This window comes from Sprattus sprattus (assembly GCF_963457725.1).
Source record: "Sprattus sprattus genome assembly, chromosome: 10".
In the NCBI taxonomy this organism is placed as follows: domain Eukaryota; kingdom Metazoa; phylum Chordata; class Actinopteri; order Clupeiformes; family Clupeidae; genus Sprattus; species Sprattus sprattus.
The window spans coordinates 30995831-31117726 of record NC_137908.1 but is presented as its reverse complement, the minus strand read 5'-3'; the positions used below and the strand labels follow the sequence as shown (position 1 = coordinate 31117726).

Sequence of the window (121896 nt, the reverse complement as noted above, 5' to 3'; positions counted from 1 at the left end):
GATAGTACCCACAACTCCGCACAGGGCAAGAGATGAAGAGAGACAGAGACACAATGGCAAAAGTGACTGGTGGTGGTGCCAATAAATCTTCCTCTTCAAGATAACTCAACCCCAGCTTGCTGTGTCAGTTCCCTTGACGCACCTTCTTTTCCAATGGTGGACAAAGAAAATGTATCTCATATTTGGAAAAATAAATAAAAATGAAAACACCAGATTGAAGATACTCTACAATGGGGATTGTTAAAGACAAAAAAGTGCAATCAATACGATTAGTTAATACAATATCTGTATAATAATACTCCCTTAGTATTAGCTTAGCCAGCGAGTGTTTTTTTTTCTCCTTTCTTTTTCGTAAAGCCAGATCAAAGGGGCAGGGGTAGAAGCTAGTCCTCGATGCAGATGACGTCGTTGGGCTTCCCTGACTTCAGGTCAGGAGTGTTGACGTCTCTTAGAGGGTCAATGGGTTTCTTCTCCAGGTGTCCAGATGGAGGCGGTCCACTGGAGGACACTGCAGAGGACAGAGGAACAGGTCACACCGTGGTCCTTCCAACACTCTACGTTTGAACCACAGATGTGAACTGATGTGAAGTGAAGGCCAGTAAAATCCACAGATGTGAACTGATAGTGAAGGCCAGGAAAATCCTTCTCTTGAATATCTACCCTACTGCAGAATCTATTTAAAATTCAATCAAAAAAATCTCCACTCCTCAGGTGCTCATGAGAGTATATTCTGTAGGGCTGCAGGCCGTGACTGTCTGCAGACCTCTGCAGTTCTTTAATGCTTAGTCATACCAGTAATCATAGACTAACTACTTGCGGCATATTTGAGAAGTTTAAAGCGTACGGCAGATAAAGGAACTCAAAGGTTCACAGTGCAGTAATACCAAATGTATCTCCCCTAATGGATGGGAGTGTCTCACCACTGACGTAGGGTCCTAGAGGCATCTGGCTGTAGTTGATCAGGGCTCCCCCGGGACCTCGGAACCCCCCGCCGAAACTCCCACTGTACATCTGAGAGCACCCATAGGTGCCCGGAGGGTATGGCTGCAGATCACACAGAGAGAGAGAGAGAGAGAGAGAGAGAGAGAGAGAGAGAGAGAGAGAAAGGGAGATAGAGAAAGAGAGAGAGAGAGACTTACAGGTTAACCCAGATGCATGATGGTATCAGCAGTGCATGGTGCCAGAGGTGTTCACATTGGTGATTCTGTATGACCGCCATCAATCAAGAATAACTGTTCCCTAATGTCTTCCTTTAAATGACACAATCTTTGCGATTGAGTGCAAAAAGAGTGCAAAAGGACCACACACTATCATGGTAAATGTGATGGCTTCTAACACTGTAAGGTGAGGTTCTGTGTCGGTGCAGGGGGAGGTTGCCCGTCCTGTGGGCTGGCTGGCGGACCTGCTGTGGTGGCGGCTCGTTGCCGCGGCTGGTGAGGCGGCTCAGAATGCTCCTCTCAGACATCTGCAGGCGAGCCGAGACCGGCGGGATCCGCGACAGCATGGAGGGCAGGCGCGTCACATCCGCCTTCATGTCGCTCAGCAGCTCCTCCAACTGGTTCAGCACTGCAACAACATCATAACGAAAGTTATTAAAACCTGATAAACTGTCACTGTAATTAGTAACAATTAGCCAAACTGAAAGGTCGGTCCACAAGACTAACATAACCATGTCATGTCATGAAAATGTACAGATGTAAGCTTTCATGACAGATTACTTGATAACTTCTATGATAGATAACAGACAATAACCAGTAGCAGTAGCATGACCCTTAACCAAAATTGCATATTACATAATGAGCAATGGCCTCTGTCATGGCATTGTATGACTTGGATAGGTGAAACTAAGATGTTATAATTTATTTGATTTCCTGAACTACAGCGCAGACATGAGTCTTATGTAGGCATTAGTTTCCATGACAGTTCTGCGGACGGCCCACACACCTTTGTGAAGCACGGCATTAGCAGGCTTGTTCCCGGCCAGGGACTCCTTGGACAGGTGCTGGTGGGACTCGGCCAGGCACTCCATCTCGGTGAAGCGCGTGTTGAGGGCCATGGCCGGGTGGGTGGAGTCCTGGGTCATGTTTAGGTAGGCTGCCCGCCTCAGCTGCTCCTCGATCACCAGCGCCTGCTCCAGCAACTGACACACAACCACACCCCATCAACCAGGCAGCCCAGAGAGGGCTCACATACAGACACACAACCACACCCCATCAACCAGGCAGCCCAGAGAGGGCTCACATACAGACACACAACCACACCACATCAACCAGGCAGCCCAGAGAGGGCTCACATACAGACACACAACCACACCCCATCAACCAGGCAGCCCAGAGAGGGCTCATATACAGACACACAACCACACCCCATCAACCAGGCAGCCCAGAGAGGGCTCACATACAGACACACAACCACACCACATCAACCAGGCAGCCCAGAGAGGGCTCACATACAGACACACAACCACACCCCATCAACCAGGCAGCCCAGAGAGGGCTCACATACAGACACACAACCACACCCCATCAACCAGGCAGCCCAGAGAGGGCTCACATACAGACACACAACCACACCACATCAACCAGGCAGCCCAGAGAGGGCTCACATACAGACACACAACCACACCACATCAACCAGGCAGCCCAGAGAGGGCTCACATACAGACACACAACCACACCCCATCAACCAGGCAGCCCAGAGAGGGCTCATATACAGACACACAACCACACCCCATCAACCAGGCAGCCCAGAGAGGGCTCACATACAGACACACAACCACACCACATCAACCAGGCAGCCCAGAGAGGGCTCACATACAGACACACAACCACACCACATCAACCAGGCAGCCCAGAGAGGGCTCACATACAGACACACAACCACACCCCATCAACCAGGCAGCCCAGAGAGGGCTCACATACAGGGCTTCATAAATATCCCACCAGTGTCTGATAATGACTACTTGTGGCACTTGCTTTAAGACTGAGTACCTGAATTAAACTGTGATTTAGCTTAATTCATGTACTCTGAGTATTTTGCCTTCGTCACATCCTTTTCATTTTACAGAGCATTACTATGAAGTCCATTAATGCTGTAGACATTGAGATGTGCTGTATGTGGTAGGAAATGGAGTCCACCTTAAAGCGTCTGGCGAGGAACTTGTTCTTCATCTCCAGGTAGTTGCCCTTGTGTATTTCGGTCTTGAAGGGCTCGTTGAGGATGGCATAGCGAGGGTCATTCTGAATGTCCTGCCAGCGGGCATAGCCGTGTCTGTGGCAGACCAGTTTGTCAAGGGTGAAAAACACAACCAGACACGTAGCCAAATATTGAGAAAGGTCTCTTCACACTCTTTCCTGGGACAAAGATGTTGCGTTTTTCTTGTTTTTCTGTTAATGTTCATTTGAACAGGCACGCCGCTGAAGGAAAAAAAAAGAAGAAAGGCTGTGAAAGGATACGTGACGATGCCAGCCAGCAACCAGTAGTCGTGCCTGCGGTGCCATATCTCGTACGTCTTGCCCGATGACATGGCTGCTCGCTCCTCATTTTGCCACAGGGTATGCAGCTCTGTGGGGAACGAACAAACAAACAAACAAACAGACAAACAGAAGCCGCCTGTGAGACACGCTCAGAGCCATGCTTGAATATGAGTCAACACTCCCGGCATTAGATGAGACTCCAGCTCTCCTGGGAACGCGCTGTCTGAGTGAACGCTAACGGCGGTTTGATCCTCAGTTTACCGGCGTGGTTTCCCCACCTGATCTGCCCTCACCTGTGAAGCCTCCGTCGGCGATGTTGAACATGAACTTGGTCTTGCAGGCATTTTTCACGTCCTTCAGGCTCTCGTCCGTTTCATCCCTGGAGTCCCTCTCTCCGTTCAGCTGGCTCTCGGGGGCGTCCTCTGCTTTGGGCTCGTCCGATGAGGCTGAGGATAGTCACACAAACACAAGATGATGCTGGAGATTGTTTACAGTCTGTTACAAAAGTTGTTACCTTTCTCCTAGGGAAATCACTTGAGTCCAAGTCCAAGTAGTGAAAAAGACACAATCCTGAACAGAACAGAGCGTATCCATTCACACACAATTTTAAACTGTAGTTTAAGAGCTAGTGAATGATCATCCATTCAAAATCATTTTTCATGTGTGTGAATGTGGGTATATATTTTCCCTTTAAACACAAACCTGCTTTCTGCTCTTTGTCCTCTTTGGAAGAGGGAGTTTCACCCTCAGGCTTCTCCTGGGGATTTTCTGCTTCTCTGCATGTCTCTGCTAAATACAGATGAGCACATATTGACAAAACTATAGAGGAAGAAATATAGCATGTCTCTGCTAAATACAGATGAGCACATAACGGCAAAACTATAGAGGAAGAAATATAGCATGTGTCTGCTAAATACAGATGAGCACATAATGGCAAAACTATAGAGGAAGAAATATAGCATGTGTCTGCTAAATACAGATGAGCACATAACGGCAAAACTATAGAGGAAGAAAGATAGCATGTCTCTGCTAAATACAGATGAGCACATAATGGCAAAACTATAGAGGAAGAAAGATATAATTTTCTGAGGCCATCCACTGCATTCAACCTGAACATATTCACAACACTTTGCCTGGATGTTACTAAGTAACTGGAACAAGTGCAGGTTTTAGCAATGCCTATTACTATATTTAATTTCTATGATCACACTCTACCTTTAGCAGCCGCTGTCTGGTTGGTGGATGACTCTGTCTGTTTACCCGAGGGCTGCGTGGGATTGGCCGCTGGCTCTGACTGTGCGGCCGCTGTCTCCGTGTTCTCGCTCTCCCCCGCAGGTTTGTCTTCAGAGATTCCTTTGGACTCCTCGCCCTCGGGCTGCTTCTCTGGAGCAGGAGAGGGCTCGGATCCAGCGGGCCCCTGCGGACCGGACATATCCGAGGGGGAGTAGATGAATTTAGTGATGAAGGAGGGATGGATAAATAAAGGAGAGCTAACATAGGAGTGCCTTCCAGCGCTGCCTACCTCAGGTTCTGCGGGTTTGGCCCCGTCAGTGTTCTCCGTGCCCTCCTTCTCCTCAGCAGGTCCCGAGGCCGACTCTGCCTTCTCTGTAAGACCCAGGAAGCACAGAGGAGGTCAGAGTCACAATTATAGTGAGGGAACAGACGTACCACAGACAAAACCTTTGGGCAGTTTGGGGTCCATACAGAAACTGAGGTGTTGTGACTATCAACGATAAACACACTCTATTGATATCACACAGTCCTAAGAGCACACATCCATGAAAGTGCACTGTGAGAAGGTGAAATGTTCTTCCCCTTCTCACTGTCTAATGAGGAGTTTGGCCCTGGTGTGGGGTGGACTCCCCCGCCACAATGGTTCGATCCGGCTCCCCCACCATAGTGGCTGGACCCATGAGGCCAAATGGCTTCAATTGACTTCAGCTGGCCCCTATTTAAAGGGCGCCTCATGTTCATGGAAAGGACACTTTTCTGGAGATGGGCATGAGAGAACTTTGCAGAGAGCTTTTGAACAGAAAGCATTGACAAGGCATTTGTGAGAAACCCATACCTGTTGTGAGTGGAAGGGAACCTGTGTCTAGCTGTGTGGACACCTTGTGCCTTGTTTTGTTTGCTCTGCTGATCTGTGTTAAGTACTAATGGTGCTTAGTAAGAATTAGACTATAGTTAACCTATGCGTAGTGAGTTGTGCCTCATTTAAGTCTGTGTAGTGAATTTTACCTAGTATTGGTCTGCATAGTGAATTGTGCCTAGTTTAAGTCTACATAGTGAATTGTGCCTTGTTAAGTCTGCGTGGTTAATTGTGCAATAGTCTATTTCTGCTAAGTGAAATTTGCCTAGCTTGATTCTGCAAATTAACATTCTGCCTAGATAAATGTAGCACTGTGAGTGCGTTTTGTATGTGATTTATGTTTGTTTATTTTGTGTGCAATGGTTTGGGGTTGATGTAGAGAATTCCCCCAGTAAATAAAACAGAAATATATTTTTATATGAAAGCCAGCCTCTCCTGCACCCTTCTTCCTAACTACACCACCCAGTCCAGTCGCGACCTCCCAAAACAACGTGGGGTGACCGCCCGGTCCCTCACATGCACAACGAGAGCCAGTTTCCAACCCTCAGGCTGGTGTCAGGGGGATGTCTGGCTGCCGGTGGCGTCTGGTGATGTAGCAACGGTGAGGTGAGATTAAGTGAGATTTTAGATGCTGATTGGATTTGGATTGTGATTCTTTTCGTGACTCTTGTGCTAGGCGTAGGATTGTAGTCCTTTTTTTTTAGATTTGTAGGACTCTGCTGTCAGGAAGAGGGTTCATCTCCAAACATGAGCCATGCAGGAGTGTTCAGGAGTGTTCAGGAGTGTAGGTTCTCAAAATACTCACAGCAGCTAGCTAGCTGACTTAGGCAGTATGCTGTGGTGTGTTTGGGTTGCATGAGAGCCTGAGGCAGAGATTGTGAACAGTAAACGTGGGACGGGACGGGCTCACCTGAGGGAACAGGTGTGCTGGGCTGGGTGGGGTAGGGGCTGGCCAGGACGGGGGTGTTGGGGTCGGAGGAGATGGCCTCCGTCAGCTTCTTCAGCTCCAGCCCTGCAGGGATCAGGTCGGGGGAGCTCAGCTTCCCGTTGACGTGCTCAAATTCCTGCACCTACAACACACACACACACACGCAAGCACGCACACACAAACACACACAAAGACACACACAGGAGGAGATTACTCACCAGGAGAAGGGATTTAGAAGGCTTGAATGCTTAAATCGTGACAATTTAAAAATTTCAGAAATGTGAGAAGGGCCAATTAAGAAAGTCTGCTTAAAATGATAAGCTGAGAAATCAGGTGGGCTCTGCTAAAAGCCAAAGAAAAATATCAGAAAAAGAAATGTAATTTATTATAAAAAGCAGTTTGAACACACTTCAAAAAGTTATTTTTCTAAACATCAAAGATAAAGCAGTGAAACGAACTTCTTTTCCTTTTTTAAAACATTGAAGAAAGACAATTTAGACAGCTGTCATTGAACATGAACAACGAACCACACTACAAAGGACCGTTACATCCTACTATCTGTCTTTATACCGTTTAACCAAAACCACTTAAAAAACAACCATCATAGGACTGTTTTGCTTGTGCACACTGTTGGCACTGTTGTGCAGCCAATCTACTGTCTGTATGTGCAAAGCTGTGTGTGTGGAGCTGTGTGTGGGAAACTGTGTGTGTGAAACTGTTTGTGTGGAGCTGTGTGTGTGAAACTGTGTGTGTGGAGCTGTGTGAAGCTGTTTGTGTAAAAGGGTTCGTGTGGAGCTGTGTGTGTGAAGCTGTGTGAAGCTGTTTGTGTAAAAGGGTTTGTGTGAAACTGTGTGTGTGGAGCTGTGTGTGAAACGGTGTGTGTGGAGCTGTGTGTGTGAAACTGAGTGTGTGGAGCTGTGTGTGTGTGGAGCTGTGTGTGTGAAACTGAGTGTGTGGAGCTGTGTGTGTGTGGAGCTGTGTGTGTGAAACTGTGTGTGTGTGGAGCTGTGTGAAGCTGTTTGTTTAAAAGGGTTCGTGTGAAGCTGTGTGTGTGGAGCTGTGTGTGTGAAACTGTGTGTGTGAAACTGTGTGTGTGGAGCTGTGTGTGTGGAGCTGTGTGTGTGGAGCTGAGTGTGTGGAGCTGTGTGTGTGTGGAGCTGTGTGTGTGAGCTGTGTGTGTGGAGCTGTTTGTGTGAAACTGTGTGTGTGGAGCTGTGTGTGTGAAACTGAGTGTGTGGAGCTGTGTGTGTGTGGAGCTGTGTGAAGCTGTTTGTGTAAAAGTGTTCGTGTGGAGCTGTGTGTGTGGAGCTGTGTGTGGGAAACTGTGTGTGTGAAACTGTGTGTGTGGAGCTGTGTGTGTGAAACTGTGTGTGTGAAACTGTGTGTGTGGAGCTGTGTGTGTGAAGCTGTGTGTGTGAAATGGTGTGTGATCCCCCTGGAGGCCAAACTCCACAGAGAACACTTCTTTAGAACACTTCAATCGGTCTACTAAGCCAAGTTGTGTGTTGGTACTGATTGAGAGACACTTTCAGAAGTACGTGAAGAAGATTAAGCTGTGAGAGCTGTGAAAATGTGTGGCGCAGTGAAGTTCAAGCAGGAAGCAACAGTAATGGAGGACGTGGTCCGGTACCTTCTTGCGGACCAGAGACATGACGCCGATGCGGGTGAGGACGTGCTGGCGGGATAGTCCCTCTCGCGGGACGCCGTCAGCAAAGGTCTCTGCTCCGTCTGCACCAGGCTCACACAGATGCCTCATGAAGAGGGACACATAGGCCCTGACACGCACACACACACGCACACACACACACACACACAAGCAAGAGCAAACATTGACACACACATCCACACAGAAAAGTTTAACTAAATTATGCATTTCAAGTCATAGTCAGAATGTGCTCACATAAACACACATTATCATTTTCAATGTTCACAATCAAACAAATCACAAGATATCACAAGATATTGGCTGGTGAAACGCTAGAGTTTTGCTTTGAACAATATTCACCAGGTAGCTCCACTCAACAGATGAATCGTAATGCCCCAGGAGGCCAGCTTGCCATAAAAATGTCCCATAAAGTGATTTGCCCCTACCCTTCTCCAGGGGGCGCTAGCACCAATGGAAACGCACAGATAGGGATTCTATTTCATAACAGCCATGTGTGGCCACAACCACACACAAGTCTCATGTGGATGTGTAAAGTCTAAGAATATATCACAGACCAAATATTAGTGGGGGGAAAAAAAAATGATGAAAAAACCTTCACCAACACTAAATGCAAAAGCAGTCATCGAACAGACATTTGTAAAAATCAAGGAAAGCCATCAGTGATATAGGGGCTTTTTTCACCGGGCATTAAAATATGTTTCACGTCCAGATTGTACCTAGATATGCTATGATTTTAACCAGATTACATTTACACCTGCCATTAATTTGTCCTCAGTGTCCACATTGAGATCCGACTGCTGTGTCCAGCTTACGTCACATCCTTCTCTCATTTGAACGGGTCCACAAAAACAACAGACAACTAAAAAAAAAGATAGAAGAGGAATAGCAGGAAATGGTAGCATCTGTTAAGCTGCGTTATTGTCTTTGCTTTGCTTTTCAAAACCTCACTGGTTTGGAACAGTCGCGCAGGATCGTGTACTTCCGGCCACGTAGTTGTTGTGAGGGTTGAAAACGCCATTGCATTTACACGTGTGTTCAGTGTGATCACACAATGGGTCCCTGACTACCTCCAGAGGTCCATCCTCAGTGTTTCTTGAGTGTATGTACACCTGTGCTTTCATGTGGTCAAAAACTATCCCGTTGCGATCCGATCACCCAAAACCCATTTTAATGGCAGGTGTTAACAGCCCAATGGTGAAGCGTGAGAGTGGTATTACCTGAACTCTTTCTCACTCTTGCCCCGGAGGTCCCGCACCAGCCAGTGGGAGTTGAAGGCGTCCTGAGGGGGCATTCCCCAGCGCATGATGGCATTGAGGAAAGCCTTACGCTGGCGCGCATTAAAGCCCAGTACCTGACACACACACACACACACACACACACACACACACACACACACACACACACACACACACAAACAAGAGTAAGTTAATAACTCAAACTCAAAACTGAGTTCAGTCACTGTTATACACCTGGGTCATAGTTGGGGATACACAATCAATTTACTGTATTTGTTACTGTCTTGTTAATAACAGTTATAAATAAATGACACAGCCTTACCTCAATGTTTCCACTGACACGAGCCAACAGTGGTGGTAGAGGCTTGTCCCGTTCACTCTTCATCTGTCTTCGTGACTGTCTGCGACCTCCTGGAGACAGAGAACCCCATAGATACTTCACGTTAAGACTGGTTTCACCTGCACCATTACAGCCCAATAGAAAGTATGAAACTAAAGAGAGGGAATTTACAGACATTATAAGTCCTCCTCAGAATTAAGCGCTGACTGTCTGGACTTGCTATTTTAGCTAAACTATGGATTTGGTTAACTAAACTCTAAGTGAGAAACACAGTAGTATTTCTATGGTCTGAACTTGGCTCTTTCCACCTCCGCACCAAATCACTTAGACCTGTTCTATAGACCTGGACAGAGAGCTCACCTTCAGGCCTCTCCTCGAAGTCTTCGTCCTCGTCCTCGGACCCCAGGGAATACTCGGACTGATTGTCTGAAAGATCATCTTGCCACTCTGAGTTGCAGAGCACACAGACAGAACAGGCACAGCTACATTCACTTCTGTCGGGGGAGGCCCAACGACTGAAGCCTTGGCTACTGGAGCTCTGCCCACTACTACAAAACACACCACACACCCAAGCCAGCCAGCCAGCAGCCAGCCAGCCAGCCAGCCAGCCAGCCAGCGAGCACTCAACCTCCGCAGGCCCTGTGCCAGGCACGTGTGCTGCTTACACACACGGGAGAGTTTGTTGTTATCCGGGACAAAGCCCTGGCCAGCAGACGGGCACATCCCTGCCCCAGGCCTGGTGTCTTTGAACCTCTCAAATCCTCTGGTAGGTGCTTCAACACATGGGTACTGTACACGCAAGCCTGCGGAAATGTAAGAGCTACAAACGCCTAAGTGCCCAGCATAGATAAAAACACAAATGGAGAGAGAGAGGGAGGAAGAGGGAGAGGAAGAGAGAGACTGAGAACAAAAATATGTGAAAACTAAAATTGCAGGGGAGAATGGAGAGGGAAAATGAAAAACAAAGAATAGAGAGAGAAAGGAAAAAGAGGGAGAGGGAGAAGGCAATCACAAGAAGATAAAGAGAAAACCAAACGAGAATGAGGGAGAGCAATGCAAGACACTGAAGCAAAAAAAAAAAAAGGGACAGGGAGCCAGGCAGTGAGTGAGGGTTGTACCTTGGTCCTCCTGGGAGGTGTCATTGTAGTTGACCTGCTTGCGGACGCGCTTGCCTTTGCCCAGGTTGCGGGCCAGGTCCTCCTGCTGTTGCTCGTAGTGATGCCTCAGGAGCTTCTCCCAGTAGTCTGGGTCCACGTTCTCCTCCTGCTTAATGATCTCACGCTGGGGCTCCTCCTGATCGTGTGCACACACACAAATACACACACACATTATACAGACACACACACACACACACACACACACATCATAGACACACACACATATGCAGGATTGGTGCACATAGCAAAAACAAAAACCAAATTCAAATGAGCTATTTCCTGAGCATTAGGTGAGGTCAACCGAAGGTCAACCAAAAGGCTTTTATTTTAACACCTGAAAAAGACTGTCATCCACACATTTCATGAAAACGTTAAAGGAATGGAATAAGATGTCTGAGTCTATGTTCCACATTCCATTAATCTGTACCATTCTAGCTCATTTGTGAAGCGCTGACATATCACTGGTTCCTGGGTGTGAAACACCGCACAGACATCCCCGTGTCTAAACAACTGTCTGCAGTTTTACACTTGTACCCATTCACAGGTATGAGAGGCTCAGGTAAACTGAAGTCTGACCTCTCCGTCCTCCTCTCGCACCACGTACTGGGCCACCTTGAAGGAGCTCAGGTACTCGTTCATGTTCTGGATCTCCGTGTCCTCGTTGGTGCACTGACTGCGGTCCAGGAGCTTGGAGATGGCCGCGTCATCGTAGTGGATCACGCTGCCCTCCTCCCCATCCTTGTTGTCCCCTTTGGGGACAAAGACAGAACGAGAGAGGCCTAACAGGGGTTAATCTGGGCTGATCAGGACATGGACAGATGTGTCTCCCCTTCTGGGCCCCCTGTTGTTGTCAAACGGAGTTGCATCAAGGACAGTGGAGTAATTGACCTCTACACAAGGCTTCATTATCCATGAGGTGTGTTACGCATGGAGGTAAGGCTTAGACTACACAGTGCCAGAGGCCTTCAGACTTCTCTAAACATGGTGTCCCAGGACAAGAGGGGAGGAGAATGGATGCTGCTAACCTGGGAGCTAAATAAATGAACCTCCATTATAAAAAATCCATTCCGAGACTACAATATCACTTCCACCAGTACAACCCCCCTGCATAACACTTCAATGCATATAAATGAACAAATAAATGGCTTCATAAACAGGTTTGAATCCGACTGAGCGTTTGGACTGACTGACTGAGGCGGCTGTTAGCTGAGTGTTGCGTGTCCACTGAGACCCCCTCTTACTGGGGCTCCTGGGGGAAAGGACCTCTGCAAATTGGCACTTCACAGAGGGCTGTGCACTGGGACTGCCTTTCCCCACAAGACCAAACAAATGAGATGGAGACAGAGGATTGTGTCTGAGCTGAAAATACAGGATATGTTGTTTTCAATGGGAAGCATCCATCATATAGGGGTGCAGACAGAACTATTTGCAAGTGCAGACAACCAGAGATTGTGTAGAATTAACCAAGCCATCCAATAGATAACTCTACTTCTGTACATAATTCCACAGCATTTCAACAACTCTTGAAGCCCAGAGGAAAACACAATGATTGATAAAAGCTTTTAGTGCAGAGCTTTTAAAGGCACACCATATTGTTCCAAAGGATAACCACAAAGCAACATAACCTTTGTGTCAGAGATGAACCCTTCACAGACCGCTACACCACACATCTTGGAGAGGAAATGAGTATGTTTCTCAAGGCCAAAGGCACAAAGCCTCTCAGAGATCTTTAACGATACTCAAGTCTACATTCGGCCTCCAAGCCTTTCACAAACCTGCTCCAGCCCAGCTCACATCACTGGCATATCTACGGGAAATTTCACATACCCATGGCCTCGATGTCGTCTTTGAAGAGCTCCTCGGTGCCAAACTTGAGGATGTCGTCCAGCTCCTGCTTGGACATGGAGCCGGTCTTGGAGCCCAGGCCGGGCCGCACCACGAGGTGGGTCAGCATCATCTTGCGCTTGGCCACCTGCGTGATGCGCTCCTCCACCGAGGCCCGCGTCACGAAGCGGTAGATCATCACCTTGCGGTTCTGCCCGATGCGGTGCGCTCTGCTGAAGGCCTGAGAGAAGAACACGTGCACACACCGGACAGACTTAGAGTTAAGGAGGAGATATTACGTAACACACTCAGACCAAAGTGTGAGGACCAAATACTCAGTGAAAGAAAACACTGCACTTAGTCATATTGTTTCATATTATTACAATTATTCCATTTTGTGTGCCTGTGTGTTTTTGACGAACAGAGAAGGAACAGACAGAGAGAGAGACAGAGTAAGAGGACGTGGGCACACAACTTCTGTACCTGGATGTCATTGTGGGGGTTCCAGTCAGAGTCATAGATGACGACCGTGTCTGCTGAGGCCAGGTTGATGCCCAGCCCACCGGCGCGTGTCGACAACAGGAAACAGAACTGCTGTGCTCCAGGAGCTGGGAAAATAAACCGTTCATTTCATTAAATTAATTTAACCGTTCAAAAATTAATCTTTCAATATTTTAATCTTTTACACACTTCACATTGTATAGGGTTGGAGCTGTGGGCAGAATTCTAGAAATACAATCCCCTCCTTCACCTACAAACATCAACTTTACCTAAGAGCTGATGGAGAAGATGCTGACATTCATGGACATTTGGGTATATGGCCTACACTTTGCACTTAATGGAGATGCTGAAACGGCCTTAATGTGTTTGCAAACCAGCCAGGGCCTGGGCCAGGGCCATGAGTTTATCTGTCCAGAGTTCCACTACACTTCAAAACTGGTCCATGACTTTTCAAGGATCCTTGATTAAATTGACATGACTTTTCACAACCTACACAAAAGTGTGTACTGTAGTCCACAGGTTTGGCGTCATTATTGAATAAAGATTAAACATCAACATTTTGCATTTCTTTTCTGATAGATTAGTTAGGCTATCTGACTATTTAAGTAGGAAAATGCATCACACTTCATACATTTGAACAACGAGACATTATCATTGGAAGACTACAATAACATAATTAATTGAATTATTCCTACATACGACAAATGATTTTTCATGACGTTTAAAACATTCTATGAATTTCATGGTTTTGTCATTGCTTGGGAAATGGGATTTTAAAATTCCATGACTTTTCCAAGATTTTCATGACCATGGAAACCATGTCTGTCAAGTTGTAAGGTTTGTCAAAGTGTTTCCCTCTAGTGGACGAAATTAGTAGTGAAGGGAGCAGAGGGCTCTCACCATTGAAGCGGTCTATGGCTTCCTGCCTCAGGCCACCAGTGATGCCTCCGTCTATCCGCTCGTACTTGTAGCCCTCATTCTCCAGGAAGTCCTCCAGCAGGTCCAGCATCTTCGTCATCTGAAATGAAGACCAGGGAATTTTAAATGGGCCACGTGTCTTGACGTATTCAGGATGAAAGCAGGTTTAAAAATAGCTTTGTTAAATAGGGTATGCTACAGACCACCTCCCTAAATTCCCTGCTCTAGCACACATCAGACAGCTGTACTTCCTCTGATTAGCTGAATCTGCTGTGTTCAGCCTCAGTGCGTTTTTGAATGACAGCTACAGTGCTGAAGAAATAAAATGAATAATGGTAAATAAAGATCAGTGCTGTGGATCATCGACCTGTTCCAAGTGAATAATGAATGAATGTGTACATTTGTATTAAGCATTGTGTTCAGAATTTAACTTCACATTATATATATATATATATATATATATATATATATATATATATATATATATATATATATATATATATTATGGCATGCCGTTCAGGAAATTAACATTTGAATATATATATACAAAACTCTGAATATATATACAAAATTCTGAATATATATACAAAACTCTGAATATATATACAAAAGTCTGAATATATATACAAAACTCTGAATTTATACACAAAAGTCTGGATATATATATACAAAAGTCTGAATATATATACAAAACTCTGAATATATATACAAAAGTCTGAATATATATACAAAACTCTGAATATATATACAAAACGAAGTCTGAATATATATATACAAAACAAAGTCTGTATATATATACAAAACGAAGTCTGAATATATATACAAAACTCTGAACTCTGAAACAGTATTTCATGAAGCAGAAAACAAGGAATTAAGAAGGTTTTGATGAGACCCCAGTCAAGTCAATGGAAGACTTGCCTCTAAAAATATCCTTCGTGAAGTCAAACGGTGTAACATAAACGTGTTATTATTGCATTTCTAGTGAGAAATCAATCAAATTGAACAATATAACAGAAAAACAGTATTTCATGAAGCAGAAAATACGTAATTACAAACATTTTGGTACCATTGATTTAATAGGAAGCGCTCAATCCAATATGGCGGACAAAGACGGATTGAGTGCTTCAGAGTTCAGAGTTTTGTATATATATTCAGACTTCGTTTTGTATATATATTCAGACTTCGTTTTGTATATACAGTATATTCAGACTTTTGTATATATATTCAGAGTTTTGTATATATATTCAGAGTTTTGTATATATATTCAGACTTTTGTATATATATTCAGAGTTTTGTATATATATTCAGACTTTTGTATATATATTCAGACTTTTGTATATATATATATTCAAATGTTAATTTCCTGAACGGCATGCCATAATATATATATCCGTCTTTGTCTGCCATATTGGATTGAGCGCTTCCTATTAAATCAATGGCACCAAAATGTTTGTAATTACGTATTTTCTGCTTCATGAAATACTGTTTTTCTGTTATACTGGGCTCTTGAAACAGTATTTCATGAAGCAGAAAATACGTAATTACAAACATTTTGGTACCATCGATTTAATAGGAAGCGCTCAATCCAATATGGCGGACAAAGACGGATTGAGCGCTTCAGAGTTCAGACTTTTGTATATATATTCAGACTTTTGTATATATATTCAGAGTTTTGTATATATATTCAGACTTTTGTATATATATTCAGACTTTGTATATATATTCAGACTTTTGTATATACATATTCAAATGTTAATTTCCTGAAAGGCATGCCATAATATATATATATATATATATATATATATACACTGTATATATACTGTATATATATTACACATACATATATATACAAATACATTTATACAGTATATCAGGCCAGGCTACTGTAACTGTCCATGTTAATTATTGACACTGCACACACTTCCTAAGCATTGAAGCAAAGTGGCCATGAAGCCCTACACACAACAGAATCATCCTTGATGTTCGAAGGTTTAACAAGAGTAAGGGTGTTTTTTCGGAGACAACTCGGAGAGAAAACTGTCTGTGTGCTGTGTGGTGAAGCAGACCTGAGAGAAGATGAGGACTCGGTGGCCTTCGTCCTTGAGCTTCCTCAGCATCTTCTGCAGCAGAGTGAGCTTGCCTGAGGACTTCACCAGCTGGTTCCCGTCATAGGAACCATTCGGGAGAACTGGGGCCTCCTGAGAAGACAGACACATCAATCAATCAAATCAAAGTCGATTCCATACCCCAAACTTGTTTATTTCTTTCTACATTTATTGGATTCCTTCTTTCAATTTCGTATATAACTGCATATGCGAGAACAGATCTGGTTATCTTGCTGTGATGACATGATAACATATTGATGTGTACATCTGAGAAAATTGCTTCATTTACACAAAGGTTCTTTGCATAGCGGGCCAGCGACATGAAGATGTCTAGAAAAATTTCCCACAAGATACGAGAGGAACAACAGCCTATTAATTCTCTCTGTCCTCCCAAACAATGAGGATCTATCTGCAGCCTCACAAATGAAAAATCATTACTATGAGTAATATGCATGCTTTAATCACTAATCACACATCAAACCTTCTTCTTTCCCCAATTTATGCACAAATCCTATACACACACATACACACTATTTACATTGTCTATGCACACACACATATATACACACACACACACACACACACACACACACACACACACACACACACACACTCCTCACCACAGCGGCCACGGGGAACAGGTAAGGGTGGTTGCAGCACTTCTTGAGGTCCATCATGATGTTAAGCAGGGACACCTGGTTGCCCCCACCCTTGGAGTTCAGAGCCTCAAAGTTCCGTGTGAGGATGAACTTGTAGTACTTCCTGTTGAGGTCAGAGGTTAAAGCCGAGTCAGGAGTGAAAGGAAGTCATGGAAGTCTCACAGCAGGCTTTTAGAGGCAACATGCCAAACTCATCCCTGATTCATTCCTCTGGACTAGGTTCAAAGTGACTGATTTTAAAGCATAGGGATAGATGAGCAGATTTAGAGTTCCAGCTAATTTGAAATAGAACAGGGGGGGCACTGTGACGCAAGCAGTAGCCCCGACCACATTTGGGCTTGACGCCCATGGAGGACACAGGTTCGAATCCAGCCCGATGTCATTGCTCCTGTCCACACCCCACCTCTTCTCCCTCTCATTTCCTGTAACACTCTTCACTGCACTGTCGATTAAAGGCATAAAAGCCCAAAAAATAAATCTTTAAAAAAATAAATAGAACAAACTGTAGTCTATCAGAGGCCATTCAAATCGCCAACAAGCTAACAGCTGCCATGTTGAGACTGACTTCTGCATAGGGCTGAGCTCCACGCGAACGATGAGTTCCGTCTTGGCCGGCATGTTCTTGAAGACGTCGACCTTCAGCCTGCGCAGCATGTGGGGGCCCAGCAGGTCGTGCAGCTTCTTGATCTGGTCCTCCTTGGAGATGTCTGCAAACTCCTCCAGGAAGCCATCCAGGTTACTTCCAAGAGAAATTAGAAATGACTGTCATGGCACTTCAGAAGGTAGGGGTAATATTGTGTTACGCTCATAAGCACTTTTATTCCAACTAAACCATGTTTATTTTTTTCCCCACAGACACCCGCAAAAATATCCACACATTATATGGAGCACATTATATAACACACATTATATGGAGCTCCTTCTGTGGAGAGCTCTTGAACCCACGCCTAAGGCATAAGTACAGCACTGCTGGAGACACTCCAGCCTCGGAGATACTGGGCTGTCATGCGTGACAAAGCCATTCCCACAGTTTAGCAGAGCCAAGAGGTGGAGGATCCAGAAATCAGTGGAGCACAGGAGGACATTCCCCAAAATAAAGTAGAGTGGAACGGAGCGGTTTTGGGGGGGGGGTGGGGGTGCTCATGTCTCTTACTTGAAGCGTTCTGGAGTAAGGAAGTTGAGCAGATGAAAGAGCTCTTCTAGATTGTTCTGCAGGGGCGTTCCAGTCAGGAGCAGCTTGTAGTCAATTTTATAGCCATTCAGAATTCTGAAAAACTGCCAGAGATAGCCATTGAGGAGATTCAGCGAAACACAAAGGAATTAGACATACAGTGCCCCTTGAAAGTATGTGAACACCCTTGAGCAGTTTTCTGTTGTTTTACCATGATTTTTCATTTTTTTCATCACCAATTTTCCATAGATGAAATGTCAGGTTTATGTTTATGATTTGCATGTACTTGTTTAAAGGGAATTGTTTGATTAGCCAAAAAACTACATGAAACATGGAATTAGTGTATTTTCAAAAGTAAGTGAACCCCCAGTTGCATTGGTAAAGTCAAGCAGGTAACAGATTTGGTGAAACATATTTGGGTGCTTAAATAGTCAATTAAGCAAACCAATCAACTGAGACTTAGGAAAAGGGTTGGGCAACACAGATTAAAAGAGAGAGGAAACCAACCAAACTACTGTAGTGCCAAGGTGTACCCACACAGATCAACAATGCCGAGAGGAAACGAGGTATCCGAGAACATCAGGAAGACGGTAATGACAGCCCATCAGTCTTGGGAAAGCTATAAGACCATCTCCAAAAGATTCCAGCTCCAATCATCCGTCCAAAACAAATAATTTAGAAACGGAGGGCATTCAACATGACCGCATCTCTGCCTAGAAGTGGACAGACAAACCCTTTTCCTAAGGATGTCTCAGTTGATTGGTTTGCTTAATTGACTAATTAAGCACCAAAATATGTTTCACCGAATCTGTTACCTGCTTGACTTTACCAATGCAGCTGGGGGTTCACTTACTTTTGAAAATACTCTAATTCCATGTTTCATGTAGTATTTTGGCTACTCAAACAATTCCCTCTAAACAAGTACATGCAAATGATAAACATAAACCTGACATTTCATCTATGGAAAATTGGTGATTTAAAAAATGAAAAATCATGGTAAAACAATAGAAAACTCTTAAGTGCTCAAGGGGTTCACATACTTTCAAGTGGCACTGTATATAAATATACACACACAACATATTTTTGCTGTTGTATGATTTGTTAATTCAAGACCGAATTTACAAGAGTCCATATTATAGTGACATAAATCACTATAAACCAGATATTTTCGGGGAGTATATCTCTCCATTTGAAAATCTTTATAAATATCAACATACACTGCAGCCACACCCATCTTACCTTTGATTGGTTATTTTTAAGCCTGTGTGCTTCATCTACCACCAGGCAGGCCCAGGTAATCGAGCCCAGAATGGCCTGATCAATGGTAATCAGCTCATATGAGGTCAGCAAGACGTGGAATTTGATGGGCGTATCTTTCTGTTCGTAAAATAACATTCACAAAAAAAAAAACATCCGTCACAAAACCACTTAAGAGTAAGAGTTTCCAGACGTCCTGTCCCTAAAATAGGTTATAAATAGCAGGGGATAATGACATGTGCAATCCCCTGATATGGCAGTGCCATTTCCCACCTTCATTCGGAACACCTTGCGGCCAGATTTGACAGCGCTGTCCTCGAAGGTGAACTCGTTCTCACGGATGACCGCGCGGCTGTCTTTGTCGCCGGTGTAGGTCAGCACGTAGAACTCTGGCGCCCACATCTCAAACTCCCTCTCCCAATTAATGATGGTGGACAGGGGAGCGCTGACCAAATATGGCCCTTTGGAATGACCCTGAGAGGAGGAAAGACTTCCAGGTAACTAGACAGAGCTTTTTTTTTTACAATGTCATTGAGTGCGTTAAGGATTATGAGACACAAAAGGACAGGAATTGGGACACCAAAATTCTTCAGCCCCCCTAAGTACTTTCATTATAATACCCCCTTTTTCCCATTGGAACAAATTCTCTGCCGCAAAGGACCAAACCAGTTTCATATTTCAGGTGTCTCAAAAGCTTTATCCAGTCACCTTCAACATCACACGAATCAATCTACAAGGCTGCATCCTGTACCCACCTCCTTGTAAAGCGAGTAGAGGAAGGCAATGGTCTGCACAGTCTTGCCCAGGCCCATCTCGTCGGCCAGGATAGTGTCGGTGCCCTGTGCCCAGGAGAACCGCAGCCAGTTCAGGCCCTCCAGTTGGTACGGGTGCAGGGTGCCACCGGTGGCGTTGATGTACCAGGGCTGCAGGTCGAATTTAATGGTGGGCTGGAGAGAAGAGAGGATCAGTAGGACATGTCCAGTTTTTATGAATGGCACCTTTAAACACCTGGCAGCAAATGATCTGACCAAGGCCACGGTTATGGGATCTATGGAGCTATGGCTGTACTGTCAATAACTTCATTTAGATTTGGAGATACATAAAAGACTTAAGAGATAAATGAATGATCATTCTAGAGTTCTAAGAGAATTCACAGCCTTAGGGGAACCCTGAGAAAAAGGACAGTGAAGAGCGGCTCACTCACATCTACCACTGGTTTCTCAGGAGGAGCTTCCCTCTTCTTCTCCTCCTTAGAGGAGCTCTTATCCTTTCTCACCACCAGAGGGCGATGGTCCTCACCCAGCATCTGCTCCCTGCAATAACAGGGAAAATCATTACGAATCATCAGCATTGCAGTTCCATCCGTGTGCATGTGCGTGTGTGTGTGTGTGTGTGTGTGTGTGTGTGTGTGTGTGTGTGTGTGAGTGAGTGAGTGAGTGTGAGTGAGTGTGAGTGTGTGTGTGTGTATATATACAGTGCCACTTAAAAGTATGTGAACTCCTTGAGCACTTAAGAGTTTTCTGTTGTTTTACCATGATTTTTAATTTTTTTCATCACCAATTTTCCATAAATGAAATGTCAGGTTTATGTTTATCGATTGCATGTACTTGTAAAGAGGGAATTGTTTGATTAGCCAAAAAACGACATGAAACATGGAATTAGTGTATTCGCAAAAGGAAGTGAACCCCCAGCTGCATTGGTAAAGTACAGCAGGTAACAGATTCGCTGAAACTTTTTGGGTGCTTAATTAGTTAATTAAGCAAACCAATCAACTGAGACATCCTAAGGAAAAGGGTAGGGCAACTTAAAACTAAAAGAGAGAGGAAACCAACCAAACTACTGTAGTTCCAAGGTGTACCCACCCAGATCAACACTGCCGAGAGGAAACGAGATATCCGAGAACATCAGGAAGACGGTACTGACATCCCATCAGTCTTGGGAAAGCTATAAGACCCTCTCCAAAAGATTCCAGCTCCATCCATCCATCCAAGACAAATAATTTAGAAACGGAGGGCATTCAACATCTCTGCCTAGAAGTGGGCGCCCATCAAGACCATCACCAAGAAGCACCAGAAGAAGAATAAATCAGGTTAAAGTCAACCCACACATCACCTCTAAAGTGTTTTGGACCTCTCTGGCAGCATCTGGGGTAAATGTACATTGGTCTACTATCAGACAAAAATTGTTGGTTTTGATGGAGGCCAAATAATTCTATCTCAGACTCATCTGTCCAAAGAAGGGACTTCCAGAAGGCCTTTGGTTTATCCAAGTGCTCTCTGGCAAAGTTGAAACGGGCAGTTTTGTTCTTTCTTGAGAGCAGAGGCTTCCTTCTAGCAACCCGATCATGAGTGTCATGTCTATTCAATTTTCGTCTGATTGTACGTAGATGCATGTACATTTAGCCGAGATGCTGCCAGAGAGGTCCGCAACTCTTTAGAGGTGATGTGTGGGTTGGCTTTTCCCTGATTTATTCTTCTGGTGCTTCTTGGTGATAAGTCTTGATGGGCGTCCACTTTTGGCAGAGTCGCGGTCATGTTGAATGCCCTCCATTTGTAAATTATTTCTCTGACAGCGGATGGATGGAGCTAGAATCTTTTGGAGAGGGTCTTATAGCTTTCCTCAGACTGAGGGGGTGTCAGTACCTTCTTCCTGATGCCCTCTGATATCTCGTTTCCTCTCAGCATTGTTGATCTGTGTGGGTACACCTCGGCACTACAGTAGTTTGGTTGGTTTCCTCTCTCTTTAATCTGTGTTGCCCAACCCTTTCCCTAAGGATGTCCCAGTTGATTGGTTAGCTTAACTGATTAATTAAGCACCCAAATAAGTTTCACCTAATCTGTTACCTGCTTGACTTTACCAATGGAGCTGGGAGTTCACTTACTTTTGCAAATACACTGATTCCATGTTTCATGCAGTTTTTTGGCAATTCAAACAATTCCCTCTAAACAAGTACATGCAAATGATAAGCATAAACCTGAAATTTCCTCTATGGAAAATTTGTGATGAAAAAAATTAAAAATCATGGTAAAACAACAGAAAACTCTTAAGTGCTCAAGGGGTTCACATACTTTCAAGTGGCACTGTATATAAATATATATACACACACTGTATATGTGTGTGTATATGTGTGTGTGTGTGTGTGTGTGTGTGTGTGTGTGTGTGTGTGTGTGTGTGTGTGTGTGTGTGTGTGTGTGTGTGCGTGTGTGCGTGTGTGCGTGTGTGCGTGTGTGCGTGTGTGAGTGTGTGCGTGTGTGAGTGTGTGAGTGTGAGAGTGTGAGAGAGAGAGAGAGAGAGAGGGTGACTGTGTGAAAGGGAAGGAGAGGGAGAAAGAAAAAGAGAGAGGGCAGTATTTTTGCAAGTCAGTATCAGTTTATCAGTGTATGTAGCCAGCTGGGCTGCTTCTGAGAGTGAACCAGAGTGTGTGAGTGTGTGCGTGTGTGTGTGTGTTCTCCTAACCTGTGATTCCAATAAGACAGCTTCATGTTGTCATAGTCTGGAACGTCAAAGTCATCCATCTCCCAGGTGCACTGGTCATACGACAGGTCTCTCCACTTAATGAGGTAATGCAAATCCCCGTCCTTGTCAAAACTACAGGGACACATACCACACATACAATAACTCATCTCACCTTTAGACAAACTTTCAGTAAGGACACAAACATATCCTGATAACGAGTGCTTTCCAATCCCTTTTTTATAATAACATATTTAATCTGGAGAGAGAGAGAGGGCGAGAGAGAGAGAGAGACAGAGAGAGAGAGAGAGAGAGATAGACATATAGCACTCGGGCACCTAGTCATAAGACTGCCACAACTGTCATAAACATGCTTTGTCTGACAGCGTATCCAGTCATCATGACAGCTGGTTTGCTTTAAAGATATCATATTACTAATATCATAATTGGCATGACAGTGTGTAGAACCTAATAAGGTAATCATTTCCATGTAATAACTCTCAATGATGTAATAAATGTCTTAAAGGATAATGTCATGATATTTTTTACCAATAATGTATTAAATTGTTACACAATTGAAAATGACTGGATTACTGGGTTAACCTTGTTTTATGTAGAATCTAATAGCGTTATTACTTTACTTCCCAACAATGTTATAACTTCCAAAAATGTAATAAAACCCCCAAATTTTAACAAAACCCCAAAAATGTAATAAAACCCAACAATGTAACATGGCAGCGGGTGCAGGTAAAGCGCTCCCAAATAGGCAGGGTGGAGTATGTGGTGGCAGGCACCTGTGGTTGACGATGCGGTGGATGATCATCCACTCAGGCTTGATGCCATAGCGGTAGAAGCGTTCCTCCATGGCGGCGTACTGCGGGTCTTTGCTCTTCCTCTTCTCGATGTTTAGCTCCTCCTCCCCGGAGCCGTAGTCATACGGTGGCGGCTCGTCCATGTCGTTCTTCCGCTGGTAGTTACGGTACATGACCGTGTGGTAGAGCTCCAGCTGGGGCAGAAAGGAGGAGACGGGGGCGGTTACAGGTTTGGAGACACATGTACCAAACTGATAAAGACCTCCTAACTAGTAAAGTAGAGCTTACATGGAGCTCAATAAGACTGAGTATAGCTTACATAAGACTGTGTAGAACTTACATAGTGATCATAACGACTGAGTAGAGTTTACATAGAGCTGATAAAGACTTAGAAGAGCTTACACGGAGCTGACACTTCTGTTTAGATGTTGACAATGTTGACAATGTTGACTTTGGTCGTGGCAGTAATACTTAATAAGCACTCAGTATCAATTAAATTAAATCAATTCAAACAGTTAATTAGTTTGATCAAAATGCATGTCTGTATTCCATAATTTTTTCACAATATTGCCACAGCCCAACTGAACAGTAACTAGTGCTGTCAACTGACTGTATGTTATACATGTATTCCATTTACAATACTAGTTACAAAAGGCAGTAGGTTCCCTAGGCACACGTCACACCACTACACCTCTGGTGTGTTTGTCTCCTCTTAGGGTGAGAAGGTTGACTGAGACAGACCTAAGGAGGAGAGTGCTGATTCCTGCTCTCCCTCCCTCTCCCTCTCCCTCTCCCTCTCTCTACTCTCTGTCTCTCTCTCTCTCTCACCTGCAGCTCGCTGACCCAGGAACAGTGCCAGTAGGAGAGGCTAGCCCACTTCACAAACAGCATCCGCTCAGGGCGCCCCTTCAGGGGGGGTTTGGCCAGGGGGTCAGGGGGCTCGCCGTCCGCACCAGGAGGCAGCTCCGCAGGCAGGGGAGGGTCCCCCCACATCCAGTGTAGGATCTTCTGCACCTTACCTTTGAGAGGGGGGCACTGGGGGAATACGAGCAGAGGAAAAGGTAATAGAGTGAAATGCGAAGAGTATAATCCTGAAATACTTATACAGTATCTACCTGTTCCAATGCAACCATGACATGTATAATCCTGAAATACTTATACACTATCTACCTGTTCCAATGCAACCATGACATGTATAATCCTGAAATACTTCTACACTATCTACCTGTTCCAATGCAACCATGACATGTATAATCCTGAAATACTTCTACACTATCTACCTGTTCCAATGCAACCATGACATAGCAGCTGAAAATTCTTTCATGGTGGTATCACTGCCACAGATAGATATATTAGATAAAAAGATAGATTCCCTGTGCAAAATTGACTAAATGGACAATGGACAAAAAGAAACTTCTGTTTTTGGTGAAGCATGCTCTCCTTTCACTACCCAGATTAATGAAGATTCATAGAGGAGGTTTGACTGGAACTGAAAGTGATTAAAACTGAACTGAATCCCCCAGCTGTGTCATTAAGACTTCTTTAGCCAGCACTTGATGAGTATCTCCCCAAAAGATACATAAATGACTCGGTAGATAAAGAGAAGAGGGGATATAATCTGGCCTGGCAAAGAATTACACTGGGACTGACTGGACATAGATTTGAGAAATCTGAGCATAAATGAGTGAGGTCCACTAGCCTTCAGTGGACTCAAACTGGTCTGGGGGATCCTGTCTGCCCTTACCATGCAGCGGGGACAAAGCCACTCCCCATTGGGGATCTCGGGCAGGGGCGGGTTGAGGCAGTGGATGTGGTACGAGGAGGGGCAGGTGTCGCAGCACAGCAGCTCACCGCCGTCCTTGCACACCCGGCAGAACTCCATGTGGTCGTCCTCTTCCTCGCCCACCGGCTCCTCTTCCTCCTCCTCTTCGTCCTTGGGCTCCCACTGTATGCCTTCCTTCTCCTGATGAGAGAGAGAAGAAGATAGAGTGAATGGGGTGGGGTGGGGTGGGATGGGGGGTGTCTGGTACTATGATTCCTACAATAACAGGACACTTTTCTCTGCATGTGTGTAGTGACGTGAAATGAAGTGGTCTGTGGATTTACTTGAGGGTTGAAGAGACAAGCCAGCAGTGGAGGTCTGGGGAGGGGAGGTTGTAAGGTAGAAGTTAAGTGGACAGTTGTCTGCCAACACGCCCAGATTTGACTACTACATTGACAACTGTGTGTGTGTGTGTGTGTGTGTGCGCATGTTCTTGTGTGTGCGTGTGCGTGTGCGCGTGCGCTTGCGTGTCTGTGTGTGTGCATGCATGGAGAGGCCAGCAGCATGTATGTAGCAGAGGACAGGGCATCCCCGGTCTTACACAGTGGGGGCAGCTCCACTTTCCCTCGGGGGCCTTCTCCAGCTCCGGCTCCAGGCACACCAGGTGGTAGGCGCGGGGGCAGGTGTCACACAGGATGATCTCGCCACCCTGCTGGCACACCTCACAGTAGTCCTGGTGGTCCGTCTCATAGCCATCACCATCCTCTCCTTTAGGGGGGGAAAAAGGTTGGAAAACTACACCTCACGTAAACAGAGAAGATTAGCATATCTATGCTAATTCATTAGCCCTTGGTCATTCTGTCTTACTGTGTGAGTAAGTGTTAGAGAGCAGCTCTGCTTTTAGGACTGTTTCAGTATGTTTGCACTTATCTGATCACATTTCAGAAGGGGCGCCCACAGCTTGGTAGAATTCTGAAGCCTTTCTGTAATTCCCCCGAGATCTATTTTTAAGAACTTCTTGGACCATTAGAAATTGAATTACATGACGGGAGAAACGCCTCACAAGATTGTAAAGCTGAGCGATACACTGAGGAACACTGGCACCTTGAAAAGTCTCGGCCTGTTTGTTTTGATCACTTTACTTAAGGCCACCTATTAAATGAATGTCTTGTCCACTTCTAACAGAGGACGGACGAGAGAGAGAGTGCAGCCCGTGGCTGTGCTGTATTGGGCTGGTGCTAATATACAGAAACGAGGTAGAAACAGAGGCCCCTTACTTTTCCTCTTCTTGCGACCACGGCGAGCCGCCGCTGCTGCCGTCGTCGGGGTCGGCGTTGCAGTCTTCTTCTTGGGTGCCCCCGAGGTGTCCGAGAGGACGGATGCGCTGTGGATGCTGACATCATCAAAGTCTGACTCATCCAGGAAGTCCTCCTCGCTCTGAGTGGAGAGAAGACGGTTGAGCCTGCTGTGGCTAAAGACCTCAGACACCTGCCACTAGCAGTGAAGTGCAAACCCTAAACTACATTTACATTTAGTCATTTAGCAGTTAAGTACTAATCTAACTAATAAATGAATCAATGTTTTAACAAATTACGCATCTGTGACCTATAAGTGCACCCTGGACATGTACTGTACTGTATGTCTGATATGTCAAAGCAGTTGGTTATAATCAAATCTACTGGCTTAAGTAAAAAAACATTCTTACCGATGATGCTTTTTTCCTCTTGGCACTCTGGCCTGACTTTGATTTGGTCTTCTTGCCTTTGCCCTTCTTCTTTGCGTCCTTCACACTTTTACTCTTCTTCCTAACCCCCGGCCCTGGAATCCAGTCAAGATGAGAACACAACAGCCTGTAATCCTTGACAGATCCACACACGGGCCTGTTCGCATTTGAAGAAATCGATGGGACTTGGAGGGTTTTCTTCTTCTTTTTTTTTTGTCTTTTTTTTCAGATCAAGATGTTACCATTTACGTGTGGAATGTTAAACACTCACAGCACTACAATTATGAGAGATGCAAATGCACTGTGAATTTAGAAATCAAAGTAAACCCGAACCTACTGAACGAAACACAATTTGAACCGCATCTCTTCAGATCATTCATTATTCTAACTCCTCTGACCGACACAGTGAAAGTATTGTGCAGGTCAAGAGCAAAGCGTACTCACCTTTTCCTTCTTTGGTTTTGGCTTTTCTGATTGGCCCTGGCTGCGACGCCTGCTGGACGCTGCTGCTGAGGGAGATGGGTGGCGACACGGTGACCGTTTCCACGGCAGCAGCCACAGCGGCAGCCACGGCCGTGGCAGAGGTGCCCTTGAACGGGTTGTTGGCACTGAACTCCCTCCACTTGGCCCCCAGGACAGTCATCATTTTAGACATGGGGATCTTAGGGTTCTTCTTGGCAATAAGGGGCCTGGGGGGGTATTTAAGGTAAAGACACCACATAAACACAATGCATTTAGAGATGATCTGACAGGTTCTTTACAGCACACAGTGCAAATCCCCTAAACCCTAAACACAGTACAAATCCCCTAAACAAAATCCATCATATTCAGGCGATGACATTCATGCACTATTTTTATAGTTTCCCTCCCAGTAGGGCCTACAGCACCCAATTAAACAGCGATGACACTGAGAGTACGAGAGGTGTGGAGCGGCTACCTGAGGAACTGGCTGAAGGCCTTGTAGTTGGTGATGGTCTTGTAGTCCTCCTCAGAGAAGGCATACAGCACGTCCTCCAGCCCCCATTCCTGCATCAGCTGACTGGAGGACTTTGGCTCCTGAGGAAGACGAGGCAGATGTGTCAACACACGCTCACACCACACACCAGCCTCTGCTCATTAATGACCAGCCTAACCTGGCCTGCCAGGGGACTCCCATGGACCACAGATACATATAAGATACATCTTACCGGTAATGGAAATGCTTATGGTCAAACCATCTGTTATTTCTATTCTACATTCTAATCTAAAAACAGAGGACACAGTACCTTCATATTCTCATCATCATCGTCGTCATCCTCTTCCTCCTCCTCCCTCTTCCTGCGTTTGGTCTTCTTTTCTTTCTTCTCCTTGGGCTTCTTCTTCTTCTTCATGGAGGCGTAGGTGCTGCTCTCGCTGCCTGACCTCTCTCGCCTGCGGTTGTCTTCGTCTCGGTCTGAGGTGTCCTCGTGTTCACTCACAGCCACCTGCAGAGAGCGGCTTAATGAAGTGCCCGACTACTCTACAGGACTTAAGTGAACGTATGGATCTGTTTGATGAGTTGTCCATAGCCCCTGAGCTCAACAAGGCAGCAGGACACACAGTGAAAAGTCAAAGAGAGTGAGGCTATGTCCATTGTGGATCAAGCAAAGGAATCAAGGAATCAAGCAAACCTATACAGACACTGAACACAGGGTCAAAACGTATAAATGCTCGTTAGAACATTAGAACTCTCCAAATATTTTAACAGGAAGGCGAAGCATTGACTGTAATGCGTATGTGTGCTTTGAATAAGACAAACACCAAAATAGACCTAATGAAAATCATAAACATAAGCGAAGGGGTCTTTTTTACAGGACATTTTACAACTTACTACGACTACCAAATAAGGGGGCCACCACTACACATAAGAAGAAAGTGTGTTTTTGTGTGTGAGTGTGAGTGTGAGTGAGAAGGTGAAATTCCCTCCTCTTCTCGCTGTGACTCATGAGGAGTTTGGCCCTGGTGTGGGGTGGACTCCCCCGCCACAATGGTTGGATCTGGGCTCCCCCACCATAGTGGCTGGACCCGGGAGACCAAATTGAACCCAACTTGCTGCCCTATTTAAAGGGTGCCTCATGTTCATGAGGAGAGACTTTCTTGAAATGGCCATGGGAGAACTTTGGAAACAGGCATCAGAGGCTATAAGAGTCTGAAAACTCTTACCTGCCGTGAGGCTAAGTGGAATTGTATCTATCTGTGTGGATACTAACTTGTGCGTTGTGAATATGGTCCATGTGAACCTGTGCTCTGTGAACATGTTCCTAGTGAACCAGTGTAGTGAATATGTTCCTAGTGAACCTGTGTAGTGAATATGTTCCAAGTGATTTGTGATTAGTGAATCAGTGAATAATGAATCTGTGCCTAGCACGCTCAAGAATATGCCTAGTTATCCCTAGTGTCTGTAGGACTTTGAGTGCGGCCGTCTGTGTGTTTTTGTTTATATGTTTGTTTATTGTATATACATGTTTCGGGGTGGATACCAAAGAATCCCTCATCTATCTATAAATCCAGAAATCTCTCTGTGTCTGTCTGTCTGTGACAGGCGTATCTCCCTGACGGTAGTTACGTTAGTTATGAGATTTCGCAAGTAGCTTACGCATGTCATGAACCTGTGCATCCTTGATTTTGAAGATTTTTGAATTCATAGTTCGCGAGATATTTGTATTTTATCGTTTCCCGTAGGCACTATACTTCATCACCTTTTTCTCTCATAGACTAACATGTTGGAATGTTGAGCCATTGTGACGTCACCCACTCCAGCCAACTGAAATGTAGCTTACGCATGTCATGAACCTGTGCATCCTTGATTTTGAAGATATCTGAATTCATAGTTCGCGAGATATTTGTATTTTACCGTTTGCTGTAGGCACCACGGTTATCGTTTACCATAGGCACTATGGGTAGGGAGGCACTATGGGTACTGTAGTAATTCAGAGAAAGAGGGGCGGACCCGCACGACGTGAATGATGTCATAGTCATAGAACAGTCGTGTGGTTAGCCCACTGACCATGAGTTCATGCATCTACTGACGCAATGAGAGAGGTTTTCCGATGTATTAGTGTCCGATGTATATGTTGTAATTCGTGTGTACTTTGTTTTCTCATTATTGCAATATTATAAACCTCAGTCTGCATTTACCCTGGCTGGGAGAGGCTGTCATTCCGAAGATACTGTGTGTGATCGCCTTTGCTCTGTGTTCATTAATCACAACGCAAGAGTGGTGTACTACACCGCTACAAATGGTAGCTTATATTGATAAGCCTCGGAGGCTTTCAGATTGTCCATTGCTTTCCCATCTGTTGCTATGGAGTCCACGAAATACGCGCAAATCTCGCTGTAAGTTATGTTGGGCCCACGTCGTCATGTTATCCTCCTAGTCCTGCACTGAATTCGGGTGGGAGATAGTAACGCCATCTCCAGTCAGAGTATTTAAACTGTGTTCCCATTGTAAGCACACAATTAGATTACGATCTGTCTGAGAGTGGGCTGTCAAAGCTAGCATCATCGAAGTCATACAGTACAGTAGGCTACATACATTCAATAAAATGAACCTACATTTGAGTCCAACTGCATGACCATTCTTACCCTACACTTACCCTTACAATAAAGAAGTGATCCTATTTCAACCATAACTTAATTTTAAATAATTTCTTTCTTTATGACATTTAGTTTATAGTTTAGACAGCAACTTTGACATCTGTATTCAACTGCATCCACTACATAATCTCGAACTTTATTTGTTGGTATACTGTATATCCAAAAAGGCTATACAACATTAAAAGATTTCTTAATGAAAAGGAAACATGCATCACAATAATACTTCAGTGTAACCTGTACCTATGTGGAGTGCAAATATGTCTTGCTATTACACTACCCAACAGCTACACATACGTCTGCTAACACTACAGAATGCATAATTCCTACGGGCACTGCACTAGTGTAAATAAATACGAATATATTTTTATATGAAAGCCACCATCTCCTGCACCCTTCTTCCCAACTACACCATCCAGTCCAGTCGCCACCTCCCACAACAACGCCTGTGAGTCAATGTCAAGCCAGTTGGCACTTCAGGCATCTTCCTTTGCCGTGGTTTTGCATGTGTTAGAGAATGCGTCAGCTGATGGTAAACTGATTTGAGAAAAGTGCCATAGCCATTCAATCTCCACACCACCCACTGCTCATGGGAAGTAGAACACATCTGAATGGCGTCTTCACTGGAGGCAAAATATCATGCCAATCTTATTAGTGCCTCTGCTACCATTGCCATGGCTACATTGGGCAGTAATGAGCGTGATTGAGTTCGGCCCAGCGCTTTGAATGGGTGTGCGTAAGTTATTACCAAGAAAAAATAAACTGTGTGACTGAAAGAGAGTGCAGAATGGAGAGAACAGAGGCTGAGAGAATGAAAGAGAGAGAGAGAGAAAGAGTGCCGTGTGTGTGCACTTGTGCATGTGGGTGTGTGTGTGTGTTCGTGTTCAAGTTCAAGTATTTTATTTGTCAGATGCACAGAACAACACTGAGTCAGACTGGGCACTGAAACGAGACGAGACACACAACAACCTACCATAGCATAACATAACATAACATAACATAACATAGAAGTACTCTGAACATAAATTACACATATAATAAACAGAAAATAAATCTATTAAATATACAAAATAAATATGCAATACAATCTGCTAAACATATAATACAAATATAGTAACCTATACTAACCTAATAAACCTATACTAACCTAAAGACAAATCAAGTGTGCCTGGTATCAGGTAGTGCAATATTACTGATAGTGCAAACAGTAGATGAAACTGTAACATGTTAAGTGGCAAGACAGTATCACTGTCCATTTTAAAGCCTGATGACCCTTGGAAAGAAACTGCTCTCCAATCTACGTGTGTGTGTGTGTGTGTGTGTGTGTGTGTGTGTGTGTGTGTGTTTGTGTGTGTGTGTGTGTGTGTGTGTGTGTGAGAGAATGCATGAGTGTGTGTGTGTGTGAGAAAGAGAGAGAGTGAGTGAGAGACAGGGAGAGGGAGAGAGAGCGAGAGAGAATGGAGTTAGAATGAGAAGGTTTGCATATGTATGTCCAGATTGATGAGTTGGTCAGAAGTCAATGAGTGTGTTTGTGTAGGGGTGTATGTGGGGGGTGGTACATACACATGCCTGTTGAGCAGCAGCCTGTGGTGCTTTCATCCTACTGAGTGTGTATGTCTGTCTATGTGTATGTATTCATGTTTGGCATGTGTGTGGGGGGGCATGTGCCCATGGCAAGTGTGTGCATTTATGTATCTGTGTATTTTCTGTATCTGTGTGTATTTGGGTATGTGTGTGTGTGGGGGGGGGGGGCGGTGTGTGTGTGTGTGTGTGTGTGTGTGTGTGTGTGTGGTGTGTGGTGTGTATATTTGGGTTTGTGTGTGTGTGTGTGTGTGTGTGTGTATTTGGGTTTGTGTGTGTGTGTGTGTGTGTGTGTGTGTGTGTGTGTGTGTGTGTGTGTGTGTATGTGGGTGTATTTGGGTTTGTGTGTGTGTGTGTGTGTGTGTGTGTGTGTGTGTATTTGGGTTTGTGTGTGTGTGTGTGTGTGTGTGTGTGTGTATGTGTGTGTGTGTGTGTGTGTGTGTGTGTGTGTGTGTGTGTGTGTGTGTGTGTGTGTGTGTGTTGTGTCTGGCTAAGCAGAGCGGGTTGGGCCTCTAATGCGGCAGAGCATGCAAGCCCCACCAGCAGCCCATCTGTGTTGCTATGGTGACCAAACTGTGCAGTGTCTGGGTTTCTCTCTCCCTCCCTCTCCTGCACCCAATCTCACTCTCTCCTTCTCTCTCTTTCGATCTTTATTTCTTTCCCCTCCCTCCCTCCCTCCCTTACTCTCTCACTTTCTCCTCTTTCCCCTCTATCTAGCTCACTCTCTTTGCTCTCCAGCACCTACTCTCCCTCTATTTCTCCTCTCTCTCCCTCTCCCTCTCTCTCTCTTTCTCCTTCATTCTGCTGCAGCTGCCAATGGACTAGCGCCATCCAATCACATGCGTTTGCATAACGAGCTTGTTATGCAGGGGCTCCATGCTTGCAGTGCCTGTGTTCTAGAGCCCGTCTAGACAAATCTCATTTACGCGCTGAAGAAAAAGAGGAGAAGAAGAAGAAGGGAGAGGTGGCATGGGGAGGGCTATGTGAATGAAAGAGAGTGACAGATAAAGAGAGAGACAGAGAAAGAGAAATACAGAGAGAAAGAGAGAGAGAAAGATGGAAGGGAGGGAGGCAGCAGAGCCACCTAAGATGCAGAACTCGAGGTACAGAGGGAAGAGAGTGAGAGGAGAGAGGGGTGCAAGGTTTCACCAGCAGAGGAGAGGAGAGAAAGAGAAAGAGAGGAGAAAGAGATGAATGCCAATGGATCTGACGCGTGCAACATGATGACTGACTGAGTAAGGCCGGGGGAGAGGAAAACAACATCAAGTGCATTTCCATAATGACTCATTTGGCCTTGAACTGGTTAGGTGTGAGGAGCGCCGAGCACGTGTGTTTTACCGAGCGTGTGCTTCTCAGTCACGAATCTCACACTTGAGCGCACGCGCCAGTCACAGAGCCGCTACCCAAACGCAAGCTCATTAATAAAGAAACATACAAGACAGCAGGGAGCAGCAATCATAACACTCTTCCAGGGACAACATGTTTGCATTACACTCGGGCCTCTTCAAACAGTATGCTGCGTGTGATACGACTTAAAGGCATATGTTGGGAGAGCGTGCTGACTGACTAGCACTTTATACCCACAGTAAACACATTCAAACCCAACAAATCACAACAGCCCTGCCCAAAAAACTAAAACAAAAAGTCAATAAGAAACCCTCCATCACCACACACTACGATGACCCGCAAGCATGATAATAATCCAGTTGTTTCGGTCCTCTGTGTCTTTAGTCCCATGTCTTTTTTTCCTGTCTCTTTCCCTGCCTTGTTCCCTCCCTCCCTCTCTGTCACGCCTGTCATGGCCTCGGCATCCCTCCTACGCTACTGCCGAGCACTAGCGCTGACCTCCATTGATCTGCGCCCGTGTCTGACACAATACTTTTGGGCCAAGCCTGACAGGAAGTGGCAGAGTGCTGATCGCCGCCGAGACCAGACCTCCCTGCCCTGGCACAAACTGTTGGCAGGACTTGAGGGAATAGAGGGAAGGGAGGGTAAAAAACTATGCATCAGAGAGAGAGAGAGAGAGAGAGAGAGAGAGAGAGAAAGCAAGAAACAAACAGAGTAGGAGGTGTGTTGAGACCTTCAGGTAAAGAAACATACACATGGGGTGAACCGCACTATAATCAAATGTCACATGACCCTTATACCAGCCCTGGAAATGGTGCAACAATGTTCAGATTATTTTCCCATTTATAGATTTGTGGTGCAAAATGTTCAAAATGCACAATATTGCACCAAGAGAGAAAACCTGCAGTCCTCCAACAAAAAGAAAGTGACTATTACAGATGTTCATGGTGATAAGATTAACACTATTCCTACAGATCTGTGTCAGTAGTTCATTCATAGTCCACGCCAGCTATTGTTCAAGTGTGCTGGTACTGAAGTGATATAGTTAACTTGGGTTCAATTCCAGGTCAAAGCAGGTTGCCTTTGTATAGGCGTGCCCACTTTTAATGAATTGACTATGGTCAGTAACTTTAAATCCATTTACTAAACAACAACAAAGTTACTAAATAAACATACTACGGTCTACTTTGACTGAGCCGCATCAAGGAGGCACACTGACAGGACGCCACTGAGCCCTGTGAGGCGTCCCCCTGTGAGGCGTCCCCCTGAGGGAGCACTAGTGACTGGAGGCCCCAGCCAGCAGGGCCCTTCTTCTCCCGCATCACCTGTTGATTCCCCACCTTTGACCCTCTCCACTGGCAAACACCATGTTCCCTACTGCTACAGAATGGGAATAACAGCACTATTGGCACAGAAAATTCAAACTATTGGTATGGAATCTAAAAGCAATAGTGCACTAACTATAGTTCCTGTTCCGCGGTGATAGACGTGGCATATCAAATAATTGCAAAAGGCCTCCGATAGACACATTCCATAGCGGTAGCCATGTACGCATTTGGTTCCAAGAACCTTTTTGATATCTACTCCAGGCACTTTCTTAGTTCCTGGAAGCAATTATGTGGAACTTCTGCACTAAATGCCAGTGACTGCATACAATGGAATGAGAAAGTGAATAATCGTGCCATGTTTTAAAAACCTGGCAGCACACAAGCAGGCCAGAAAGAACTATTTTTAGATTAGATAAAAACAAGACTTTACATTTTTTATAAATTAGATTAAAACAATACGAGCTGACAGTGATACTAAGATGGAGCTGGATCAGAGAAAAAGGCGTTACCATACAAAAAGGGAAATATTGGAGGGAACTATTTAGTTCACATATACGAATGGCCATTTAAAAGTATTTCAAAGCACAAATGGCCACACATTTACAAATAAAGCAGATGTTTAGAATTGAGTCCTACAACAGGAACTAATAGGACTCAGAGAAAAATACACATATTAAGCTCCCTAATTGCAAAAATGTATTTATTTACAAACAACCAGCAACTTTCTGAGAAGGGTTTAGTAGTTGTGTCAAACTATTTGTAACTTCCCCTCAACCTCCTGAGTCAATGTGGAAAAATGTCTGTGTCATTCTTGCCATTGGTGTATTCTGAGCAGAAAAACGGAAATGGAAGGATAAGAATGGGTGAAGCAAAAGGACGTCCTCTAAAAGGGTTGATGAATGCGTCCCCAATCCCTAACCACTACTCCGGCCCTAAATGTCATTCATGTCAAAGGTCCGACCACAAGGGCCAAACAGTAATTTCATTACTGTGGTCAAATGTGCCTTAAGGGTCAAATGTGCATCTTTTGTTTTTAACCTGGTACAGCTTAATCTAATGTGAGCAGAATTTGCATTTGCAGTTTTTTGCAGAGTTTAAATATTCTAGCATCCTACTAGTGCATAAATGCAAATAGCAAGTTACCATGACTACGCCACATGCCTCGTGCCTTCATATTAGAGGCCTGCTTTAGCCCAAATCTGTGCTGATGTCTTTGATGTGTTCTCTTCATGGTGACACTGCTCAGCAAGAGAGAGGCTTTAGTGCTTGTCTAAACTCACTGTCTACACACCATGATCTAATTGACTCAGAAACTTCACTTGTCAGGCTGCATCTCAGACTACAGTGACACACACCCACACGCAAATGCACTTGTAAACAAATACACACACACACACACACACTCACAAACACACATATACACAAAATGGAGAGGGAGAGGGAGAAAAGAGGACACTCAAAAACAACAGCGTCCTCAAAGCCCACAGCCTGAAACCAAAAAACAAAAGCAGTCTGGCTGAGAAAAAGAAGATAAAAGAAGGCAAAGGCCCTACAGAGAGAGAGAGAGGGAGAGAGAGATGGTAAGGATGTAAAAAGAGAGAGGGATGAGGGGGAAAGGAATAAGAGAGAATGACTAAAAAGGGGTGAGTGATAGATTCAAAATAGCGCCTGACCCTGGAACAGTTTTGGGCCCTGATCTGACACCCTTCCATCCATCAGACGCTGTCTGCTCTGTGGTTTTGCCATACCTAACATCTACGTCAAGCACTGGCTGCAGTATCGACAGCACACAGGCTAGTGAGCGAGGGAGAGACCCAGGGCAATATCTCAGACTTTACACTAACCCCCTCTCAAACACTAACTACAAAGAGCAATAACTGCATGTGCTAACAACAGAGCCTGACAGAGTGAGATCAAGAGCCATAACCCAGGGTGTAGACCAACACACACACAGGCACCGTGAGAGACAGAAACACCCAGAGAAATAACTAATGGCCCTGAACTAGCACACACTATTACTGACACAGAGATAGAGAGAGAGAGAAAAGAGAGAGAGAGAGAGAGACGCGGAGCCTATACAGCCCACAGCATACACTTACGAACATACTTGTATGTCTGCCAAGTGTCCAAAAATCTTCCACTATCTTAATGGAAGGGAAACAGATGTTATTTGGGAATCGTGTTTGAATCACTATTCATATTCTATATGAAAACAACAGCACAGAACATGACTCATAAGGTCATGGCGAAGAGGAAGAAAGTGCCTTTTGTTTTGCTGCTAATGCATCTCTGTTTGTTCCAAACCACCCAGTTTGCCGTCGTAATTAGGACCATATGTTGCTTACGTGTGATGCTTTAAGTTGGATCTATTCAGATCCTGAATGCCTTTGAGTGGGTTTTCAATGACACTGAACTGGTGCATCGTAAGGCAAGACAACGCACATTCTGTTCTTTCATAAATGTGCAAAGTCACCCAATACATTATATAATGAAATATAACAAAATAAAAAACAACCAATTAACATTCAGCAATGTCTAACAGCAAATCCTTACCTCTTTTTTCTTCTTCTTGACCTTGGGCATCTTCCCCTCTTTGAGCTTGGCCGGCTTCTTCTTCCTCTGCTCCTTGAGAGACTCATCATCGGAAAAGAACCTGTCCAGGGGCGAGAGCGGGACCCTCCTGCCTGCACCCTCCTCATCCTCATCTGGGGGACAAACAAAAACACACACAGACAGCGGCAGCCTTAGCCGCTAGCTCCACACAATGCCAGACCCTTCTCAGACCCCTCAGTAGGACCACACCATCACACTATTACAAACTTTGTTTCATGTTTTCAAATGTTAGTTATCGGATATTGGGGGTCAACCTTTCCATTCGTGAAGATGTGTTCTAGGCTACGTGCATAAATACAAATGTCCATTGAAAGAATACTGCTACAGATGACCAATATCTTGCTTGTTTTTTTCCATAACAAACTAAGATACAGTATATACATCAACAAAAAGGCTGGTTCTTCAGAGTGTTTGTATCTTTCCCCCTCTCTTCCACTCTGGGCTCTGGGGTACCAGACATAAACTATGGCTCATCCTACTTTATGGCCCGGAGAGCAGAGTGGGTCACCCACATTGACTGGGTTAGCCTCCCTCGTCTCACAATGCATTTAGCATTGATTGCCTCCCATGCATTTTTATCTGGCTCCTGAAAAGCAAATCAACAATGTGTGAGTTTGCTGCTGGGCACACAGGCATGGGGAGACTAGGCTGCGTAGGTGAAATCCCAGGAGTACACCCGCAGTGCAGAGCAAAAGGCTAGGGTAATAACCATCCAAACGCCTCGCAGTGGCAGGGAGAGCATGAGCATGAGCAGGCAGCAGGCTTGTCGTCACTGCGTGTTTACTTTCACAGCGTAAACAACGGTGATTCTGGAGGCAATCGGGGGCCCAGTGTTAAGTACCACAAGCCGGGGTCAGAGAGTCAGAGAGCTGGAGAGGGAGGCGAAACCAGGAGACTCTTCAAATAGCCAGACAGAGCTTGGCTCTAGCTGCGTCTGTGTGTGTGTGTGTGTGTGTGTGTGTGTGTGTGTGTGTGCGCCTGAGTTCTCAATCCAGGCCTTGGTTTGTGAAACACGCAGCACGCTTCCACAGACACACACCGGTGCCATAATCATCAAAGATTATCGAGCCTGAGGAGAAACACTGGGAGAGAGAGGGGATGTGAGGAAGAGGTGTCAGGAACGAGGAGGAGGTAAGGGGGGAGGAGGGTTTCCCCAGTCTCCTGGATGCTGTCCTTAAAAATCCACTTAACCTCCATTTAGCCACCTAGGGAGTGTGCGTGTGTGTGTGTGTGTGTGAGAGAAAGAGAAAGGGAAGTAAAAAAACTAAAAGAGCTGCCTCCTCTCTGCAGTTGAAGATCGTTTCCAGCCCCACTAGGCACTGGCACATTTACATTCACCGGAGTGCCCCTCTCGCCAGCAAGCCAACACGTTGGAAGGTTTGATTCCCACTCCCCACCAACACCATCTCACCCACCCCACCCCCCTCTTTGCACCTTGCATAAACATTGGCGGCTGCCTGCGAAGCTGCGTGTATTTAGGCCAGTGCGTCTGCGGAACCTCACAGGAGGCTCTTTCATGTCTGCCGAACACTGCTGCCTGCCAGGCATGTCATGCTAACAACTCAGCCAGCTTCACATCTCTCTCCCTCTCAGTCTCTCTCAGCCCCGCGACTCTGAACGCAGATGATGCAACAAGGCGAAGGAGAAACGTTTTTGTTTTTTTATCCTTCGGTCTTTTCTTCTTTCTCTTTTTTAATACTCCTTTTTGGTTAAAAAGTACTGAAATGTCCAACAGCAGCTTGTCTATTTGATTTTAGAGAGATGACAGCTCAGTTTTGCCTGAGCCATTCAGATGAGTTCATTTTGAAAATCCCATTACAAATTCCACAGGATCCTGAGTGCAGTGGGGGAGTCTGGGCTCAAGTAGTCCACTGGGACACGCACGCTCTGGTGGGTGAGCTCTGCAGAAAACCCCACTTGACCCATGGGCACAGAGAGCTGTGATTGGGAGAGGATCAGGCTGGCGCGGAGGGAAAAGACCCCCGTAAGCACTGCTGGTGTTGGCACGGGCATTGGCACCGCGGAGGGTCCGTCTGTGCCAGGTGTGGAGGGGATGTCTGTGCCATCAACAGAGTGATGGGGGGGGGGGGGGGGGGGGGCAGGTACCTGGCAGCGGGCTGCGAAAGGAAGCAGGCAGTGGCAGGACAAAAAGAAAAGAAAAGCTGTTTAGAACGGCAGATAGGGAGAGTGGACATGGGTGGCAGGGTGGTTCTGACCTTCTACACAAGGGCTCAGCCACGGGCTCACTCCATTAACCTGGAGGGGGAGGGGGGGGGCTCCCCCTGTAAGAACGAGGATCATTTACGGAAAATGCATCTCTCCCCTGACAGCCCCCGATTGGTAATGTGCACGTTAATGGCGCCCTGACCACTAATGTGGAGAAGATGCTCCTGATTCGCTTCTCATCTGGATAGCAAGCTCTAACAGACTAATTCTCTGCCTTCCCAAGCCACAGACGGCTGGCATGCACACACATACACATGCCCATGCACACACACGCACACACACACTCACACAGACAAACGGACACAAATGTACAATCTCAATATCAAACCCATCCACACACGCACTGACGAGCGAACTGCACTGAATTAATGAAAGCACATTTTGAAATCAAAAACACGAAAGACCGCATCATAAATGGAAGAAATCAATAGCTTAGTATGGAGGAGCATCACATCCAAAACAAAGGGTCGAGGTTTGATATAAATGTGTCATGCAGGAAAGGCGAGAGGATGAGAATGGCTCAAATACTCTCAAAAGGCCAAAATGGGTCCCTATTAGGATGTAATCAGCACAGCCCTGAAAACATTAATTTGGTGAATAATTAATAACAGTCAAATTGGCCTGGGTGGATAGAGAGCTGAGTGAGCACTTCTAAAATCAGCAATTTTCTTTAGGATGTTTACATTGAAAAGCTGCAGGATGCACAATTTAGCATAATATAACCATGCATACACACAAATTCCTCCCTCCACTACATCGATCTGGAGCGAAAGGAAATAGGATATATTATTTTGCAATACGGTAGAAATGCTGCAATCTCCAGCGATGTCTATTTGAGGACGTTTTTTTTTCAAACAGCAAGAACACAAAGGCATATATTATAAGCTCATAAATTATAAGCAGGCATACACAGTGACACATATAATGAACACACATTCGCACACTCATGCACAAACGCATGCGCACACAGAGCCACACAGGCACAATTCCCCTCACACACAGATGCAAAACTGATGCTTAGGGAATGGGGTGTCAGCTTTCATTGCACTGTATCCATATATAGCCCCCCCACCAATCAGTATGATGACTTCTGGTAGGCACAGGAAAGCCTGAGATAATCTTTCAATTTCTGACAAGGACAAAACTAAGAGAAAGCCAAGAGGAAGGGTCATGGTCAATGTTCTACCAGGGAAGAACTGGAAGCAGTGGGGCAGTGGATACACCACTTAGGACATTTCTAAAGACAGGGCATAGAAATACAGATGGGAATGAAATCCACACGCACACAACAACAACACTATCACATCAGCTTGGGATCTAGCAGACTACCGATGAGAGGGACACGTCAAAGACAAAAATGGAAGTACATTATCACGTACAGTAAATGTGTTTTGGGGGTGGGGTGGGGGAGAGAATAAATACATTAGCAAAATAGCAATAATAATGCATTTAGTTATAGTAAAAATGCATTTATAGAGCGCAGTGTTCTTTCTCATTAATTTCGCCTGCTTACATTTTCACAAGGCTTCTATTTATCTTATTTAAGCCCGCCGTTATTGGAGACATGCATCAGTGATCACTTTATCCCTTAGTGTATGGCTTGCAGTGATGTGTTCATGCTGCAGTAGGGAAGTACAGCCAACCTGTATGTCACCATCCCTCTTATATTGAGCATTATTATGGACCTACCATTCTTTAAAGAATAAATGTTGATATGAGAGGAAGAAAAAGCATTGTGTGAGTGTGTGTGTGAGAGAGAGAGATACGTGAAAGATGCAGTTCCTGAATTAATTGAACATTTCAAATGCGGAACCTCTGACTCAAATATGAACTAATCTACCAAAGGAATTTGCTCTGGTTGCCAAGACTACACTTCCCTCCTTTATAATTGTTACTAGAAAATACAAGTCAGCCAATACCAAGAAATTCCATTGAGCTGCTCAGAGCAAAGGTGTTCAAGCATAGCAAATGAGGGCCTGAACAATAATCCTCATACCCTTAACTGCACACATAAAGCCAGCCCAACCTCATCGAAAACCAAAGGCAACACAAATCCCAAACCCCTCAAAACACAATCACCACCACACAGCTTCTACCGTCATTTACGCAACATTATCAACACTGACCACATGCTTGAAAATCACCCATCTCTAAACTTCCTGCAAACCTTGGGAAACATTGCAAAATAAATACTTTCCACTACAGCCCCTGTCCTGCCCTTGTTACACACACACACAATTAATTCAGCAGGTCCCAAGCTTGTCTGGAGGCAAAAAAAAAAAAAAAAAAACACTATGAATGTATTGATTATATTGACTGAAGTGACACAAGGGTATAAACAGCACACGGCAGTGGCTTGGCCCTGGCCATAAAGAAACTTCATCACTTCACCCAAGCTTTGGCTCCGGCAGTACAGTAACCACCCCCAGAGATTTTGAGGCAGCTCTCTGACTGATGAGCCTCGCTCAAGAGGCAGCCTAGGACTCCCAGCTCCTCATACACACAGACACAAAAAGTGTAAACAAAAAACACAGCAACTGGGAAGTGTGCGAGTAGCACAGCACTGTCCAGCTCATGGTCTCCTTTCACCATGAAGTAGATACAAAGGATGGATGCTAATACAAACAACTTATTAAAAGCACAGTGTCCCTATACCTTTGGCAGAATCCTCAAATGATGTTGCCACAGCCCAACTATTCCTTCCGAGAGAATGGCAGTTGAAACACTGACCAAAAAGAATATCTTTCCACATTCGCTTTTCTTTTAATTGGTGTGTATGTGGGGTGTCAGCTTGACCTAGATTTGATAATGAAGTTTGGTCCTATGTAACCTTGGGAAAGCTCCACATTAGTCAGACAATCACAAATACATTTAGACTGTAGTGAAGGCTGAGCTGTCCAGTCGAGTCCTGAGACGTTGTGGCCAATGTTTTCTTGTCACACGTGGCTTGAGCAGTCACATGAGCCAGAATGTCTCCACTGCAGACAGGCGCTCACATTATAACTTTTGCCTCCATATTTCCTCAGGCGTGTGCACCACAAAATATCCCTCCAGGAAAAAAAAGGTAAAAGGTTTAGAATGACTCTCGAATTTAATAGTTATCCCAGAACTGACGGATACAAATACAACCAGCATACACGACATACTTCACCAAAATTACAAAGTTGATGGACTGCCAACTAAAGCCATTATACTTAGCCAACATTTCAACAACACTGCAGATTTGTTAAGATACACAATATCCGTGCATACTGAAGCAGAAACAAAATGGTGTGCATGTATCCAATTCGTATGCAAAAACGGCGTCTGTTGGTAGTGCAAATATAATGGAATTGATGGTAGTCGCCTGTGTCCATAATATTACAAAGGTTTTAAAGGTATAAAATGTCTCAGGGTTAGCTAAACTGTTCGTTATTTAGCACAGAAGCATCGCTTAGAGGATGATAAATAACTATAAGAGCAATCGGCGTTTCGTGATTTCGAGGAGCTGGCCGGGTGTCACACTGTTCACGCTAAGGACAAGACAAGGAATATCACAGGTCACACTTTATAGTAAATTAGACTGTGCACCGATGCGTACTGCACCCTGTCGCCCCCCTTCTCCCAAAGTCTAGGGCAAGCCCTTTTCCCCGCATTCAACTAGGCGTAGCAGTGGCATATATCTGAAGGGCAGAAACTCCCCTCCCCTGCCACTTTCCTCCCTCACCTGGTATTTCGTCTTCAAAATCCATGTCGTCTTGCCCCTCGTCTTCATTGCTGAGGGAGCCAGGCATCTTTACTGCATAACAAAATCACTCTCACGCCAAGAATGAAGTACTAAAACTTAACCCTCAAAATACCACTGTGTGGTCTAAATGTTTCGAGAAAAAAACGGACACGTCCGGTAAGAGTGAGGTTATTTTTTTTTTTTTAATATTAGAAAAAATATGGCTGTCCTAATTCTAAAACAGCGACAAAAAATTATTTCCTTTCTCCCTCTACTCTATCCAAATCCTCCAGTCTGAAAATAAGAAAGACAAAAATGGAACACACATGCCCAGATTGTGACGTCTGGTCTGTTGCCATGGCAATCCATCCCATAATTTTCCACACAACTAGTTAGTCATGCTCCCCTAGTTACCACTTTTACTAGTAGTGTGCTGTGCAGTGCTGCAAGTGGCTATGGCAGTGTATACCTCAAGCTCGCTTTGCCCATTTTCCCTATAAAGTCCGTAGAATCTGAGGTTACACCAGACTGGAAAGGAACTTCCCTCAAATCTTAGCGTAGCCTACATTTCCTCTAGTAAACTCACACTCGCGAAAGCGGTTCCCTTCCCTTTTCTGCGTTGGATGACTTCCTACACTAGAACACAGAACTGTTAGCACGACTAAACCTGTAATCGGTGAATTACATTAGCCATAGAAGCCATGGAAATGAACAATATTTGTTCAAGGCGAATTTGGGTCACTGTGCCCCTCAACTTAAGGCGAGCCTACATCTGGAACGGGACAACGACGAACAGTAGAACAACTCGCTGCTACTTAAGTCTGGTAGCCTACACAGGTGTCTTGATAGCGTGGTCGCGTTCTAGAGAAGTAAGGCGATGGAATTTGGATTGATTTTTGGAACGGTCGATGATGCAACAAAGACGAAATCTTAAACGCTACACTACTGCTGCAACAATGTTGCAGCCTTCGGTGCAAGGACTACAAATCTTACAAATATTGCACACAAGAGTGCATACTGTTAAGACGATACTTTATGGCCTTATAGGACAGCCGACGTCACGTAGGCAGTTGTCAAGGTTACCGCTACGAGACGCCCGTGTGGGCGAGTACAGGAAACAAAGAGAGCATCTGAATAGGACGCTTTTGTGGCTGCGTGCATAGGACAATTGAACAGGTAGGTTTACTTTAATAGCATGTGCTGAACGCTAACAGAAAGTAGCTTAAATGATTGCATACAAAGGCCTCCTGTCTCAAGACGCCTAAGGTTCACTGTACACATTCTGGTAAGAATATAGGGACCATATTTGTAGCATATCAATTAGTCCTCAAATAAAGCTCAAATTATCCTAGATCATTTCTCACACATAATTGTGATGCTGTAGTCAAACTTAATTTCATATTAAATGTTATCAATAAAACAGCTTATTCTGCAACAGCCTCTGTACTCTTAATCGATTCAACAAAGACTGCTACACCCAGGACATTGGTTCTTTTGAAGATTTATTGTTTACAAAAGAGGGACATGTATTTAATCTTCATCCTCTTCCTCCTCCTCATCCTGGTTGATCTGGAAGTAGCGCAGCTCATAGCTCTCCTTGGTGTTTGCAACAACGCGCAGCCAGTCTCGCAGGTTGTTTTTCTTCAGGTACTTCTTGGTCAGATATTTCAGGTACCTGTGAACAATTAGAGACTCGTTTAGACTAGAGGCTTTTCAAGTACAGTCAAACTTAATATTTTACTTTATTTCAGATTTGACCACCACCATCATAAGCTAGCCTCTAATGGAATATCTTTCGACCAATTTTCAGAATCACACAACGAATATACAGAGTTTTTGTACATTCTGAAGCTTGAAGTCTAAAGACCCATTTAGGACCCATAGGTCAAAATAGTGTAGCAGTTCTGTGTAGCACCCATGACACAAGCCAATGCACAACAGATAGATGTTTCCATTTGAGGTAACTTATGAATTTTGATCAGCTTTTTAAAGCTTCTAATTATGGGAGGTTACCTAAAGATTGTATAGGAGTATGCCAAATAGCACAGGTCTGACAGAGGGAATAATGAGACAGAAGTATGTCAAGACATGACTTAGCAAACATCTCAATTCAGTTAAACTCAGTTTTGGCATTTTGTTGACCCCTTCCAACACTCTGCACATGAAACAGTGACATCCAGTGAGTCAAGTTTTTCACAAATACTTTTAAGTTTAAATACTTTTTTTTTTTTTTTACTTTAAGATATGAAACAAAAGGTCAACAAGTTTGATAATCTTGTGAAACCTTTGTACTTAAGGTAAATAAAACAACTTACTCAACCTCATTTGATGAGCTTATGGGGTCACAAGTTGTCATGTCAATGCCAAATTATTTTCTACGCTGTAGTGGTGGAAGGACATTTAGCAGAACAAAAATCTGACCACTGCTAGGCCTACCCTTCATTGCTGTTGTCAAAGAGAGTTCATTTGAGTCTCATTTGATGGCCGTCATTATATTTCTTGTTCTCAGACTGTTATCCCTGTGATTTGCAGTTATATCACAGATTAGAGAAAAGCTCAATTGCATTGGGCTGTGGATGTAGAGTTCACCGATTTAGGCCTGTACTTTACAACTAGTCCCTGAAACAAAGACCTACATCCCCATCCAAAAGCTTAAGATGCTCAGCTGTGAAAATCATGAGCAATAACCACTTTTAAAATTGAATGAAGGCCTCGACTTGCCTCTTGCCTAATGGATACGCAACAGGGAAAGATACCTTAGGATATTGAAACAGGCCTCATCTACTAAATGCATCTTTCCACTAAGGAAAGGTTGGTTGGAATGATTTAACGACTTTATAAAAAAAGCTGAATTTCCATTACGATTCTCCTCATTTCTTTCATCTGCACATTTCCAGTATGGGCATACAAGTTAGTAAAGTAAAAAAAATAGCGGTAGTAAGGGCCTGAAGTATTGCGTTCACCTTTATGTATGTATTTGTACCTACACTCATGAACTATTTCTAAATCAATTCCGAATTATTAACAAATACTCTGCTCCACATTTCCTTGTACTACGCACAAATACAGACGCCAAGGCAGACTGCTTCATTTCCCTGGGAGGTTTTAAACGGATATAAGTCTATCGTTTCAGCTGCAGCTAAATATTTCTGAGCAAACAATCTGGTACATACAACTTACATACAATTATGCATCAAGGCCAAAGGTCAGTTTCATTTTAAAAAGTAGTCGGGTTTCAGAGGTATGAATGTTTTGAATTGCCGGTGTTTACCGTCGCTAAGCAACAGGGTTTGCATAGAAAAGTCTTTGAACTCTTTGAAATAAGATATTTTTACTGCAGTGTTGGAATATTTATGTTTGTATTGAGAGCTGAACACAGTGCATCAGTGAACTGTCCACAAATTAAACGTTAGCATTCAGCACATTTCTATGGGCAAAGTCCCTGTACATGGGCCCCACCTGAGGATAAGACTAGCAGCTTTTATTGGTCTAAAAGAGGTTAACGTGTTATCCACTTCTGCCTCTTTAAGTGTGGTGTCAGTTCATTGCTTTCCATCACATGTTTCAACAAAATTGTGTCATAATAATTGTCCCAACAAGACAGGAGGACATTTTACTCAACTGTACAGAATTGCGGTCAGCTTTCTACACTTTACATACATTTCAGTCATACAGGTAAACGCTTTCACCATTTGGGTTCTAATGTATTTAGAGGGTGGAATCTCTCACCAGTTTGCCATTGGAGGTTAATTTATGTTTTACACAGTGAAGATACGTTTTCTTTTTATGGCTTAATATGGAATTGGTGAATAAGAGGACTCCTCTTCTGCAAAGCATGCCAGGCTTACCCACCCAAATATAGCCTTGTACAGATGAAAAAGTATTTAGTTCACCGCCACTAAACAAGCAAGCATCTTGGATTTGCTTATGGCAATTGCTGATGGTGGTGTGTGAAAGTCTGAGATATATGCCCTTCCTTTGTGTCCCTGAGGTCTGTACGTATGTACTATAATATGCATTTGGGTTCATACTAGTGCTGTCAAACGATTAAAACATTTAATCGCGATTAATCGCATTTTTGTCCTAGTTAACTCAAAATGAATCGTGATTAATCACAAATGAATTAATCGCAAATCTATTCTAAATGCCTCTTCAATTATTTTTTTCCATCATTTTTATTTTATTTTAATGCTCTTATAATGGAAAAGTGGATTGGCTTGCTTTATGCAATGTTTTATTTGATTGAAAAACAATATTGCCAAACAGGGCGGTACAAAATTAAATTATAAAGTGCACATTTCAGATAAACAAGGACTCAGCCTATAGTGCAGTTAAACCATGGCTTAATATTTTCTTTTTTTCAAGTTTGCTGTGAACATAGAAGTCAGGCCTCTTATTTCAATAAACAATGAATCGTAACAGTTAGGTTACCAATAAAAGATAAGCCTACTCCTTTTGTGCTTTCAGCCAGCTGCCTGTTGACATTTTCAGACAACAGTGAAGCTCACTTCTTTTGCACAACACAACTTTTAAAAGGTAAACGTTCTATTCAGAAGCTTTTTATCATCCATTCCCCGTATAGCGCTCACCATCACTCAAACCATAACGTTAGCCTACTACACAGTTTGCAAGGCCAAAAAGAACGTTAATCTAAAAAAAAATTGCGCGATAAAAAAATGTACGGCGTTAAAATGGGTTTGCGTTAACGCCGTTAATAACGCGTTAAACTGACAGCACTAGTTCATACACAAATTCCTTGTTCAAACGAGGAACATGTCAAACATAAGCCGGACCATAGCGACCTCCCTTAGGCCTAGGAATTTTTTTTGTGTGTTTCCTGTTTCAGCCCTGAAAAAAATTAGGGTAGGTAGGTAGGTAGGTTTTTATTTTATTTTCATTTTTTTAAACAATTGTGACGGTACCCCCGGTAACCTTCTATCCGTGGGTATGGCCACAAGCTCAGAGTCAGGGTAAAGTTTTCCAGTTTTTTTTTTTGGTTTATTATTTTTCAAAAGTTCAAGTATCCAAATGTAATTTCACAAACTCATTAAGTCCATTCCATCAGGCATTCACAAATCTCACAAAGAACATTCTATTTAAACTTCATGTGCTATAGGCTACCTTTATATCCAGCAGCTGATTATGGCAGATTTCACTAGCTTGGGTCGGACAGTTGCTCCAAGTCTGTTTACTAAACGTTATCACTCACTCACCTCACTCGCCTCACTCCCAAACAGAGCTGTGCGCTTGTGACCATAGACTCAAACAGGCGGGATTGTTAGGTGTGAATTTGACGATCTCAAAATAAAAAAAAATGCGAATAGGGCTAGTTACGCCACTGTCCACAATTAAGTGCACCTGTTGACATTACAAAATGAAGCAATAAAATGTTATGAACGTCTCAAAAAAAAACAGCCTGTGTCACTGTGATCTCTCGTCATTTCTGCCGTTCTCATTCTATGCTTGTCAATCTGTAATGCTATCCTTGTTAATTTATTTTATCCGTAAAGGTGTTGATGTTGTTCAATTACATATATTAATTTAAAGTTGCCAAATTTCAAGTAATCCATTCTTCAACACAAGCTGCGACCTTATCTTCAAACCGAAAGTAACGTGTGTACATCAGGGCAGAACTAAGCCTTGCGCGATACCGAGAGCAGAGGACACGCGCGATCATCTAGAGACAAAAATGACATGCCGTCGTGTAAATAAGATAAATAACACAAGGCTTTTTATTTAGTTTAATAAAAGAACCTATAGACCTGGGCCCTGTTCGGCATACGACTGAAGCTAAGAAAATTAATTTAGCTCGCAACTGGAGATTAACTAGCTCGCTAAATGAGAACAGGCCAAGCCGGTCTGGCGACGGGCGCTAATTTATTTTAACCTCAAGTGAATTTATCTCGTCAGCTAAATTGCGCGTGCACGTCTTGCTTCAAAAGGCAAGAAAGGTCGATACCCAAAACCATGATTTTTTTGAAAGGTACAATGGTCTAAACTCAAAGAAAAATACTATTTTTTTTTCTCCGATAACGCAGGATATGATCATGAACGCGTTCTGAAGAATTCAAGACCATAATCAACACTCCCGCGGCTACCACAGCAATATAAGAAACGGTCTATAAGATGTATAATACGTGACATCTTTTCCCTCAACAGAATGGTACTATGGTGCAGCGGGTTTAGCGTATGGCTTGCATGCTGTAGATCACCGGTTCGATTCCCCTCACCCTCGTAGGAATTGTAGTTTTAAATCGCTTTGAATAAAACCGTCTGCTAAATGACTAAATGTGAATGTATTAATAAGAGATTCAATACATTTAAGCAATGAAAAGAAATTGTGTCTATTTCTCTCTTCTTATCATGCACCCACCTTACCATCCACCTCCACCATCCACTACCGCACAAACACTAGACACGTTTGCAAAACTAAACGTTTGCAATGATGTAAGTTAAAGTAGGTAAAACAACTTTAGCCAATATCTATTTGGGTTATGTGCTCAAATTTCCTGGGATCAAAGAAAACGTTAGTATTCATGTGCAAACTAAAAATCACGGCTCAGGCTGCACATGAAAGTTATTTCGGGTTTATCAACTGTACCAATGTCTCAACTGTACTATAGGCTACCACTGTCATATAATTATGAGTGCTTTGTTCTCCGCATCGCCGACATTACAAAAATGAAGGCTACCACTCCCAAGAAAGTGATGACATTCAATGTTTGACGGTGGTGTATGCAATAAATGACTCGAGAAGGTCTTCTAAATTAATTATTCCTTGTCGGGTGGATCGGTAGCGCTCATACAAGAACTCATCATGATGGAAAAATGGATCTTCTTGGCGATCGCAAAGAACTCTTCCTACGCTAATCAAACTGACTCCTTGTCAATGGGATCCCTCCTTTTGGCGTGGGTGTGGCAAGTTTAGCCAGCTAAACTTTGCTTAGCCTGCCCTGGAGCAGGCTAGGGCTGAGCGATTAATTACCATGGAAATTGAGCAAAAGTTGCTACACCGAATCCGCTAAAGCGTTGTTGTCTTTTTTTAGCCTGGAATTTAGCTCGCTAAACCGCTTAGCGAGTGACGCCGAACAGTACCCTGTTCTATAGGAAATGTAACCTTAAATTACTTCCGTTGTGATCTGGTGCTTTATAGAAAATAAAATTGAGCAAAATTAACTTGACCTTCCAGGGGGGGCGGGGGGGCCGGGCACCCCCCTAATGTAATGGCAGGGGAAACACTAGGCCCATATACATGTGTCAATGTGATCAGATCAGTTTATTGTATCGTATTCGCGTGTAAGTGTGATATTTTTTAAGGGAATAGGCTCTTGTCGTTACGTGTCTACATGTGCAAAATGTGATCCTGTTACCTTGCCTCGGGCATGCGCAAAGACGACGGAGATGTGCTCCCACCTGGTTTGTTTACTAACAACATCAACGTGGATCTGCATCGTGCACAGGCAGTGTAGTGGCTTAAAGTTCCCTTCTTTCTATCAGCATATAGTTCTTAACTCTTTGGTGACGGTCCATTCAAATTTCGGTCACTCATGACTGGTCACGTATCTGGTTACATTCTTGTTCTATTTCACTCAATCTTCGTTCCCATGGTACTGAAAATGTTGTTTAAAGTTGTCCAATCACAAGGATGTATTTTATTTGAGTACCCAATCTCAAATACCATTGGTTTAGAGACGTTTTACCGGAAAAAATAATTGACGGCGCTTCATTTCAAACATGGCGTTTTCAAGCAAAGTGTATACGCTCGATCAAGCGGTTCAGCTTTGTTTACAAACGGACAATGAAGAGGATAACGATGCAGATAGTTCAACTGGTAGGATGAGCAGTGGAGAAGAGTAAGAACTTGACCTGTTCTGTTAATGAATGATTGTGATCTGATCAAGAATTGAGGTGAGATGCGTCTATGTTGACTTCTGAACGACACGCTGTTTATCCTTACATTACAATTTCCGCTTTTTTGCGCCATCAATATATACATAATTTTTAGTAACACTAAACGTTTCAACATTATATTATTATTTGGAAGGGGTTATTGGAAGTTATTAGACGTTTTCTTGAAATAACCGATTTGTTTCCAGTGTTTTGGGTCCACGTGGAATGACGTGTCATTCATGCATTTGTTCGTGTCATATGTCATATGTCATTTAGATCGCGATACAAATTATTTTATACAATGCTATCACTTCTGTCTCATAGTTCTTTTGTTTTGCATCTTGATCAACCAAAATAAATGCTTATATATTTCTATACTTGCATTTGTGTTGTTATTTCTCGTAATAGCTTTGTAGTTTTCAAGTTTGGCACAGTAAGGGCTAACACAAATAGGTCACTCTTGACCTTCCATGCCATGTTTGTTTATTGAAGTAACCTGATCAAATAATTGTTGTTCATGTTGTTCAAATGTTCTATAGTGACATGTTTTATATCTATTTAGGCAAATACATTGTCGTTTCAACAAAATACAGAAAATATATTTTTTTGGGAAAAAAATGTTTTTTTCTAAATAATTATGTTTTTCCGGTTTTTTCAGCGACCTATAGATGCATGAAAGGAGATGAAGATTTTGTCAAATTGACTCCAAACTTGGCAGGAAGATTCTTTACAATATATACTAAAACTTAGCGTTTGCACAATTGCAGTAATTTAAACATGACGGCAACCACAGCAGATTACACCTACATTTTGTGTTTTATTTCAGAAATATCGCTGCATAAATTAGCATAAATTATTTATTAATAATTTAAATTGAGAGAATTATTTTTCGAAATCTATTCTACATTGATTCTACATTCATCACCCTTTAAAATGAATCATAATATATGGCGTTATGTTCAATATTTGCAGAGCTATCCAAGATTTACAAAAAGTCACTAAAAATTGTCAATTTTGGGGCAGTCACCAAAGAGTTAATATTTTCTTTGAATAAACACTCAGACGGAAAGAAAACGAGTCTACGCATGGATGTGTTTCAACAACGGTAGAAAACTGTGTTTGCTCCGTCTTTTACTGAACTCATAATTATATGACAGTGGTATAAGTACAGTTGAGACATGGGTACAGTTGATACACCCGGAATAACTTGCATGCGCAGCAATCCTGAGACGTGATTTTTAGTTTGCACATGAATACGTCTTCTTTGATCCCAGGAAATTTGAGCACATAACCCATCTACCTTACGGAGATATTGGCGAAAGTTGTTTTACCTACTTCATTGCAAACGTCTAGTTTTGCAAACGTGTCTAGTTTTTGTGCAGTAGTGAATAGAGTCTCAGTCTACTTCACCATACATAGCATATCATGTTTGTAGAAAATGATTAAGGTGCAACAAATGCCAATAAGCATATTTAAATTAAATGATTCACATTGCAAGTAAAATGGTGCGGCTGGAGCACATACAGGGAGGGACAACGGTGACGCATAGTTTGGAGCGACAAACATTTATGTGCTGTAACAAACAGTGTTAACCAGTATGTAAGTAACGTGGGTTTTACTAAAACATAGCGTGTGTAGTGTGTAGCTATTTCATTTCGTTTGTTAACCTTTACGGCTGTCTGTACTATTTACTAGCCAGCAGCAGACGTAAAGGAAAGGGAATTAACCCCGAAGTTAAAAACCTGAATCTACTTCGGCAGCAGAGCATTTTACTCCCCCGCAATCTCTCTACAAACTTCCATATAGACACGGGATCAGCAGAGGAAAATCTACTTTCCTTTGGGAGAAACAAGGCCAGTCGTTCCCACGACTACAGCACCTTGCAAAACGAATTCTATGCATTCCAGCAACAAGTGCTGCGAGTGAGCGCTCCTTCAGTGCTGCAGGGCGCGTTATAGAAGCCAGGCGCTCTCGCATGAATCCTGACACTGTAGATGCTATTTTATTCCTGCATAGTGTTAAGACAAATTCTAAATAGAACGAAGGTTAGGCATATCACCAGAGGTATATTTTGGTTACATTAGGATGGCTACGTTTATAGCTTGCGTTTTGGGCACACCACAATGCCAAGAAGTTTGTCGCAACTGTAATGGCATATTTCATTGTGGGGGTGATTGATAGCTTAAGGCTTACGAGACACAGTGTTTTCCGAGGTTTCACTGAGTCCTCTCTGTCTCTGTCTCTGTCTCTATCTCACACACACACACACACACACACACAAATAAGGTTTAAATTAAGTGACGATCCCTCAAATGTCGCGTCTCCTTGCAGCGACGCAAACCTGCAAGCTATGAGTCAGCTGTCAGTATTGGAAGAAGCCTTAACGTCTCCTAGATGAAACTGCCTGGGTTATTTTGTTTCGTTAGGCTATTAGTTATATTTTAAAACAGCCAGTCATTGTAGCCTATCACTTGTGGAATAAGGAATTTCAAAGAGATGATGGAGTGATTTGACTCAGAAGTGACATTGGGCATTGGCAGCGCCAGATGTTCAGAACAAGTTAAACTTCTAGCTCAGTAACATCAACAGCTAAGAAAGAAGGTAAGAGAAAAAGTCGGAAAACTTTCATTTGCAAGGGAAGCAGGCAAGTGTTGGGGTTGTTACAGTATATAGCCTACAATGTGGTGAAATTTCGGATATAATAGGCTCGAGTTGGCGTTTCCTTAATATGCTTTCTTTCATTTTGCAAAAAACAGTAGGCTATATTTCCATATTAAAATGGTGTACCAAATTGCGTTTTATTACAATGATAAAAAATTGTAGGCCTACTAGCCTTTTGGATCAGTCTCCTTTCAAGAACAGGCAAGAACTTTCTAGCCTCCTGTCATCGCCTCCCCCATGGCACATCGGCCTGATTTGACACGCCCTTTTCTGAGCTGAACGATCGGTGTAAACCACCTCTCTCGAAAGGCTCAGACATCGGCGGAAAAACGATCAGATCACATCTAGGCCAGTGCTACATGAGGCAATTGTAACCGTATCGCGAGTTTCTATCGGAACAGACGCGATGTGATCGGATCACATTGACACATGTATAAGGGGCTACTGGTTCAGAGATATTTTCTGACTATGGTCTTCCAAAGTCCGTAAGAAAGTTTTTTTTTTTTTGGGAGATCGACAGGGAAACGCGGCCCACCCTAAAAAAAAAGTCTAGGGTCGGCATTTTTTTTTAGGTTCGGTCGGGAAATAGGAAAAACACAACAATTTTTTTCCTAGGCCTTAGCCAGAAATAAGCCACAATGCAACATACCTGGCCTAAACAGTAGCAGGAAAGGATGCCCAAATGCATAATTGACACCAAGGGATGAAGCATGTGAAAACAACTGGAAGACAGAAGGATGTATATAGTGCATTGTGAAACACTCCCCCTCGAGTAATCCCTTTTTCCTAGTATTGATAGAAACCAGCCAAAACTAGTTTGGTCATATGTCTGTTAGCTACGTCTTCCACTGAAATAATGGGACTGTGTTTGACATGTTTCAATTGACCCTTCCGCGACGACTCCCCAAAACGGTAACTGATCAATCATAGCATAGCAACGGTAACTAAGCTCGGGACCTCAGTCAAGCGAGCCAGACGTCTGCTCGAGAAGAGAAAATGAAACGTTGCGCTAATGGAGTGTGTAATTCTGACAGCCGATATCCAAAAAGGCTGGAGGGAGGGGTAACATTTTATCCCTTCCCGAAACCCAAGACCCAGAGAGAGAAATGCCTGCTGTGGATCAAACAATGTGGACGACCCCTCCCCCCCCCCCCCCCCCATCAGCTGAATGTCAGCAACGTAAACAGAAGCACCTACGTTTGTTCCAAGAAGCTATGTCGCTAAAATCTGCCCACTGCATCGAAAACGTGAGAAAACCCTTGCTTAAAATACGATTCAGTTTTACCACCTTACATGTTTGCGTAGCGGCGACTGTGTAGATAATAGAACAAATAAACATAGCTGGAATGAACCTGTTAGCCTTAGCATTTGTCTGTCTACAAACACGGCATGTAATGTCGTGGTTGTAGCCTATATAAGCATATTGCAGACCCTTTTGCCTGCTTCGATCTGAGATCTTGCCGTTTTTCCCAAAAATGCTTGTGATTTCTTTGGGTAGAGCTGAAATTGACACGGTTGAAAACATGTTGCCACGCCATTCATACCAATGCTGAGAACCTGGGAAACGTGAATGCTTGACTGATATAGCAACCGTTGCTAAGGGGGGCGAAGTTTGCGGAAGGGTCCATTGAGTGGAGTTTCTAATAAGAAGGGGCATTGCCACACAGAGCTTTGGATTTGTGGCTTGAGTATGTAACGATCTGTGAATAAAACTGCAGTCTCACATGTGTTGCCTGAAAGTTTCTACCACTTCGTCAATGTAGAATAAGATTAGTATCTACCAACCAGACCAACACGCCAGCAAAATTGTAAGAAGGTAAGTTGCATTTGACCAGGTCATGTTTGTAATCTACACAATCTTGGTACATTACTGTCAACTGCAAAACTGCCCGCCACTCCCCCTGCCACCTCCCCCGGCCCCAAATGTCCAAAACATCATCCTTTTTTCAATGCCATTTCAACGGTCTCAAATTTCACATCTTAAATGTTGATCAAGAGTGGCAATGTCAGGTCTATTTAATTGAGACTAACAGTTTTCAATCCATTATTTGCCCTGCATCCTGCCACTACACAGCAGACACATTTTGTCACCCATATTAAGTTATTAATGTTCAAAACTGCCCTCAGCTTTGGTTCAATTTAGTCCATTCAACTAAATCTAAAAATAATCCTACTACAACAAACTACAAGCTAACTTAAAAAAAGGAACTACTTGAAGAGTAGAGGGCAAACCAACAAAAGATTCAAACTGGGAAAGCAAACATCAGTCAATGAACCAGATCTTCTAGTAATTGCCGATTTACTACTCTGAGGTGAATAGGAAACTAGTCTTTAGAAATGACAGCGCAAAGGCCAAAAATCCCCCAGGAAATGCAATAATGCCCCCAAAGCAAAAAAAATAATTTAAAAAAATGCACCAATGAAATTATAAAATATTATATAGACACACGGACCAAAATTCTACTCGTACATCTGTATGTACACACACACACACACACACACACACGTGTTGTTCCACTACGAATATATTAACCCACTAGATCCCATAGCGGCCGTCTTGTATTCTCCCATAGCAGCCGTAACTTTTAAAGACACAGTGTTAATACTACAACATTAATATATGAAAAAAACACCCCGCTAATGGATAGATTAACGTCTTACTTTTATTTTGAAACCGGAAACTTGATATGCTGTCATTGGCTTTTTTTAAGTATTTGCTAATTTAACCTCGCTACTGACAGATCGCCTGAAGATTAGTGTCTCTTGGAGTAAAGGCTAGAAATCAGTCTACATCTGCTCTCACTGGATGATACCGTATTTTTGTGCACCAATGACGACGACTAATCACGTTTGTATGACAGTAACGATCCTGTTTGAGAAGTCAAAAATAAAAAACCGTATTCAAAAAGAAATATAAGTATCCTCCTGTTTATTTCTGACTAGCTAACTCGCCAGTAACGTCTTCGTATGGCAGTAACTGAGAAGTGTTGGTTTACAAATAGCACCAGCCTCATCGTATACATAGACAAAAGTCATAGCTAGATCAGTGATGTTTGAATAGATTGTAAACCCATGACACTATTATTAGCAGAGATATGTAACATTTAATAATTGGTCTTTGAGGGACGTTCAGTAAAGCTCATTTTCACGTTCTCACTTGTGGAAATGGCAGTCAATTTGTGACTTTCTCAAGGTACGAAAGAAGCACCAGCGTCTGTGGGTGAGAGCTATTATTTGCACAAATAAACGACGTGGGTAATCGGCTGTGTTTTCTGGTTTTCAGAAGAAATGTCTTACAATTTGTATCGTCATCTCAATTTCCATGACCAGTTTGCCAGCTAACTTGCTAGCTACCTACATTGACTGAGGTAACGTTCGTCTGAGGAGTTCGTCTGGAGTTGGTTGATAGCCAGCTATTGACACAGCCTCATCACTTACTAAACTGATCAGATAAATAACATGTATAGTAAAAAAACTTCATCCCTACTAGTATTTCAAATCCCTCCTTTGTTTTGAACTGTAAGCTTATGGTAACAACAGTAGCTACAATCAATAGCAAGGTCATCATTGAATATTGAAAACCTCATATTGAAATGGTATTCAGCATTATTATTCGACAGCCAACTAGTAATATGTTGTGATGTTAAATTTTAAGCTTGTACAGCTTTTATGCTGTAGAAAAGCTAATCACAATGAAATCAGGACCAAGGTATAGGACATCACTACTACAAAAATGTATAGTAGATGTGATATAGCTTGTCCATATGTAGTACACACTGGGATATTGAGCTGATGTTGTGACATAAAACAATTGACATAAAAATGGATGAAACAATAATGACTTCCACTGTGATGGCTTACAATAATAGGATAGTTTTTTTCTTTTATGTGTCAGGATGTCAGTTGTTCCACCTCATCTGAGGGTAGAGAAGTGAGTGAGGGTGCTGTGGCAGCAAAGAGAAGTGAGGACATGGGGGGAGAGGAACAGCGAGAGGCCTGATGAGCGTAAGGAAGCTTCAGTAGGACATAGTAGGTTTCTCACTGACGGAATTGAAGATGGAAAGTTGTCAGCTTACAAGTGGTGGTGTTTGTATAGGTAGTCTGACATTACAGTCTGTAGTCTATAGTAGTCTGACATTAGATCCATTACTACACTGACATAGTCTACTGGTATGCTCGATGGGTTAAGTGTTTTGGGAATGTGTACATGGTATTTGAGACGAGTGAAAATGATTGGAAAAAACTGTAAAAACAAACTTTTCCGTTGGTTTGTACATACAAGTTTTGTGTGGCAAGATTGCCAGGTGTGATAAGTGGTACAGTGGTTAGTGTTGTTGGCTAACAAGTATCTGACCTGTGATCAATTTCTGGGCAATGAAAGATGATAGTGTAAATCACTTTGGATAGACATGTTTGTTTTAGTTCCCTTTTTGGGTCACTTTGTCTCATTGATGGCCCATGACTTTCATATGCAGCAGTAATAGTGGGAAAATGTCTTCATTTACACCTACAGTACATCTATATTTTACATGTATGTACATTTCAACGCAAATGCTGTACAGCAGTATAGTTGGTAGCAAGGCTGCAAAACAAACAAAACAAAGATGTAAACTAAATTCCAATCAAGACGTAAACTATATACATTTATGTAAAAAACCAGATCTGTCTTATGTGAAGTGTATAATTTAATTTGTCTGAAAATACAGCATCTTTCCATCTACAGTGATCTAAATTGTGTCTGGTTAAAAAACTGCTAACTGTTTTGAACAGAGTATCTGTATAAATAGTAATTCATGCCTTTATAACATCACGGCTGGATTATTGCAATTCCCTCTACCTCGGCCTCCCCCACTCCTCACTCAGAAGTCTACAGCTGGTCCAAAATGCAGCTGCACGTCTTTTAACTGGCACCAAGAGGTGTGAGCACATCACCCCCATTCTGGCCTCCTTGCACTGGCTCCCCATTCATTTTAGGATACAGTTTAAAGTTTTATTATTTGTTTTTAAGGCACTCAATGGGCTGGTCCCTCAGATCCTGTACCAAAGGGTTTCTGGCATGTGCCACGCTCACGGCTCAATCAGAAAGGAGACAGGGTCTTTGCTGTCGCCGCTCCACGTCTGTGGAACCAGCTCCCTCAGGACATTAGACCCGCCCCCTCTATTTCTGCCTTCAAGTCTAGGCTAAAAACCCACCTTTACTCCCTGGCCTTCCTTTCCCCCTGAACTGTTAACCCCCTGTTCTTGCCTATGTGGGCTGTTATTGTATTATTGTTATACTGTATTATTTGCCTTTTATGTCATTGTAAAGCACTTTGGTCAGTTTATGCTGTATATAAATGTGCTCTATAAATAAAGCTTACTTACTTACTAAATATCTTGAAAAGAAATGCTGTAGTTGCACAGCATTTTGCTGGTGGTGAACATTGACCGAGACAGGTATCCATGAATTTTGGAAGTGGTCATTGACTGCATTTTGTATCTGAGCAATGGAAAAGTATCCCATTTAGTTAGTCTACAGCTGGATGTGTTAAGTGTTTCGAGAAGGAGTACATGGTATTGAACCAAGTGTGAAAATGAATGGAAAAAACTGTAATGGTCTCACTTTCTGAAGCTTGTTACCAGAGTCTGCTATCCCTGGGTTCGAACAGGGTAGGTATCTGCATAACTCCTCGTACTTATTTCATGGCATTGGTGTCTGCCACATAGGACACTTGTAAGGCTCGATCAGATGAACAGTAATCAAGAAAAGAGGGTATATGATGGATACCCATGAGGATGTTTATCCTCACAAACACCTTCACCTCCTCCACAAATGTATTGCACCAGGATGCTTTTGAAGAGGCATAGAGTTAGGTGTTATCCACCAAATTAGCAAAAATGTTGGTAATCTGTATGGTTAAGTAGTGTTAATATTTTAATATTTATTTAAATATTTATTCATTTATTGACAAAATATTTAACAAATACTAATTAAATACATTAATTATAATAACTACATCTGCAGTACGGTTCAAAACTTATGAATTTCAACTTTAGGGTGAACGTAATGATTTGTATTTTAATATTTGTAGAAGTCACTAATACATATTTGATATCATATTAACAAAGAATGTATGCCCTTTCAAACAAAACAAACTTGTAATTGTAATTTTTCTTTTGTTTTCTTACTGTAACTGTTTGTTTACAGAATAACAAAAAAAGAATTCTCTGTTTTTCGTGGGATTTTGCTGCTGTGTTCTAGAATTCTATTGGGGTATAGAGGGTTAACTGTAACTGCAATCAAAACGATAACTGGCAGAGGCCAAGCAATCAGTTGGCTGCTGTGTTGAACCAGTAACTAATTAAAATAAGCTCCAACTGTTACGGAAGATAAGACAGCAGGCGCTTCTACAACTGAAAAATACTCGCTAGATATTTACATACATTTCAGTCATACAGGTAAACTCTTTCACCATTTGGGTTCTAATGTATTTAGAGGGTGGAAGATCTCACCAGTTTGCCATTGGAGGTTCATTTATGTTTTACACAGTGAAGATACGTTTTCTTTTTATGGCTTAATATGGAATTAAGATGACTCCTCTTCTGTAAAACATGCAAGACCTCACCCACCCAAACATGCCTTGTACAGCATGAAGCTAATCATAACCTTTTAAAGCTAGCAAACAGATGAAAAAGTATATGCCACTAAACAAGCAAGCATCTTCGATTTGCTTATGGTAAGTAACATTGCTAAAGACTAAAATGTCTGGTCTGGGAACTTTGCAAACAATGTCATCAAGTTGGCAGTACATGTTAACTAGCTGTGTTAGCCAGGCCCATCTCCATACTTCACTTGAGTGCAGTGTGAGCACTGGAGAAACGTTAATGTTACAGCCTACATGTAGGGCTGCATAGTCGACTCAATAAAGGACATATTTTGGCTCTTGACAGTTAGCCTAGTCTGTAATTTTCTAAGGTCATCGGTTTGCATTTACAGACATCTTTATTTATTCCATAAACTAATGCATTATGCATATACAAAGGCCATTAATAGCTAAATTAAAGCCTAAATAGCTAGAACGGTCACCTGCCTTCTCACACATACAGATGTTATTCTTTACAAACAGATGTTTGCACACCTCTCTTTGGAACAGCTTATGCTTTTCATTAAGTCATGTTGACACAAGGTGGTGATTACTGTATGAACTTTAAACATTTTACATACAAAGATAAATCTTCTTTATCCAATAATTCCAATTTCAACCGTTGATGCCACCAAAATGTGGGGGCAAAAGTCGCCTCTCTAAATAAATTTAGTTTTATACATTTCCTACACTGCTTTTAGACTTCAGCAAATACATTTTGATGGCAAGTGAAACCTGTGTGGTGTGATGAACTCAAAATGGGGACACAGGAGGTGAGCATGCAAGCAAGGAGGCCAAAACCAAAGAGTGCTAGCATCTTGTCTCTTAAGGTTTCAGGGAAATAGGTTTGCTCACTGCACAGCTCTGTACTCACTGGCTATAGTCATTGGAAGGACAGATAAACACACCGTTTATTCCTACTAGTCGCTCAGGCTATGCATTATGAAGTTCTGTGGTCTGGATCGTACATTTTGTGCATAGTTAAGGTGCCAATGGTTTTATCAAATGCAATACTTGCCTGTATTACCTGCTTATTGATCATCATGTACAGAAAAGGAAACCTTTATAAATCAGTAAAACGAAACCCAGCACTGGTGAGAAACCCCACATAATCTCAAGCCCATCCCTTGGCAAATAACTAATGCAATCTGCCCGCCACCAAGTAGGATGGATAGTGCCAGTGTGAGTGAGCAGAAGAGCATACCTTTTGGAGAAGGGCACTTCGGAAGTCACAGAAATCTTGCTTTTGCTCCTGTCGATGGACACAACTCCACCTCCAAGGTTGCCAGATTTTCCATTCACTTTGATGCGCTCCGCAAGGAACTGCTCCTAAAATAACATTTTAGACAACAAGCAATGACAACACTTCATTGTTCAAATTTACCGTATGACAGCATGAACTAAACACTAAAATCCCAAACAGTATACAAAACTACAACATAACCCACCCTGATTACCACATGACAAACCAGGAAGTTGGAGTGTACTGAATTCACGAGTAGACTTACAAAGTTAGCAGCATCCATAATGCCATCCTCGACAGGGTGGGTGCAGTCCAGGGTGAACTTAAGGACCTGCTTTTTCTTCTTGCCACCTTTGGTGGCCAGCTTTTTCTGTCAGATTAAATGATAAACACAAGTTTAAAGAGATGGGCAGCTAAGCGTTCCAGTTTAATAAAGCACAACTATAGACTCGGTCTCAAGTTTTCTAGATTCTAACACACAACACAGATCATTCCTTTACCCTTAACTACAGGAGCTTGGATAATAACGCTAACAGGAACATGTGGAAGTATTTATAAAGGATTAACTGACGATTCTCATCCAGGTGTCGGGTGTGTGCCTGCCAATTCCCTTTGACCCATAACAACTCAGCACGACCACAACCACAAACTAGCTAATTCGCAGTCTATCTACCTAACTAGATAGCGACCCTTCTTGGGGTGACAGCAAAGCCAGCAGGCTAGACCAACTTTGATGTGTGGAGAACTATTAGTCCAAGTTGTAGTGACGTTGAGCAATACAGGTAATCATTACCACGGGTGGAATAAAGTAAAGCACCATAAGCTAATTTACGTGGCGCTAGGCATGTCCAGCTAAGTTAAGCAGCTAGAGACTACTTTAGCTAACTTTTCAACTACCGTTTATCTAACCTCCTAGTCATCGCAAAGAACAGATGAACTGTGTCAGTACACCAACTGTGTATGTTTATTAACATACATTTTAGATGAAGCCATTCTGGATCAGCTTACGTTACATCAAAACACACCGGAACACCACAACAGTTATTTGAGGCAGCTAGCTAGCTAGCTAAATCGCAACAACGTGGTTCACAATTACCAGGCCTCATTTCAGGCAGTCCTCACAAAACCGTTAATATTTACAACCTTCAGGCAGTTTCTTGACGTTCTAAGAAAAACAGAATCACAACCCGATAGTTACAGAGTACAGGGCTACCACAGCCTAGCATTTCGGGGTACAAAGAGGCTTTTAAAACATTAAATTGACCAAACAGCATTCGACTCACAATTGGGGCCATGGTCGTCAGGCAAGGCAAAGAGAGAGAGGCCGAACTGCGCTTGCGCTAAATTGACTGGGGCGCTAAGTCAAACGCTGAGCGAATCGCTGAAATCGTACCTGGGGTTGATTAACAGTCGGGTGCAGAGTAAAATTCACTGAAACACAGGTGCAATATATATTGTGTAACATTTGAAAGTGACTTGAAGCTCACTATCGGATAACCAATACACTTCATTTGAATACACTTAATTACAATTAACACACTACATTTGCACTTAAAATCCAAAACAATTCATATAAATGACATCAAAGAGGTATGGACTAGGCCAATCAGTTTGTTTACCTGATTTTATCTTCGCATATTCAGTGTAATAAAAACAATTTTGACCTCCTGTGTAAGAAGGAGCGTGAATGGATAAGAGGAAAGTTTTCACTTCTTGCAGGATATAGGCTATATCATGTGACAAGACTCAATTGCCTGCATCAAGGTAAGCAGCCTCTTCACTGGATTGATATTAGTCTAGAATTAGTTTGCATAGTGGACAGCCCACTACTTGTGACAGATATGCAAACATCTGCATGGACAGATCCTCAGACTCTGTGTCAGGGGATGGAAGAGCTGGGTTATTTTTGCCTCATGCTGATCAAGCACTGGTATCTGTTTTGTCACACCTTTGGCCGTACAACCAACCCTCCTTTCCAACCCAACCCCCCCCCCCCCCCCCCCTGTCAGCTGCCAGGCACCAGGGGCCTTCAGTCAGGCCACTCTTGAGGGACCCCGGCATTGCTGCCATTCCTGACACGAATGGCAGCAGTGTCAGCGCAGAGGTAACGCGGCGCCTCCTGACAGTCACTCATTACACCAGGAACTACTGTAGTCACTGGGTGGAGAAAAAGGAAGTTGCTGCCAGAGAGCCACTCATCAGGCCACTCAGGGAGTCCACTGGGCTGAGCTTTTTTTGGCAGTAGCCAGTCTCTGCACTGAAATGCAGGACAACAGATCTACGTGAGCAACACAGGGATTCAGAAACAATATAAGCGAAGAGAATGAAATAGACGTTTACATTAATCTGGACTCAAAACAATCTTACCAGGTGAAGAAGTCTTCTTTAGGAGTCTATGGTAAGTTGATTATCCTAGTGCTTAGTAACTGAAGAATTGTCTTCACTACCATGATTTAAATGTACTGTTTTCCTTCTTAGTGCACAACAATGTGTACAGCGTCATTATACAGATGCATTGTGCACAGACACCAGCTGAACCAGTTATATATACAGTCTTTACTAAATGTTATGTCATTTGCATACTGAACTACAAACCATTCCACCTGCAGTGGTTTGTTGTTGTTGTTGTTGTTGGGTTTTGGGGGGGGGGGGTGAGAGGGCTAACATGATCACACAACATTTCTTTGAGACAGTTCTTTGAGAACATCAGAGAACTTAAACTGTCAAGTCTTGCAAATGACATATATGTGTACATCATATTTGGGACTTATGAAGTCATCAAAGTATGGTCATGTATATTACTTATCTTCTACTCTTATTGCATACTTTGTAATTGCATTGTTTTAGACATTTTAGGTAGAAGTTAATGCATATATTTATTGACTTTCACCTTATATATAGGAAATTGGATATGAATGATTTATATTCTATCTTGAGAAAAGAAATGACAACAAAATACAAGCAATACAGTACATGATCAATCTGGAAAACAAATTTAAGTGCCTGCCTTTAAGTGCCTGCCTTTCTGCACTCAGATGTCTGGAGGCATTTTCCCTGCTTGTGAGTGCCTGTGGGAGTCAGACTATGCCAGCCGTCACCCCATGGTGTGCCACCTGTGCCACGGGCAGTACCAGCAGCCGTGTCTTCTGGACTGCTACCACATCTTCTGTGCCAGCTGCTTGCATGGCAGAATCTGTGACAACCGCCTCAACTGCCCCCTCTGTGGGTAAGGGTCCAGCATGCAGCCAAAGGAGATTGGGGTTTCTCAATCTGTGATCTGGCTTCCCCTGGCAGTGTCTTAATTCTAAATGTGTATTTTCTCTTTATGTAGCCAGTGAATGGCTTTGAATCTAGGCAGTGGTTCTTATCCTAGGTGTGACAGAGAACTGAAGGTATATTTGCTTATGAATAGGGATCTGAAGAGATGTGCGGTTGTGTGTGAATCATTGAGTACTGATAGTGTACTGATAGTAGGCAGATAAAACTGGCAGTATATGTGACTGTTACAAATGGATAGATAGACATTACTCTGCCCGCCACAGGTATACTGTTTGTCAAATGCAAACAAACTTAGAGAAATGTATAATAATGTAAATTCATATACAGACAAACTGCATATTCTGATGCCATATACCACAGGTGTCAGAGTACAACAAGCACATTTGCAGTGTTTGCAGTGTTTGTCTTGTGTTGTGCCCTTCTCAAAACACCTGATGTCTTATGTTGGTGAGGAGTTCCATATATTACAGCAATTTCTTGTACAGAGCAGGTGTCTGGGATAGGGGAACTTCCTCTCAGTCTTCTGAGTATAGTGTGTGTGTGTGTGTGTGTGTGTGTGTGTGTGTGTGTGTGTGTGTGTGTGTGTGTGTGTGTGTGTGTGTGTGTGTGTGTGTGTGTGTGTGTGTGTGTGTGTGTGTGTGTGTGTGTGTGTGTGTGTGTGTGTGTGTGTGTGTGTGTGTGTGTGTGTGTGTGTGTGTGTGTGTGTGTGTGTGTGTGTGTGTGTGTGTGTGTGTGTGTGCGTGCGTGCGTGCGTGCGTGCGTGTGGGATATCTTTATCAGCTTGGTATGAATGGCTGCTACATTCATTACCATTACCATCTTTACCCCCATAGTTATATCAGCATGGGTTTGCATATGGGATCACCTTTGTAGTAATTACACTGCAATTCCTGAAGGGTTTCCACACCTTGAGCCATCTTCATTAGCATTGGGGTCCAACAACTTTAAAGGCTGTCAGCCTGTTCCAGACAATGTAAGTCTAACTGGTGCTGTAAGTGTACATCATGGAATGTAAGAGATGCATGTTTTTAGAATGAATGGTGTTCAGTCATGTCTAACCCTAACCCTAACCCTAACCCTAACCCTAGGTTATATTCTCTGCGCTGTCCACTTAAGGAAAATAATTGAATGAGTGAATGAGTGTGTGAGAGAGAGAGATAGGGAGACAGAAAGAGAGACTGATAGAGGAGGAGAAAGAGAGAGTGAGTGAGAGAGAAAAAGAGCGAGAGAGAGACAGATAAAGGAGGAGAAAGAGTGAATGATTGAGATAGTCCATGGGCCAGACCAGATGTCGGTACCACTCAAGGGGGCAAAGGTTACTTATAATTTTTGAAAACATCCATGTCTGTTGATGATATTTTAGTATGATAACCCTTCCTGAGTCGTAGCTAAATTAGAGTTATCAGCTGTTGAAGTTAACGCCCCCTTTGGAAAAAATGCATTTTAGACGCGTGTTTGGTATCATTTTAAAGGGGACACTCTAAGCTTTCATTCAAGTCCTTGTATGATTATGTATGACAAGTACAGTGGTCACTGGAGCTCTTCAAACTTTTAATCACACACATTTTTCCACAATTTCCGCCTAAATCATATTGTTTCTTTTAGTCTTGTGACATCAAGGAACAATGGAGACACAAATCACTAGCACTAGAATACTCACATGACTCCAAGGATTCAGGAAATGTACAATATACCCATACTGCTTCATTCTGAGGGGTGATTTTCCAGCCTTATATCAAAAGTGCCGTTTTACTCTGAAAGTTACTAAACAAAAGTCAACTTGCCATCTTTGTCTGTCCATCCATATTGAGTAGGGCTTGGCACTGCAGGAGTAGCTTGCAGACAGCATTTCCAGACTGCTGCCTGATAGTTAGCTCGTTGAACATGCATGTACAGACAATCTCTACATGGTGGTAACTGACTGGACTCGACTTCTCCTCTTTTAGTGCAGAAGAGCTGGTAGCGCAGTTCATTGACTTCACTAGTGCTGCTATTAGCAACATACATGTGTCCACAGGTAAACTGCTCAATTTTCAGGAATAGCTCCTCACTCACATTCCATGACTTTCCCAGTTGGCTGAAAGTCTTTTGGCAGGATGTGTCCTTTCTGACCATCTTCAGGGCATTCAGCTTTCCTCGACCAGCGAATGCACTGACAGTGTCACAGCCTGTGAAGGCGTGTAAGCCAATAAGGCTGTCACAGATGCTGTTTCCAAGTGATTTCATCAGTTTGCTGATGTCAACAAAACGTGTGCGAGTCTGTGTCCCACATCTCTGATAGATGGGACATGTGATGTCTTTCTGGAAGCCAAGACAAAGCACCATGACATCGGTGTCCTCAGCTGTAACGATGACTGCCTTTGAGCCTGCATTAACTGCATGGAATGCATGCAGAAGCAAGCGTGTATCAGCTTCTTCATGCGTGCAGTGCAACTCTGCTACTTCCTCACACTTATCTTTTGTCAACTTGTAGCAGGTTTCTTCACAGGTCATGTACAGTACTTTACCATGCAGCATTCCTCTGTATTGTGGGCCTTTCCACTCTATGACCAGAAATCTGATTAAACTGGTCTTGTTGAAGGGGCTGCAAAGGAATTTTCGTCACTGCCTGTCATGGTGTCCCCCTGCAAGGTTCTTGTACTGGAGTGTCGTGTCTGCACCCCGGTTCACTCGTTCAGCATCTTTGATCGATGTCTGGCAGTATACATCAAAAACAACATCAATCCTTTCACTTTGTGCTGCTTCCTGGAGAACCCGAGTCAAGGCCATCTCTGCCTAGCCTGGCCGTTACCAGACTGTGACTCCATTTCATTCCGTCAGTCAGTCTGGGCCAACCCAATGCATTTTGGTTTCCAAGATGGGCGGGTGCTTATCTTGAGGTTTAAAATCATTGGAGTTCCCTTAACCAATCAGCAACGTTTAGTAAGCATTCGGTAGATTAAACTCTTCCCAAAGCCAGTTGGGAGAAGAGCTACGACGTCCTTTCCAATCATAAAACTTACAAGAAAATACTCTTGTTCTCCTTTTAATTGTCTGATGTTCTCGAGAGTTGAGACAACTTCTCCGATAGCTTTTCGTGTCTCTTCCTCCGTAGCCATTTTTGCTATACTGTTAAACTACAAACTCGGCTGGACTACATGCAACTCGGCAAGGCGAGTTTTGAGTCACAGCTCTGAACTGTTCGCTGATTGGTCCGGCAAAATTTTGAGTTCTGGAAACGATTGTCAATGGGGCTGGGCCAGACTGAGTATGAGCTTGAAATCAATTCAGGCAGAAATACGTAGGCTGGTGTCACCAGGCTAATCTCTGCCACCTGTGCAAAGGTTTTGTTGTCACCATTCATTTTCTGGACCAGGCTCATCCCATCAATGATGCAGGTAGATGGGGTTGGGACGTGTTCTGCAGGAGACACATTATTTTCAAGCTCTCTGGCAAGTGCAGCCTTGTTTGTTTTTCGTAAGGACCCATCAGGATTTGCAAGTGACCATGGCAACGGGCCTAGTGGGTGAGCAAGGACATCCCTCATATTCACCTTCCTGCTTTCAGCCACAAGGATCATGTGGCTGAACAGATTTATATCAGCCTTTAGAACCACCTCCTGGGCTTTCTTTCCATGAGTTCTTTTTACGCTGATATTGGAGAATCTTTTCAAACTCTTCTTAGTCATTTTGTCATGAAATTTTAATGGTGGTGGGTCCTCTTCTAACCGTGTTTGTTTGAATACCTGGTAGGCCTCTTCCCCTATCTCATGAGCTCTCAAGAGCCCCTTGGTCACATCAGGTGGAGCAATGGAGCCAGTGGAGAGGCTAACCAGATCGGTGTCATAAGGAGCCATAGGATTGAGCCAGGTATTCTCCATCAGGTCAATGATAGACTTGACATCTTTTTCATCACTTGTAGATCAGGATGGGACAGCTTGGAACTGCCTTGGCCTATCAGTTCTCTCAGCTGTCTAAGGTACATGCTCCTGTACTCGGCTGTTAGGTAATATTTGGTCACAGCTCCTGGCTTCAAGCTGAATCCCTTTGTCCCTCCAGCTGTCTGAGTGTCTTTGTTTACTGTTTCTTCAATAGCTTGATCAACAGGGATGCGGCCAAAGGGATTGGTGGAGCACAGTTGAACTGAGAACCGTCCTTCCATGAATTCTGTCTACACATCTGGGTGTGTGGTTGGCAGCTGAGACATCTGGGCATAGTAGTAGGGAAGGTATCATGCATAATTAATTCTGTCATATGCAAAGCACCAAGGGATCATTGCTCGAATGCTTGCCAGATGTAGCATCCAGTCTCCCTCTCTGGATGCTCGAATGAGCCCCAGCAAGATTTCAACCATGTCCAAATAGGACATCCAGAATGCTGAGAGATTGCCATTTCCATCCCTGAGAAACACTGGGTGTAATGTCGGGACCAATACAGCGGGGGAGCCAACGCGCTTAAGCAGGAAGTCCAGGAAGTAATTAGAGTGGAAGAAGACTTGCCATATAAAAACTCTCTGTAAACAATCCACTTCCTCTTGGTCTTTTGGTCTCTTGTGTGCACAAGGGGTAAGGTAGATGGCGTACAGTTCATTTAGTTTGACTCCTTTGTTCTGTGATTTTGTTTGCATGTGGCAGTGTATTTGTTTGGTCAGATGATTGTACTGTTTTGAGTTTGTTTTGAGTTTGTTTCAGTTTGTTTATTTGAGTTGTTTGTCCCAGCCAGGGCGGCCGACCTGTACTGAGACTTTATACGCCATCTACCGCTTTCAAGTGGCTCAGCCAGCGGTCAGCTTGATGATAAGACCAGAGTTGATAGCCCTCTTTAATCTATATTTCTAAACTTAACTTAATAAAGTGCAAAGCTTTTAACCTATTTATTCCCGTAACCATCTACGGGCCACTGGCTGTAGCTAGGGGGTTAGCTGCTTACTCTTAGGCTTTTTTTGGGTTTGCCGTGTGTGATTTTGTCATGGTTGACATTCTTAACTCACTTTTAAATTGTCCAACTGCTGGTTTTTAGTGTGTCCACTGTGCTGTGTGCTCTTGGTGTGTCTTAGCCCATGAGTGGAGCAGTTGTCCCCCAAAACTCCCCTTTGTGCCCAATGGTAATAAATTGCTTAAACCTATTTTAAAAACTCTGCGACGACTCTTTGGTGCTTTGCTACTGGTTGATCCGAGAACCTGGTGTTACACGTGTACAAGATCTTTTCTCAAGGACCTCGTTCAAAGCAGCCTGTGAGACCTCTTTCCTAAGGCTGCCAATTGTCCTCAGTGTCCCATCCAGGTGAACCATGTCATTCAGGTTAGTTACTTTCAACCAGGACAGGAAACCATTCCATGTCAGTCGCATAAGCGCCTCATACATAAGCTTGTGTAATCGCACTGCCCTGTTGTACCTGCGGCCATCCATAACACCAGCAACAGAACCTTCTGCAATTACACCATATTCAATGCAGAGATTTCGGAGCCCAGCATCTTGAAAACGCTTTCCTATGATTCCCAGCAACGTGCAGATGGTGTGGAATACCCCAAGCCTGACAATTATGTGTTGGAACTTGTCACTGTGTTTCCATGTGATTTCAACTGCCTTGGAATAAAGGTCTTGATCAAAGACACAGACAATCTTTTTCAGCCTTGTGTTGCATGATTGCCAGTGACTGGTTGAGCACCTCATTGACAGTAGACATTTGTCTTGCTGGAGCATTGATGGTAGGTAGATAGCCTACATTGTTGGGGATAACGGCAATCTCATCTCGAGTCAGGATATTGAAGCCAGTCCAGCTGCTGACGGTCTGTCTTTCCAGTCAGTTACCACCATGTAGAGATTGTCTGTACATGCATGTTCAACGAGCCAACTATCAGGCAGCAGTCTGGAAATGCTGTCTGCAAGCTACTCCTGCAGTGCCAAGCCCTACTCAATATGGATGGACAGACAAAGATGGCAAGTTGGACATTCACTGGTTGCGTTCCCCACCTGCAGTCTTGGAGCTCCTTTCATGCAAGTGTGTGCGGTCATGCAAGCTGCCAAATTGCACATGTCTGTGAAATGGGCTGACCTGCACAGACATGTGCAGGTTACAGATCTGTAGCAACCAAAAATTATCAGATGATACAGAACCAGAATTTGAACTGATGGGGTCAGATGATGAGAGCGATGACCAGTTTGATGAATAACAGTGTGTGTACAGTGTAATCATTTTGATTATATTACTTGCAGTATGGATGTATTGTACATTTTCCTGTATCCTTTACCATTTTGAAGTAAAGACAAGTTTGTGACCTAACTGACTTGTGTTTAGTAACTTTCAGAGTAAAACGGCACTTTTGATATAAGGCTGGAAAATCACCCCTCAGAATGAAGCAGTATGGGTATATTGTACATTTCCTGAATCCTTGGAGTCATGTGAGTATTCCAGTGCTAGTGATTTGTGTCTCCATTGTTCCTTGATGTCACAAGACTAAAAGAAACAATATGATTTAGGCGGAAATTGTGGAAAAATGTGTGTGATTAAAAGTTTGAAGAGCTCCAGTGACCACTGTACTTGTCATACATAATCATACAAGGACTTGAATGAAAGCTTAGAGTGTCCCCTTTAAAATGATACCAAACACAATGTTTTTTTTTTTGTCTAAACCAAGATATGTACCAGCGTCTAAAATGCATTTTTTCCAAGGGGGGCGTTAACAGCTGATAACTCTAATTTAGCTACGACTCAGGAAGGGTTATCATACTAAAATATCATCAACAGACATGGATGTTTTCAAAAATTATAAGTAACCTTTGCCCCCTTGTGGTACCGACAAGTGAAATTTTGGCCTCTGGCCCATGGACTAAGAGAAAGAAAGTGTGGTGGAGGAGGAGAAAAAGAGAGTAAGTGAGTGAGTGAGTGAGAGATTGAGACAGAGAGTGATAGAGGAGGAGAAAGAGAGAGTGAGTAAGAGAGGGAGAGTGATAGAGAGTGAGTGAGAGTGTGAGAGAAGGAGAAAGAGAGAGTAAGTGTGAGATAGAGAGAGTGAGAGTGATTGAGTGAGAGGGAGGGAGAGAGAGTGAGTGAGTGAGTGAGTGACAAAGCTCGAAGAGCATGCTATGCAATTTACAAAACTATAAATAAATTTCAACCATCAATCAAAATTAGGCTAAAAATAATTGACTGTCATTACACAGATCCTCCTATACAGCTCAGAAATTTGGGGGCCAGCTTTAATCCTATCAAAAAAATCTTGGGATAAATCCCAAATAGAAATTTTACATGGAGCTGTGTAAAACCCTCTTACAGGTGCACAGAGGTACATCCAACCACGCCTGCAGGGCCGAATTAGGTCGTTTCCCTATGTCCCTGGCCATCACAAAAAGATCAATTAAATTCTGGATGCATTAAAAAAATTCAGACCCCCAAAACCTAAATCATAAAGCACTGTCTGCAAACTCAACAAAACCAGACAGAGATAACCTCTTAAAAGTGATTATTAACAGCAATGACATTAGTGACACAAAACCAATACGACTAAAAGAAATCCACAACAAAAAAAAAAAAGCCTACACTTCCCAATGGCTACAAGATGCCCAACACAATAAGAAAATGAATTGTTACCTTAGATTAAATCGAAAACATGAATTAGCAAATTACCTGACTAAATTAAAACAACCACAAAGTCGTTACCTAACAAAATACAGATTGGGCAACCATAAACTGCAAATTGAAACTGGACGGCATAGAAGATCCTGGCAAGAGAGTCACCTAAGAATTTGCTCCCACTGTGACCTCATGGAGGTCGAGGATGAGAAACATTTCCTTCTGAGTTGACCAAAAACACCCCACTTAGAAATATCTTTTACCCTAAATTTCTTCAAAAATGTCCACAATTTGCAGGACTTGATGAAGAATCAAAAATGAGAGCCCTCCTAGTTGAGGAACAACGAACAGTGCAGATCGCAGCACAGTTTGTGTATGGGTGCCACAAGCTGAGAGAAGGCATATAGGTGACAAAGATCAGACATCCAACCCTAGTCTTTTTATATTCTTTTGTTGATTTGTTGATTATTATTATTTTAATTCAACTATTTTTGTCTTTCTGTATGTGTATATAATATGTATATGTTGAATCAGCTTTGGCAATAGTGTTAAAAAACATTCATGCTAATAAAGCTTCTTTGAATTGAATTGAATTGAATTGAGTGAGAGAGAATGAGAGAGAGTGAGAGAGAAAGACAGAGAGAGGTGTCTCTGGTCAGGTGTCTGTAGCTCGGACAGCTGCGGGGTCAGTCAGGCTCCTGGTCTTCTTTTAGCCCCCGGGCGGGACGCTTGGAGTACCCCACGCTCCAAGAGAGCCACGCACTGTCACACGACAACAGGCTCCCACACAGTCATGTTGGCAGGCGCTCTGCATTGATCTCGGCCCTCGGGGCAATTCAAATCGACCTGCCGCTGCCCTTATTTCATCTCCTGCTGAGAAATGACTCATGGTGGTCTGTGTTACCTAAGAGTCCCTCTGGACTTCACTCAGAGAGAAAGAGAGAGGGGGGAAGAGAGAGAGAGACAGAGAAAGACAGTGGAGAATGGAGTTAGATTTGTCTCAAAAATAACTGCAAAAGACAGAGGGTGATCTACAAATATGCCTTGAATTGCACACGTGTTTTGCGATCCACAAATACAAATTTCCGATTTGTAACTTGTGTAGGCTATTGTTTTTTTTACAAATATATGTGTAAAACAAAAAGCCATTTGTGAAACTGAAAATTCAGTTTGTGAAAAAAAAGCCATTTGTGAAACTGAAAATTCTGTTTGTGAATCGAGGCTCAGCATTTGTCGATCAACAATCACACGTTCGTATTTTTTAGACATTCGTTCCGCAAATCCACACACATCCACAAACACGTGAGCTTGTGATTCACAAGCGCCATCCAGCAGTTTTCAACCCGCTCCACTGTCTGGCATCTACACAATCTTTAGCTCATAAAAAAGAACGAGTCGTGCTAACATACAAAAAAAAAGTTAATCGCTGAATTTTCAGTCAATTGACCCTTCCGCGACCACTCCCCAAAACGGTAACTGATCAATCATAGCATAGCAACAGTTACTAAGCTCGGGACCTCAGTCAAGCGAGCCATTTTGATGAATGGAAGTCAATGAGAGAGACGTCTGCTTGAGAAGAAAAAATGAAACGTTGCGCTTATGGAGTGTGTAATTCTGACAGCCGAAATCCAAAAAGGCTGGAGGGAGGGGTAGCATGTTATCCCTTCCCGAAACCCAAGACCCAGAGAGAGAAATGCCTGCTGTGGATCAAACAATGTGGACGACCCCCCCATCAGCTGAATGTCAGCAACGTAAACAGAAGCACCTACGTTTGTTCCAAGAAGCTATGTCGCTAAAATCTGCCCACTGCATCGAAAACGTGAGAAAACCCTTGCTTAAAATACGATTCAGTTTTACCACCTTACATGTTTGCGTAGCGGCGACTGTGTAGATAATAGAACACATAAACATAGCTGGAATGAACCTGTTAGCCTTAGCATTTGTCTGTCTACAAACACGGCATGTAATGTCGTGGTTGTAGCCTATATAAGCATATTGCAGACCCTTTTGCCTGCTTCGATCTGAGATCTTGCCGTTTTTCCCAAAAATGCTTGTGATTTCTTTGGGTAGAGCTGAAATTGACACGGTTGAAAACATGTTGCCATGCCATTCATACCAATGCTGAGAACCTGGGAAACGTGAATGCTTGACTGATATAGCAACCGTTGCTAAGGGGGGCGGAGTTTGCGGAAGGGTCCATTCTACGATCTGCTTTATTTTATTCAGAACTAGTTTCTTCAGAGCGTAATAGGATCTTGGTTGCATATGGTGTCACGGTTCGACAAATGATCATTCTAATCTACACCAATGAGGTAGCTGCTTTTTGTCAACAGAATGGAAAGGTGGCGTCGCTCGTGGTTAGATTCAACATTAGCGATAGAGAGGAAAACATCCGAACATCCTCAAAAGGGGACTAAATTGATTCTAAATAGTGCTGTATACATTGCCGCGTCCAAGAAGAACAATGAGGCAAATATACGATAATGTCATGTTTAAAAGTAATTTCTAAAGTCATTGATCTAAAGTCATTTAGATCAAGTTTTACTGGGAATACACCTTACTGACGATCTAACATGGACTGTGAAAACTGAACACCCAGCACACACTGAATAAATCAAGGCAAAGACTGTACTTCGTACGTCAGCTGAGGAAGCTGTGAATACTGTCCTGACAGCATCATCACTTGGTATGGGAACTGTACAGGCTGTAACTTCAGTACTGCGCCATCAGAGCATCTCTCCCTATTCTGCAGACCTACAAGAGAAGACTATGTACCAGGGCCCAAAGTATTGTAAAGGACTCCTAACATCCTGACCAGGGACTTTTCGAAATACTGAGGTCAGGCAAACGTCTCTGCTGCTACAAGATCAGAACAGAGAGAATGAGGACGAGCTACTTTCCTCAAGCATTCTGTATCCTGAACACAAATGACTTTTTAAACTGCAATTACACTTTCTTTCACACTTGCACATGAACTGTACACACACTGCACTTTATATTCCCTCTTACTATTTATGAAAAATATTTCTTGATCGTTCTTTCTTCACACTCGCACAGAAAAAGCTTAACACCAAACGAAATTTCACTACATGCTTTATGTAAGTATTTCTATGTATGTGACAAATAAACCTCCTTCTTTGTATCAATAAATGGCAGTTATTGCACTTACACCAATGACCATTTGTTTGCTCGTTCGTTCATTCATTCATTCTTCCACAAATGAAAACAACACTGATGAACCATAAAAACTATCTTTATGAAAAATATGAAATATGATACATAAAAGTGTACAAAACAGAAAAAAGGAATAACTGATTAAGGACACTCAGCCCTTACTGTGTCTGCTTACAGCCCTTGGAATCAAGGTACACAATGTCTTGACAAACAGAAAACAATTTCAAATGCAAGTCATCAGCAATGTTGACATAATGATCCAGTGTTGGCTCCTCAGTGGTGCCTATAATTCAGCTAACTAGATTGTTTAGTGCAAGGGGAACAACAGTTTGTCACTAAGATGTCTTTTTAAGAACAACACTGCTGTATATAGTGTCTTTGCATTCTCTTGTGTTGTTTGGCACTGTGTTGTCCCTTTTTCAGTCTCGCTGTCTGTCTGGCTCAACTCCCTTGACTGTGTGGTTTCCTGATGGATAAGGTAGCATGTCCACGAGTGTATCTGTAGACAGTCTCTGCAAAGTCAGCCTCTTCTTCAACATATCCTGTCTGCAACACAACAAAACATTGACAATTAAGAGTCACAGGAGCATGAAAAGCAGAGAGTGGTGGAGGTGGTACAAGATATTACAGGCTAGAACCTATCTGCAATACAGCACATTAACAGGAAAGATGCCCAAGAAACAGTGATGCTAAATGACCCGCGACCGCCAGGCGTTTTCGACTACCTCGACGGCAACTCGACCGAAAATATGAATTATTAGAATGTTGTACCCGCCCCGCTTACCGACCCGCTTATTATTTAAATTGTTTTCATCCCGCAGCTTTCATGCAAAAGTTAATAAGGATTTCCGTCAAAGTGGATGCTCCGTTGAAACCCTCCCAAACACAAAGGCGGGAATAACATATTTCAAAAAACTTTATTCACGTCAAACAGGTAGGCCTAACCTAGGCTATAATGTGCATTCGTGCAAATAAAAAATAGGCTACACAAAACGAAAACTGAAGATAGCCTATATGATAAGCCTAACCTGGGCTGAAACAATTCGATTCGACTGTGAAGGCTTACCGGTGCCGCATTTGTGACGGGCCATGTTGGTCGTGCCGACTTTGTGGCTGTCGAACTTGTACAGTGTATCGCACAAAGTGCACATAACGTAGCCCGCACTAATGTCATCTTTATCAATCACCTCTGCAAATGTTTCCCACACTTTGCTCTTTCGATTCTCATGTTTTTTGAGTTTCCACTCTCCTTTCTTTAATTTCTCCCTAACCGACTGCATCTCCTTTACTGGCATCAACATCAACTGGCGCGAAGAAGGGACACGACCTCTCCAAGTGCTAAGAAGGGACACGACCTCTCCAAGTGCTTGCCACACGCAAGGTCGTGTCCCTTCTTCGCGCCAGTTGTCATGCAGTCAATGATGTCTAATTTGTCTTTTATAAAATGTATGTTTACAATATAATTAAATACAAACGTTTCGTCGGGAGTTTTTTATTTATTTATTTATTTTCACCGGCTCGACCGAATGCGAACCGAATATAATTAAAAATATTTTTTGATGACTCGTCACCGCGGGTGACCGCTTATTTTGGATCAGCCCGCGCATCACTGCCAAGAAAGGCACACAAGATCACAAACCACACTACACACCACACACACACACACATCAGCTGTTCTCTTGGTTGCCAACTGGTACATGTCTGTGCAACCAGCAGACTTAAAAACAGTTTCTTTGTTATAATGAATGACAGGAGAAGCCCTTCCAAATGACAGCTGTACTCTTGAAAACTTTTATCTTGGCTTATATATGGGCCATTCTACCGAATTCGTGTAATATGCAGTCCCTCAACAATAAAATCTATTTACAAAACAATTAGGTATTTAGGCATAGATATTAAATTAGAAAATGTTATGGTCTATATAAACCCAATGCATTACATGAGATAGTGATAAGCTAAATATATACAAAATCATCATTTATAGGGTACTTTCTATTGGGAAGTAGCTGTCCCCAACCCTGACATCTAAATTTCAATGCCTTTAAATAACACTTTTCAATTTTTTTCAATGATTTAATTTCAAAGATCTTTATGATTGGGTTGAAACAGAACTTGGAATATTAAGATTTATTGTGGGTTTAATTTTTAAATCAATTTACTATACTCAAAAAATCATGTCCCTAGTTTTCATGTCACTACCGAAACACAAGAGTTTTAGTCCATAGGCTGAGCCTGTGTTTTAGCCACGACTCTGCATTTTTGACCATGCAGTGACACTGCATCTCTGTCCCTCATGGTTGAATGGTAAGTAGCTAAATCCCATAGTTTTTATATAAATGTGTTCCAAAGTCTGAAAATCGACGTGTAACCTTAAGAATTGTCACTACCGAAACGCATGTTTTCTTCAATTAAGTAAACCTTTTGGGGTTTCATGGAAAATCTTATGTTTGTATGTGTACACCTCTTCAAAGATGTGTTTGCAAGCCGTGTGCTTGCTAGAATTCTTTATTTATGCTTAAAGTTAGCTAGAATTGTCACTACCGAAACAGTCACTACCGAAACATATGGTAGTGACCAGATGATTTTGGTAGTGACAAAATGAAATGGCAAGTAGTTCAATCCCATAATTTTTAAATAAATGTGTTGTGTGGACTAAAGGGAGGCCCAGAGCACCTTTTGGATGATTTTGGGAGAGAAATGAACATCCATCCAACAGTGCAGTCACTACCGAAACAGTGCAGTCACTACCGAAACAGATAAATTGACCTTGAAAATTTGGTAAAAAATTCATTTCTATGGATTTCATTGTGAAAATCTTCAAGAAATATTTTTAAAAATACTCTTCAGAGAAGGGAAGGAAACACAATCTGAACAGGTCAATAATAATACTTTTTTACTATAGTAAATGTGATGTTTCGGTAGTGACAATTTTTGGAAGAGGAAAAACATTCCAACACATTCTGAAAATACAATATAAAACTTGACAGTTCTTTTACTAGATATGTGTACTTTAGATATGGTACAATATACATACGGTCAAAGTTTTGGGAAAAAACCATACAAAAATTCAATATATATCCGACATGACTTTGCATCAATTCGGTAGAATGGCCCATATATATAATATTGTATCTGGCAAGGTAACTCATTAGCTAACATTAACTTACAAAAATGACATCTACCACCTTGATATCAGTATTTCAATGTTAGATAAAAGGCAAACATGGGTCCATGAGTCTTATCCTCCAAAACAAACCACTACTCATTTACCATGGCTCACTGACAACTGAATAAAAAAACGTTAATGAACAAACATGACATTACTTCTCTGCTAAATGACTCAACTAAGGGAGATGGTTAACTAACGTTCACCAGCAACGCTATGTTAGCTAGGATATCTAGCAAGCTAGGAAAGTTAAAGCATTCCCACCAAATGATCAAAGCATATCAACCAAATACCATCTAACGTGAGCTAACAGGTTTCCGCTACGTTCATGAAATATTAACAGTAAGTACGTGTCCATTAAAAGCCTGAAAATAGATTTTGCTATTGAAGCTGAAGTGGGCTTCTTTAAACGGTTAGTTACTCTGTCACTCCTATGTGTCACACCCAAGCGTTAGCGATTCAAATGTTGGTCTCGAAGCACAACATAATAGTAGACTAAGGCCCAATTTACACACAGGTTTTCGCGATGTCGGCGACATCTTCGAGACATCTGCACGTAGATGTCGGGGTGCATTTACACACACCGCAGGAAGTTTCTCAGTTTGCCTCTGTTGATAGCGATGTTGCCTAGCAACACTGTCTGTCATTATGGAGGATTATCGGGGCCAAAACTAAATAAATAAATAACTAAATAAATAAATAAATGAATGGTTAAATACTTGGATAAATACATAATTAGATTTATTTATACCTACATTTATTTATTTATACTTACATATATTTATTTATACTTACATTTTGTCATACATTTTGTCATACATTTTGTCAAACATTTTGTCATACTTACATTTTGTCATACATTTTGTCATACATTTTGTCATACTTATTGTCATACTTATTGTCATACTTATTGTCATACTTATTGTCCACGGTGTAACTTGCTTGCAGCAAAATAAATCCGTCATCCCCCGTCACCAAGTCAGGGGGCGGGTTAAAGCCTCTGATTGGTGGTTCAACTTGAATTGACTGCTTTTGACTAATTCAAGATGGCAGCACCCGGTGTGGATTAAATAAATGGAATATTGCATGCTACAGTAGTCGAAATGTTGGCTGTAGCTGAGGAGATGGAGGCAACTGCAATTCACATTGTTTTTAAAATCATATTGAGGGCTTCGCTGAGATTATATCAACGGTATCGGCCCTGACTGACACAGACATAGATGAAAATGTGTTCACGATCCTCAGGTAGCAGATGAGGCTGAGTGATGGTCATACATCCTGGAGGTGGTCGTACTCTGTTTGATCTTAGGCTGGCACAATTGGACACTTCGCACTCTCTGGCCTGAAAATACAAAATATTGCGAACCTTTTTCGAGTGTCCAAGCGCACTATCAAGCGACAAATGCAGCAGAGTGGTATCAGGTATTAATAAGAGTAGACTGTGTCTGTGTCAGGGGTATAGATGTTCGGGATCTGGAGAAAGTAATGGGTAAACGTCCCTTGTCATGACTAAAAGGAGAGCTCCAACTATTAACTCTCTAGTCTGAGAGTTGTCATTTGTTGGGGAGCTGTGAGACTCTTTCTCTGAGACTGTTGTAACGTCATTACTGCTTGACTGTCACTATGTTTACAGTATTGTGCCCTATAAAATATGGTCCTCCGGCCTTCAGAGCGGAGAGAGACATGATTGAGACCTAAGCCTGGTGTTGTGTTGTTTTTTATTGTCAGAGGTCTGGGTTTCTCTCCCAATCTACAGATTGATAAACGTATTAAAATCCAGAACTCAACTGAACGTAGACCCCGTTTATACGGTGGGAAAACGTATATATTTTCATGCGGTTTGGCCTTTCATTTACGAGAAAAAACGGAGGTTTTATCACGGGAAACGATCATTTCTAAAAACTCCGGCCAAAGTGGAGATTTCAGGAAAACTCAGTTTTTGCGTGTGCACTGGGTCAAACGGAGTTTGCGTCACATATGCGCCTAAAATGCATTCGTGATGTGAGTGTCCTATATTTACTGTTTACTGATCATGGATGCTGTTAACGTAGTGCTCATTTATACGTTAATGCAAACGCAGGATTGCATTCTTTCAACCCTATAACTGAATCTCTCAACCCTTCCCCAGTGTGTGACTATTGGCTTTAACAATGGTATCCCCTGCACTTCCACCAGTGGACTACGAGTTTTACATTCCATCTTGTCTACCTGTTGTAGCCAAATAAACGTAAAGGACATATCTAGGACTCATAGCCAATTTAATGGATTAGCAGCCTACTTATGCAAACCTACAGGTTTAGCATAGTTATGATGGCGTTTGGGGGCGTATATGCGGGTTCATGTAAACAGAAAGTTTTTTGGAAAAAGACCTTGTGTGTACGACGTTATTTTTGAACGGAAGGGCAGAAATATTCTCTATTCTGTAATTACCCGGCTATGTGTAAATGTGGTCTTACTCTTAGTCATCCGTTTATGAAGAGACGGACAAAACACTTTCTTCATCACTGGTGATTCAAAAACTGAGGACATAAGAACCATGCTACAGCGTAACATTCTAATAGCAGCCTGATGCAAACTATGGAAGAGATAGACGTGATGGGGTAACGACAGCGCTACGACCTGGCTACGACTACGGCCAGTGCACCCAGTAGGCCACATTAAACCCAACATTTCATAACACTACTAGAAATACTACTAGTAGTAGACGAGTTGAGGGCCTCTTAAATTAAGGATGCAGCCTCACGCAGCAGCTGAGGGTATGTCTTCTGGGACATTCTGGTATCTTGATTTATTTAAATAATGCTCAATAACTTTCATTAAACTAAATCTGGCGCTTGGCATCCATAAACGCCAAAATTCAGTATCCCTCGAGCCTGATCGACTGGTTGAGCCTGCCTGGTGTGTAACACCAATCAGAGGCTTTAACCCGCCCCCTGACTTGGTGACGGGGGATGACGGATTTATTTTGCTGCAAGCAAGTTACACCGTGGACAATAAGTATGACAATAAGTATGACAATAAGTATGACAATAAGTATGACAAAATGTATGACAAAATGTATGACAAAATGTAAGTATGACAAAATGTTTGACAAAATGTATGACAAAATGTATGACAAAATGTAAGTATAAATAAATATATGTAAGTATAAATAAATATATGTAAGTATAAATAAATAAATGTAGGTATAAATAAATCTAATTATGTATTTATCCAAGTATTTAACCATTCATTTATTTATTTATTTAGTTATTTATTTATTTAGTTTTGGCCCCGATAATCCTCCATATGTCATATGCCTTACAGATGTCGGGTCGCGTTTACACGCACTTTGAAGATGTCGGGGACTCCCGATGGGCTGTCGGGCGAATGGTACGGGGCTGTCGGCTGAAATTCGGCCGACATCGGCACACCGACAGTTACATTTGCGTTTAGACGCTGAAAAAAGCTGTCGGTGTTCAGATGTCGGCTGTGCCGACATCGCGAAAACCTGTGTGTAAATTGGGCCTTAACGTCATCTAGACACCACCTCTACTGAAATATGTAAGATTGATTGAGTAATAATGATACTAGATGTATCTTAATAAAGGACAAGGAAAATTCGTTGGAAAATGCTTTGTACTCACAAAGGAAGGTGGCTGCTCTGCTTATCCGGCCATGGTTTCGAAGGTTTTGCCGCAGAAATGAAGGCCCACTTAAGTCGAGCTAAAGATATATCAGTGAACAACAGCGCCATCTGCTGGATGGTGCTTGTGAATCACGAGCTCACGAGTTTGTGGAAAGAATGTCTCAAAATTGCGGAACGAATGTCTCAAAAATACGAACGTGTGATTGTTGATCAGTCACGATTCACAAACAGAATGTTCAGTTTCACAAATGGCTTTTTTTTTCACAAACTGAATTTTCAGTTTCACAAATGGCTTTTTGTTTTACAAATGTTAAATGATAAATTTACAAATACACATATTTGTAAAAACCAATACACAAGTTACAAATCGGAAATTTGTATTTGCGGATTGCAAAACACGTGTGCAACTCAAGGCATATTTGTAGATCACCCTCTGGGAGTGTCTGGGAGGGGGGGGGAAAGAGCAGAGATAGGGAAGCAGAGAAAGAGTTCAAGTGAGAGGGAGAGGGAGGACGGAGAAGCAGTGAAGAACAGAGAGGGACAGGGAGAGTGGGTAAGGAAAGCAAGGGAGAGAGAGAGAGAGAGAGAGAAAGAGAGAGGTAATGGACAAGGGTAATAAGCATATACTTCTGTAAATGTCATCTTTGAAAGCAGAACAGAATTTGCTTTCCAGGTAGAGCTTTTTATGTACCTGACCCCCTCCACCAACATCAAAATACCTAATCATACAATTATACTGACCTAAAACCTATTGTAGCTCTCTTGATAGGGCATGGGTAATCTCTGGCTTGTCATAAACAATAGCTGGGATCATTCCCAGTAGAGGGAGAAGGATAGCCAAACATAACTTCAATTCCCTTTCCATCCAGGCCTACTTTTAACAAGAGGCTCTCCTCATTGCCAGATTGGTGGAAACACACAAAGGCTGTGCATATGGTATAGTTATGAAAATGTTTCTGCATTACAGTGTGCGTGTGTGGATACTTGTGTAAGTGAGTGTGTGCGTACAAGTGCATTGTTTGTGTATGACAGAAAGGTGTGAGTGCGTGTCTGCGATGGGAGATTAGAAATGTTATTCAGTTAAGACAACACGGGACCATCAATCTTTCACAACCTACTGTAACACTATCCTCATCAAGGAGCTCTGGGCATCTACAACTGCAGTGGCAAAGCCGTCCTCGGCTATATTTATCCCATTGTTGTCCTGTGGGCGACTCTCTGTTAGGCCACACAGCACAGCTGTTACGGGTTATGCTTCCAGTATAGGATGGGCATGAGCATGGCTACAGCCAGACTGCAGAATAAGGCTGTGTGCATAGACTTACCAAGGGCATGGGGAGGTGGGCTGATAAATGCAAAAGTCATTCAGGAACAAGGCCACATGCACATTGTGCCTCTGCCGCAGTCTGCTGCAGCAAACTGCAAACGTGTTTCAAACATCAACAATGTAACTGTCAACCTCGTTCCGCAAATGTTAATATTACTAAAACATGATGGCTCCATTGAAAATAGATACTGAACAACTGAGTCTGTGACTGAGTCCACCGTCATTGCAGTAGAAAGAATAGGAGGTGGTTGTCTCCTGCGAGCACAGAGCTTGCTTCCATGTAATCAAAAGTCAGTTTAATAATAGTTGCTGGGTCTATCTGTCAAACTAGAGAATGCACAAGGTCAATGAGTGGTAATCTAGAATGAGATAATAAAAAACATCTTGATTACTTAATGATTAACGGCAACACTGCTTGCATTTAATGGCAATGTTCATTGCGGTCACATTGTCATGATTACCTAAAGCAGGTATAAACTTAGACCTATCATCTGCTCACAGTTTTCCCATAAATCATCCAGTGATATGCCTGCTGTGTGTAACACATTAATAGGCAAGTAATGGTATGGGAATGACACAAATACCAACTTTGCATGCTTTGGCAGGACCAAATATCAAATGAGGGACATTTTGATCTGTGGGTGTCAAAGGCAACAGGGTTCATTATGTAAGTTCTGCACGTCTGTCAGTGCGTGTTGCGAAAGCTTTTAAGTCATGTTTACGACAAACCTTAAGTCAAGTTTACAGCCGTGCATTGTAAGTGCCAGTGACAAGGTGTTCCAAGGGAGCATCACATATGATTACCCAGTTTGGCTCGGCTGCACTCATTGGATTAGATATACGAGAGACGGAATTGAGAGAGACCTGTTTAGTGGCTCAGGACGTTGCCAGTGTGTGTAGAACCAATCTGTATGCTGCTCTAAAAAGGTATCAAGTTCCAGTTGTACCCATAATGACAGGGTAACTACCACCTTGTTTTTCACAATGTCCCTGTTTCTACATGCCTAGGACTATGTTGTGTCTCTATCGGCCTTGTCAGATGCCTGAACTCCATTTCCTTGTTAAACCCTCTGACATGTGTCAATACCCATGCCCAAGGTGCTGAGCCGCTGTCACAATCCAAATTAACCTCCACCTCAGGGACAATGAATTGAGGTCCAAGGCCGGAGCTGACCACAAAATTATGGAGGATGGTTCTAACCTTCTAAAACCTCGAAGACATGTAATTTGTCTACCTAGCTCTTTCTTCCTCAAACTTCTGGCTATAGGCATTTCATTGATTATAAGGCACCAACCCATTTATGAAATTAAAATAATTTGTACATCTTTCTGACTTGCTCCTGCTCAGCTGTCGATACAGAATTCCCTTCAGTATAAAACCGATCAATGTTGAACTCATCTCCACCCTGCACCCTGCATTTTACTGCCTCTATTGCCCAGAAGAAATTATAGGTGGTTGGCTCTGGCATGACTTTAGTACGCTATTTTAGTACGTGTCTGGGGAAAACTTTAAATTGTAGTCTGTAGGGTTGATGTTTGAGCTTGCTTGTATGTGCTTTATTATGTCTGTATGTGAACATGTATGTGTTTCCTGTGAAGGTGTGCAATGGTGAGTACAAGTATGATGGAGAGAGAGAGAGAGAGAGAGAGAGAGAGAGAGAGAGAGAGAGAGAGAGAGAGAGAATGAGAATGAGAATGAGATAGAGAATCTATGCTTCTTTAAGCTCTCCATTCATTGGGTATAGATTTATATACTAGATTCAGCCACATTTTAGTCCCTCTTCACTAGGGTTGGGTACCGAGAACCGGTACCAATACGGCACCGGTTCCATACAACCGATACCTACCCGGACCGAAATGCAACGCAGATTTCGGTGCTTCCTTTCGGTGCCTGAGCAGATAATTTTTTTTTTTTTTTTTTTTTTTTTATTAAAATTTTTATAATTTAACAAAACTAGCGATAGCTAACGAGAAGTAACGTTAGTGGCGTAGATCTTTCTGAGTACGATCTGTATACTTTTTTGTGTTGATAACAGATTTCGTGGGGCACATATAAAACTGCTCCATCTCCCAATATAGACTCTGGCCTGTGTCGCTCACGCTGCATTCCGTATGGGACTAGTGGAAACGGGATTTGTGTTGAGGAGTTGCCATGGTAATGGGTTGACTTGCGTGTGGTTTCGGTTTCAAGATAAGTGTGGTTGTTCTAAGCAGAAGTTGGAAACGCTTTATTAAACGGAGAGCTACCGTCTCATCCAAAGATATTCCTTCTCAATGTGAGTTCTTAAGAGAGCACTAACTTGGACGCTACAATAACATTGCAACAGTCTGACAGCGAAGAGCAGGCAGCCTTGCACAGAGCAAGCACAAACAGAGCTAGCCATCAATATAACGGAGAAAATGTCGAAAGGTAAACGATCAAAAGTGTGGCTGTATTTCGCACAAAAAGATTCAAACAACGCGACGTGCAGCATATGCAACAACAAAATTGCGTGTAAACTTTTAAAGGGGCAGTACACATTCACGAAACCAGTGGGTTTAAATAAATGCAAACTAATTAATATTTGTTTTACTCTGAAGCAAACATGCTCATATTTCTGCAAAAGTATTACTGAAGTGTGAAGTGTGTGTACAGATCTGTACACACATTTGTTATGTATTTATTTATATTTATTTAAGTATACTGTAAACAGTTGTTATAAGTTAATATATTGTTCATAGTTTGAAGTTAAAAGGTTTGAAGCCAAGTGTTTTGTATTTATTTTTATTTATAGTATACCTCAAACAGTTAATATATTGTTAAATTTAAAGAAAACTATTTGCCTTGGCAATAAATAAGCCTAATGTCTTTAATTAAAAAAAAAAAAAAAGTATCGGTTCTGGCACCGTTTAGGCACCGGTATCGTTTTAAAAGTATCGGTTATGTACCGGTATCGGAAAAAACCCAAACGATACCCATCCCTACTCTTCACCCCTTGCTATCCTTAAATTCTGAGAATATAATCTCTTGTTATCTAATATCGAAGTGGGGACACACTTGAGGGGACACACTTCAGACCCATTTCAGTATGGCAATTTAAAGAAGAATGTTGGTAGAGTTTTCAAAACAAATCTGTGGGCCCATCTCTGAAACTCACCAACCAGACATCCTCAGTGTCCAAGACAGTCAGCCTTCCGGGAGATGGTCCACTGTCCTCTGCTATTTTCATCCATGCCAGTCACCCTTTCAAGAACTGTGTAATCTCGGAATTTGCCGTGCTGCTATTAGTAGCACAAGATGGCCGCGGTCACTATAGTTACGAGATAAACAGGGTGGAGAGAAGAGGTGCCGAAGGGACATGTTAAAATTCACGTTGAATTTGTTGGTGTGCTTATTCTGGAAGCTTGAAAGAATGTGTTCCTCTAGTCTTGTGTAGCCAAATGTACCCAGTCCTTCGAGATTTCTTCATGTATTTTATCCAGGCTATACTTCATGTACAGAAACATATTCAGGAACTTCCTATTTAGCTTAATAATCACTTTAAGCATAGTTGTTTGCAAATTACATGGTGACAAGAAAAGGCACCAGAATAATTTGTCATGGCTTATTAGTGCTCTCGATTCCTCTCTGGTGGTCTGCAATGAAACTATCACCCTCTCCTGGACTAAGATGGAATTCAATAATACAACTATGAGACACTACACACACTACTTTTGTGTGCCTTAATCTTATCTCATGAAAGTACACAACATTGAAAATTATGGAAATGTAAGTAAATGGTCACATAATGTGGATGATGACGACAAATTAATTATTATTTATGTATTGTGTGTGTATTTGTGTGCGGTGTGTGTATGTGTGTGCATGCGTGCATGTGTGTGTGTGTGTGTGTGTTTGTGTGTGTGTGTGTGTGTATGTGTGTATGTTTTATCTCAGATACCCCACAGTGGTGAAGGGGCTAAACGCTCTCCCACCTGAGGACCGTCTGCTCAAGTTTCTGGTAGACAACTCGTCTGACAGCCAGGAGACTGTGCAGTGTGCCAATTGTGACATGAAGAGCAGGATACAGGTAAACAAATACACTGATCCCTATACTCCTAGTACACACAAGTGCATGTAGGCAGGCACACTCACACACACAGGCGCACACACACATACTCATACACACACACACACACACACACTCACACACAAAGACACGCACACAAACATAGACTCTCTCTCTCCCTCGCTCACTCTCGCTATCTTGCCCATGTTACACCACCACCCTTAGGGGGCCCTGTGGGGGCGAACAACACTCCACTACTGCCCCAGTACAGGAAACACCTTTAAAACCACCTCATCCATGGGATTTATTAACATAAAGAAATAGGAAACAGCCCAGGACACTACATCAGGACTACAGCAGACACAGTGTCAAAACACAACAGCAACACAAAATCCCTTCTCATGCTGCCACAGGAGCTTTTAAGCCACTCATTCCCAGGCCAGGTACACACCTCATGTGTGTGTCTGTATGTGTACAGTATGTCTGTATATGTGTGTGTGTGTGTGTGTGTGTGTGTGTGTGTGTGTGTGTGTGTGTGTGTGTGTGTGTGTGTGTGTGTGTGTGTGTGTGTGTGTGTGTGGTTGTATGTGTGTTCATTCCCAGGACAGGTGTACTTCCTGGATGACTGATCAAGAGCTACAGAGCCACACACACACACACACACTCACACACACACACACACACACACACAGACAGACACACACACACACACACACACACACACACACACACACACACACACACACACACACACACACACATAAAACATGTACATCTACACATGTGTACATACTTACATACATGAACAGAAATACAAGCACAATTGTACACAGATGCAGTACATACAATGATATATACAACACACACTGTCCAACCACCTCAAAAAGGCAAAAATAGAGCCAAAGAAAATTCAAATGTAGTTGGTCTTCAATTCAAGTACTCATGTTGATCTTTGAGATAGTAAAATATTAGTGACAAGTTCACCCTTGGGTTTATCTGTGATATTTTGAAATACTCTCTGTCAAGGCAAGCAGCACATGTAAGTAAACAATGAGCTTGATGCACTTCATCTCTTGTTCTTCAATTTACCACTGGGAAATCAGAAAGCATTAACTTGCTTCTTTTTGTTTGTTTATTTACTCTGTGTGTGTGTGTGTGTGAGTGTGTGTGTGTGTGTGTGCGCGTGTGTGTGTCTGTGTGTGTCTGCGTGTGTGTGTGGATGTTACGTCCATGTCTAGGGCTTTAGGACATAACAAAACATTTTAAAACACGGGCAGACAACGGAATAAAAATAACCGTGCATTTATTTGACAAAGAATAGAATAACTGAACTAAGGCTCAAAAATAACTAAACAATCAAAAACACAAGGCCTCGAGAACAAGCCTCCACAGCCTGGTGCTCTCTCCAGGTCTCTCACACCTGTGAGTGGCAAATAAGTTCATAGTGGCGCGGGCAAGTGGCTAACAACAAAAATGCACGATTCCCAAAAGTCAGTCACGTGTGATGGATTCGGCCGCTTTTAAAGGGCCGGGGCTTCTATAGGCCCAATGGGATTCGAGCCACAATCAGCTGCACCCCAACTCACCTGCAAGACACACAAGACAACAGAGAAGCACAGGCAAAAACATATAGACAGACCCGCAGGGTCGTAACAGTGGATGTGTTTGTTTGCTGTTCACTCCTACTTTCTCTCTCTCTCTCTCTCTCTCTTTGTGAGTCTGTGTTTATTTTTTTCTCTCACCCCCTCTTTGTGTGTGTGTGTGTGTGTGTGTGTGTGTGTGTTTGTGTGGTGTGCGTGTGCGTGTGCGTGTGTGTGTGTGGTGTGTGTGTGTGTGTGTTTGTCCAGAATGCTGTGGAGATGTATTACTGTAACACCTGCAGCCAGCCTCTGTGTACGGAGTGCAGGGAGATTACCCACAAGGCTAAGATGTTCTCCCAGCACGAGATCGTCTCTCTGGTCAAACGTGCCAAGGAGGGCCACAGGAAGTGCAGTGAGTCCTCGCTCTTTACCCCTCCTACTCATATGTTACCAGGCTGGGGGCAACTAACCTCTTCAGCTCATTTAAGATGTCAGTAGTTCTACCTGGGTGGCTTTTTAACAGAAAATAGAGATGGACCCTAAAGTCTGATTGGATTAGATTAACAAGCACCTAGAGGGAAACAAAGTAAGTAAGTAAGTAAGTAAGTAAGTAAGTTAGTAAGTAAGTAAGTTAGTAAGTTAGTAAGTAACACTGGCATGAAACAAGTGGCATGTTCTTTCTTGCAGTACAAAATAAAACTCATTCACAAATCCCTCTCAAACGTGTACAAGCAGTGGCCGAATATTTCTTTTTTTTTTTGATGGCTGGCTGGCTGATTACACAGAGCTGAATGCTGTTCAGCTCAGCAGATGGGTTCTAGCATGTCCAGTAGGAGAGAGGAGAGGGGCACTGGCCATCCCCTCTTGTGCACATACACCTTTGCAGGTGAGGCTGATTGGCCCAGTGCCATGTCCTGTCTCCACCTATTATGGTCTCCGTTGCCATGGCACATGGACAGAAAGGGGTGCAGAGGAAGGGAACATCCTAGTGCTGAGCTGTGCTGCACTGTGCGAGTGCTGTGTGAAATCCTCTAATCCTAATCTTTTTCCAATTAAAAAAGTAACTCTAAATACCTTTCCCTCATTAACCTTGACAATGAAGGGTTACCACATGGTCTGTGTTGTATTCCAAGCCTTTTTGTATGTTGAAAAAAATGGAATGAAATGTACAGTATTTTTAAATACGACAAGTGTATATTTGAGTTTGTCCAATCAACACCGCTGTGCTTGTGGAGTGACTGAGGGCTGATTGGTGTCTGTCCCCTCAGGTCTCCATGACGAACCCTACATCATGTTCTCCACAGAGAAGAAGTCCATGCTGTGCATCAACTGCTTCAGAGACATGCAGGTGTAAGTGCCCACTACATTTGCAACCAGTTCACCATGGTATCAAAGCGAGGAGGGACAGGAAGGCTATCCATCTGCTGTGACAGTCTGTCTTTCTCTCTCTCTGTCTTTATCACTTTCACTTTTCTATCCATTGCTTTCATAGCTTTCTGTATGTCCTCTTTTCCTTGTCATTTATGTACATATGCACACCAAAAAATTCAAAAGCACACAAATACAGTGTATTTATATTAGCAATAGCTTAGAATAGGTTCTATAAAATGTTTGTTCATCCGATTTTGCACTAAACAACATAGCAGTTGTCTTAAATTACACTTATAACGTGGAGCAAATATAACATACCCATATTTGTAAGTCATATTCCTCTCCGGAATGTAATGGCTGTCAGAATGCTTGTGTATTTATATGCTAATGATCTGTATGGCCATAAAAGTGTGATCATGTTTCTCTGTGTGTGTTCCGTAGAGAGAGCCGGACTCACTGCATTGACATTGAGACGGCCTATGCTCAGGGCTGTGAGATACTCGACCAGGCTGTGATGGTGAGCACATTGATTTGATCTCAAATGCTAAGATAGCTCCTTCGTATGATGTGTGAAAGACATGTATTAGTTATTTCGTAAGCCTGTGTCTCTTCTACAGTAACTATGCTATTTCTAATTAAACAGCATGGATTTCCTTTCCTCTCCTCATTCAGAGAGTAAATCCACTACATTATTGAAATCCTACCTGCATGCTTTACCCCACCAGTGAATGGTGTATTTAGCTGAGTCTATTATTTCTGAATGTCTACAACATTAATTTAGAAGAAAGACTGCTTAGCTTGTGTGTTTTTTCCCTCCTAAAGGCAGTGAAGGAACTGCAGACTTCAGCGCGGGAGGCCATCATCCTGCTTAAAGCCATGATTGGGGAGGTGCAAAGCAACGTGGAGGAGGAGGAGAGCGCCATCTGCTGCCTCTTCAAAAGCATGCAAGTGAGTCACCAGCAGGGGTCGCCATGACCCTGTGTGTCTGTGTTGCTAAGAAGACCTGTCAGAAAAACAATCAGTATAATCCAATATTTTAATGCTTGTAACACCTAGACGTTCATATGAGTAGCTTTCATTCCCTCATCTGCATAGGCACAGACACTGGTCTGCAACTTATTATTAACTTGTGCATATGTATTCCTTTGTAACAGTATACCGATGCAGTTCCACAAAAACATTGACCATTTACTTAATTACTTAAGAGAATTATCAGATTTTTTTTTTTTTAATGTATTTGCATTTAAATAAAAATAAGCACTAACACAATTGTTGTGCTACTCAAGGGACCAGTACTGTAGTAAAACACAGGTACTTTCAGCTGACCTGATAATGTCAGTGGCAACAGTAGACATACACTTCCTCTCCTCACAGGAGAAGCTGGCAGAGAGAAAGGAGATCCTCCTGAGGGTTGCCCAAAGGTACACACACACACAAACACACAAACACACACACACACACACACACACACACACACACACACACACACACACACACACGCACACGCACACACGCGCACACACACACATACACACACACACACCACCTTGATTTATATTCCTTAACAGGTACTGTACCTCTCCTTCTCCTTCTCCTTCTCCCTCTGGTGTTTGCGGTAATTAATGACTGTAACACAGCTAGCCCTCTTTCTATTACTGTACAGCCGCCTTGTTGGAGCTCAAAAGAGTCATGACTGTGTGGCCCCCAACTTTCACTGGGAGTCAGAGAGTAGAGTTATGGATTGGGTTGAATGACTCGGACTCACTGTCTTTGGACCTGTGTCTGAAAGGAAAGGTGAAGCGTATTGATTTTGGGGAAAGATATCTTTGTCAAACAATGCACCAAGGCCAAAATATTATCATGTATACATCCACACAGACCAAGACACACACACAAGTGTATGCACACTTACATTGATATGTATTCAGGCGCACACATACATACACACACACACACATACACACACACACACACACACACACACACATGCACACCCACACACACATACGCACACACACACACACACACACACACACACACACACAGACAGGGCTGGACTGGGACAAAAAATCGGCCCGGGCATTTTGAACCAGACCGGCCCACTTAATTCGATAACACACCCTTTGGTCTCTCGAATGTCTACACACCAACCAGGCTTTTAGCTAGCAGGGCGTCTGCCCTATAGTCTACAAAAAAATAAGAAGAAATGGGACGCCCTACTTTTAGGCAGGACGGCCTAAAGACGCCCTATTTTTCTCCCGTTTTACCTGTTAACTTTCGCTGAATGTGATCAAAATTCACCGTTTCAGTCGCTTCAGCGAAGTCTAGAATCATATGCCCTGCCAATTAGAAAATAGCATTGCTGTATTCCCGCTACAACAACGTTACATCATGATTCCAACGAAACATTGATTCATGGGCTCGCAGAAGCTACAGAAGACAGCTGTCTCACCGCACGTCACTGAACCTACTACTTTATGAGTTCAACAAGAGTTTGTGTGTTAAGGTGGTGGTCTTAATTAATCTAAATTCAATACAATACAATATACATCATACACTTTAAAGCTTTGTTCAGAATACGGAGGTTTAAGATCGGTCGATATTTTCCGTCCTTTTTTGGAACCAGAAAATAGCGACTGAAGAACCCCCTGTTCTCGTCTACGAGAGGTACAGACTGTATTTCTCCCTTTCCTAGAAGGGAGTCTATTTCCTCCTGTAGGAAACGCGCTTGATGAGGTGGCACTAACGTTTGTACCACGCCCCTGAACTTCGAGGGGCAAACTGGAGCGTATAACGGGCTATCATAATTCGCTATCTGGACAAATTGGCATATTTTCGGAATACCAGGTTTTGGGAATACTGGGCTTTCGGAACATTGACATGGCACCGCGCACCAATAGGCTAAGGGGCTAGCCCACCACTCAAACACACAACATAGAGTGTAGGCTAACGGCTGGCTGTTTCAGAGTAGAGTAGGCTGAGGGCTAGCAACAGCTACAGACTTGTCTTGTATTTACAATGCAAACGAACTTGGCCATAGAACATAGGTCCTAAGTCAAACATATTTTAGAGACGTTTTAATTCATGATCAGTAAGCTTACCGTAGGTCGTTGTATCGTATCTCCCTGGCTGTCGCCACCAGTATCACTTTCATCCACGGTACCTGATGATGGCCCTGCCATGGCAAACATTTCCGACATTTTGGCACATTTGGCAGTGTAGGCTTGAAAAGCAAGCCTCTTCTTATCTCGCAGTTTCTCCGCACCCTCTTTTCGCTTTCTCTCCATTTTGGACTGGAGGATTCTAACGAAACGTGCGTTTCTGTGCACCGCCCAAGCCAAAGGTAGAAGATGTTTGTTGATATGATTGGACGAGCCCCTTGTCACTAAAGAAGACAGCCAATGGGCCGCAGACTAGCATGCGCTTGTCAAGCATGTCAAGGCCATGGGCCACTCTGAGTTTGTTTCCCGTCCTAATGCATTATGTAGGCAGGTCCCAACCAAAGGGGGTTGGTGTTGGGTCAGCCTAGGGGATGTGATTGGGCCAGCCCAGTGTCAATAGGGCCGCTCATGAACTACTTTCGTGGGCCAGCCGGTCAGACCAGTATAATATGTGAAATTTTTTTTTTTTTTTTTTTTTAATTTAAAAAAATAAATTATAAATTCGGGACTCTCGGCCCATATTGCACCTCGGCCCACCGGGAAAACGCCCGGTATGCCAGATTGCCAGTCCAGCCCTGCACACAGACACACACACACACACACACACAAACAAATACTTAGAAAGAAAGACCGTGTGATACACCAGCAGAGAGAGAGAGAGAAAGAAAGTGAGTGAAAGATAGAGGATAGCGTGCCCAATCAGGAGCAGGACATGGCTATGGCTGTGGCTGTGGCTGGATAGTGATATAGCTGTGCGGCAGATCAGGTTGCCTTTTACAGAGATGGAGTAATGAGATTTCTGTGCCTCTGTCCTCTGTCTCTCGCGGATCACCGCCTGGAAGCCCAATACAGCTTCCTGGAATGGACCAAAAGGCTATTTATGTCTGACTCTATCCTCTCTGTCCCACACCTCTTTCCTTCTCTCTCTCTCTCTCTCTCTCTCTTTCAGTGTGTATGTGTGTGCAAAGACATTTCCGCGTATTCATTCTAATTTGATCTTATGATTCAAACTGAGGAATGCTGTGATCTGAATGTTTAGAAAATGAGGTGTCATATGTCTTCTCTGTGTGTGTGTGTGTGTGTGTGTGTGTGTGTGTGTGTGTGTGTGTGTGTGTATGTACACAAGCACACGCTCATAAGTATTTATGTGTGTTGCACTAGCATAGATTTTTTTTAGGGTTTTTAGTTGCATGTGCTGTAGGTGTCACATGCACAAAGTGCTGCCAGTGTAGAGAAACAAATCAAAAAGACAAATGAACTCAGCACACAGATGGTGAAGAACACCCCAGTCAAACCCCCAACCTCAGGTGCTATCAGAACTGACTCCACATCAGATGGTGAAGAACACCCACAGTCAAACCCCCAACCTCAGGTGCTATCAGAACTGACTCCACATCAGATGGTGAAGAACACCCCAGTCAAACCCCCAACCTCAGGTGCTATCAGAACTGACTCCACATCAGATGGTGAAGAACACCCAGAGTCAAACCCCCAACCTCAGGTGCTATCAGAACTGACTCCACATCAGATGGTGAAGAACACCCACAGTCAAACCCCCAACCTCAGGTGCTATCAGAACTGACTCCACATCAGTTGTAATTGGTGACCCTTGTTAATGTTAGGGCCACAGGACACATTGTTCAAGTTTAAACTCAGTGCCTTCATTAGTGTGTGAGAGTAGCTTGAAAGCACCACACCTCCACAGGCAAGACTGCAGAGGAAATAAATCTGTTCAAATCCAAAATGTGGGTGGTTGTTTGTTTGTTTATCTGAATGGCTCTCCCATAGATCCCATAGCTGTTTTGTGTTCATGTATCATTTATGCAGTACATTCCTTCAGGGACTGAGAGAGAGGGAATAGTAGGCAGAGAGTGTGTGTGTGTGTGTGTGTGTGTGTGTGTGTGTGTGTGTGTGTGTGTGTGTGTGTGTGCGTGCGGGAGTGTGTGTGTGTGTGTGTGTGTGCGCGCTTGTGTGTGTGTGTTCTAACAGTGTGGTCTGTGTTTTGTGTGCAGCCAGCATGAGGAGAAGGAGAGAGCGATGAAGGAACAGCTCTCACACTTGGCTGCTTTCCTCCCTACTCTCCAGGTACAACACACACACACACACACACACACACACTGAGATACCATCATCTCTCTCAGTTTCCTATCTGACCGCCTCCTCTATTCTCTGCTTGTTCAGGTTCACCTGGTCGCATGTTCTGCTTTCCTCAGTTCAGCCAACAAGTTTGAGTTCCTGGAGATGGGCTATGTAAGTGTTGAATTCCTGGATATGGGCTATGTTAGTGTTGAATTCCTGGATATGGGCTATGTAAGTGTTGAATTCCTGGATATGGGCTATGTAAGTGTTGAGATGAACTCCTTTAATTGGTTAATGAATTTAAATAGTTTCACTCAGGTTCAATTTCATTACAAACGGCAGACAGTCAAGTTAAGCGTGTGTAAGCGCTCCAACTCCAACATTGTGAAGAAATATCCACAGATCTACTACTGCTGTGCAACAGTTGATTATAGTTGAACTTTTATGATGTTTTTATCATCTCTACTGATATAATAATCAATTTTATGATGTGACAAGAGCTCATTAGCATGTGACTACCATGAGCATGTGATAAGACATCTACCATCTAAAATGATAATGTAATTAACTGTCATGATTTACTGTCATAATTACTGCAACAGGGAATCTTTTATCCATTACATGTTTGTACAGTGTTAATGCCACCTGTTGAGTTTTTATTTTAAAAAAACTAAATAGTCCACATCTGGACAAACCACAGCTGACAGTTTGCCTCTGGTTTCTGCAGCAGCTGATGGACCGTCTGCAGAAAATAGTGAAGCTGCCCCACAGACTGAGGCCAACTCAGAGCTGTAAGGTGAGGCAGGGAGCTCCTCTCCTTCAGCTGGAGAGAAGAGACCTTCACTCAGAATGAGACCAGATTTCTCTCTCTCTCTCTCTCTCTCTCTCTCTCTCTCTGTCTCTGTTACTCTCTGTATTGCAATGTTGATGGAAGGGTTTTTAAAAGGCAAAAGGTCTCCCTGTCCTCGCTCTCTCTCTCTCTCTCTATATATATACAGCCGCGGAAAAAATTAAGAGACCACTTCAAAATTATCAGTTTCTCTGGTTTTACTATTTATTGGTATGTGTTAAAGTAAAATGTACATTTTTGTTTTATTCTATAACCTACTGGCAACATTCCTACCAAATTTCAAATAAAAATATTGTCATTTAGATCATTTATTTGCAGAAAAATGACAATTGGTCAAAATAGCAAAAATGATGCAGTGTCTTCAGATCTCGAATAATGCAAAGAAAACAAGCTCATATTCATTTTTAAACTACACAATACTAATGCTTACACTTAGGAAGAGTTCAGAAATCAATATTTGGTGGAATAACCTTGATTTAAAATCACAACTTTCATGTGTCTTGGCATGCTCTCCACCAGTCTTTCACATTGCCGTTGGGTGACTTTATGCTACTCCTGGCGCAAGAATTCAAGCAGCTCGGCTTCTTTTCATGGCTTGTGACCATCCATCTTCCTCTTGATCACATTTCAGAGGTTTTTTATGGGATTCAGGTCTCGAAATTGGGCTGGCCATGACAGGGTCCTGATCTGGTGGTACTCCATCCACACCTTTACTGGCCTGGCTGTGTGGCATGGAGCATTGCCCTGCTGGAAAAAACATTTCTCAGAGTTGGGGAACATTGTCAGAGCTAAAGGAAGCAAGTTTTTCTTCCGGGACAACGTTGTACTTTGCCTGGCTGAGGTTTGTAAAAGACCATAAGGAATGAAAAAAGCGGACTGGAGAGTCTTCTAGTTCATCTTCTCTGATGAGTCCAATTTTCAGCTTTGCCCAACACATGGTCGTCTGATGGTTAGACGGAGACCTGGAGAGGCCTACAAGCCAGAGAGTCTTCCACCTACTGTGAAATCAGACTCATCAGAGAAGACGAACTTAGAAGAACCTCCAGTCCGCTTTTTCAATCCTTATGGTCTTTTACAAACCTCAGCCAGGCAAAGTAAAGCAAAGTAAGAAAAATGACAATTGGTCAAAATAGCAAAATAAATGAAATGTTTTCAGATCTCGAATAATGCAAAGAAAACAAGTTCATATAGATTCTTAAACTACACAATACTAATGCTTTAACTTTGGAAGAGATCAGAAATCAATATCTGGAAAAACCGCATCTTTTTTGTTATTTTGACCAATTGTCATTTTTCTGCAAAAAATGCTCTAAATGACTAGCCTGGATACCAGCCCAAACCCCGCCCACAAAAATTTTTGTCAGGGAGATTTGGTCTGGCTCTGGGTTAATTGGGAGAGAGTTTCATCGGTAGGATCAAACCGGACCAATCAAATTGGCAGGGCGGGCTTTATACGTTGATGGACAGATACCAACGCTTGAGTTGAATTAACCGGTAGATTCGAACTCCGACCAAGATGGCCGCGTCTCGGGTGCTTAGTGGGGAATATTTTATGTGAATTAAGCTATCTACACGACTTTTTAATGTCTACATTGACTCGGTTAGTTGTGCATGTGCAACACGAATGTTACAGAGTATTGTTTGTCTTAACTAAAGTTCTCTAGACCATTATTGTTATATCATTGCTAACGTGTACACAAAAAACCCATCGAAATAAACTGTAGCTTGTAGCCTTAATGCTAATTAATTAACGTGAGCAGGCATATCTCAACAGACATTGACAGCGCATTCATTTTGAAAGAGGAACAGAGAAACGCGATTAAGGCATTTGTCATTGAAAAAATGTTTTTGCCGTCCTTCCTAGGGATCAGGTAAAAGTTTAATCTATCAGATGGTAATAGGCTACTACGTTGCTCTGATTGGTTCTAGGTATCCAATTCAGCGAATTGGCATTTTCTTTCCTGGTTCGTTGAAACACGCCCCATAATCACAGCCCAAAGGTCCGGTATCAGACTCATATTCTGACTAGAATCATGAGTATGACATCGTCAGGCTACTAAATGACAGTATTTTTATTTGAAATTCAGTAGAAATGTTGTCAGTAGTTTATAGAATGAAACAAAAGTGTTAATTTTACTCAAACACATACCAATAAATAGTAAAAAAAGAAAAACTGATATTTTTTTCAAAGTGGTCTCTTAATTTTTTCCGCGGCTGTATATATTTATATATATATATATATCCTTCCCTGTGTCCTCCAGATTAACACAGACTACCATGCAGAGTTTGCCCGCTCCCTGGAGCCCCTGCTGCCACTGGGTCATAGACGACCACCATCCATCACTGGAGGCTCCAGCATCTGCGGCTGGTGAGTCCTCACTCTCCTCTTTGTCTTTCTTTCCCTAGCTGTATGTCTGTCTGTCTGTCTGTCTGTGTGTCTGTGTGTCTGCTTGTCTGTCTGTCTGTCTGTCTGTCTGCTTGTCCGCCTGTCTGTCTGTCTGTCTGTCTGTCTCTCTTTATTCCCACCAATCGGAATCAATTTTCCAGGAGGTTTTGAGTGGCGGAAATCCCGAAAATGCTTACGTGCACAGCTAGCAGGTGCTGACCAACGCAGACATGAGGGAAACTCTCATCTATCCCGCTGGTGCGGCCCGTGGAGGGGGCCCGGTGTTTTATATAACATGGCAGACCAGGTGGCAACATTCTGCATTAGTGCTGCCTGCAGGGCGCCAGAGACAGAGGCGTTAACCACGGGCTAGCCAGACGCATGCTTAGCGCCAGTTCTCGGAAGGTTCCGGATACAGGAGACTCAATGTTACATTTAGATTTACACATCTGAACTTTTATAATTGGGGTCTAGGATGTGCTCTTAAAGGACACATTGATTTGGGGCGTTCACACTGAGTTGCTTTGAGTATGAGAATTTACTGTAGTAAGCTTCAAAACTGTATTTCATTGAATGGACTCCAAATCATCACTGATGTCCTCAAAGGGTAGTCAGTAGCCCCTTATACATGTGTCAATGTGATCCGATCACATCGCGTCTGTTCCGATAGAAACTCGCGATACGGTTACAATTGCCTCATGTAGCACTGGCCTAGATGTGATCTGATCGTTTTTCCGCCGATGTCTGAGCCTTTCGAGAGTTCAGCTCAGAAAAGTTCAGCTCAGAAAAGGGCGTGTCAAATCAGGCCGATGTGCCATGGGGGAGGCGGTGACAGGAGGCTAGAAAGTTAGAGGCTAGAAAGTTCTTGCCTGTTCTTGAAAGGAGACTGATCCAATAGGCTAGTAGGCCTACAATTTTTTTATCATTGTAATAAAACGCAATTTGGTACACCATTTTAATATGGAAATATAGCCTACTGTTTTTTGCAAAATGAAAGAAAGCATATTAAGGAAACGCCAACTCGAGCCTATTATATCCGAAATTTCACCACATTGTAGGCTATATACTGTAACAACCCCAACACTTGCCTGCTTCCCTTGCAAATCAAAGTTTTCCGACTTACCTTCTTTCTTAACTGTTGATGTTACTGAGCTAGAAGTTTAACTTGTTCTGAACATCTGGCGCTGCCAATGCCCAATGTCACTTCTGAGTCAAATCACTCCATCATCTCTTTGAAATTCCTTATTCCACGAGTGGTAGGCTACAATGACTGGCTGTTTTAAAATATAACTAATAGCCTAGCGAAACAAAATAACCCAGGCAGTTTCATCTACGAGATGTTAAGGCTTCTTCCAATACTGACAGCTGACTCATAGCTTGCAGGTTTGCGGCGCTGCAAGGAGACGCGACCTTTGAGGGATCGTCACTTAATTTAATTGTGTGTGTGTGTGTGTGTGTGTGTGTGTGTGTGTGTGTGTGTGTGTGAGATAGAGACAGAGAGGACTCAGTGAAACATCGAAAAACACCGTGTCTCGTAAGCCCTAAGCTATCAATCACCCCCACAATGAAATATGCTATTACAGTTGCGACAAACTTCTTGGCATTGTGGTGCCCAAAACGCAAGCTATAAACGTAGCCATCCTAATGTAACCAAAATATACCTCTGCTGATATGCCTAACCTTCGTTCTATTTAGAATTTGTCTTAGCACTATGCAGGAATAAAATAGCATCTACAGTGTCAGGATTCAGGCGAGAGCGCCTGGCTTCTATAACGCGCCCTGCTGCACTGAAGGAGTGCTCACTCGCAGCACTTGTTGCTGGAACGCATAGAATTCGTTTTGCAAGGTGCTGTAGTCATGGGAACGACTGGCCTTGTTTCTCCCAAAAGGAAAGTAGATTTTCCTCTGCTGATCCTGCGTCTATATGGAAGTTTGTAGAGAGATTGCGGTGGAGTAAAATGCTCCGCTGCCGAAGTAGATTACATGTTTTTAACTTCGGGGTTAATTCCCTTTCCTTTACGTCTGCTGCTGGCTAGTAAATAGTACAGACAGCCTGAAAGGTTAACAAACGGAATGAAATAGCTACACATTACACACGCTATGTTTTAATAAAACCCACGTTACTCACATACTGGTTAACACTGTTTGTTACAGCACATAAATGTTTGTCGCTCCAAACTATGCGTCACCATTGTCCCTCCCTGTATGTGCTCCAGCCGCACCATTTTACTTGCAATGTGAATCATTTAATTTAAATATGCTTATTGGCATTTGTTGCACCTTAATCATTTTCTACAAACATGATATGCTATGTATGGTGTAGTAGACTGAGACTCTATTCACTACTGCACAAAAACTAGACACGTTTGCAAAACTAGACGTTTGCAATGAAGTAGGTAAAACAACTTTCGCCAATATCTCCGTAAGGGATTAGGGTTATGTTCTCAAATTTCCTGGGATCAAAGAAGACGTATTCCGGGTGTATCAACTGTACCCATGTCTCAACTGTACTAATACCACTGTCATATAATTATGAGTTCAGTAAAAGACGGAGCAAACACAGTTTTCTACCGTTGTTGAAACACATCCACGCGTAGACTCGTTTTCTTTCCGTCTGAGAGTAGGGATGGGTATCGTTTGGGTTTTTTCCGATACCGGTACATAACCGATACTTTTAAAACGATACCGGTGCCTAAACGGTGCCAGAACCGATACTTTTTTTTTTTTTTTAATTAAAGACATTAGGCTTATTTATTGCCAAGGCAAATAGTTTTCTTTAAATTTAACAATATATTAACTGTTTGAGGTATACTATAAATAAAAATAAATACAAAACACTTGGCTTCAAACCTTTTAACTTCAAACTATGAACAATATATTAACTTATAACAACTGTTTACAGTATACTTAAATAAATATAAATAAATACATAACAAATGTGTGTACAGATCTGTACACACACTTCACACTTCAGTAATACTTTTGCAGAAATATGAGCATGTTTGCTTCAGAGTAAAACAAATATTAATTAGTTTGCATTTATTTAAACCCACTGGTTTCGTGAATGTGTACTGCCCCTTTAAAAGTTTACACGCAATTTTGTTGTTGCATATGCTGCACGTCGCGTTGTTTGAATCTTTTTGTGCGAAATACAGCCACACTTTTGATCGTTTACCTTTCGACATTTTCTCCGTTATATTGATGGCTAGCTCTGTTTGTGCTTGCTCTGTGCAAGGCTGCCTGCTCTTCGCTGTCAGACTGTTGCAATGTTATTGTAGCGTCCAAGTTAGTGCTCTCTTAAGAACTCACATTGAGAAGGAATATCTTTGGATGAGACGGTAGCTCTCCGTTTAATAAAGCGTTTCCAACTTCTGCTTAGAACAACCACACTTATCTTGAAACCGAAACCACACGCAAGTCAACCCATTACCATGGCAACTCCTCAACACAAATCCCGTTTCCACTAGTCCCATACGGAATGCAGCGTGAGCGACACAGGCCAGAGTCTATATTGGGAGATGGAGCAGTTTTATATGTGCCCCACGAAATCTGTTATCAACACAAAAAAGTATACAGATCGTACTCAGAAAGATCTACGCCACTAACGTTACTTCTCGTTAGCTATCGCTAGTTTTGTTAAATTATAAAAATTTTAATAAAAAAAAAAAAAAAAAAAAAAAAATTATCTGCTCAGGCACCGAAAGGAAGCACCGAAATCTGCGTTGCATTTCGGTCCGGGTAGGTATCGGTTGTATGGAACCGGTGCCGTATTGGTACCGGTTCTCGGTACCCAACCCTATCTGAGAGTGGTTATTCAAAGAAAATATTAAGAACTATATGCTGATAGAAAGAAGGGAACTTTAAGCCACTACACTGCCTGTGCACGATGCGGATCCACGTTGATGTTGTTAGTAAACAAACCATCTCCGTCGTCTTTGCGCATGCCCGAGGCAAGGTAACCGGATCACATTTTGCACATGTAGACACGTAACGACAAGAGCCGATTCCCTTAAAAATGTTCACACCTACACGCGAATACGATACGATAAACTGATCTGATCACATTGACACATGTATATGGGCCTAGTGTTTCACCATGTAAACCAGAGCTCTCATCTCCTGATCAATAACAGCACTAATAACTGTGTGTGTGCGTGTATGTGTGTGCGTGTGTGTGTATGTGTGTGTGTGTGTGTTTGTGAGAGAGTGTGTGTGTGTGTCTGTCTGTTTGTGTAGGTGTATGTGTGCACATTCTGATGTGTATGTGTGTTTTGTGTATGTATTTCTGTGTGAATTCAATCTGTTGTCTTTGTGTGCGTATGTGCATACGTGTCAAACATTGCAGCCTTGATCTGTTACGCAGCTATCTCCTGTGACCTGGGTCTACCAGCCACACAGGCACACAGGCATTCTTCACAGCTCCACCGTAAGCCCCAGTCTTCTGTTAGCAATGCTGTAGACTGTCACTGCACTGGAATCTTGCACCAGGTTAGTTTGGACAAGGGCTTTTATAAAGAGCTGTAGCAAGGGGTCAGAGTTGATCAGGCTGGACGCACACACCGAATGGATGGGCTTCCTATCTGTGTGTGTGTGTGTGTGTGTGTGTGTGTGTCTCTGTGTGTGAGTGTGTGTGTGAGGATGACAGGGACACAGATCCGCCCGCCAACTTTCCACATAAATCACAGGCCTTGTTCTCGGGTTAGCCCACCTGACACACCGGTACACACACACACAAACACAAACACACACACACACACACACACTAATACACTTTCCCTCTGAGACTTACTTACACCTTACACACAAACATCTGCAAACTCCAATGCACATGTTCCCCTTTCACTTAAACTTCAAACAGTGAGCAGTTCCCTCATCCTAATCCTCATTCCTCTTTTCATTCTAACAGACAAGGCCACCTCTCCTCCTGCTCTCTGTCTCTCTCTCTCTCTCTTTCTCTCTCTCTCTCTCTCTCCTGCTCTCCTGCTCCCCCCCCCCCCTCCATTTCTCATTCACTTTGGCAGCTCGACACTATTTTTATCAGAATTTCATGGAACTCTCTAGGATTCATGTTGTAGTCATGCAGCCAAGTGTTTGAGAAGGACGACAGGGGCTGGGTTGGGGGGATTGGGGGCCAGGGGTGGGGTGGTGTGGTGTGGGGTGGGTATGAGGTGGGAGTCGCGGTACAGAGTTGCGGCACAAGTACTGGGGGTGGGTACGGGTGGCGGGGGCACTCTGTTCCATGCCGCTGATGTCACAAGCCCTGCCAATACCCTAATGCTGCTGGTCTGCAGAGACGGCCTGTGGACAGAGAACACAGAGTTACGGGAGGGTCACTTCAGGGATCTCATTCAGCGGCAGTGCAAGTTATTTTACAAAGTCTCACTGCTCAAGGTAAAGTTGCTTCTCTTACCCCGTACAGATGTGTCCCTGGGACTGGTTCTCTAATGGATTGGCAAGGACAGTACATTGGCTATTTGTCTGGTGCTTATTGAACCTGCTTGTGTGACTGGGGGGTACTGTGTAATATATAATGCATTTCAGTAGTATTTGTTTGGTTCAGTTCCTTAGTGCATTTGTAAAACATGAAACGGAAATAGTGACTATAAGGTTAAAGTTTAAAGGTGTTTGTTTACTTTGGTGTTGTAATTTAGTCTCTTTTAAGACCTATACGATACATATTATTGTCTGAATATTTTAAATAAGTGTAATTGTAGGTTTTATGAATGGGATGGTTTCTTGCTTCAGTAGCAAATAGCAGTTTCAAGGCACTTTGACAATCATGTTCATTCTTTCAACATTCTTAAGTTACATTCTGGTTTGCTTGGAGGAACAAAGAAAAAATATAATTCACTTGCATTACAGTATTAATAAAAATGAAACTCCCTGAGCTGAAAATTATCAGTTTACCTCACAACCTCCTTTTACAAAAACTCTACCACACCTGACCTTTTTTTCTTTAGGTGCATATAAGGCACATTCACATTAACAAACTATCTATTTGATTGAATTTTCCAATACTTCACAACTCTACAACACATTTGATTTAAAAAAAGTTAAAAGGAGCATTGAACACTGCACCTACTTTGCATGCAACAGAATGTAATTAACACGGCTATGTTGACGCTAACTGCATTTGCTGAATGTGACTTTCACATTTCCAAATCAGATGGGACTCAGTAGACCATTAATTGCTCGATAAAGTGATTCCTCTTGTTAAGGCACAAGTTATTTTCCGTTATGAATTCCTAGACAGCTGCCTGGCATTGCTGGTTGTAAACATGGCCATCGGAACGCCAGTTCCACGAATACTCAGCAGTGATTGATGAAGTGCTGCCATGACGAGGCCTGTTGTGTGCTCTTTATCAGCAGTAAAAGACTGACAGGAAAGAGACGTGAACAGGGGTGTGTATTAAGATTCACATCATGGGTTGGCCTCAGTAGATAAGAGAGTAGAGTATGGTTTAAACAGAGCTGCAGTTTTCCTTGGGTCATGACCCGTATTCATTGTGATGGGTGTGAATTAGCTTGGGTCATGCCACTTATTCGTTATGATGGGTATGAATTAGCAACATCTAAAAACATGTATACAGTATTTATGGATAATAATGAATAATTGTCATAATGTCATTATGTAGTGTGTCTATAATCTGGTCTAAATCGATGCATCTGATAAAGGCTATCCACTTCCTTTGTTTCACAAAGCTTTTTAAATGATAAGGTAGTACAATATAAATAAAGAAACGTTGTAATCATCCCATTAAACCAGCTAGTGGGTAGAGACACAAGCACCACACTCTTTATTCTCCAGTGGTGGTGTTCTCATGTGTTTGTTGTTGTTCCTTAGTGGGTAGAGACACAACAGCCACACTCTTTATTCTCCAGTGGTGGTGTTCTCATGTGTTTGTTGTTGTTCCTTAGTGGGTAGAGACACAACAGCCACACTCTTTATTCTCCAGTGCTGGTGTTCTCATGTGTTTGTTGTTGTTCCTTAGTGGGTAGAGACACAACAGCCACACTCTTTATTCTCCAGTGCTGGTGTTCTCATGTGTTTGTTGTTGTTCCCTCAGGCTCCAGTCCCCCATGTCCATGCCATGCGGCTCCCCGTCCCTCAGTGACATGCCTCTGGGATCCTCTGGGGGGCGCCGGCCCGCCTCTCACCGCTACATCAGCACCAAGGTCCTTCTGGCCGAGGGGGGAGACACACCCTTCGCAGAGCACTGCCGCAACTATGAGAGCTGCTACAAGTTAAGGGCCAAAGTAGCTAGTCAGTTCACTGTTGTTGTTGCTGCTGCTGTTCTGGGCGTGCCCGCTAAGAAACCTGTTCATTGGAATGGCTAGTGTTCCCTCTCTACAGAGCAGTTGACACTAAGTTGTGATTTGAACCGTGTGTACGGGTCCAATTTAGAGACTTAATTGTGTTGTTATGGTTGTACGTATTTTGCACATGGTGTGAATCTGTGTCCCGATAATGCACTACTAAAGACCACTAAAGTAAACTGTGTGCGCGTGTGTCTGTGTGTGTGTGTGTGTGTGTGTGTGTGTGTGTGTGTCTGTGTGTGTGTGTGTGTTTGTGTGTGAGAGTGTGTGTGTGTGTGTGTGTGTGTCTATGTGTGTGTGTGGGCATATCTATGCATGCGCTGTGTGTGTGCAGACCCTCCAGACAGAGATGCAGAGGCTGAAGGATCAGGTCCAGGCCATGCACAGGGACTTGACCAAGCACCACTCCCTCATCAACACCGACAGCATTGAGGAGGTCCTGGAGAAGTCTCTGCACGTACACAGCCAGATCACCTCCCAGTATTCGTCCGTGCAGACTATGAGAGCCCTGTTTGAAGAGGTACAGTCATGATGATCATCACAAATACTATCATAGAGAACTGATTTGATGTATGCATGGCACCTGTTAAAATTGTAAATAAAAAGGCTTTGGGGGGGCACTGTGGCGCAAGCAGTAGCCCTGACCATATACAGGCTTGAACGCCCATGGGGACACGGGTTTGAATCCGACACGGAATGGGCAAAAATACATCAAAATGTATTTTGATACAAAATACAAAATACCCTTCAAATAAATGAATCAAAATAAAATACAAAATACTGTTGCCAGAAAATGTAACAAAATACAATACATGTATTTTGTATTCCTAAAATACAGGAAATACTTTTTCTGAATTTTCAGTTTTCTTTCAATTTGGTAAAGCACAACATTCAGGTTTGGGCTATTCAGTGGCGTAACGTAGTTATCACTGGCCCAGGTGCACGCTATTATGACGGGCCCTTGTCAGTGTTGCAAGGCAGTGGTTCCCAAACATTTGAGTCCCGTATCCTTTTTTTCATGTATGTAACCGCTGCCACCACGCCCCTGCACCGCACACATATTACGCCTATTACACCTGTCAGTGTAATTTTTTCGCTGAATATAGGTATACATCAGTATTTTTGGCAATGTGACTTCAAACTATTTAGATTGACATAAATATGTCTATGGGCCCTGGCTACGGGGCTATATAATGTACACAAAGCTCTGGTGAACCCAGTAAAAAAGGAAGAACAGTCACAGAATGTCAGTGTAACTAAGCAAAGCTATTAAAAGACAACAACTTGATTGATTTTGTATATAGGGTATATATTTTTGCAGGCAGCAGCTGTGTGACTTTCATGTTTTCACAAAACAGGGCTCACATTGCAATCTCTATGGCTTCTGGAAGGGCTATCTCCACCATGCTTTCGTCATACGTAATTGCGTATAAGGACATCATACGGCTTTGATCAAGTCACATTCTGTCAAGATGGCTAACGTTCAGTGCAACAACTCGATTCGCTCTTTGAAAGAACCTCCTTTTAGTCGGTGTACTAATGAAGATAAATTGAAAAGGATCAAGACAGCTATCTAAGTTTTCGACCTGAGCCCTGTTTTGTAAAAAAAAATGGATTTAACATGAGAGTGAGAGAGATCTGGGGTGATTTCCTTTTCGCCCCAAAAAGGGGAGGGCCATAAGAAGCACCACTTTTGGCAAATTGACTGATGCCTGATTCGACAATGACATTCAGAGGCATATCAGATGGTAGTGGTAGAATCCGACAGAAAAAAATCTCCTTCTGCCTAAACACTGGAGAAAGTATTTTGAGTATTTTAAATACAAAATTACTCCACTCTAAAGTATTTTGTTACAAATTACATTGGATTTTTTATCGGTCCTATGAAATACAAATTACAAAATACTCAAAAGTAAATTAACTAGTATTTCAAATACAAGTAATTGAAATACTACCCATCTCTGGACACGCTGTCATTTTCCAAACCCACTCCCCATCTCTTCTCTCCATCTAATTTCCTGTCCAAACCTTCACTGATTAAAGGCAAAAAATTACTTAAACCGTGGGACAACCAAACCAAAGCATTACACGATAAAAAATGTTTCCTCCTCCCACAGACAGAAGAAAGTATGTTCAAGGGAAAGGTTGGATGATTGACAGCCCTAATGGTGTTTTAAACCAGTGCCTGCAATCCTGAGTCTTAAGTCGGTCTGAAGTACTTTCGAATTCTATAGTGAACATTGCCGAAGCCCTGGCATTTTCTCTTACAACAGCACCCAATTACTTTAAAGTGTAGATAAAGGACATTTCAAATGAGGAAATGTCAACATGTTATGAGGACTCAAAAAGGACTAGAGTGACATGAATGAATGAATGATGGGTACGCTTTCTCTTGTGTAGATATGGGAAGAGACCTTTCAGCGAGTCACGAACGAACAGGAGATTTATGAAGGTATAAGACACCTTGAGCCGTGATAACATCTCCAAAAGGTGACTGCTGACAGCAGTCACACTTCCACACGTGTACATGCTGTTGTTCCAGTGTTGGTATGTATTGTGGGCCTGCACCCAGGGGGTGATTGTGTGTATTTGTATCCAAGCCCAGCTCCACGACCTTCTGCAGCTGAAACAGGAGAACTGCTATCTGACGACCATTGCCCGCCAGATCGGGCCATACATTTTGTCCATAGCGAAAGTGAAGGAACGACTGGAGCCGAGGTACATAATGACTACAGATCCCAACATTTCACAGGATGGGGTTGTGTTACATGACCAATAGCAGCAAGTAGGATAAGCACAGACTGATTTAACTGAGCCCCTCAACCCTGATATTGCCTGTTGCATTTGCTTCATAGGCACCAGGAACCTAAACATCTTGAAGATGATCGAACAGAGACAATGCTGAAGATATACGAGGACAGCCCCACAAGCCCTGAGTCAAAACCACACAGGTGTGTGTTTATTTTCCCATCATGCAAGTTTGCTTCATGCTTGTGCATACTGACAGTGCTTATCAGAATCTGAGACACAAATTGAGGCTTCATGTCCTGTTTCTCTGTGTGATTATCAGTAAAGTGACCCAGCCTCAAAAACACAAAAAAAGGAATAGAGTTACACCAACATCATTTGGCAGATGTGGAACAGTCATAATGTGGACATTTACCCAGTTTCCGAGGAAGCATGTATTTCTTGGTAAGGGGCTGATAGACTTTGCTAGACACTGTTTGACCGTAGCTTTGGTATTGCGCTTCAGGGTAGGATAAGCACAGACTGAAATAACTGAGCCCCTCAGCACTGATATTGCCTGTTGCATTCTGCTTCATAGGTACCAGGAACCTAAACACCTTGAAGATGATCGAACAGAGACAATGCTGAAGATATACGAGGACAGCCCCACAAGCCCCGAGTCAAAACCACACAGGTGTGTTTTTTTTCCCCATCATGCAAGTTTGCTTCATGCTTGTGCCTTACTGATAGTGCTTATCAGAATCTGAGACACAAATTGAGGCTTCATGCCAAATTACAACAGGTTCAGTGACTTGTACCTCTACGTTTTTCATTTCAACAGTGAACCTGAAATCCAGTTGAGTGACTACAAATGGGACCCAAATACAGACAATCACACCCTAATACTGCCACCCGAGAAGCTTAACACCAGCGACTACAACTGGCCAGGCAAGCAGACTAGCCAGGAGACAACCGATCACAAGGAGATACAACTTTAGAGCCAACAAGGAGGGACCCAGAGACACCCCCTATTTGTACCATCTCCCCCTCCTGCGTTTAGTGGGCCAGCATCTCCATATCCATGGTCTGTTAGCTTAACATCCAGGCAACACGCCTCTGTAGTCTTTACTGGTTCTCTCATCCTCAGGCCATGGGTCGCCATATTGGAGACTGATCTGTGGTGCCCCACTGAAACAGCAAGAGTCAATAAATGGAGAGAAAAAAATTGTCATTCATCGATGTTGTAAAAAACGATCAGCATTGATTGTGATCTACTTCATGAATAAGTTATGTATGGTTATGATGAAGCGGTTGCTGAGAACATTGAGCAGAGACTTTACCGTGCTTGTCTGGCTCTAACTCACTCTTAAAAAGGCTGTGTGACTGTGTTTGGTGTTACGAAAACATTGTAAATCATCTGAAAAAAATGTAAGAAGTATTTTTGCATTTTCCCTAATATTTACACTGTTGAATAAGATTGTAGTGAAATAACTGAAATACACTTTCAACTTCAATCTTGAATGTTTTCATATCATTCAATTTTCTTTTATGCATATTTTTGAGCGATATATAATAAAAATGAAATACATTACATACTTACCCGTAAAGGGTTATAGATCCCACAGCAGTGAACAGCAGTAATTCAGCAAGGTATTAAAGCAACCCATGTTACTGCAGAAGAGATTATTAGGATTGAATTGATCCCTGGGACCTGAAATGTGTCAGAATCTATAAGAACATCTGACAGTGTGAGCTGATTTACATATCTACACTTAATGACCTGCTGCGTTCAAATCTATTCTGCATTGTCTATGATGACTGTGTGAAATCATTGCCTGCTGAAACAGCAGAGTATATCAGAAGGTTATATACATAAAACACCATTGGGGGAGGTAGACAAATCCTTGTGCAAATAATTGCCATTTTTAAATGGACTCACAAAGTGAGGCAGTTTATTTTACCAATAGAGGTTTATGGTCTCTGGAAAGAGTAATTCCAAATCATAAGAATCAGCCCGAAAGGCCTTCAAAGTGAATGTACTAGAGACACTCATTATTTATGTTTTGATAAGGCTCATGAAATCATGAAATATTAGTGTGTTTGGTACAGTCACATAAAAAGCAATTAATATTCCTTTTCTACTGGTGGTGAAGGGAAAATAACTTTCATATTGTAAGCTATTTTCTGGTTTCTAGTCAACATCATTGACAACTGTTAAATAGCCATTTGAATCATGAATGACCTCAAAGGCAACGGCATAAGTCACCACTAATGAGCACAGGACTTGATGGTCTGCCAATGAGCTTGCCTTACACTGCCACTGGGTCAATAACTGATCAGCTCATAAATCATACATGTATGGAGAGCTTATATATATATATATATACGTATACATATATTTATTTATATATATATATACACAGTCATGGACAAAAATGTTGGCACCCCTGCACTTCTGTCAGATAATGCACCACTAATCCCAGAAAAGTGTTGCAATTACAAATGCTTTTGTATTCATATGTTTATTTACTTAGTCTGCATTGGAAAAACACAAAAAATCTGAGAAATAATGCCAAATCTGACTTTATTCCTCATAAAACTAAAAAAAGGGCCGGACAAAATTATTGGCACCCTTTCAAAATTATAAGAAAAATTGTATTTGAAGCATGGAATGCTCCTTTAATCTTTATTTAAACTCACCTGTGGCAAGCCACAGATGCTGGTAATATATAAATCACATTTGCAACCAGTTAAAATGGAGCAAAGTTGACTCAACCTTTGTGTTGTGTGTCTGTGTATACCGCACTGAGCATGGGGAAAAGAAAGAAGAGCAAAGAATTGTCTGAGGATTTGAGAACCAAAATTGTAGACAAGCATGGACAATCTCAAGGCTATAAGTCCATCTCCAGAGATCTTAATGTTCCTGTGTCCACTGTGCGCAGTGTCATCAAGAAGTTTACAGCCCATGGCATTGTCACTAACCTCCCTGGATTCTTGGAAGGAAGAGAAAAATTGATGACAGAATGCAACAAAAGATTGTTTGAATGGTGGATAAATAACCTAGAACAACTTCCAAATAAATTCAAGACCAAGGGTACAACGGTGTCAGCTCGCACTATCCGTCGCCTTTTGAATGAAATGGAATGCTATGGTAGGAGACCCAGAGGACCCCACTGCTAACACAGAGACATAAAAAAGCCAGAATGGAGTTTGACAAAACTTTCTTTGGGAAGCCAAAATCATTCTGGGAGAACGTCCTGTGGATAGATGAGACCAAAGTAGAGCTTTTTGGTAAAGCAGTTTACAGGCAACGAAATGAGGCCTTAAAAAAAAGAACACGGTCCCTACAGGCTAATATGGTGGAGCTGGACCGATGTTTTGGGGTTGCTTTGCTGCTTCTGGAACCTGATGCCTTGACTGTGTGCATGGCATCAGGAAATCTGAGGACTACCAAATAATTTTTGGGTGCAATGTAGGGCCCACTGTCAGAAAGCTGGGTCTCCGTCAGAGGACATGGGTCTTCCAGCAGGACAATGACCCATAGCACACTTCAAAACGACCCAGAAATGGTTAAGACAAAACACTGGAGAGTTCTGAAGTGTCCGAGATGAGTCCAGATCTTAATCCCATAGCACAACTGGGGCATGATCTCAAATCAGTAGTTGGGAGAAGGCACCCTTCAAATGTGAGAGACTTTGAGCAGTTGGCAAAAGAAGAGTGGTCCAAAATTCCAGTAGAGAGGTGTAAGACACCTCATTAATGGTTATAGGAAGCTATAGATTTCAGATATTTACAGTGCATGAAATGCCCTGTATTGTTATTCCTAGGCTTCTTCTTCTTCTTCTTCTTCTTGTTACCTTTTTCTGCGATTAATTCAGCCCGAACCGCTTAGCGTAGAAACTTCATTCAAACTTGGTCGCGTAGGTCTTGTAAACGACACTTATGCTATGTATTTTTCACTTTTCTAAACTTTATACTTTTTAAGATATTAAAGAAAAACGAATATAAATTTCTCCCATTGACTTACATTGGGCCATTATGACATCATAATAGGGTCTTTAAACTGGCTTGCACCTGTGCTTCACTGACACCTGCGCCAAATCCAGGGAACCTCTTCTTATCTCTCTGTCCCTCTCAATTTAACTGAAACTAGGAACATTAAGACACCATCCATTCTCTATTTTGTTTTCTCTCCATCTCTCCATCTTTCTCTCTCAGTCTACTTTCTCTCACACTCAATCTCTCTTCTTCACTCCATTTGTATCTCCTTTTTTCAATATTTTCACTCTCTCTTTATCTCTTCATCCAGAGTCACTCTTGTTCACTCTTCTTTCCTTCTTCCACTCTTCTTTCCTTTCTTCTTTTCTTCTTCCATTTTTCTTTCCTTCTTCCACTCTTCTTTCCTTCTTTGACTCTTCTTTCTTTTCTTCTTCATTTCTTAACCTTTGCATTTCATGCACTGGTATTTCCTTCAAGAAATGCATTTTCTAGTTACAGTGCATGAAATGCCCTGTATTGTTATTCCTAGGCTTCTTCTTCTTCTTCTTCTTCTTCTTCTTATTCTTGTTACCTTTTTCTGCGATTAATTCAGCCCGAACCGCTTAACGTAGAAACTTCATTCAAACTTTGTCGCGTAGGTCTTGTAAAGGACACTTATGCTATGTATTTTTCACTTTTCTAAACTTTATACTTTTTAAGATATTAAATAAAAACGAATCGAAATTTTCCCATTGACTTACATTGGGCCATTATGACATCATAAATCTTTAAGCTGGCTTGCACCTGTGCTTCACTGACAGCTGCGCCAAATCAAAGGGACCCCTTCTCTCTCCCTCTCAATTTAACTGTAACTAGGAACATTAAGACACCTTCCATTCTCTACTTTTTTTCTCTCCATCTCTCCATCTTTCTCTCTATCCCTCTCAGTCTACTTTCTCTCACACTCAATCTCTCCTTCATTCCATTTTTAGCTCCTTTTTTCAATATTTTCACTCTCTTTTTCTCTTTCACTCTTCTTTCCTTCTTCCACTCATCTTTCCTTCTTCCACTCTTCTTTCCTTCTTTCACTTTTCTTTCCTTTCTTCACTCTCCTTTCTTCTTTCCTTCTTTCACTCTTCTTTCCTTTTCTTCTTTCCTTCTTCAACTATTATTTCCTTCTTTCACTCTTCTTTCCTTTCTTCACTCTTCTTTCTTTTCTTCTTTCCTTCTTTCACTCTTCTTTCCTTCATCCTCTCTTCTCTCCTTTCTTCACTCTTCTATCCTTTCTTCTTTCCTTCTTCCACACTTCTTTCTTTTCTTCTTCCTTTCCTAACTTTTGCATTTTATGCACTGGTATTTCCTTCAGGAAATGCATTTTCTAGTTGTATTTCTTTATTTTTAAGGGTGTTCTACCCATTATAAAGTTGAGGGTGCCAATCATTTTGTCCGGCCCTTTTTTTGAGTTTTATGTGGAATAAAGTCAGATTTGCGTTATTTCTCAGATTTTTTTGTGTTTTTCCAATGCAAACTAAGTAAATAAACATGTGAATAGAAAAGCATTTGTAATTGCAACACTTTTCTGGGAGTAGTGGTGCATTATCTGACAGAAGTGCAACAGGGGCGCCAACATTTTTGTCCATGACTGTATATATATATATGTGTGTGTGTGTGTGTGTGTGTTTGTGTGTGTGTGTGTGTGTGTAGAAGTAGCCATCCCCCACCCTGGTCCCCACTCCCCAGACAGGCTCAGGCCAGGTAATGTATTCCTCCCTGTCTCCTAACCACCAGCAGCACATTAGTTTGTGTCAGCGTAGCTCCACAGAGAGCTCCACAGGGAGTGATCAGCAGGTCTTTCTGTTTCTCCTTCAGTTCCTTTCCTCTCTACACCTCCCTCCCTCTTATTTTCCTGTCCGTTATTGCTACGGCCTCGCTGTGTATGTTCCATTTAAAACATACGCGCACACAAGAGTTTTGTATCTCCTTGTGTAGCACTCGATGTAAGCGGAGCAGGACTCTACTAGGAGGGCTCTCATCAATCCTTGAGCAAACAGGCTCAGTCCTGGGGAGAACGAGGAGCTCATTTGTCTTGCCCAAGTACACCAATTACTTCCCTGCGATCTTAGTGCCGTGGCAGAACGACTTCAGAGTGCAAACAGGAGCAGAAGGTCGTCTCACCTCTGCCCAGAGTTACAGAACGTTACTCCCCTGCATCTTTCCTGTGGATGAGTGCATTGGCCAGGCCTCTCCGACATCAGGGAGCAACACTGTGCAAAATAATGGGGTCATCGCGACCCTCAAGAGCAGGGCCTCCTCTGTGAAGAAAGGCAAGCTGAGGGGGCGCAGCTCATTAAAAATACATGTGTGGCAGAGCATGGGGGAGTGCAGAGAAAAAATTAATGTGTGCTCTCTCTCTCTTTCTCTCTTTCTCTTTTTCTCTCTCTCTCTTTCTCTCTCCAGCCGGTCCATCCCTGTGGTCATACATCATCCCACCACATAAAAACCCACCGGGTCCCCTCACTGTAAGGTCTGTGTTCTGTCCCTGTCTTGTTTCCTTGTATGTATCCCTTGTGTTCTCACGTGTTTCTGCTTTTGCGTTTGTTTACCCTTGTCTCCTCGTGTCTGTCTCCTCACCCTTGTCATTCTGCTTGTGCAGTTTATTAGTTTGTCTCCCTTGTGTGTCATGTGATCTTTGTTCCTTGTCTAGTCTTTGTGCTTCCTTGTTCCCACCATGTGCTTCCCTGTGTTTGTTTGTGTTTGCCATGTGCCCTCGTTGCTGTCATTGTCTCCCCCGCCTTGATTGTTCTCACCTGTCCCTCATTATCTGTTCCTGTTAATTCCCTTGTTTAGTCCACCCGTGTCTCATTGTCTGCCCCGCCTTGATTGTCTTCACCTGTCCCTTGTTATCTGTTCTGTGTGTATATATACTCCTTGTCAGTGGCGGTGCGTCAATACAAGGCGCTGGGGCACCGCCCACCCTACAATTTTGAGATGAAAAAAAAAAAAAAAAAAAAAAATGAAATGTCAAAAAACATTATATATCAAATAATTTAATAAGAAATGTACCATTTTAAAGCGTTAAATGTGTGCCGGAGACCGTAAGCCCCTGTCAAAAAACACTTAAATGTGACCAAATATAATATATTGCCATTCGTTATCATTGAGAGAGAAGCCACTCCTCCCTGTGGGCGCCGGCCAAGTGGAAGTCTATGGAAGCCAAAAAAAGGGGCAGGAACATTTGAGCAAGGACAGCTTCTCATTGGCGGATGACAGTTCGAGCCCGGGGCGCACATCAATTGCGCCCCCAGCCAATGACAGGGCTTCTTATATATCATCATGACAGGACTGTCCAATCAGAGACCTTTTGTTATTCCCTCACATCTTAAATATCACATATCTACCGGAGCACCATAGCTAGCAGAGAATTGGATTCTGAGAGTATGGCGACTGAAAACTCCTTAGTATCTATTCGTGGAACACCTTTTAATCGACGATCAGATGTCGATAAGAAGAGACTAAAAGACATGGGACCAGAATGTATGGATTTAAGCACTGACCGCGGGAGGACGTACCTCGACCGGAGCTGGTTAGCGGGCTGTTCAGTGAGTAATGCTTGTAACGACGCTACTAGTTTAACTACATTTGACAGTAGCTTGGCAGTAACGTTGCTATTTACAAAACCAAGTAACTTTTCAGTAGCTAAGCTCTTTTATTGATCAAGTAGCGCAGTAGTGTCCTCGAAAGAATGTATCCTGGACCTTTCTAATGTTCATACATTCCCTGTATCCATCAAACAGACAAATTAAGCAGTACGTCACTTTAGTGGAGATTAGTGAAAAGCTAGGTATCGTAATTTCAAGTACAACAGACGCTGCTCATAAATTTAGAATTAATTAATTTTAAATGGGTAGTTTGCATGCACATTCTAGACAACCGGATAACTAGAATGCTGTGGATATTCAGATACAGCTACATATGATGAAAGTTAAAATAAAATAAAGTACAAATAAAGGAAGTGCTGTCTGCTCAGGGAGTCGAATTGCGAAAATGCCAAAGAAAAAGTTCCCGTCAACATAATGACATCCAACACAAACATACAAACACACGTACAGGTGATTGAATTTCATTTACCGTTTTTATCTGACTGACAGTTGTGTTGATCACTACAATTGCATTGACTTGGCATGCAGTTTGTTTAACTGAAAGTAGCTACTAAGTTATCAAACTACTTTTGACAGTTTTTTGTAACTTAGCTTGCTACTTCTTTATGAGGTGTAGCTTCTGTGTAGTGAAGCTGAATGTATTGTAGAGTAGCTGATAGCTTCGCTCACTTCAAATATCTAGAAGCTTGCCCATCACTGCAAATATTCTACTCAAAACCTGCTTTCTTCTCACTGTGGAGAGCTATTTAAACCGCGCCACCAAACTGCGCCCCCCCTCAAAAAAATGTCACCAGCTGCCACTGCTCCTTGTGTTCTTGTCTCTCGTTGCTGGTTCGTCATAGTTGTTACGTGTTGTTTCTCTGTGTCTCCTGCGTGTTCTTTCCGTGTTCCTCCGTGTTCACAGTGTTTAAGTAAGTGTTTTTGACTCCTCTATAGCCTTTACCCCTTTGGATTGTTTGCCTGCCATTTGACTGCTTACCGTGTACCGAACCCTGGATAGTAAAACGTTGATTCTTCATCCTACTCCTGTTGTGTCTGAGTCGTGCATTTGAGTTTACACACCCCAACCTCCAATTCGTAACAGGACGAACCAGCCCAAAGATGGACTCAGCCGACTCAGACAATATGCATGCGGCACGGTTAGTATTGCTTAACCAGCAATCCACCGCCATATGTCGTGCTATGAGGGGAATGGCGGAGCGAGAGAAAAGGGCCCGGAATCGCTTCAGCCTACTGTCGGCGCAATCCCAACAGCTCCTGTCTTGTTGGGATTTCCTCATTGCACCCCCCTTCTCTCCAGCTCAACTCACCACTACTGCTCTGGCTTCAGCACCAGCACCAGTTTCGTGTATCCTCGCCCCTGCCTTCACAAACGTCTCTGCTGCCCTTGATGTAGTCTCTGTCGCCATCGAAGCAGCCTCTTACGCTGCCTATGACGCTGCCCACGATGTAGCCTCCGTAGCTACCGCTCCTGAAGCAGCCTCTGACGCTGCCACCACCGAGGCCATCTCTGAGGTCCTCGACGTAGCCTCCGTAGCTACCGCCCCTGAAGCAGCCTATGACGCTGCCGCCCCCGAGGCCATCTCTGATGTCTCCTTCTTAGCCTCCGTAGCTACCGCCCCTGACGCTGCCGCACCTGAGGTAGCCTCCGTGGCTACCACCACTGAAGCAGCCTCTGACGCTGCCCCCGAGGCCATCTCTGATGTCTCCTCCGTAGCCTCCGTAGCTACCGCCCCTGAAGCAGCCTCTGACGCTGCCGCCACCGAGGCCATCTCTGAGGTCCTCGACGTAGCCTCCGTAGCTACCGCCCCTGAAGCAGCCTCTGACGCTACCGCCCCCGAGGCCATCTCTGATGTCTCGTCCGTAGCCTCCGTAGCTGCCGCCCCTGAAGCATCCTCTGACGCTGCCGCCCCCGAAGCAGCCTCTGATGTCCCCGTCGTAGCCTCCGTCGCTACCGTCCCTGAAGCAACCCCTGCACCTTGTCGAGCTCCAGTTCCAGCTCCCCGGCTAACCACTGCACCTCGTCGAGCTCCAGACCCAGCTCCCCGGCTAACCCCTGCACCTCGCAGGGCCCTGGCTCCAGCCCCAGAGCCATTCCATGCTGCTGCTCCTCCTGCAGCCACCGCTGCAGACCCGGACCTCGCAGACACCACTGTCGACCCGGACCTCGCAGCCACCGCTGCAGACCCGGACCTCGCAGCCACCGCTGCAGACCCTGACCTCGCAGCCACCGCTGCAGACCCGGACCTCGCAGCCACCGCTGCAGACCTGGACCTCAGTCACCACTGTCGACCCGGACACCGCAGCCACTGCTGTCGAGGACCAGCAGAACCCTCTGCCGACACCGGTCAAGCAGCACCTCCTGAAGGCGTCGCTGCTGTTCACTCTGCTGCCCCTGTCCAAGGTGCTCCTGTCCCAGGTTCCCCTGACCCAGGTCCCCATGTCCCGAGTCCCCCAGGCACACCTGTTCCGAGCCCCCCAGGCCACCCTGTCCCAGGCGTCCCTGGTGTCCCTGCCCCGGTCCAAGGCACCCCTGCCCCTGTCCCAGGCGTCCCTGTCTCCAGTGTTCCTGGTTCCCCTGTCCCAGGCACCTGTGCCCCTGTCCCAGGTTCTCTTGCCCCTGTCCAGAGTGCCCTTGTCCCAGGTGCCCCTATCCCAGGCACCTGTGCCCCTGTCCCAGGTTCTCCTGCCCCTGTCCCAGGTGTTCCTGCCCCTGTCCCAGGTGCTCCTGTCTCAGGCTCTCCTGCCCCTGTCCCGAGCCCCTCAGGCACCCCTGTCCCAGGCGTTCCTGTCCTTGTTGAGGAGGCGTATTGTGACTTCCTTGCCCCCAACAAGGCTTCCAGTCACCTGCCTCATTCTGGGCGTCCACCCAGCCTGCCGCCAAAGATTCTGTCCCTGTTCGGCCGCCCACCTGGCCGACCACCAGATACTCTTCCCCTGTTTGTCCACCTGACAGGCCAGCCACCAGACATTCTGCCAGTGCTTGGCCGTCCACCCAGCCAGCCGCCAGACATTCTGCCCGTGCTTGGCCGTCCACCCAGCCAGCCACCAGACATTCTGTCCATGCTTGGCCGTCCACCCAGTCGGCCACCAGACTCTTCAGCCGTTCACCCGGCTTGTCGCTGGACTCTTGGTCCCTATCCCGCCTGCCTTGCTCTTGGCCCCCTCCACCCACCCTACTGGGACTTGTTAAGTTCGTTTTGGGCCGTCTGGCATCCGGCCCTTAGAGGGGGGGTACTGTAAGGTCTGTGTTCTGTCCCTGTCTTGTTTCCTTGTATGTATCCCTTGTGTTCTCACGTGTTTCTGCTTTTGCGTTTGTTTACCCTTGTCTCCTCGTGTCTCTCCTCACGCCCTCCCCTTGTAATTCTGCTTGTGCAGTTTATTAGTTTGTCTCCCTTGTGTGTCATGTGATCTTTGTTCCTTGTCTAGTCTTTGTGCTTCCTTGTTTCCACCATGTGCTTTCCACCATGTGCTTCCCTGTGTTTGTTTGTGTTTGCCATGTGCCCTTGTTGCTGTCATTGTCTCCCCCGCCTTGATTGTTCTCACCTGTCCCTCATTATCTGTTCCTGTTAATTCCCTTATTTAGTCCACCTGTGTCTCATTGTCTGCCCTGCCTTGATTGTCTTCACCTGTCCCTTGTTATCTGTTCTGTGTGTATATATACTCCTTGTGTTCTTGTCTCGTTGCTGGTTCGTCATAGTTGTTACGTGTTGTTTCTCTGTGTCTCCTGCGTGTTCTTTCCGTGTTCCGTGTTCACAGTGTTTAAGTAAGTTCCTTGTGTTGCCAACCCTGGACTGTTTTTGAGTCCTCTATTGCCTTTACCCCTTTGGATTGTTTGCCTGCCATTTGACTGCTTACCGTGTACCGAACCCTGGATAGTAAAACGTTGATTCTTCATCCTACTCCTGTTGTGTCTGAGTCGTGCATTTGAGTTTACACACCCCAACCTCCAATTCGAAACACTCACTCCTCTCATTCTTTTTTCCTCTTTCTCTCCTTCCCTCCCTCTTTCTGCTTCTGCCCATTTCTTTCCACCTCTCTCTCTTCATCTTCCTGCTTCCTTTCACCTCTTACCTTCCCTACACCTCTCTCTGTCTCTCAACACACAACTAGGAGGCACATACAAAACTCCACCAAACATTGAAGAGGAAACATTTTGACATGTATTGCCAGCGCTCTCAGTTCTGGCCATAGATGTCGTGTCTCTTGAAACTCACAGATTCTTGTGTCTCATCAACTATGAGTAGAATAAAAGTCATGCCTGTCAGACACCCCCCACCACACTTATGTAGCAAACCTAACAGCTGTCATGTCGACTCGCCACCAAGCCTTACTGGAGTTGGATCAAACCTGTAGTTAACAGATCAACTGGGCCAGCGTTACACCACATCATTACCGTCACGGTTTAATGATGTCTGCCAGTGACACCCCTCCGGTGTGGATGCTTGTCAGTAATTGGGACATGAATCATACTGATTCCATTTGGCAACGGCCTTAGCAGTCACATTAAAAAGGTCAGAGGTCGAAAACGGACTCAAGGGGCCACATCCATCATAACAAAGGCAGGTATGCTCCTTGAAGAAAGGTTCTTAAAAATAATCCACAGGGAAAGTTTTCCATACAAAGCACCCTGTATGGACCAAAGCTGTTCTTCAGGTATGACAAAGATTTGACAGGGATAGATGAATGAGGATAAGGCTAAGTAAAATTTTTAACAATAAATTGCAAT

At 43.1% G+C, this 121896-nt stretch overlaps 3 protein-coding genes across 3 annotated transcripts; 1 reads left to right on the top strand and 2 right to left on the bottom strand.

Moving 5' to 3' along the window:
- Positions 1 to 357: 357 nt before the first annotated feature.
- chd5 (chromodomain helicase DNA binding protein 5) lies at positions 358 to 43747 on the bottom strand. The gene is made up of 40 exons (XM_080846804.1): positions 43490 to 43747; positions 37498 to 37649; positions 28342 to 28539; positions 28014 to 28132; positions 27521 to 27765; positions 27059 to 27171; positions 26631 to 26790; positions 25955 to 26121; positions 25336 to 25554; positions 24420 to 24626; positions 23574 to 23785; positions 22783 to 22914; positions 20531 to 20639; positions 20082 to 20273; positions 19600 to 19800; positions 19309 to 19446; positions 18052 to 18173; positions 17464 to 17637; positions 16860 to 17001; positions 16201 to 16332; positions 14117 to 14234; positions 13199 to 13323; positions 12719 to 12956; positions 11468 to 11670; positions 10853 to 11027; positions 10095 to 10181; positions 9717 to 9805; positions 9377 to 9510; positions 8124 to 8268; positions 6476 to 6635; positions 4999 to 5081; positions 4692 to 4893; positions 4179 to 4265; positions 3770 to 3922; positions 3456 to 3564; positions 3138 to 3270; positions 1945 to 2140; positions 1403 to 1566; positions 921 to 1044; positions 358 to 508 (listed from the first exon to the last, which is right to left on the bottom strand). The coding sequence occupies exons 1-40, from the start codon at positions 43554 to 43556 to the stop codon at positions 384 to 386; spliced, it is 6051 nt and encodes a 2016-aa protein (XP_080702930.1). The 5' UTR covers positions 43557 to 43747; the 3' UTR covers positions 358 to 383.
- Positions 43748 to 44974: 1227 nt separating this feature from the next.
- On the bottom strand, positions 44975 to 63243 carry rpl22 (ribosomal protein L22). The gene is made up of 4 exons (XM_080846618.1): positions 63190 to 63243; positions 62172 to 62276; positions 61868 to 61992; positions 44975 to 45164 (listed from the first exon to the last, which is right to left on the bottom strand). The coding sequence occupies exons 1-4, from the start codon at positions 63199 to 63201 to the stop codon at positions 45020 to 45022; spliced, it is 387 nt and encodes a 128-aa protein (XP_080702744.1). The 5' UTR covers positions 63202 to 63243; the 3' UTR covers positions 44975 to 45019.
- Positions 63244 to 64642: 1399 nt separating this feature from the next.
- On the top strand, positions 64643 to 110689 carry rnf207a (ring finger protein 207a; the record flags this gene model as incomplete). Its single annotated transcript, XM_080845996.1, is given in 21 exon segments — positions 64643 to 64677; positions 64679 to 64700; positions 64705 to 64762; positions 64907 to 65132; positions 87948 to 88080; positions 89907 to 90051; positions 90908 to 90989; positions 91452 to 91527; positions 91833 to 91958; positions 92385 to 92431; positions 96184 to 96256; positions 96353 to 96421; positions 96978 to 97046; positions 99362 to 99468; positions 106554 to 106743; positions 107138 to 107323; positions 109204 to 109255; positions 109404 to 109521; positions 109659 to 109754; positions 110129 to 110224; positions 110372 to 110689. Coding segments are annotated over 21 exon segments (2163 nt in total). The 3' UTR covers positions 110529 to 110689.
- Between the last annotated feature and the right edge of the window lie 11207 nt (positions 110690 to 121896).

Excerpts from the sequence above, each read along its gene's own strand:
- rpl22 (XM_080846618.1), bottom strand. Across the intron at positions 61,993-62,171 it reads TTATGGATGCTGCTAACTTT|GAGCAGTTCCTTGCGGAGCG; the intron begins GTAAGTCTACTC and ends ATGTTATTTTAG. Across the intron at positions 45,165-61,867 it reads GAAGTGCCCTTCTCCAAAAG|GTACCTGAAATATCTGACCA; the intron begins GTATGCTCTTCT and ends AATTGTTCACAG.
- chd5 (XM_080846804.1), bottom strand. The coding sequence starts at position 43,556 with ATGCCTGGCTCCCTCAGCAATGAAGACGAGGGGCAAGACGACATGGAT. Across the intron at positions 27,766-28,013 it reads GCCTTCAGCCAGTTCCTCAG|GCCCCTTATTGCCAAGAAGA; the intron begins GTAGCCGCTCCA and ends ATACCCCCCCAG. Across the intron at positions 26,122-26,630 it reads TGGTCGCAAGAAGAGGAAAA|GAGAGGATGGTGATGGCTAT; the intron begins GTAAGGGGCCTC and ends CCCCCCCTAAAG.